The sequence below is a fragment of the Talpa europaea genome (genome assembly GCF_964194135.1).
Source record: "Talpa europaea genome assembly, chromosome: 8".
NCBI lineage: Eukaryota > Metazoa > Chordata > Mammalia > Eulipotyphla > Talpidae > Talpa > Talpa europaea.
The window spans coordinates 24,132,778-24,272,330 of record NC_140075.1 but is presented as its reverse complement, the minus strand read 5'-3'; the positions used below and the strand labels follow the sequence as shown (position 1 = coordinate 24,272,330).

General features: G+C 56.3%; 3 protein-coding genes across 3 annotated transcripts in view; 1 reads left to right on the top strand and 2 right to left on the bottom strand.

Annotated features, from left to right (window-relative positions):
• STRA6 (signaling receptor and transporter of retinol STRA6) overlaps positions 1-8,840 on the bottom strand; it is a gene marked incomplete at both ends in the record, with an annotated part of 21,883 nt that extends 13,043 nt beyond the window's left edge. Inside the window, 6 exons of the mRNA XM_084240124.1 lie at positions 379-545; positions 700-723; positions 1,312-1,451; positions 2,507-2,592; positions 2,860-2,926; positions 8,737-8,840. Of these exons, the coding sequence (XP_084096250.1) occupies positions 379-545; positions 700-723; positions 1,312-1,451; positions 2,507-2,592; positions 2,860-2,926; positions 8,737-8,840 (588 nt within the window). The remainder of the gene's footprint in view (positions 1-378; positions 546-699; positions 724-1,311; positions 1,452-2,506; positions 2,593-2,859; positions 2,927-8,736) is intronic.
• A 13,538-nt stretch (positions 8,841-22,378) lies between these two features.
• CCDC33 (coiled-coil domain containing 33) lies at positions 22,379-128,323 on the top strand (the record flags this gene model as incomplete). Its single annotated transcript, XM_084240123.1, has 21 exons — positions 22,379-22,688; positions 23,396-23,757; positions 44,229-44,395; positions 57,428-57,561; positions 61,206-61,315; positions 62,842-62,958; positions 68,697-68,788; positions 69,981-70,101; positions 76,673-76,802; positions 77,377-77,510; positions 78,323-78,394; positions 91,143-91,322; positions 123,063-123,228; positions 123,450-123,538; positions 123,753-123,884; positions 123,992-124,082; positions 125,089-125,255; positions 125,680-125,766; positions 126,534-126,620; positions 126,868-126,981; positions 128,216-128,323. The coding sequence occupies 21 exons, from the start codon at positions 22,379-22,381 to the stop codon at positions 128,321-128,323; spliced, it is 2,970 nt and encodes a 989-aa protein (XP_084096249.1).
• A 1,751-nt stretch (positions 128,324-130,074) lies between these two features.
• Positions 130,075-139,553, bottom strand: part of CYP11A1 (cytochrome P450 family 11 subfamily A member 1) — a gene marked incomplete at both ends in the record, with an annotated part of 11,333 nt that continues 1,854 nt past the window's right edge. The window contains 8 exons of the mRNA XM_084240122.1: positions 130,075-130,206; positions 130,608-130,805; positions 131,217-131,295; positions 131,543-131,709; positions 134,635-134,792; positions 135,506-135,709; positions 136,682-136,881; positions 138,162-138,317. Coding sequence (XP_084096248.1) covers positions 130,075-130,206; positions 130,608-130,805; positions 131,217-131,295; positions 131,543-131,709; positions 134,635-134,792; positions 135,506-135,709; positions 136,682-136,881; positions 138,162-138,317 — 1,294 coding nt within the window. The remainder of the gene's footprint in view (positions 130,207-130,607; positions 130,806-131,216; positions 131,296-131,542; positions 131,710-134,634; positions 134,793-135,505; positions 135,710-136,681; positions 136,882-138,161; positions 138,318-139,553) is intronic.

Genomic DNA, 139,553 nt, shown 5'->3' with positions numbered 1-139,553 from the left:
CCAGGTTCTGAGGTTCTGGAATTCTCTTTTTAGCCCTCTGCCACCTCCTCCAACAACCTGATCACATCCTTTGTTGCTCTTCACTCTCACACCAAAGGAAGGGGAATCAGTTGGGGGGTGCGGTGGATGCCGGACTTCTCTTCCTCCCCCCCAGCCTGCTTGCCTCTCCCTGTCCCCTTCCGGACAGGAAGGTCCTGGGGGAGGGACAGCTTCCTCATCTCCCGCCTGTCCCACAGAGGGGCGAGCTTGGAATGGGGTGCAATGTGAGTGGAAGCCCATGTACAAAGGAAGGCCCCAGGGATCATAACCAGAGATGCAGGACCCCTGCTGGCGCCAGTATATCCCTCTCCGCCCAGGCTGCTGGGAGTCCGCGGTTACCTGTGGTGCCTGGGGACACTCCGCTCTCTGCCAGACCTGGACCCCAAAGTGAGCCCAGGCCAGCGCACTGCCCAGCAGGTGTGCAGCTCCATGCCTGACCGTGGCACAGGCGGCCAGAGGGTAGTACAGGGCGGGGTAATAGAGCAGGGCCACCAGCTTCCAGGCTTCTGAAAACCAGACAGGCAGAGTGAAGCAGGGACAGTTGCGGGGCCTGGGAGCAGCCCACACAGGACTCTGTCTCCATCTTCCAGGCCCCTCAGCTGGTTCAGTGCACAAGAGCCCAGGTTTAAAATCCAGGTTCTGCGATCTTGGGCAAGTTACCTCTTGGAGTTTCGGTTTCCCCGTCTGTGAAATGGACATAATAGTGACATATCAGTAAAGCCAAATGGGGCACCCCATGTAGCCCAGCACCTCTTCGGCACTCCACAAAGTAAGCTCTGCTGCTTCACTGGCTCCTTCGGCAGCTCTGACACCTGGGGCGAACAGCCACACTCGGCTGAGTCACCGTGAGCACTGACTGACCAAGGTCAGCCTCCTGAGGGCAGCTGTCCTTGTGATCATCAGCTCCTTGAACCCAGCTCAGTTCTCAGGAGCCCTTTGTACCCCCTTCCCACCTTCCTTCTCACACAGGGCTGAGCTGTCTGGAGGACTCAGCCTGTGCCCACACAGCTTCCCTCATTCCCCCGCGCACAGGTGCGGCTTGCATGAAAACCAGTTCTGACCCGAGCAGGTGGGACCCCCAGAGGGGAGGTTTCAGGTATGGTGGCAGGACAGTGGGGAGGCTCATGGCACAGCCCCTCCTCAGGATGGCTCATGACAGGGCACAGGGAGCTGCGTGGCTCACTCTGGAAGCAGCCTGCTCTGATGCTCTGGACTGGCCCCCACACCCCCACTTCATCACTGCAGCCCCAGGGCCTCAGCTGCACTGGGTACCTTGGTTGGGTGGCAACACCAGGGTCAGGAAGGGCAGTGGGTCCTTGTCCGGGAGCAGCAGGCACAGGGAGCTGAAGAGGACCATGAAGACAGCGGTGGGCACTGCCCGGGGCCTGTCCCCCGCCAGGAAGTCTGCAGGGCTGGTGCAGAGGAGGAGAAGAGAATCCCTCAGGCCCCCTCACCACCCGTTCCGCAGGCCGCGCCCCACCAGCGGGAGCTGTGGAGTCAGTTCCACTTTCCAGGCAGGAAAACTGAGCCGCAGGGAGAAGCCGCTTTGCCCACTCATTCCACAAATATTTGGGGAGTGCGTGAGCTCTGCGCTTGGTCCCACCAGTACCCACACAGCAGGAACAAGCCTAAGCTCCGCTCCCTCTGCCGCCCTGGAAGCGCCAGGAAGGAGCCGCCTCCACACTAATGGGTCTGTCTGGGCTGGCAAACCATCAGAGAGCTCGCAGAGTCACAACATCCTTGTGCAACGGCTGCTGCTCTGGCCTGGGTGTAGCCGCGGGGCAGAGGGCAGATGGCGGGCACGGCTGTCCCAGGCGTCGCCCTCGGGGCTCCGTGCACTCAGACCCTCTGCTTCTGCTCCCAGCTTGCCCCTCTGCCCTGAGAGCCCCCGCCTGCCTCCCCAGATGCACCCCCAGTAGGACCAGCTTCTTCTATAGCACCCAGAGTGTCAGTCACCCGGGGCTACCTCCCCAGAAGGGCCGGGCACACGCGCTGTGCTGACAGGTGTGGGATGCCCGGATGTCTACAGTGGGGCTCTACCTGCCTCACCCCACCCTTAGGTCTGCCCCATGTGAGCTCAGGGTCATCCCCACACTCAGCTCTGGGGTTGCAAGTCTGAAGCCGGCCACAGGCCAGTCCCTTATAAATCCACCTGCAGCATCAGGGCCCCATGGGTATCCTCAAGGGAAATGGAGGGCACCACGGCCTGTGCAGGGGGGAGTCCTGGAGCTGGACCCTGTTGGGTTTTGTCTCCTGAATAGGGACTGGGCCCCTCCCCCTCCCTCTGGGGGTCCCCACCAAACCTGGAGAGCTGAGTGGAGGTGGGAAGAGCCCCCAGGCTGAGCGCGGTGGGGGTTGCCACTGAGGCCCCAGCTGGTTTCTAGTTACCCAACAAGCCACCACCTTCCTGAAGTGGCCCTTATAGCTGGGTCCCCTGAGAGGGGTGTGCCCAGGCCACGGCACCCACCTGGGCAATCCGGGCCTGCCACGCCCACAGTGGGGCCAGAGCTGGCGGCGCTGCTGTAGCACGGCCAGCAGCAGCGACACGAGGACCTGGAAGGACAACACAGAGGAGGGGCTGGAGTGCCCAGGCCTTTCCCAAGGGGCTGAGTCTGAGGACTTGACTCAGTTCCCAGGACGCCCCAACCCCCACTGCACACTCATGCATCCTGCATCCTAGTTTGGGTCCCCACGCTGGGAGAACTCCCAGATACCCCCTCCCAGATTTGGGACTCTTAGGGTCCCCTTTCAGCAGCCCCAGCAGGAAACATGAGTTCCCTTGCTCAGGTAGCAGTAGCTCAGTAGTCAGTGTGGACTCACCGACAACACGGCCAGGCAGGCATGGAGGAGACTGGGTGGCACACTGGGGTGGCAGGAGGGCACCACTCTGCAGAATAGGGGAAGGCTGGGTCAGGCCGGTGTAGAGACTGCCCAGTATGCACCATACCTGGGATTTCAAGTTGCCCGCACTGGCGTTCTACCCACCACCTCCCTCTATCCTCTGATCTCTCCTACCCAAACTCGCCCAGTTCTGTCTCCTCAGGATCTTTCTGGGGCTCTCATGCCCTGCTGTGTGCTGGCCCCATGCTGAGCACTGAGGTTGCAGGACTAAAGGAGACAGAGGAGTCCCAGGGGAGATATGGGAGAAGCCAAATGGGCCGGCTCAGCTTGAACCATTCCTCTTTCCCACCCAGACCCTTCCCACCCTTGAAGGCCCACTTCATCCCTCCCGCTTCCAGGAAGCCTTCCTGATTGCCCGGTGGCCCACAGATCTCTTCTTAGAACTGGGTCAAGCAGGTCAAGTAATCAGGTGTTTGGCCCTACATTTCACTCGCTAGTATCTGAATTTTGTCTGTCTCTTTGACTAGAATGATCTTCCTTGGTCTTTGAGAACAAATGTGTCTTCTTTTTGTTTCCCTTTCATGAAGGGCTGCCACGTACAGCTGGGCAGTTTACACACCGCACAAGGATGCCCAGCCAAGAGAATGAGTGTGCTCTGCGATCCAGGCCACACTCCTTTCTAATTACCACAGAGGCTCCATGGCCTGGCAGAGACCTGGCTGTCATCATAACTGAGCACGGAGGAGGTAAGCCCATGGCAGAGATTAAAAAAAAAAAATTGATGAGGACAATTAGGGCCTCAACTTCCCTGACTGAGAAGAGAAAGGAATATTGTGGCAGAGAAAAGGATCAGGCAGGTTCAGGACCTGACCTAAGGGGGACCCCAAGGCCCCATCTACCAGGGTGACTTCACAGCCCTAGGACCCTATGCTGGGAGCACTCAGTGTCCCCTGAGGAGTCACTCCAGGGAGTGAGAAGCAGGAAAGACCCTGGTTCCTCGGGCTTGTCCTTGGGCAGAGGGCAGAATAAATCTTTCTTCCCATGGATGGGGCTGGCCATGTAGAGGACCAGACTCCTCGATCTGCACGCCGACCTCCCCACTTCTAACTCTGAGCCTCTTACTCTGGCTTGGTGGGTGGGGTTTGGGGAAGACAGGCCCCTGTGTAGCCCTGAGAGTGTAGAAGATCCGCTCCACGCCTGCTCAGCCTGCACTCCTCGCTGCCTTGGTCCTGCTCGACCCTGCACCCCAGACCCAGCCAGGTGGGTCTCAGCACACTGTCCCTGGAGCAGCCTGAATTTTCCTACTCACCCCAAAACAGGAGTCACCCCACCCCACGGATCCCCTCGAGGGCCCTGTCTGGGGGAAACTCTGGTCTCTTCTGTACTAACCAGATTCCCCTACCTGTCCCTTAGCTCAGTTTGACTGAGGATCATGGACCCTCAGTGTTGATCTGAGCATCAGAAATTTGACTGACCAAAGGCTTGGCTGCTGGGCCCACCTGTGTGCTGTGGGACAGACGAGAGGCACAGACCCAGAACACACACCTCAGGGAAGGTGGGAAGCCTGATCCTCAAAGAGGTACAAGGAGATGCTGGAGGATTTCAGGGAAACAGACATCTCCCAGATGTGAGGTGGTATTGCACGGTGGTTTTGATCTGCATTTCCCCGATAACAAGAGATGGTGGGCATCTTGCCACACCCTGTTGGCCATCTGCGCGTCTTTAGTAAAATGTCTGTTCAGAGCCTCTGTGCATGTTTTAAGTGGGTTGTTTTGTTTTCTGTTATTGAGTTGGATGAGTTCTTTGTATATTCTGGATGCAACAAGTGTTGGAGAAAAGGAACCCTCTTATACTGATGGTGGGAATGAAAATTAGCGCAGCCACTATGAAAACAGTACAAGGATGCCTCAGAGAATGACCAAGTACCATGTGGTCCAGTCAGTCCACTTCTGAGTATTTATCTGAAGGACACGAAAACACTAATTCGAAAAGACACAGGCATCCCTGTTCACTGTGGCCTTAGACACAATGACGGGACAAGGAAACAGCCCGCGTAGCTATGGATGGCTGAGAAGATAAAGAAGAGGCGGCATATACACACAGTGGAATACCAGCAGCTAGAAAAAGGTGACATCTTGTCATTTGTGACAATGTGGATGCACTGAGGGGCCAATGCTAAGTGAAATAAGGCACATGGAGAAAGACATTTGTCTTTCTGTATGATTTCACTCACATGTGGAATATAAAGAGACAAAGCAAGCAAACAGAACAAAACAGAAACAAATTTAGGTATAGGGAACAGAAAGGTGGTTACCAGAGGGGAAGGGGGCTGGTGGGGAGTGGGTAGAGGGCTCGCAGGGGGTGCAACAGATAGAAGGGCGTCAGTTTTGTGGTGAGGGATGGAAAGGAGACTTTCGTGATGCTCGTGCCGTTGTGGACACAGGTGCCCGATGACAATGCTGTGCACTTGAAACCTGCAGACTGTCAGACACTGCTACCTCAATAACTAATGTATGTAAAAAAATAAAAAAGGGGCCTCCCTGATGGCTCAAGGAGTTAAAACGCAACCTATCCGCAGCTATGGCAGCATGAGTTCGATCCCTGGCCAGGGAGCTACCCACATGGCACAGCAGACCTCTCCTGGCTCGCCCGCTGCTCCCCTCAGCAGCATATTTCAGTAGATCCACCTGTTCTGCAACCTGGTCTGTCTCTGGTGAATCCTCTTACACCGCCCACCCCCCACACCTCTGGCCTTGTATGCATACATAAATCAATCTTTAAAAAAAATAAAAAATAAAAAAGGATGCAAAGGAGGGAGAGAAACTTGGGGTAAGGCATCAGAGGGGGTATGGTTTGATGTGGGTCTAAGATGGTTTGTATCTCTTCAGGCAAAGAAGGGGGACGGATGCCCCATGCAGAAGGAGTTGCTGGAGGAGAGAAGAAATGAGGCGACGGGCAGTAGACGGTGTGACTGGGGCCAGGGAAGGCATTCGGTTTGACTGCGGCCCCGGAGGGTAGGCCGAGAGCAGGTTATAGTAGGCATGGGAGGCGCTGGGGTGTGTGAGCAGGACAGTGTCTGGGTTTTAGATTCCATAGCTAAATCTCAATAACAATGGCAACGGGCGGTAACTATTGATATTACTTACTAAGCACTCATGAGTGCCAGGTTTTTTGTTCCCTGCATTAACTTGGTTAGTACTTAAATGATAGTTGCTGTGATTATCCCCATGGTGTGGACAAGGAGACCAAGGCCCCGAAAGGCTACATCTCTTGCCCAAATCACACAGCTAGTCACGTGGCGGTCAGGATGTGCATGGAGCCGGCATCTGATGGGGAGCACATGGGGGGAGATATTAAGTTGAACCATATGAAGCTGCCATTTCTGTGCAGCATTAACAGTCACATTGTTAACGGGCGCTGTGTCAATAGCTGCTGCGGGGTGGAAGCGCCGCTGTTCTCAGAGGCCCTTAGGAGGAAGTATGGACTCGCTTGATGTGGAGGAGCAGAGGGAAAGGGAGTTTCCGGGACGGTCATAGGGTTCTGGGCCTTCCTCCAAGAGGAGGGGTGTAGCCCCAGGAAGCTTGACTTGGTCTTGAACCCTCTAGGACAGAGGCCGATGGTGTGGCGAGGATGCTGAGGCAGGGAAGGAGCAAGACAACTGTTTCTAGAAGTTTGGCTGTGGCGGGAGCCTATAAAAAGCTCCATCCAGAGGAGAGGGAAGAGCACATCCCTGGGGCGTGAAAGGCTGGCCATCTGGAGTGGGGGTCATGGCCTGAGGTTCCCAAGGAGGGGGAGCTCTGTCTCCTGACACATTCCCCACCCTGTAATGGGGCCTGTGAGCACACATGGTGGGCGGGCCAGAGGGAAGCCCTTTGAAGTGGTGGGGGGTGACACCCTGGATGGCTGCCACAGGCACACTGGTGTCCCCAGGCTCTAGCTGGGAAACTCAGTGTTGATGAGGATGGAATACACAGGGGCACATGCCAGGCTGGGCACATAACCTGGCTAGAAGGGCCTCTGGGGTAGGAAAGAGCTAGTTCGATTTGCACACATCAGTCCTGTGCCCCACCAGATTCACCCCGACCTCCTCAACCAGGTCTTGGCACCAAGGGGGCACCTGGGTAAGTGTGGCCAGGTGAATGAGCCCGTCCAAGCCCATCACCAGTGCCCAGCAGCCCCCACTCCAGCCTGCCTGGGCACATGGACAGGCAGGGGATCCCAAGGTACAGAGCTCCTCAAATCTTTGCCGCACCAGCTCCCTGGGGTATCTGAGTCACAATGGGAGAGGTAAACCCAAGTTCACCTCCTTGGGATTCCCCTGAGAACCAGCTTCCTGCTCCCACCTTTTGGTGGGGAGAGGCTTAGGCAGCTGGGCTTAGTTTGGCAAAGCAGATTCAAACAATCCTCTTTATTCTTCCCTGAAGCAGTAGAAGGAAACTGCAAATTCTAGATGTCACCCACATTAGAAGCAGTATTCCTCATCACCCAGTCCCTACCACTACCGAGCTTCACCCAGACACCTTCTCTAAATACCCAAACCACAGATCTGGCTGCCGGCCCAGCCAGTGCCCAGGCCCTGAGGTTCAGATGCCCAAGGACACGGGTTCAAACTCAGGTCAGGGTCTGTGTCCTCCTGGGGTTTCTGGGCCCCTCCCCATCCTGCTGTTCCTTTCATCCATACATAAACAGCAGAGCAGACATGCCCGGATTCTCAAGGCCAGCCAGGGAAGGGGAGTAGGGGCACACCCTCTCCGCCAGCCAGCGGGGCTACTTTCCAGGTGGTGGGAACCCTGAGTCCTCTAAACAACAGCTCCTTCCCCCAGGCCTGGGTGGGGCCTCCATCCCTGCTGGGTGACCCAAGCCTGGCCAGGCCACAGCCCCAGCCCCTGGGGAGACACGCGAGCAATTTTCCTTCTTCAGTTTTGGTCATTGATGGAGAACAGATGTGCACACATCTGGTTCAGCACCCCCCTCCCTCCCCCAGGCTCACCTTTCTAGTTCCCCAAACCCTCAGACAGAGCAGGGAGGCGGAGGATGGGGCCTGGGCCAGGAGCAACAAGGGGAGAACTGGGCTCCGGGGCTCACACAGGCGAGGCATCCTTGGCAGCTGGCGGGGGCCCAGAGGGGCCCAGCCCCTCTGCCAGGGTGCCCAGACTAAACAAAGTGAGAAAGGGTCTGCACAAAGGCAACCGTGGGCTGAGTCCTCGGGGCACGTTGGGCTGGGCAGAGGCCACCTCCCTCCCCTGGGCTGGCATGAGCCGTTCTGCTATGGAGAACAGACTTCATCTTCAGGGAGACACTGAGACCGGCCAAACAGAACAGGGGCGGCTGTTTCCACAATGGCTGCCCCCCACCCCCACCCCAGGCTTTCCTCCTCAAGTCTTCTCCTGTGCTAACCGACAGGCCAGCCCAGAGGACCGAAGCTTACTGACACAACACCCCAGATACTCACCAGCGGGACCAGTAACCCCTCAGGGCAGTCCAGCTCCCCTCAACCACTCCCCCAGCACCCTCCATCCTGGCTGCAGGCCAGAATCACCCAGGTGGCCTCCTGAGACTGGATCTGAATTATCAAGATGCAAATCTAGGAATCTGCATTTTGGACACACCACACAGGTGCTTTTTAGGTGACCAGCCTGGCCTCAGGTCCACCGTCTCACGTCTCTCAATCACAGAGCAAGAGCTGTTCTCCGGGCACAGAGGCGGGGAAGGAAGCCCAGCGAGGCTGCGAAGTGCCCAGGGTCACGGAGCATCAGAGCCGCAAAAGCCTATCACAGTCACCCCCGCCGGGGCCTCCCCTACCCCGCCAGTGACCTCTGCCCCCGGCCCACACAGAGCCAGGGGTTCCAGACTCACTCTTCTGGCTGGAGCTCCTGGCCGCCGGGGGGCTCGTCGATGTACCAGCTGCCATAGTCATCTGTGGCCCCGAAGGAGGTCTGGTTCGCCGCTGCCTGGGACATTCTCTTCTCTCTTTGACCCCGACCAGAGAGAGAGAGAGAGAGAGAGAGAGAGAGAGAGAGAGAGAGAGAGAGAAACCACTACAGATGTGAAAAGAGACTTGGGGGTGGGGGTAAAGAAAGAAAACCCAAACAAAGAACTGCTTCTCTGGAATCCTAAAGGTTACTTTCTTGCTTTTAGCTGTCTGGGAAAAGCCTGTCTTGGAGTGTGGGCCTGGGCAGCTGGCACAGGAGGAGGGGAAGGGCTTCTCATGTCCCCTCCCGTCCCTTCCCGCCCAGTCTCGCCCGATCCTGCAGGAGGTTATCCCCTTGGGGAGAGTGCACCCCTTGCCCCCCCCCAGGGTCCTTGGCTCCAGCTAGCACACCTGTCTTTCTGTCTGTCTGTCCAAAGGGTCACCAGCTGACTGACCATTGCTCAGAAGACCCCTTTTAAAGGAGGTTTGTCCAATCTGAGCTACCCACAGAGCCCCTTTTCCTTTCCTCTCCCCACACCCCCCCAGATGGACCCGCAGGCACCCTCAAGGAAGGAACAGGGAGGAAGGAGCTGCAGAGATGAAAGGCTGGGCTGGCGCGAAAGGCTTAGAAACTCTGCGGCCCCTCCTGCTCCCGCTGTCGGGGGTCCAGCCCAGTGCTCCCTCTTTGTTTGGACTCCCTCGAGACCTCTTCCCGGGGACCCTCCACCGCAGTCTGACCTTTGCTGGCTCCTTTGGGCCTAATGGTGGGAGCACACCAGGTCCTGACAGAGCCCCTGGCCAGGGAGGCGCCTGGGCCCTCAGCGCCTGAGCCAGAAGGGTGCGGCCAGATCCCCCCACCCGCACCTGCCTGCCTGGCTACCCACACACATACCTGCCCTGCAGCTCCCACACTTCGCACACCACATCGGCAGTGCCCCACTCGTTTTAGCAACCAAGGTGGCCACGGGGGCTGGGCTGGGGCTGGCGGCAGGAGGCAGAGCCTTCCATTCCTTCTCTTGGGCCTCCACGTGTCTCTCACTGGTAAAACCTTTTTGTTTCTCCAACTTGATTTCACAAGGAGATAACTCACCCCCACAAGGCGGAAATTAGTCCTTTAAACGCGAACCAGACCCGCAACAACTCCGCCTGCCTCCTGCTCCTCCGGGAGTGTGGGTTGAGGGTGAGGAAGACAGGGCAGGACAGGGACTGGGGATCCTCTCTATCCTCCCTCCCCAGAGAAGCTGCACCCCGGCAGGACCCCCACCCCAACCCCCCAGGCCCCAGCCAGGAGACAAAGTCTCCACAACCCCACAGAGAGCCTGGGCGGTGGGGCTGCCCTGGCATTTATCCTTTTATTCTCTGAACACACATTCATTGACCACCTACTATGTGCCAACTTGCTCTGCACCCTGGGACAAGAGTTCACAGTTGGTGGGCGGCAGGTGGACACAGATGAGTAGGCAAATAACCTTGAGTCTGAGGGAAGCACAGAGTGTTCAAATGTGCGCACCGTTGGGGATGGAAGTTGGTCAGAGGGAAGGGGGCATTCCTGAAGAAAGAAACCTTTCATCTGAGATCTGAGGCAGGGAAAAGTCAGCTCAGCAGGAGGTGGGGGGGTGGGATGGGAGTGGGGGTGAGGGGAAGCGGGTTCCCTAACAGAAGAGCCGCAGGTGAGGCTCAGAGGCGACAGGACTTGAAATCTAGACCCCTCCGGCCAAGCCGCCAGACCCACAGGCCTTCCAGGACCAGGGCCTCTGATGGTTTTGGTTTCTCCTCCTTCCCAAACGGTCCCTCTTCCAGGAAGAGGCTCTGCCCACCCTTCTCACAATGCTGAGGAGTCTGTGTCGCTGACTCAGAGCTGAACCTGAACTTTATTTGATGTAATGCAGGAACCAGCACCACAGCTGTCTGATCCCGGGGATTTGGGGTGAATCCAGCCTCCCAGGCCGGGCTGTGAGCTCCCTGAGGGCAGAGCTCCGCTTCTCCTTCAATCTCTCCCCGCTTCCCCTGGTGCACAGTGCTGGGTGGGTCAGAGGCACTTAAAAAACTGGGGTTGGCAAGTCATTGTTTATCTTTGAGACTATCGTTCCTCCATGCGCCTGCCCCCTGAAGCCTCGGGTTGGGCCACGGTTTCTCCAGCCACAGCAGCAGAGCCCAGCATTCCCTCCCACTGCTCAGGGGCCTCAGGCCTGTAGCTCAGGGAACCACCAACTCTAATCTGAGTTTAATGCCTCCTTGTGAGAGCTCTTGATCATTAAAGTCAAGTCTGTGATGGGGAGTTCACTCCCTCTCCAAGGCAGATTTGCCCCCAGTCTGGTTTGGTCATTCATTCATTCATTCATTCAACAGATGGTGATTGTAGGTTAATTATGTGCCCAGCCAGGTTCTCCACCCCAAGCCTACAGCAGCAAGCAAGACAGATACAGGCCTGCCCCTCAGGGAATGTAAGCTCTAGTAGTGGTCGCAGGGCTGGGGTGGGGGTGAGGGAGACAGAAACAAGTCACTAGTGCTGAGAAGGAAAACAAGGTAATGCAAGAGAAGAGAGACAGACAGACAGAAGTTGATTATTGAAGGCTGGAGGGTCAGGGGCGTCCTTGCTGAGGAGGCAACATTAAAGAGAGATCTGAGGGAAGGAGGGGCCACCTTCCTGGCCCTGAGCTCCCCATCCACCCTGGTGAGGGCCAGGAGGCTGGCCAGGTGGAAGCTCCATGGTTCCAGAGTGACCACATGACTCAAGCTGGGAAGGGGACCCCACTTCTCGAGCCCTAAGTACCTCCTCAGCTTGGAGCCACAACAGCTCGGAGTTCCTACCTGCAGTCTGGGGTTAGCCCAGAGGGGTTAGGAAGGATGTCACTGGCCGGGGGAATATATTGAGAAGAGAAAGCCAGCAAGGAGGTGCTCCTGAGGAATTCTCTGAAGGCCTGGCGATTGTACTCAGGGCCTGACCTCCGGAGCAGGCTTTCCAGTAGCAGACTCACACCCAGAGGAGGAGACCAGCACCTGCCCTCAGGAAAGGAGGGGCGGATGAGCAGAGAGAAAGACTGTGAGGCTCAGGGAAGCGGAGTGGGGGCAGGGAGCCAGGAGGTGGCTGGGGCAAGGTGGGAAGCTCTGAAGAGGAGGGCCTGGTCAGCAGTGGTAGCAAGAGCCAGATGGGAGTGCCTGAGGAAGGTGGACGGGGGAGTTTGAGGGGCAAGGAGAGAGCAGGGGAGGGGCAGGACTGCATATAGTGACCCACGTGGGCCTCCCTGGGAACACTCAGATAAGGTTAAAGGCAATGCCCAGGGAGCAGCCCAGGCCAACAGAGCTCCCATCCATTGGGGCACAGATTGGGGGGTGGCCAAGCCCTGGTCTTGTTAGGGGGAAAAGGATGTCCCAAAGCTAATTCCATACAGGCTTTGTGGACTCCACCCCCACCCCAGGCCAAAGCCAAAGACACTGGGAACTCCAAATCCCATCACCACCCAAGGGAAGGTGGCTGGGACCTGCAGGTGGGGTTAAGCAGCCAAGCTGGTATAAAGGCAGACACGTGGGCTTTGGGGGGGGGTCCCCCATTTTGGCTCTCGGCCAGCTCGCAGCGTCCTCCGGCCAGCTCTGAGAGTGACTTTGGGTTTCCAGGTCTGCGGATCGGGTAGGACGCATTAAAGACTTTATTTCCCTATTTTCTCCCTGAGTTGTACATTTTCCTTATTTCCTTTTCCCTTGTAAATAAACCTTTTATTAACCTTTTGTGTGTGCCTGTAGTGGAGTATTCATAAGTCCCTTTTAAGTGCGCGGGTGAGGACCCACAGCCAGGAACCCGTTTAATATCGGGGCTGCTCTATAACAGTCCTTGTGAGAGAGGGCCCAGAAAAGCTTCTGGGCTCTGAGCAAAGGCCGTCTGCCGTTTGGACCTGGCACCGGAGCTTCCCTGCCCTGCCCTCAGGCTGGAGCTGGCCTGTGAGGCCTCGGGACACAGCTTCCTTCCTCCCTGTGTTTTTGTTCAAGTTGATTAAATCTGAGGAATTTTTGTGTCTAGGAACAGAGGCTGGCGTGCATGCCTTCAGCAGCGTGTGGTTATCAAAATCCTCAAAGGGCAAAGTGCTAAACGTAAAGCAAGCCAACAGTGGACGCCAAAGAATGGAGAAGGCCAGCAGCATCCCCAGCTCAGAACCACCCCCAGAAACTCCCAAATCCCCCATGCTATCTCCAGAATTTTGGGAGCGCCACAAGAACGCTGGGGTCTCAGTATCGCCTCCATGAACCCCTGAAGTTCAGTAACACCAAAACCTCCCAGAACCTGACCATATTCCACGGACCTCCAAACTGGCTAATCAAGCACAGGTCAGGTCAAAACCATGCTGAGCAACTGCAAAAGGCCTGGACACCCCCACTGCTCACCCCCCTTCCAGCAGTCCTTGGCTTTCAGAGTCCAACCGCACCCACCCACCCCCCACAAAGTTCTATAATATTCAAACCTCAATGACACAGCACAGCAAAGAACACCCGGTGTCCTCTGGCCCAGGGTTGGGGAGATGTGCCTGCCTGTGCCGCCCAGCTGCTCTGTGAACTTGTGGGTAAGAGGCCAAGACAGGTCAACCCTGTGGAGGCCAGCCCCTAGCTACAAAGTGCACTCACGTGCGCACATATCCAACTGCCCCCGGCATGCACATGGGCCTAACCCTGGCTGCACAGCCAGCCCGAGCCCACGCAGTCGGCGAGAGGCAGGGATGTTGGCAGCTAAGCTCACAGGGGGAGAGTGTGGATGGCTCTCTGCTTCCTACCTCCCTCTGGAAACCCATGCCGCCCTCACCAGTAACACCAACGCAGCCAGGACCAGATCAACTGGTATGAGTGTGGACACTGGTGAGAAGGGGGGTGTAGCTAGCTATTCCAGGGAGCAGTTTGGGTTTTTCCTTCCCAGAGAACTAGGCTAGAAGTGACTTGCAAGAGGGAAGGGAGGGAGGCAGATTTCAGCTCAGGACAAAGGTAACTTTCTGACTTCACAGAGTAGTGAACCCCTCATCAGGGGAGGCATCCAAGGAGCTGCAGAGGGTCTTCTGCCTCCAGAGGATGGCATACTCATCTAGCCAGGAAAGCCTGGCATTGTCCCTTCCCAGCGTCTCCCGGGGTCAGGCCTGGAGACATGGGCTTCCTGCAGCCCTCCTTCCTCAGATTGTTCCGGCTAATCACGCCGCAGGGCGCTCCATAGTCTCTTGCCCACAGGCATCAGACACAGCCCTTTGGCCCCTTGTGCCTTTTGGGGCCCATACTAGCTCACCCCACTCCCTGAGTACAGCTACCTCCTGGTCTCGGACCTCATCTCCCAGAATTGTTCAATCTCCCGCTCCTGCCCCCTTCCTGTTTCCACCCTTTGTTTGTGCTCAGTCCCCCCTCCATGCCTTCTCCCTGCTCCCCCAACTGCTCCAGTCCTACCTGGCCTGCAGGGCTTGGCTCCAGCCCCGCTTCTGCCACGTGCTCTCTTGACCTCTGCCTCTTGGGCCTCTTCCTCTGCTTAGTGATCCCCCCAGAGAATCTTGTCCCTCCAGGCAGACAGGGTGCTCCCCAGTAACTGGGGCTCCTCTGAGGGCCAGCACCTGCTCCAACAGGGATCCTGGAGGGAGAGGGATGGCTGCCGGTGGGGTCACAGCGGTTGGACCCACCGGAGCAGCATCCCGGGCACCTGCTTTAAAAGGTGTTTCATCTCCTCCTCCACACACGCAGCCCCCTCCTTCCCGCCAGCTCTGGCCCTGCCCCTCCTCCCGCCCCCCAAGCCTCCTGCCCGTGATTTCGGGATCAGAGAAGCCCACCCCACCCCCATTTCTCCAGTTCAGCCCACAGCAGGGCTGGGGCCCCACGTAGCACACAGGACGGCTTGTCTCCGGAGGAGCCTCTCCACCCCCAAACCATTTGCCAGAAACTTGATCTCCTTGGCCCTCAGAATCACCTCTTGGAGAAGTCTGCGTCGGGCTTTGAAGACTGAGCTTCCCCAGCTGTGGCCCTGGATAGGCTCAGGAACCCCCCACCTTCCCTCATTTGTCACCAGTCTTCACTCCCAGGGGGCTGCTGCCTGATGAATTGCACCAAGCCGAGGGGAGCCACCACCAGCTTTTAATAACCGGATCAGCAACCCCCGCTGCCCGGCTGGCCTGAGGGCTCTGACCTTGGGAAGGGGGCAGCTTGTCACACTTTCAAGGGGCTTTGGGGCTCAAATTTCAGGTAAGAGCCACTCCAGGGGGGCGCCAAAAGGAGGGCTTTCTCTTCAACTCCTCACAGCCCAGCCTCTCTCCTGGCCAAAGTGGGGGTCTGAGGCCTGTTGCTCACCCCAAGCACATTCCTGTAGCAGCCAAAGCTGCAGGGACAGTGACCCCCAATCCTGGTGTTGGCTCACCAGGCTCTACTCTCCCCCAGTGAGCAGAGGATTTAACGACCACTGGGGAAGCCAGAAAGGGCTCAGAGGGTAATAAAATGTGGTGCGTGGTGGACAGGGAGGAGAGAAAAGGATAAAGGAGGGCCAGGAAGCAAGGCCCTAAGTTCTCAGGAGAAGAGAGTTGGGGCGTCATCTTCTTTCTCAAAGGAGAAAAGGGGTGCAGTCAATAAAAGGGTGAGGTAGCTCAGGGAGCACAGACCTTGGGCCTTGGGATTGTTTTTCAGTCATAGAAGAGTCCCTCCCCCTCCCCCTGCAAGAGGACACAGTAGTGATGGCTAGACCAGGCTGGGGGGGGGGGGGTGGCGTGTGAGGGGGGTCGGGGTGTTGAGAGAGAGAGAGAGAGAGAGAGAGAGGAACTTGTGAGGGAGTGGGAGCACACACAAGGGCACACAGCCCAAGCCAAGCCTGGAAGGGGTCCGCCAGCTCTGACCTGACCCCTCCATTTTCCCCAAGGACAGGAGGGTGTTTAGGGAGAAAGGGTTAAACCCACTACCCAAAAAGAAAACAAACCTTAGGCGTTCTTGGGGACCCATCCTCAAGAAACTCTTGCCTGTGTACGTAGAGAAGATGCCCAAGGCTGTTTGTCATGGCAACACACTGGCAGAAAGTCCACCTCCGCCAGTAAGCTTTGACAAGCGGATGGTGTTCGGGGGACACAGAACAGGGCGCTTCCTTCTGGCCTGGCGGGGTGGCCCTCCAAGACGATGGCCAAGTCACTGCCGCTGACCACACAGGTCCTGAAGTCGCCGAATTGCCGAACAATACTTGATCCTGTTTTGTGCATACGTGTGCATGTGTGTGTGCGCGTGTGTGTGCGTGTGTTCAAACAGAAACCAGGAGTCTGGCAGACACACGGTAACTCTGCATAATGGCCACGTTTTGGGCAGAGATGAGTTTTGGAGAATGAAGGGATTTTCACTAGTTTGAAATGATGATACAGGGTAAGTAGGTGTGTAATGGTTGATCATTTCTCTCTCCCTCTCTCCCCCCCTGTAAAATCATTATGTTGTACCCTGAAAGTAATATATATCCAATAGATTGCAATGAAAAAAACTTCTATTGTACTATATATTTTTAGTAAGCAAAAGGAAATCGTAAGGCTGTGTTGAAGCTCGCTGTGAGAGAGGCGCTGAGGGCACCGCTGAGGTGTGTAAAGTGGGTTTCATGCCCCCCAGTATAGCACACTCCCCAGCCCCCCTGAAGCTAATGCAGTCCTGAGACTAAGTGTCGGCTGGTGAAATGAAAAGCTGGTGAAATGAAAGCAGTGCTGAACATCATTTTCAAAAAGAGGTATTCTTCCAAAAAAGAGGTGCTTTCTTTGCTCCTTCCTCCCAGCTGACTGAAATGCAGTTGTGATGGCAGGATATCAAGCAGCCGTAGTGGACCATGAGGTGGAGGTGCTCGTGACTAAGTAAGAGGGCAGTGAGTTAGCTATGAAGACGAGCCTGAGCTAAGCTAGATTACAGCGCTGGAGGGGCCCTCACAGGCCCCTGCTCTGTCTACCCTGTCCATCACGTCCAGAGGAAACAGACCAGAAGTCACAGGATGTGCTGGGGCAGTGACTGAGCTAGTTTTCCCAGAGATACTTCCACCCCCACCTAACCCTCCCCTCCCCCCCCCCCACACACACTCATACACACACACTCACACACACACACACACAGCTCATGGCTCTTCCTAGAAATTTCCCTTCCCAGAGTTTGGTCTCTGCTCCATTCTGTAGCTGGAGGACCCCCTTTGGGGCGTTGCCTCTGGGGTTGGGGCAGGCACCCAGAGTTGGTAAAGTAGCAGGTTGGGGGCACACCTCTCAGCCTGCTGTCTGATGAGGACAGAGCAAAATCCCCGCCACTGGTGCCCTATTTGACTTCTTCCTCAGTCTGTCTCTCTATCCTTCTGTCTGTCTGTCTGTCCTGGTCTCTCTTTCCATTTCTACCTCGATCTGATTCAGTCTATTCTGTATTTTATTTCTCTTATCTTTCTGTCTCTCTTTTCGTCTGTTGCGTTCTTTCTCTCTCTCTGTTTTCTGTTCTTCCCTTTCTATTCCTCTCTCTCCTGCCATTTTATTTCTCTCTCCAAGCCTGGATGTCAAGTTTGTCTTCCTCCTAAAGTTTCAGGCAGTGACTTTCCTGGGACTGTGCTGGTGCTAGCTCAAGGCCGCCTCTGCCGGTGCCTGTGCCTCCCCCCTCCCCCTTTCTTCTTACCTGCTGTCATGGTCGGTGCTGCAGAGACTGCACTGGGCTCAGGACAGCAGGGCCTGCAGTGTCCCTTAGCAAAGCAGACACCTCTGGCTCAGGGGGGTGAGTTTTCAGAGTCAGTGGAACAGCTGGGTCGCTGGGCACACAGAAAGCTGCTGAGATCAGTCTCTCCCTCCTGCCACCCTCTGAACTTTATTCTTCCCAAAGCAAGGCTGACAGAGGGGGGCTGTCAGAATGAGCCCAGGGAACATGTGTACGGGCAGGCTCCCCTCTGCCTTTTTGCCATGCTGAAGGCCAGAGCTAAAGAACTTCAGGGATGGGCCTCCCCGATGGCGCAGCGGTGAGCGCTGGGTTGTGAAGCTGCCCGCGGCCTCTGCGGCGCTGGTTCGATCCCCGGCTGCTCCCGGCCACCAGAGGAGGGTCCCACATGGCGCACAGACCTCTCCTGCCGCCCGCTGCTCCCCTCAGCAGTGTACTTCGGTCCTTCTGCCTGCTCTGCTCCCCGCTCTGGCTCTGGTGAATTCTCTCACCCTCCCGCGCTTCTGACTGTACCCAGTGCTTGTATAAATAAACAAACAAACAAACAAATAAATAAATAAATAACATGCCTCTATTAAAAAAAAAAAAAGAACTTTAGGGATAACCCAAGATTCTCCTGATTGTGCTCCAGAGCCTGGGGGGGGGGGGGGGGGCGGGGCAGGAAGGGAAGGGTATACAATCTGAGGGGGGCAGGAAAAATGGGGACAGAATCAGAGTTACCCCTTAAAAGGGAAACATTCATGTAGCCAGGCCTCGGCCCTAACCGCCACCATGGGTGGAGGGAGGAGACCAGGCTTCTGATTGTGTCTTTTCCACTTACTAGCTGAGCGACCGCAAGCAGGCACTTTGCTGCTGTGGGCCTCAGTTTTCCCATCTGTGCAGTGGAGAGCGGCTGGCTGTTGTGCTTGACTTTGCCAGACTGTGCCTGCGAGTCTATAACCACATGAGCCTCTGGCACTGTGGTGCCCAGGGAGTGGGGCGAGCCCCTGGAGCGGTTCCGTTATGGAGCTGGAGCTGAAGCCCCAAGGCAATGAGGGTCACACGGTCACACTGGCGTGGGAATGCAGAGGCCATTCCTTGGCTCACCCACCTGATCTGCCTGAGTCTGCTTCCCGATCTGCAAAAGGGGCCAGTAGTCCCAGCCTAGGCCCTGAGGCGGATCCAGTAAATTCACAGACAGTGGCCCTGGCTGGGATGATTCAGCTCTGAACAGACTGGGTGTGGGGTGGGGTGGAGACAAGTAGGAGGTAGGTCCTTGGAGATAGGGGCTTAAGGCTTACAAGAGCCATGTGGGGTGTCAGCAGGGGAGGCTGAAAGAAGCCATTGTGGGAAGGGCCTTCCCGGGTGGCCTAATTACAGGCCCAGGCGCTTACAAAGCCAGTGCCCCTGAGTGGCCATTCTTCCCGGGAAAGAAAGAAGACTTGAGGGCCCCATTAAGACCTTTTATACAGCAGGAGGGGGCTTGGAAGTCAGCACTGTTTCCCCCTCTTTTCACCCACACCCCTCCCCTTTCTGGACCTCTTCCAGGGGAGCCAGACCTCTGCATCAAGGGACACCCTCATCTGGAGTTTACACCTTTTGCAAACCTCAGAAACCAAATGAAGGAGGTAGCTGGGAATAGAAAGAAGCCAGGAAAAGAGTTTGGACCTGGTCCTGCCCTGCTCCCCTGGGCTCAATTTCCCCATCTGTAAAATGGGGGTGCCATCCAACCCTGGTTTGCTAGAATTCATAGAGGTTTCCAGATTTTCCCCATGGAATGGAGACCAGGCCAGAGAAGCCTGGGAACTAGGAACCGCTGCCTCGTGCCTGACACTTACCCCCCACACTGCTGCCTTCCTCTAGAGCAACAGTTTGCCCAAGCGGGCGCAAGGAGGCCTCTCCCTGGCTCCCAGTGTGGGTCCGAGGTCCAAACAGTCTTCACTTCTCACAGAGGGAATCCCAAGGAGATAGCCCCAAGAGTCATTTCTTAGTCTTTATGTACAAGCAGAACCTGGGTTTGTTCATCAGATCATTCATTCATTCATTCATTCTACAATGCTTAGGCATTCCCCAGATAACTGTCCCTATCCCTGGCAGGCCAGGCCTGGGACAAAAGCAAGTCTTCCCTAGGACGTTATGCTAAGCAAGATAGCCAGTCACAAAAAGGAAAAGGCCGTATGATTCCATTTATATGAGGGGCCTGGGGTAGTTACACTCATAGAGACAGAAAATAAAAGGGTGGTTGCCAGGGCCTAGGGCAGAGAGTGGGGAGCTGTTTAATGAGGGTAGAGTTTCAGTTTTACCAGATGAAGAGAGTCCTGGAGATGGGGTGCACAACAGTGTAACTATATGTAACACGGCTGAACTGCATGCCTAAAAATGGTTAAGATGGTACATGTATGTTATGTATATTTTACCACAGTTAAAAAAAAAGTCACTATACACACATCCCAAAAGGAAAAAAGGTCCTTTCTGAGAGACGGAGTGGGGGGATACAAATGTGGAGGAAACGCAAACCCTGCCAAGGCCACCACTGTCACCTCAGATCCTTTTTAGTAAGCTGGAGGGAGGTAGGCAGGAGGGAAGGAGGAGAGCAGTGTTGAGCGGCTCAGGAGAAAGAGAATGGGGCCTGGCTGAGGCATAGCACCTGCTTGAGGCGCATGGCGCAGGGTGCAGTGCACAAAGGCTGGCCCTAGCACAGAAGGCACCGACTCCCATTCGCATCTTGTAACGCCTTTGGGGGTCACTTCAAGCATGTGAGGACAGAGAGCACACTTTCACCAAGTCACTGAATCTCCAAGACCTTCGAGCCAGCAACAGCCAGGGCCAGCTGTCGAAGCAAAGGTTCCTGGGAGCTCTGTCACTCACCATGTCCCCAAATGTCTGACTGTGGCCTTTCCCAGTATGACTTACAGTCTCAGGCTGTGGGAGGACTTGGCCCGCTCCTACTCATCAGACGGATGTGGTGGACTGATGCCCATGAAAGGAGGGAATCTGGGGCCTCCCTGGTGGTGCAGGGGTTAAAGACACCGCGCTCTCAAGCTATTGGCAGCCACTGCAGCACGAGTTCCATCCCTGGCCAGGGAGCTACCCACATGACGCAGCAGACCTCGCCTGTCTCTCCCGCTGCTCCCCTCAGCAGTGTATTTCAGTGGATCTGCCTATTCTGCTCCCCACTGTCTCTGGTGAATCCTCTCACCCCCCACACCTCTGGCCTACACCCCAGTTCTTATATACATAAAGGATTCTTTAAAAAAAAAAAAAAAGAAAGAAAGAAAGGAGGAAATCTGTCCAGGTCTCCAAGCAAATCAAGTGACTAGAATTCTGGTCTTCTAAACCCTCTGAGCCTTGTCTCCTTGGCAAACGTGAAGACAATGAATTTTAATCATAGCGGAGGAAACTTACCACACACATGGGCGTCCTTGGCTGGGCTGGCCAAAGCCATGTTCACACTGGTTATCTTTTACTTTAAAAACGGATGCATTCCAGTCAAGGTGACTTAAAGTGAACTTTTTTGTTTCTTTTTTAAAAGATTTTATTTATTTTTGCGTAGAAGAACTGGAGTGTAGGCCAGAGGTGGGGGGAGGGGGCGAGAGGATTCGCCAGAGAGAGAGTGCGGAGCAGAGCAGACAGATGTACTGAAATACTCTGCTGAGGGGAGCAGCGGGTGAGACAGGAGAGCTCTGCTGCGCCATTATGTGGGTCAGCTCCCTGGCCAGGGATCGAACTCAGGCCGTAGTGGTGATAGCTCTGAGATTTAACGCCTAGGCCACCAGGGAGGCCCTCAAGTGAACTTTTTTGAATGAAGTTTATGCTGCCCCTACAGAGTTCTTTCAGCTCAGAATTGTGCTTCTATAGTTTTAGGGTATAAGAGTCCTTCATAGGTGGAATCTGAATATTTGAGCAGGCCCCAGGGCATATATAGTAGGGGAAAGTATAGATAGACTTAGAATCTCTAAGTTCTTACTAAGTTCTCTACTTCTTAGTCTCAGTTTCTTCATCTATAAAGTGGGGGTAATGATATAGAGTATGGCGTGCCTGCAGCCTTCTGGTACTAGCTACCAGCGAAGAGATTCATGGAAGATGATGATGAGATGATGGTGATGATATTAGATAAAGATGACAAGGGAGGTGATGATGGTGATGGTGACAGAGTTGGTAGTAATGATGGAGATGATGATAATGGTGGTGGTGGTGACAGTGGTGGTGCTGGTGGTAATAATGGTGGTGAGGCGGTGGTGGTATGGTGATAATGGTGAAGGTAGAGATGGTCCTTATTGACAAGTGCCCAGAATCTCCCCTCTCTCATTGGGTATCAGCAAGACTCAGGGTGATGGGGGACTGATTCCAGCTTGACCACTCTTTGGTTTAAGAGGCTCTGCCTATGTGACCTTGGGCAAATTCTCCCCTTTCCCTGAGGCACCCCCATCCATACGAATCAAGAACTCTTGGGAATGAATGGCATATGGGACAAGGAAGTCCTAATTAACCCATCCCCATGCCTCCCATGCTAGTACTCCTCATCCCTGACCCTGCTCTAATTTTCCCTGCAGAATTTATCATCTTCTAATAGATATTGTCATTTACTTCTTTTCTATAGTTAGTGTTTATTTTTGGACTGACTCTGGACTGACCCCTCCCCCATTAGAAGATATATTTCGGGAGGGCAGGAAACTGTGTTTGGTTCACTGCAATATTCCAAATGCCTAAAATAGTGCCTGGCACACAGTAGATGCTCAATAAATATTTGGTTTTTGAACATATCCCCTAAGGGAGGCATCAATGGCTGCCTTTGTTCCAAAGGCTCAGCTTCCTTCCTAGCTTGTTACCTGGTTTCTTCTCAAACAAACAGAGAGGGGTGGGGTGTGGCCCTGACTGCCCAGTGTGTAGGCTGCAGGCTGGGTCCAAGTTGGAACTGAGGACCCGAGGTGGCAGTGCTCAGCCTGGGGGTCAGTCCCTGACGAGGCCATGGACTTCAAGGGGCTTGAACCCTGGGTCCCTGCATCCCTGCTGAGCCCAAGGCTGAAGGCTGAGGAAAAGACCCTGGATCTGGAGTTCGAGGTCTTGAGCTTGGGCTTTAATGAGGAGGGCAGATACACCTTGCGTCTGTCGGCTGAGAACCCGCTGCAGGCAGGCTCTGGGGCTGGGGTGCAGCTGCAAGTGAATGATGGGGAACTCCTCCCTGTCTGCTCTGCTCTTACTGATGTCATTGAGCAGCAGGATCCTGGCCAGAGCCTCACCCTCAGCAGGAACAAGTTTGTCTTTACTTTGCCCAAAGGTAGGAAGTAAGGTAGGGGTGGGGGTAGGGTTGGGGGGGAGAGAAGGACCTACAACTCTTCCCCTAACCCTTGTCAGGGAAGCAGGGAGCCCCAGGGGAACCCCAGGGGCAGGTTCAGAACTCTGGACTGACTCCTGAAGCTCTGCCAATGTGATCTTGGGCAAATGCTGGTCGACCATGAGCCAGTGTGACATGGGGACACCGATCTGGTCACACGGGGTCAGACCAGGAAGGAAGGAACGAGGGAATGAGAACTGGCTTTGTGAATGTACACAGCAGGTTTGGGGCCGCTGGGTAACATTCCCGCCAGTGACATGGTGCCCAGCCCTGAGCACCACTGGATGTGGGTATGGAGGTGGGTAGGGGCTGGGGGTGGACAGGAAGGTTCCAAATCACATGATGAGGCAGGAATCCCAGAAAGAGAAGAGTTAAACGATCTGGAAAGAGCAGAAGATCCAGGCCCTGACCATGAGGCCACCCAGGCTGCTTTCCTGGGTGTGAGGGAATGGGAAACCATGTCCCAGACCTTTAGGCAACCACAGATTGAATGGACCCAGGCCCATCCCACAGCTAAGAGCCTTCCCCTCTCAACCTGAGTTAGGGGGGAAGGGAGCCCAGTTTCCTGAGGACCCCGTTTGTCCTCCTAATGCGCAGGGAGGAGGCAGGGAGGTCCCAGATTCAGCCTCTGAGCCCAATGTCGCCCCCAGGGTTCTGCAAGAATGACGGGCAGCATGATGCACGTCTACGGGTGGAGGCGCTGCGGCTGTGTGGGGCCTCGGGAGATCCCGCCCAGCGGGTGGGCGAGGCCTTCTTCCCTATCTACCCACGCCCAGATCAGCCCCGCATGAACTTGGGGGCGAGGGAGCACGAGGACCTGTACCGCTACAGCGGCCACCTGGCCCTCCTCCGGGCCAGCACTGACCCCACTGCGCGCCACTGTGGGCGCTTGGCCTACAGCGTGGCCTTCCACGAGCACCGGGCCCGGCCTCCCGCCTCCAGCAGCCCTCCTGAAGCCAGCCAGTCAGAGCCTTGGTCACCAGGCGGAGAGCTCCAGTTGCCCAAGCTGCAGGTGGGTGTTCCCTGGGTCCAGGCACCCCCAGTTAACAGACCCAGGACTGTCCGCCATCACCAGTTCCTCCCTGAACTTCCCCAAGACAACTCGTTCCCTTCTGAAGAACCTGAACCCCAACTGTGAGTCCCAGTTTATTTATTTATTTAAAAAGATTTATTTATTTATGCATACAAGGCCAGAGTTGCAGGGAGTTGGGGGGAGGGAGAGTATTCACCAGAGACAGAGCGGGGAACAGAACAGGCAGACTGACTGAAACACACTGCTGAGGGGAGCAGCGGGTGAGGCAGGAGAGGTCTGCTTCGCCATGTGGGGTGCTCTCTGGCTGGCCAGGGATGGAACTTGTGCTGCAGTGGCTGTGGACTGCTTCCTAGTGGGGTGCTTAACCCCTTGTGCCACCAGGGAGGCCCTGGGAGGCCCAGTTCAAAGGGGAAGACAGCAAAGGGAGCGAAGGTCACACAGAGCAGGAACATTCCTGGGTGGGGCTTCTTGTGCCCAATGAGTGTCACCTGAGCCCTTTCAGTCCCTAAACTCAATCTCACATTCTTACTAGGTTTCTAGGGAGGCTCCAAATGACCACCTGGGAGAAGGCCAAGGGTGCCCACCCTCAAACCCATCCAGCTTTCACCAGGGCTCGGCGGGACTCGGCCCTGAATCAGCACCCTGTGTGCCCCAGGCCCAGGTGAGGAGGTCCATGTCCAGGCTGTAGGAGGGGCCCCCCATGTGACCAGGCAGTGGGTCTCCCTGGCCTCACAGCCAGTGCAGGCGAAGCTAGCAGAGCAAGTAGTGGCCCATTTCATAGGTGGAGAAACTGAGCCTCATCCCCAAATGTTGATTCCATTTAATACCAACAACATTTCCCAGGGACCTCAGTGCACACTAGGGCATGGGACCCTCGGCTAGGTCAGTGGCTGGGCTCAGGGTGCCACCTGGCTTGAAGCCCGGTGGGCACACACGTGCCGGGGGAGAGTTCTGTGAAGGAGTATGCGGGTCCAATTTTGGAGCCTCGCAAATGCTCCTCAGAGGAGATGTCCTTTGAGGTGACTCTTTCACTCATTTGATTGATTCATTCATTTATCCATCAAACCTTCGTGAAGTGCTGACTCTGTCCCCGTCAGATGAACCCCGCGCTGGATGGGAGTATTAGGCTTTGGGGAGGATCTTCCAGGAGGAGACTGGCCAAAGGGAGGGAAAGCGTTTGGCTGGCAGCAGGGGTAGTGACTGAGGCCAAAACCAAAACTTTCCTGCCAGGGGTGCTGGGGTCTCCCATAAGGCCTCTCTCTCTGATCAGCGCGTTGCTCTGGGGCGAAGTACAGCTGGGGCGCTGGCCTGTGTTGGACTGGCAGATGGTGGGGGGGCAGAAAGTGGAGGGACCTGGGTGCAGTGGGAAAAGAACAGAGGTGGATATTCAATTCAGGAGGCCATGGAGGCCCCCAGGAGGGGTTTCTGTGGGAGGGCATCGGAGCTATGGTTTCAGCCGTGACCTGGAAGCTTGTGCTAGGGAAACCAGAGGGGTGGACCTCTGGCCCACTTACCCACTTCTCTTTTTCTACCCAAATCTCAGCCTCTGTTCACTCATTCATCAGTCAATCAACAAATACCTTTGACCACCTCCTGTGTGCCCGACTCTGTGCTGGGGGCTGGGGATGCAAGGGGGAACTTGTGAAAGAGATGGATATCTGGGTTCCTACATGACAATGCTCCTGTCAACAGCAAGATCCCTGACTTTAGGTCCTGAGCCCTGGCCCCTCCTGTCCTACAGCTTGTATCTACGGGGCTAGATACAGAGGAGGCTCCTGGAGAAGCCATGCCCTGCTCTCCAGGCCCCAGCTTGCCCTGGCTACCGCACCAGGGTGCTGTGGACGGTGCTGTGCAGGCTGCGGCTCTGAATGGATGAGTGAGGGTAGGGTGACTGCAAGGAGGGTTGCTGAGCTGGCTTTGTCATCGCAGGCAGCTCTAATTTCTGTTATTTAATGCCATCATCTCCCTGCCACTCTCCCTCTTAAAGTGTCAGATGTCTGCTTCTACCAAGACAAGAAAATGGCTTTCAAGGGAGAGGAAAATCGCTTCCCTCCTGGGGGGTCAGCAATCACAGCCCTGACAACAGGGTCAGGAAGCTGGTGGGGCGCACACAATGGAGAGGGGCCCTTCAGAAGAACAGGGCTGTTTCTTTCACCTCAGGCGAGGCATGCAGCAGTTCAGCCTCAGGAAGGTGGGTGCCTTCTTGGTGCTGTGAGTTGGAGGCTCAGAGACACACCTGGAAGGACAGCAGCAAGACTGGGATCCTAGTCGGGGTACAGGGGCCTGGGCTACCCTTTGGGCTTATGACCAGCTCCCTGGGGAAGTGGTTGTAGCCTAGAACTGTTAGCAGGCAGGCTGGGGGGCACCCAGGACCCCCAAACCTGCCTGCACTAAATGGGTTCTGCCATCTACCACATCAACACCAAAACAACACACTCTTAGTGTGTAAGACCTTTAATAGAAAAGAACTTCAATACAATTAGTGTGCAATAGAAAGAAGAGAAAGAATATAGTTAAAATAGTTTCCAATGAAACACCCAAAGTTACCATCTCCCTGTGGGTAATCGCCCAGCTAAAAAGGGTTGGTCCAAAGTGGGGGGATACTGAGGCCAAAAGCTTGCGGCAAGTCTAGACACCTGGTGGGAACCCACAGGAAAGGGGCAGAGTGGCCGGACCAATCTGGAAGGAAAAAAACAAAATCAAAATACAAGTCAAGACAAAGGCTGCCATTGTCAGCCTCTGCACGTTTTCTCACCCACATTTCTGTCTCTTTCAAGTGTCTTCTTACATGCCCCCCAAGTCCATGGTATAATTCCGAGGCCAAGAAGAAAACACAGCTTCTTTTCCACATGTCTCTCTGCTCCATGTGCCTCCTCCAAGTCTTTGCCCAGGCTTCTTTTTTTTCCAAGTCTTTCTCCCAGTCTTTTGTGTGTGCTTCTCCTCACTGCTCAGCTCCACCCTTCCTTGGGTGGGGCAGAGAACCTGGAGCCTCCCCTTTCTATGGCTATCACACTGTTACAGAACCATAGGGACCCTCAGAACCCAACCTCTGTCCCCTCTTCGCACATAGGGAAGTTGAGACGCAGGAGGGCAAGGCTTAACCCAGTTTTCTGTTGGTTTTTGACTGAAAAGAAGCTAGGATAGGGCTGGGGAGAGGTGAAGGCAGTGAGCAGGGAGGATGGAAAGAAGTGAGAACTGCATTCTTGGGTCCAGCCCAAGTTCACCAACATTCAATCCAAGGCCAAGATTGGATTTCTGAGCTCCAGATGCAAATGGAGAGACCCAAGGCCACCTCCAGGAAGACTTCCCTGCATTGATTTTGTCTCTTCCAAACTATCCTCAGTCCCATAGGCTTCAGGCAGTTTAACCATTGAATCTATTCCGTTTAGAACCTTATTATAAGCTCACAAGTTGTTCTCTGGAAATCCCTCCCTGGCCCCAACCCAGTAATCAGGGGACTAGGAGCTTAGGGAGGGGCTGCAGAGGGCAGTTTACCCCAGGGGAAATCCCAGCTCTTGGGTTCCTGCCAGCTGCACAGGTGGCTCAGCCCTCCTCATCCTGCCTCCTGTGCTTCTTGGCAGGTTTGAGATCCTCAGGTTAAGAGGGAGTTTATCTGACCAGAATGAAGGCGGCCTGTCTGGTGCTGACAGTGCAGAGTGGGTCCCTGCGGGCAAGGGAAGCAGAAAGGTGCAGGCCACAGCCCAGCTGCTCTGGGAGCTGGGGTGACCCCGAACATCTCGTCTCAGGGAGAATGAGGAGGTCTCCCCAGGGGCCACATCTCTCTTGATGCCTCACTGTATCCCCAAAACCTCCCCCGCAGGTCCTGAAGGCTTAAGGACATCTCCCACGGGCAGAGCTGTCTAAGAGGGAAAACTTTGGGCTGGAAATTCCCAGTGATGAGATTTCTGAAAACATGAACTAAACAATTCCATGATTTTACCTCTGGGAGCCATCCTGGGGGTTTCTTCACCCTAGGCCCTGCGCTTCCTCCTCCCACAAGGCTGGGAGTGAGGGAGGAGGGGGGAGCATGTGGGGCTCCCTCACCACCCCTTTCCTCCCTGACATTTACCTCTTCTCCAACAATTGCAGTTTTGTTTCATGAAAGGATTTCGTTCCCCAGGAGCCTTTTAAATGATGCTTTCACGGGTCTTTTTTTATTCTTTCCATTTAAAACACCTTTTTTTGCGTGCCCTAGAGGGGGGGAAAAAAAGGGAAGAAAAAGCTAATAAAGCAATCACCAAATGCCGAGCACCTGGCTCGAAGCCTGTGGCTTCTGATGCGGCTCTGGCACCTACAGGCTGGGGCTTTCATGAAGGAGAAGCAGAGGGGAGCTCTGCCGGCAGCGGCCAGCAGCCGGCCCTCAGCCCTCGTCCCAGGCCCCTGAACCCCCATCTCTGTCTCAGGGGCCCTCTCTTTTGTTCCCTTCTCCTCCCCCAATTTCTTCCTCGCCTCCTGCCCGCTACTTCCCTCCCCCCACCCCTAAGCAGACTCAGGTTCCCAATTCCAGCTGGAGCTCCAGCCCCCACCCCTCCAAGCCCCAGGCGCCTTTCTGCCTCCGGGCCAGCCCTCTCCAGGTCCTCCCTTCCTCCCTCTTTGCTCTGCTTTTAAATTCATTATGTCTTTTATTGCTCGCTATTGCACATGCTATTTCTATTGCCCTGGAGACTAGAATGGTTCAAGCGGGAAAGGCGCACAATGTGGATTTCATTAACTTTACTGCCCGTTTCATCTTGGGGTGGGGGTGGGGAGCTGTCTGGCAGGGGGAGCTGATGCCCCTTTGCTCCAGCCCCTTCACCTTGGTGCCGGACCCGACCCGCAGTGTGTGTGGGGGGCTGGGGTGGCGGGAGTAGTGGTCTGCTGCTCCCTCCCGCTCTCGGGGTGCTGGTGGTGCCACTGGCCCATTTCACAGGTGGGAAAGCAGAGGCTCTGGCAGGCGTGCTTGGATGCCACCAACACAGTGGTGTGGGGGGAGGGGAGAACAGGTTAGCGCAGGACGGCAGCGGGGTGGGGGAGGGGGCTCTCTGGGGTGTCCCATATTTATGTCCTTGCATCGGGACTTCAGTGTCTCCCCTCCCCCATGTTCCATCCAATACAAGTGAGGATATGAGCAGGTCAGCTCTTCCTTGCAAATGAGGCGGTTTTATGGGCTTTAGAAAAACACTCAATTGTTCCCTCAATTACCCAGAGCAGATTGAATATATTAATCTCTCTTAACTGGAGTGAGCGACTCCATGCTGCCCCACCCCCAGCCGCCAGCACCCCTCCGCTGGCACGTGCTAGGGACTGACTCCCCGTCCCCCACCCTCCAGGCCCCAGGCTCTGAGCAGATCATCCTGGGTCCCTGCAATGTGCTTTTTCAGTGCCTGCCTCTAACACCCACCCCCCCCACACACACACTTGCGCACAGACACACGCATACACGCACGTGTGCACGCATGCACATGAACAGTGCAGACAGCTGCTTTACATTTCTCTATCAATTGTCATTGATTTTTCTCCTCTGCTGCTATTTGAAAGAGCCTTTCCTTGAGTAAACTCCCGGGGCTGAGGAGAGTTGGGGGGGGCACTGCGGTGGCTCCCCTTCTGCTCCAGTGACAAGTGCCTCCAGCTTAAACACACTCTGCCCCAGGCAGCTGAGCCCCGTTAAAAGCTACCTGAGGTTTCTCTTTGTAGCTCGTTTTTCTTTTATTTCAGGGGAACAAAGACACTGTCAAGGCGTTCCCAGAGAGTGCTGTCACCCACCCTGGGAGGGGTGTGCCAACTGAGCTGAGGCTGGCAGGAGAGGCGGGCTGGCCCCAGGCAGGGTGGGGTGGGAGGCACAGCCAGCCCCCTCTGGAGGAGAAAAGCCACTCGTTAAAGGTGCCACATTTACCCTGTAGGCCACCCGCTGGTCCTTCTTCCTCAGTGGCATTAAAAGACTTTCTGCCCAGGGCCTGGGGCTCTAAAGGATCTAGAGATCTCTGGGTATAAGGGGATGAAACCAAAAAATACATAAATTGGGGCGTCGTCCGATATTTCTCTTTGCTCAAGTATGCCCCCTCCCACCCTGACTGCTCTCCAAGGGTTTGTCTATCCCTTTGGAGTCCTTTGGAGGTTGGTGCCTGGAACCTGGTGGGGTGGGGTGGTTCAAACTCATGGAGAGAGGCTGGGCTCTGATGGACCTGGGTTCAGATCAGTCTCAGGCATTTCTTTAGTAACTGTGCAGGTTACAGAGAGGCTGCCTCCGTCAGCCTCTATGGACACATCTCTAAAATGGGGTTGAACAATTTTTATGTCCGCTCTCGCTGGGAAGATGAAAGGAGCTAGCGTGTGCTTAGCCCTGCCTGCGGGAACCAGGCATGAGCTGGGATGTCTATATTGGGTAAGGAGTGTGGGTGGGTCTGGGCCTCACTTCTGTTTCTAGAAAGTACAGTGGCTCCTTTCTACTTGCCTAGGGGGGCTTCCAGGGGGAAGGGTGTTGGGAACTTGTGAGCCCTGCTATCTCTGGGATCTGGGTACTGGGGTTCAGGGTGGCGGAGGTGAACCCGGCCTGGATGCTAGTCTGGAAAGAGGCTCCCTTATAGCAGATTGTTGTAAGTGAGCACACCAGATGGCATGGCCACCACCCCCTCCCAGTCAAGGCTGCAGCTGACTCACACGTCCTGGAGGCCCAGTGAGTGTGTGTGTGTGTGTGTGTGTGTGTGTGTGTGTGAGAGAGAGAGAGAGAGAGAGAGAGAGAGGTGGCGTCGGGGGGACACAGAAAGGAAGGGGGTGCCCTCCTCCCAGGACCAGCTGGTGGGCCCCAGGGCCTGTAGCGGCCTTCTCATCGCCAGAATCACCTCACTGTGAAAGAAGGAAGCGGAGAGGTGGGAGGGTACAGTTATCATGGTTTTTAGGGTAACCTTTTCTCCCTCACTGTGCCCCTGGAAGGTGGATGTGCATCCACAGACATTCCTGAAAACCAGCATGGACAATCGTACACACAGGGACACACATGTGGATATACACAGTCCCACCACACTCTGGACATGTGGACATGCCCGCCCCACCCACACACAAGGATAGACTCACAGCGACTCTCCAATGGACACCCCATCTCCCTAGGAACTTCCTGGCTTCATCTCTGTACAACCCCCCCTCCCCCCCTCAGAGGAGAAAGAGGCTTCAGGGACAAGGCACATGTGATGTAGGTGGTAGAGTCAAATCCCATAGGAAACCAATCTTTAATAATACTCTCTGAGAGGGTGGGGGAGGGCAGCAGAGAAGCCGCATTGGCAGCACCCAGTCTGCCCACCTGGTTAGGGGCTGGCTGTCAGGAGTCAGCAGAGACATCCCAGCCTAAGCCCTGGCCTGGTTCTGCAGGGTGCTGGGAGTCAGGAACAGCTGAGGCCACGAGGGACTGGCCCCCTTCCCGGGAAAGATGGAGGATGAGTGCAGGACATCTGTCGGGACCCGACAGCCTGCCCTGGGGCCCAAGTCCAGTCTCCGTCAGCCCAGGGTGGCATCCATCCACCCATCTCTCCATCCACCCACCCATCTCTCCATCCATCCGTCCATCCATCCACTTCTTGAGCAGGAATAAGCAAGATAGCTGTATCCCCAGTTCTTGGGGAGCTACCAGGCTGGGCGGGCAGAGGAAATAAGAGGACTTGGAGGCCAATGCTTTCCAAAATGGCAGCAAAGACTGCATGAGCCGGGTGGTCATCAGGGACTCGGTTTGCTTATGACCACCGGTTCTGGCTGGGAGTCAAAAGACCTCAGTGTCGGAGCTTGTGTCACAGTTGCATGTGAGCTGTGTGATGTGGCACAAATCACTTCTGTCCCTGCGCCTCTCTCTAGCCCAGGCCACTCTAGCCAGGCTGGCAGAGGGCACCTGCAAAGCCCGCTGGAGCATCTTACGGGTCTTGGGAGGTAGGCATTGCCGGGTCACTTTAATAAGGTCCGTTTTCTGGACCAGGAAACTGAGCCCCTGGAGGAGGTGAAGGGTTTCCCCAAATCTTCCCTTTGAGTCAATAGCAAAGCCAGGCTGGGATCCAGGCTCCACCATCTGTCTAGTTTGGTTTTTCTGATCTGGCACACAGTTGGGAATGACTCCCAGCATTCTTTCCCAGGGAGACTCACACAGGATCAAAGGGGAACAGTTGGGGGAATGGATTTCTTCCCAGGGCCCCACATCATACCAAGTCCAGCTGAATCAGGCTTGGCCATGTTAAGCTGACCCCAACAACCAGGGCTCGGTGCACTGAGTGGTTTGGGAGCAGGACTGGAAGGGGTTGGGGCTGCCCATGGCTCAGAGTCCCCTGGAAAACCCCCTGACCCATTGGCCTTGGTGGATGACACTTAGAAAAAATGTGTGGCTTAAAAAGCCCCAGGTGGAATTCAGCTCCCTGCTCAGCCTAGAGAGGAGCTGCTGAGTCAAGTCCAGAAGGCCTGAGGAAGGGGCAAAGGTTTAGTTTATATCCCTGCTCTGCCACCTCCTGCCCTGGGGTTTACCTCTCTGCGCCTCCTCTCTTTATCTCTAAATGGGGATGATGACAGTCCTCCCAACAGGATTGTTCAACTGAATTTGTAGTCATTTCAAGGAAACAGCAAATGCTTGCAACACTTGAGCTGTGATCAGTGTGTCTGGAGAATGGTGAGGGTGGAGGGCTGCGCTCCAGGCAGAGGGAACAGCTTAGGTGGAGGCCCCGAGGCTGGGGCGAGCACGGTTTCTGCTGGGAACACGGAGTTTGGGAGCCAGCGAGGGGGCGCCCTGGGAGAGAGAGGGCTGAGCCTGACCTGGACTAACTGCTGGGAGACGGTGGGACCAAGTGGGGCTGTGGTCCGCGGGTGGGTGGGGTGCCGGGGAGGGGTGCGGGGGGGGGGTGTGCCTATCATTTTAATCTTCCTCTAAAGCATAATTGCTTTTTGTCGGCGGGTGTTCCGGCGCCGCCTCCCAGGGAGATTGCTTTCCAGGTTCCTCTCCTCCAGGAGACAGGCAGGCTCGGCCAGCTCTGAGCTGCATTAATACGCTGCAAATGCGATTTCACGGCCTCAAATGAGATTAGGGCCAGAGGCTCTGCTCTCTGGTAGAGATGACGGGCGGTGGGCGAGGGGCGCCAGCGCTGCTCAGGGAATCCGAGACGGAGGGAATGAAGGATCCCAGGCAGACTTGGCCTGAATAAGCAGTTTCCTGTAACAAGAGCCTCTCAGACCTGCTGGCTCATCCCAGCTGTAGAGCAGGGGGGCTGGGTGCTCCCGACTGTCTCCGCCACCCCCAAACTCCCCATAAGCACCTCAGTAGGGGAGAGAGAGGGCTGATGACAAATGCAGACTGTAGTTAGACGGCCTGGGTTTAAAGTTGGGGTCCTGGCTCGACCTCAATTTTCTCATCTGTTAAATGGGGCTACAGTTGTCCCTGCCTCGTATGCAGCCGTGAGGACTAAGTTAACATATATAAGTGCACAGAACAGTGCCTAGCACAGAATTGCTAGCAAAAAACATGAATGTGAGATTTACATACTAATTGCCCCCTCTGAGGGCTTCTGCTCTGGAGGAAGAAAGGTAATTTGGGGAAAAGGAGTCCCTGACCCGGGCTATGGTGAGGCATCTGGGGACTCACAGGGAAGAGGATGGCATCTGCTTCTAAAGCCTGCCTTCACTCACTGAATGAGCACCCACCTGGCACCATCTCTGTGCCAAGCAACAGGCTGGCCCTGGGGATATGGACCACCAGGCATAGATAGTCCCAGCCCTCAGAGGAGACAGGCCTCTCCTGGAAAAGTCACTGATGGGTCATGAGCCAGGGGAGCTAGGGCAGGGCTAGGGGCTGTGGATCTGATCCCTTGGGTAGGGATGGGGATGTTTTCAGGAAGACTTGCTAGAAGTTGTTCCGCTGGGTGTTGAAGAATGCCATGAATTATTCAGGGACCCGAGGGAAGAGGGTAATGCAGGCAGATGGAAGAGCATCTATGAAGAGTGCAGAGAACAGAGCCCATTCAGGGCACCACAGGCACAGAGTGTGCCTGGAGTGAGGGTGTGAGGCAGACATGGGGTGCCCTGAGATCTGCAGGGCTCTCCTGAGAGAGTTCTCTCCCGAGACCCATGGGCTCCTCCTGCCAAAGGGTTCATTGAAGCAGAGGAGGGATTTGGTCAGATTTATGGGTTAGAAGAATTGGGGTGAGGGAATTGGTTGCGCCTACCGTCCCCTCCAGGCCCCTCTGCCCTGTGCGTGGACCCCTCACACTCCTCCCTGGAGGTGTCCCAATTCAGTCCCCTCCTGATGGAAGGGAATGGCCAGTGGCCTTCACTGCTTACCCCTTTATTCAGACCCTTGTTAGCGATTATTGATTTTTCAAAAGAAAAGCGCTCGTAAGTCACGCTGTATCTTTAGCAGTGATTCATGACGTGACATTGGGACCCAGGCCGCCCTACGCCAGAGCTCTGCTTACCAAGCACTGAGAGGCCCCTGCAGTACTGTGTGTCAGTAGCATGCCTGCTGAGCAGATGGATGTGGTGGGACCCCAAGTCTCCTTTTGCCAAAGCTGGAGTCACGGAGATTCTATATAGGAATCAGCTGGCACGAATGTGGGGCAGGTTCACTTTGGGGCAGCTTTCCATGTGCTGGGAATCCATACCCTCACCTGATCCTCGCCGCTCCTGCTTTGCAGATGAGAACTGAGGCCCAAGTTGTCAAGGGACTTACCGACTGCTCCCTGCAGGGCCCCGCGAGCCGGGGTTAAAGCAGGACCTGGAGGACTCCAAGTCATCATGCTTTTTTGCCCTGCAACTCCTTTTGCACCGTGGTGGTGCTGAGCCAGGAAGGTCAGTTCCAGGCACCAGAATCCACCAGAATAGGCACAGTGACTGGGTCGGGATATCAAGTGAAGTTGTGACAAAATGTGTAGATGCACACCTTCAGCCCAGGAGCCACTGAGTGAGCTGACCCAGGTCACCTCTGTGAGTAAGAAGCTAGGGGAAGGTCAGAGGGCAGCCTCCATTGGCTCCAGGGCCCCACTGAGGCCCACTCGGCCAGCAGGCAGCCGGCATCCAAGGGGATGAGCTGAACTCCAGCAAGCTCCTATTGCTAATCCCAGTCACAGCCGAGGGCACTGTGAACCCACCAGCCTCGGTGGTCACAACCCTACCACCTGTTGTGCCGGACGGAAGTGTCCTCTAGACACTGCCCTGCCCGGCTTCACGGGCCCAGTTGTGCCTTCAGGATGCGCTACCTCGCTCTCCTTCAACATTAGTTCAAATCTATGGCCTGCGCTGTCACGGAGCTTCTGTCTAGCCTCTTTCAAAGGGCCAGGTGTTCTGTGTCTGTGCTTGACCTTTTTCATGTTGCCCAGTTTCGGGAGCAAAGGAAGGAGAGAGTGAACCCTTTCCCTGGAGTTCTAGGAAAAGACAGTATGTTTCTGTGCTTGTGACCCCAGGCTGCAGAGCCAGCAGGGCTGGACTCAAATCCCTGCTCTGCTGTTCTGAAGCAGTGTGGGCAAGTGCCTTTATTTCTCAGACCATTTACAGCCTCATCTTAAAAACTGGGGCAGCGACAGGGACAGCTGGGGAGCATGCATGTGAGGGTTACACAGGAAGTGCAGGAATGCTCTGGGCAGCACACAGCACTGGCATGGAGTAAGTGCTCACTAAATGTCAGTGGAATGACGGTGCTGGCGGCGGGGATGCCGGTGGCAATGGCAGGCTGTGTCGGGGAGAGCACAGAGGGCCTCACGCAGCTGTGCATCAGATAGGAGCCTGGTAGGAAGAAGAAAATGCTCCAGTTCAATTATTTGAGAGGGTTAGTATTTTACCCAAGATCACACAGCTCTGAACTTCCATTGGCTACAAAATCACACTAAGTTTCTCACCTTGTCCATCTCTTTCCTTATCCAGCAGCCCAATTCAGATGCCCAAAGGATGCAGGGAGGGAGGGGTAGTGGGAGGCACATCAAAGGGGGAAGGAAGGCCAAGTATGGGGAGTGTGGGACACCCACTTACCTGGTACGTAGTGCATGGATAGTTAGGCCCAAAGGGCTGTCTCCCCAGAAGCTAGGCCCCGAGTCATGGCCTGAGGGAGTGTGGACAGCTATGAGCCTCATATCTGTCCAGACTCTCCCTGCTGCCCAGCACAAAGCCAGAGAGGAAGCAGACCCCTACTTTCCCCCAGAGCCAGCCCCATGTCCGGCCCAGTGGCTTGCCCTCTGCAGCTGTGGGTTCCTCGTGGCTGTGTTAAACCTCTGGCCCCAAGTGATGCAGCTCCAAGTGTCCTCTGTGTTGGGGGGTTGGTGGTGGAAAGGAAGATCATAAGGAAGATCAAAGGAAGATCTCACTAGCTGTGAGATCAATCATAACCTACTTCTCACTCTAGAATTGGAGTCACCAAAACTTGGAGCTGGCTCCTGGACAAAGGAGCAGAAGATTTCCCTGGGCATTTGGGGGAACAGGCTCACTTCCTTTAGCTGGGGAGGTAGAACTCCCCTTACTTGAAAGGTAGAATATCTGGAGTAGAGTAGCTTGCAGCAGGTCAAGTAGCTGGGGGCAGGTAGGATAGCTAGGAAGCAGGTAAAGTAGCTGGAGATGGCTAAGGTAGCTGGGAGGGAGGTAGAGTAGCTGGGGGGACAGGTAGGCTTGCTAGGAGGCAGGTAGAGTAGATCGGATATCTAGGAAGCAGGTAAAGTAGCTGGAGGCAGATAGGGTAGCTGGGAGGCAGATAGAATAGTTGGGATTTATACTGCTAATAAATAAGTAGGACAGCCACACCCAAGCCCTAGGTTTATTGCCCTCTCACTGGTAAGGAAGCTGCTCTGGGGAGAAGGTTCTTGTGGCCCAGGAGTGTGTATCCCAGGGGCCCTTGACCGAAGGAGCTGGGCAGCCAGGGAGGTAGAGGGAAGGTCCTCCTTCCCTGACTGCTGAGTGCAGGACCCTGGGGCCAGACAGCTGCAACTGGCTCTCAATTGCATTAACTTTCTCCCAGGCAGGAAGGTATACGGTTGAGGGCTGTAGCAGCAGAAAGCTGAGATGTTAGGTGGGCCTCTGGGTGAGAGCCTGGAGCCCAGGGCCAGCAGGTGACTGGGGCCACCTCAAGGGAGGCAGGGGACCTAGGGTGCAGAATCTCAGGAGTCATGGTGTGGCGGAGGCACTCCTTCGCATTTGCTCTCTAAGCTCCTGGCCAGCCTCTCAGCCCTGAACTGGGCCTAGAGGGCCTGTCGGCACTGGGACGGCACTGGTCCTCATCCCACCTTGTGTGTCAGCCTCCAGGACTAAGAAGGGGGCACACTCTGGGGAAACTGGGGGGCCATCCCCTGAGACCCTCTTTATACTGTTGACAGTGTTGGCCCAGCAGGAATGGATTCCTGGCTTCATTCCCAACTCTCTGGGTGACTTTGGCTTCTCCCTTCAGTTCTAATCAAAGGTGAGGGCTTGTTTTTTGCCTGTCTTAAAATTGGGGAGGAACCCTTCTTCCCTAGCTCTCTGGGGTAGAGGATGGATAGGAAGCTACGGGGCCTCTGCAAAGCTCCTGCCTTCTGCTGCCAGATGGACCTGCTGCTGATCCCCAAGTCAAGGGAGAGGGGAGGAATCCTGAAATGGAGCTGAAAAGCAGCTGGCAGAAAAATGAGGAACGTCACAGGGGTCTCCCAGACACCTTTCAACCCCACCCTGTACCCCAAATCTCACCTTTGCTAGCCCAGGACTCCAGGTCATCCTGTAAGGCCCAGTCCAGACCACCCCGCCTCCCCTCCAGGCCAAGGGCCATGTCACTGTAGAGAAAAGCACTTAGAACTGTGCCTGGCATGGGGGACAAGCTCATTAAATAGAGCTGTTTTATTTGTAGCAATGTCTTGCAGAATTCAGGATTGGATTCATCATCATCTTTGGTCCATACCCTAGAGCCATGTTGACCCATAAATGGCACTTTGTTTGCAATTTACGTCAAATAATGTAAGACCGTAATAGAATATAAAATAATGGACCACCCGATCTCAGAGACAAAGTTACCGGGTAATGTGGGTGCTTGTGTGTTCTTTCTCCATTCTCTCCATCTTCCCACCCACCCCCAAGAAGAACTCTCCCTCTTGCATTTTGTGTTTATCATTATTAACCAAATGAAGGACTACTGGCAGCCAAGGAGGCAGAACGGGCGGGCAAGTTGCAGCTCCGCTTGGGGCAGTGTCTGGCCCGCCTCCCTCTCTGTGGTGTGACCAGCACAGGTCTGAGCACACGGGGTGGTTGGTGATCTTGGATGATGGACTGTTTGGGGTGCGAGTGTTACAGGGCAAACCCCGAGATAAAATGGGGTTGCCTGACTGTGGGTCCTCACCCGCGCGCTTAAAGGGGCCTTGTGAATGCTAAACTGCAGACACACACAAAAGGTCGATGACAGGTTTATTGACAAGGGAAGGGGAACTGGGGAAATGAATAACTCAGGGAGATAAGTTCGTAAATGTGTCCTACCCGTTCAGCTGACCCGCCGAGCTGGCCAAAACCTAGCACGCCTCCTGGCCAAGCCAGCGGCTGTCCCCCACCACCCCAACATGGCCAGTTAAATACCCAAACCGAGAGCCTAGTTGCTTAACTCCACCCTCAGGTCCTCGCAACCTTCCCTTTGGGGATCCTGGGATTTGTAGTTCCCGGTGTCGTGGGGGTGGCGTCCACAAAGCCTGCATGGAGTTTGCTCAGGACATCCTTCCCCGCCTCCCGAGGAGTGGCAAGGAGGGCTGAAAGCAGAGGCAGGCAGGATGCAGCTCCCGGAACCGGAACCGGGGAAGGACTCTGCGGCCCCTGCCCTGCCCTGTGACGTCACACAGCGTTGCCTAGGTGATCCAGCCGGGTGAAAAGTGCAGTTTCCCCAGGTCTGGGCAGAAGGAGGACCACCCCTGTCTCTACCTTCCCGGGGGTGCCAGGAGCCAGTTGTCCAGCTGCTGACCCCTGCTCAGCTCGCCATGGCCCAGAACCCCCATGGCACCTCCATCCGCGGGATGTCTGGCTGCTAAGACAACTCCAGACCCCGGCTCCCTGGCCCACCGTCCTCCCTCCTGTCTGGCTCCCAAGGCTGATGTGTGGGCCCCCCAGACCATACTGACACTCTACTGTTCACCGCCCCCAAAGACTCCGAGGCATCCAGGTTTTCTGTCTGGGCAAGACTGATACAAGATCCCCGCCCAGCGCCAGGCGTGGGTCCCCGAGACTCTCAGCAAGGACTCCCCTGCCCTGGAGAGAATGGGACGGAAGCAGAAAAAGGTGAGGCCTGGAGGCGTGGCCACGCCCCTGCCTAAACTGTCTCTTCTTCACAGCCCTTTCCTGTGCCTCTTCCATCCTGACGTAGCCTCACAGCCGCGACGTGGGGAGTGAAGTGGTCTCTGTGGCTCCTCCAGGTGGGGTGTCCTGGGTGGCTGGGCCACGTGGGGTCTGAAATGCGGCCCAGTCACGCTGCCTACTACCTTCGCTGATTGTTTCTGCCCGACCCCGTGACCTGGAGAGAAATGTGGCAGAAAGTGAGTGTAGCACGCCCCTGCCTGGAATCTGTGGCTCAGATCAGAGGCTCAGGGAGCCCAGTGACATGGCCCACCGGTACCCTCCTTCTAGCTGGCTGCCTCACTAGCCAGGAGGAGGCCTTGTTGCGTCTCCCAGTCCTGGCCCAGCCCTCTGCCCTGGGCCACAAGTGCCCCAGCCCCTGGAGAGAAGTGGGTTTGGTCTGTTTGATCGCTGCTGTATCCTTAGCGCTCAGAATGGCATGTGCCCTGTAGTAGGGCGTCATGAAGAGCTGTGACCCGGCAGCACAACCCTGCCAGGAGGACTAGAAGCTCAGTGCAGTGAGACATCACCAGCTCGGTGTTGGGGCTCCCTTGCCTTCTGCTCCCGGCCCTTCTGAGCCCTGGCCCTCTGTGGTGTCGCTTGGTGTCAGGGATGGTGGAAAGAGATAAGGCCAAGGCACACAGGACTGGCCAACTTGGGAACAGCTTCCAGGTTAAATAAACAAGTAGCTAGGCTGCCCAGGCCCCAGTTTCTTCTTTTACTCCCCTGACCTTGGTGTCTGGTTCCGGTGTCCTTTACCCATAACTTAACTCCCCCACCCCCTGTAAGCCTCCTGGGATGCCAAGATTGGGTGCTGGGCTGGCCTGACCTGGGGGACCTCCATTACCAGCCAGTTCCTGAAGCTCCCACTTGCCCACCCAAGGTGGACTGGGGACCCAGGGAGTGTCCCTGGGAACCCTGAGGAGGAACCACATTTGTTTCATTTGATTTTAGCTTTAGGAATAGCTGGGTAAAACTCTCCTAAAGGGTGTTCATAAAGTTTATATAGTATTACCTATTGGTATTTCTTCTTCTGCAATTCTCCACTCAGGTCTTTCATCACGGTGATGTTTATAGGTGTCAGTGTTCTTTGTGGCCTGGTGCTATTAATCCTTTTTGATGCATTGCAAATATTTTCCCCTGTTTGTCTTCTCTTTGCATTGTGGTGAATTTTGGACCACTCAAGAAACTGATAATGGATTTTTAAATGTAATCACAATCTATCAATCCTTTTCTTCATGATTTCTGACTTTTACATCATCATTTGAAAAGCTTCTCCTTCTCCAAATACCACACATGAAAACTTCCTGTTGCTTGTACCAATAAATGCTGCAGAATTTGGTCATGCGCCCAAGGAGATACACATTGTAGCCCAGAAAAAGCACCTCATTGCAAAGAACTCTGGTTGGAGCAGAGACAGAAGGCAGGGTAGACACATGTGGACCCTTTCTAGCTCTGCCCCTGCTGGCTGAGCTGTGCACTTTCGTGCAAGGACCTAACACATCTGAACCTGTTTTCTTGCCTAGAAAAGGGCCTTACTGTGGCCATCACGACTCTCAGGCAACCTCAGAATCTAGAAGGAACTTGAGGGACCATTTTTAACTCAAAGCTTTTACATTATAGTTGGGGAAACTGAGGCCCACTGGAGTCTAACAGTGTCCCCAAATGACTGCACAGAGGCAGCCAGACCCTGTGCCTCCCAGCTCAGCCCCTGCTCCCCTGGCACCTGACTCTGGAGGATGCACTTCCCACAGCTTCCCACGGTCCCAGAAGAGAGAGCTCTGGAAAGGTAGAGGAGTTTGTCTCTTTTTATCTTTCTCCCTACCAGAGCCACTTTAACCCCCCACCCCTGAGAGCTCAAACACATGGGCCGTTAACCCCTTTACTGTTACTCCAGTCTTCCTGCCCCCATCACACACATCCCTGTCCTGGTAGGCAGTCACAGATCCCTCGGGACATCTGCTGGCTAATCCTGCCTTGTTGAGGGCAAGGCGAACTGTCAGGATGGGTAAGGCACTGGAATTAGCAACCTCTGAGCCTGCCATCTGCCAGCCCAGGAGAGCAGCTGAGCATGCTGTGCTCAGGAACCAGGTAGGCTTCAGCTCACCTCCTAGCCCTGCCGGCCACAAGCAACGCCCTGTCTGCAAACATTGCCCACTGATCTCTGCACCCTCGTGGTGTTAGGGGGTTAGCCCAGAGTAAGCCTGAAAAGCCAAAGTTGAGCTAGTATCAGTCTGGCTCCCAGTCTATAGGGAGACATTTAGGGGAAGTAAATTCCTCCTGGGGACCCATCACACCCCCACAGCTGGGTTTGTGGGGCCTGAGACTTAGGAGGGGTTTGCCGTCATCCATATGTATCCCACCATGTGCATGTTCTGTTCCGATGGGGTGGGGGTGAGGGTGGACATGTTGGTTCAATGCAGTGCGTTTCCGAGAGAAGCCTGCAGATTCCCATCCAGATGGCGGGAGGGAAGGCAGGCCAGTTGGAGACCCTGGCCCAATGCCTCCCCTCCCCCTTGGCCCCAGGCCTCCCTGGCCCTGGGCCCGGCCTGCCCAGCGGGCACATGCCTGGGGGCTTTGCAAGGAGGTGCCTTCCTGGCAGCTGGCCTCATGCCCAGAAGTGAAAATGGAAGGTTCTCGCCAACCCCCCAGCAAGTTTTATTTCCGGGAAGATTGTTTTAGACGGGGAGGCACACGGGGGGGGGGGGGGGGGGGGGGCGGGCGGAGGTAGAGGACAGAGGCCATTGAGGGGAACGACTCATGGTTTGGTCTGCACAGTGCCTGGGTCACTCCAGGGCTGCCAGGGAGTCAGTGTGAGCTCTCAGGCCCACACGTCTGGGCCACTGAGGGGCTCATAGCAGGCCCTGTGCCCTCACACCTATGAGGGGACACCATTTCAGGCAGTTGCTGGGAATCTGTGGTGAGAGAGACACTTGTCACCTCTCCTAACTCCCTGCAGGAACCTTTATCCAATTACTGAGAAGACTGAATTACAAGCTATTCCAGAGTGCTCTGCTCACCAGGTGGGGAAATGCAGGTTCAGAGAGGCCCACAGAGAGCTGGGGGCAGAACAGGACTGACCCGGGTCTCTTGAGCCCAACTGCTGCTCCTGTTCCCCTATCACTGAGCCAGGAGCCAAGCCTGCTGGGGAGTGAGGTGTATTATGGGGGTGTGCAGCCAGGGTGGGACACCGGGAAGGCGGCACTCTGGCCTACGGGGGAGGGTGTCGTCTACTCACAGTGTAACTGAGAGTTGACCACCCTCTGCCTCCTCCCACCGGGGCCTGGCAGGGGAATAGGGGTGAGGGGTAACTCTCAACACCTCTGCAGAGGATGCTAGGCCCTGCTGGGTCCTTGTGGGGGGGGGGGAGGGTGATTGCATCCTGAGGCGGGGCGGGGTCTCTGTAGGGCTGGCACTCTGAGGCCCCGGCTGGGGGTGTTCTCACCTCCTAATGAGTTATTACTGTCAGACAGCCCGACCACAGCCTGTACCAGGAAGGCCTGTCAGATAGGGGCTCAGACCTCCAGGAAGTGAAGGAGCAAGTCACAGGGATGGACATGGGGGCGTGGGGAAGAGCTGTCCAGGTGGAGGGGACGCCAGGGCCGCGGCTGAGTGGCGGGGGCCGCTTGGTGTGTGTAGGGAAACAGTGGGAGGCCACCCTGGAGAAGTGAGCGGGGCCAAGGAAGAGGTGAGTCGGCTTCCTGGGCCAGCGAGCGTCTGTCCTCACAGGCAGTGGGGGCTTCCGAGTGAGAGAGGGAGCCGCACGGGGTTTGAGCCAAGCGATCGATCTGGTCTGAGTGAAACTTGAGAGCTCGAAGTGGACATGGTGATGGGGGTCCGATTCTGGAGGTGCTTTGGAGGCAGAGCTGGCGGCCGTGCTGATGGGTCAGAACTGCACAGGGCTCGCGTTCGAGGTCACCCACCTTGTCCTGAGAATTGAATGAAGTACCTGCCCTGCAGTGCCCAGATCCTTCCCTTTTCCGGTAGCTGAGGCTTCCAAGAGCCACCATGCAGGGACCCTAAGGTGGGAGCAGAGAGAGTGTAGGGATCCTGGCCCTCACACGAGAAGCAGAGCGAGGTCCAGACAGGTCAGCCCAAGCCCCTAGGTCTCCCCTCTGTTTAACAGGACATGGTTCTTGCTGGTCTCCATGCACCCTGCCTAGGCTGAAGGAGGGTGGGGGCTCCCCATCAGCTCGTGCCAGTTAGCAGGGGAGACAAGAGGGCGTGTCCTCCTATCAGCAAGCAAGGGTCCATCTGGGTCATCTACCAGCTCCTGGTACTATGGATGGAGCAGAGTGAGTCCCAGAGTACCCCAAGACCCAGCAGCCCCATGTCCACACTCCCCTATGTATTTGTTCACCACAAAGGGCCTCCAGAATCAGCCAGTCTGTCCCCTCCCCCCTTTGTGTTTACTCCAGCATTCTGCGTTCTGGCCGGTCCTCCAGGCTCCACCTGGGCATGTTCTCCAAACCCTTTAGAGCTTCCTCTTCCCAAGTGCCTTCCCGACTGCCCTAGCCTGGCTTCTGTCTCCCGTGCAGCTCTCTGCCCTGGGGTCCTTTGGGCCACGAATCCACAAGCTGTGGGGCTGTCATGCCCTTACATGTGTGTTTTTGTGGCAACCAACTTGGGAAACCCGTTGGGCAGCAGGCCCCTCTCCTGCCTGGCCCAGGGCTCTCTGGGTAGAAGGTGGACAAGGCATCTAGACAGATGCTTTAATTCCCCTCCATGTATTGTACTTGAGGACCCGTGGGTGTGCATAAGCTTTGCAAACTGTAAAGGGCTGTGCCCAGGAGGGACCTGAGGTGACAGGTGGACTGAGACGAGGCTACAGGAGAGATGGAGGAGGGTCAGTTGCTGGGACCCCACAAACAAGTGGGATTTAGGACTTACAGGCAAGAGTGCCTGTAAAAGCAAGGCTGAGAGGTAGGGCCGAGCCTGGAAGGTGGGGTGGCCCGCGTCATTCTGCAGGAATGGATGGCTCCAGAACTGCAGGAGAGGCAAGAGAGGGATGAAGAGATGGAGGGTGTGGGACAAAAGTAGGGAGAAAATGGGGTGAAAGGTGAGTGTCGCTGTAGTTCCAGGTGGGGGTGGGGGATGATAGAAGAACAGCACTTGGAGGGAGCTGGGAAGGGACCAGAGGGGCAAGGCAGTGAAGGAGGTGACCACGCTGGAAAAGTCACTCAACTCGACTCCCTCCACAGGTCATCGAGAGCCCGGAGGCCCTCTCAGACACCCCCCAGCAGAGCACAGACCTTAACACTGGCCACCTGTCTCCCTCCGGTAAGGAGACCGTCATGGTCACGCTCCATGGGGCCACCAACCTCCCCGCCTGCACAGATGGCTCCGAGCCGTGGCCCTACGTGATAGTGTAAGTACCTGGGAGTGGGGCAGGGCTGGCGTGGGCTAGAGCAGAAGCCAGACTATGGATAGTTAGAATCTGAGCACCCAAATGTTTAGGATCGGAGCTGTGACACCCCGAGGGGAAGCCAAGTGGGAATCACAAGGACCTGTGGGCCCTGGAGATGTGAGCTCTGGCGTCTTCCCTGCTGCCTGGAAGCTGCTCTACTGAGCTGAGGAAGGAGGGAAGAGCCTCTCTGCGAGCCACAACCAGCTGGGCAGGGCTTGCCCATACCTCAGCCTCAGGGGGCCGAACCCCTGGATGCAGAGGCCTGGTCTGGGCTCAGGGGTGGGGGCATGGTCAAAGGGAAGAGAAGAGCTGGGGCCTGCCTCTCCTGGTCGTCCCACCGCGCCCAGTCCTGGGGTGGGGGCCACATGACTGTCCTCCTCCTTGGTCCCACCGTTTCTCTGGTTATTGCTCTAATGGGGCTGCCCTCGTTCTAGTCTTCTACTGCACCCCGCGTCCCCTCCAGTCAATCGCAGTCAGGTACACACATCTCATAGCTGCACGTCTAAGTGAAGCTGCCGTGCCGTGCTGGCTGCCCACCTCACGGGCCTCACGTCTCCCAGAAGGGCATCAGCGTTGGTGCAGCCAGCTTTCCATGTGGATGTTGGACATCTTCTCGGTCTTGGACATAAAGCGCTCCTCCCGCAAGCTGGCCATCGCTCGGCTCCTGGGTAGACACTGGGAGCTAGGCACCCCCCCAGGCTAACAGACACCGCCCCCCTTCACCGACCAGCACTGAGTACAGTCAGTGCCCGTCTCCAGGCTTTTGCTCACATTTCCTTTTGTATTTTTTTTTTAATTTTATAGAGGCACGTTTATTTATTTATTTGTTTGTTTGTTTTGTTTATACATGCACTGGGTCCAGTCAGAAGCGCGGGAGGGTGAGAGAATTCACCAGAGCCAGAGCGGGGAGCAGAGCAGGCAGAAGGACCGAAGTACACTGCGGAGGGGAGCAGCGGGCGGCAGGAGAGGTCTGCGCGCCGTGTGGGACCCTCCTCTGGTGGCCTGGGAGCAGCCGGGGATCGAACCGGCGCTGCAGAGGCTGCGGGCAGCTTCGCAACCCAGCGCTCAACCGCTGCGCCACCAGGGAGGCCCACATTTCCTTTTGGAGAGTGCCCCACACCAGCCTTGTCTCCCCAACGCTGACTGAAATCCCACCTTCAAAGCTGTGCTCCAGACAACCACCAGAGCTGAGCTCTCCCAACTCTGGAGCTCCAGAGCACCTGTCTCATATACTTCCAGAAATTAAGTTATATTCTATCCCTCCGTTCCCCCAACCTGGAGCTCCAGGACTACGGAGCCAGGTCTCCTCCATTTCCCCAACAATGCGGCCAACACAGGCCTGAGCACAGACTTAGGGGTCAGGCAAGCACCGTTACTATGACAACGGCCCCCACAGGCCACGTGGAGGAAGGGAGATAGTGTGCTGGAGACCAACAGGTGAAACACTTGCTTGTCTCAAAAGCCCATTAGTACCAGCCCAGCCTCCGCTCTCCCCTCCCCCAACTCTGTTTTGTGGTGACAAGGGACAGGTGGCAGAGAGCAGGCTTGGCAGGGAGGATGGTATCTAGCGGGGAGCTGCCTTCTCCCCTCAGCTATTTCCATAAACCAATTATCACCAATCATCTCGGGAGATTGAGGCCCTGCCTATCACCAATGCAGTCTGGGCGGCAGGGTAGGGAGCTGGGTGGCTGCTTTGCTCCTCTGCAGGCACTGGGTCCGGCTCAGGCATCGGTTGCCATGGAAACACAGGGGTGGGGAGCCCAGCTGGGGAGGGGCGAGCAGAGGGGTGGCGGGCAGGGAGCTTGGGACTGCACCCTGATCCACCCAGGGAGGGGGCAGGGAGCCAGACCCGGTGCCTGCAGTCTGCGTTCCTGGGCTCCTGGAGGCCGAGCTGCTGGGGGGGGTGGGGAGGGGGGTGCTAATAAGATGCAAATGAAAGCAGAAGGCAGGGCTTCCGGGAAAGAAGGCCCAGCTGTCAGGACCCGAAAGGGGCTTTCAGTGCGGTCCCCCAGCCCCAGGCAGGAATCCCAGAGGGAGGACGGGACTCTTAGAAGCTAAACCCTGGAAAAGAATATGATGCCCCCCATATGTCTAATTCCAAATACACAGTAACAGAGTCCCCTGAAGTTGTTCTTTTTCTCACGATGAGTGTTTTCGATGCTTAAGAGATGTATTAAATATATATATATATGTCTAGATGTAAGTACAGACATACACATGTACTTAAACTCTCAAAAATGTTGTCACCGTTTTGTTGTCCCTGTTTTCTGGTGTCCCTGCTTGGTCTCTAGGCTGCGCCTGCTTTCTGCCATCACATAATGCCTGACCCTAAATTGGAGGTGGGATCTTGGGGGGGGTTCCTGTCTGTCCAGTTCCACCCTCCTCTTTGGGTGTGTTGCAGGCTTGTGGTGCTAGGGTTGGGGGGTTTTGAAGCCTGAACCTCAGGCAGTGCCCCCAAAGGCATTCACACATTCAGCCTCTTAGTGGGGAGCTGAAGAGGGTCCAAAGATGGAGCCTCCCTACTTTGCAGCCTTGAGCCTATCTAGTAACAGGGCGTGTCCTCGAGTCATCTATCCCAGACCGACAGGTCTGTTCCCTCACCTTGTGGTTGTGCTGCTTTCCATCTGAGCCACTGACCTTCCAACCTGACCCCGCTCTCCACTGAGAGCTTGCTTGAAAGCCACCAGGGATCGCCTATGTGTGGCCAGTGGGAGCTCATGTGACCTGCCAGTGGCATTAGCCCCTCATGACCACTCGTCCTTGTGGAAGCCTTTTCTTACCTTTGTCTCCTCTCCCTGGCATTAAACGTTGGCCTGCCTCGGGTTACCACCGAGGTTGCCTCGGGTTACCGCAGAGGTTACCACCAGGGTCAGGTCTCCATGGGGTCATCTTTTTTCTCTGTATTCTCTCCACGTGCTCTCACGCCCGGCCTGGTGTCGGTAATCATGCTCTTTCACCCCCAGGTTTGCCCACTTTTCTCCTCTCTCTTGAATTTGGCTGCTCTGTTCTGTCAGCTTCACTCCTTTAGGCTACTTCACTATTTTTCTGCTCTTGGTATAACTAATCTTGCCCTCCCTCAAACCCCTTTCAAAGGTACTAAAGGAACCCATTCTTTGAACCTTCTGGTGGCTTCTCGTGCCTCCCAGGGAGGAGGGAATCTAGGTGCAACACCCTGAGGTCTCTGCTAGTGCCTTCGGCTCCCAGCTACATACCCCCACCTCCCTCTTGCTCCAGCCACACTGGGCACTGCTCAGTTCTCTGAGCACACCCTGTTTCCTCCCACCCCAGCCCTTTGCACGCTCCTTCCCCCAGAATACCCAACTTTCCCCTCTCTGGATCTCAGTTCAGTCATCATCTGACCTCCCAGACCAGGTCAACTACCCCCCAACCCCTGCCACTCCCCCACCCCCATCACACACTTTTCCAGGACTCTGGGTTTCTCCAGCATCGCAGCTGCAACTTCACATGTCCTGTGTGCTTCTCTATGATTATTGGCTCTCTCTTGGTCAGTGCCTCCCCGTCCTGCCCTACTCATTCCATGTGCAGCCCCCAGATGGGTTTTCCTCAACCTTCTATCCCTGCTCTTCAACACCATAGCTGGAACGTAGGAAGTGGTCATAAATGATTGTTGAATGAATGAATAAAGAGATGAATGCGTGGATTTGGCCCGATTCTAGCTTGCTCCGTGACTTTGGAAAAGTTGTTTCCCCTCTTGGTGCCTGAGTGTCTCATTCTGGGTGCTGGGAACCTGTCTCCAGGGGTTGTAGACATGTTGAAGGCGGACAGGGGAGCTGCAGACAGGCCTAAAGCATGACTTGGGTGAGGAGGGACCCTTAGTTCTCACGGTATGCAAGTGAGACCTACTGGAAGAAATCCTATGACACAGAAGCAGAATGCCATAAGGAAATCTGAGGTCTAGTGCACTGGCCCTGACTCCCTGTGTGACCTCAGGCCAGGCCCTGCCCCTCTGAGTCTCAGTCCTCCCAGGGCCAGGGTGTAAGTAGGGCCTCCAGGCTCTTCCAGGCTTGCTGAGTTTGTTGATGTTCTGACCTGGGAAACAGTTTCAGTTCTGTGGTGACAACAAGAGCCCCAACTGGACTGCCCAAGACACGTTCCACACTTAGGCCCAGTGCCCCTGACTGGTCCAGACCTGGCTCAAGGCCCTGGGGCCCGAGCTGTCCCCAGCACTTGCCTCCTAGCCTGGTATAGCACAACCTGCCAGTCAGAGCACAGCAGGTACCAGGGAGACAATGACCCTGACAGGAGGGCATGTGGGGCAGCGGCCGCCAGGAGATGGCCTGTCAGGCTCTGACCCTTGTCCAAAGTCTGGAGGACAGGGCTGCCAGTTGGCAGCTGCTTCTCTGGCTGCCTGCTGCCCAGAGCTAATGAGCAGGGACAAGCCCACACTGGGAAGGGACCAGTCTCCCTCTGCCCACTGGCAGACTTGACCCAGGCCAAGGGGAGGGACAGGCAGAGACCAGGGCCAGTTAATCATACTCAGAGTGTCTCTGGTCTTCTTGGATCAGCCTGACAGCCCTGACCCTGGCCCCAGACTAAGACTGAGTCCTGATGCTTGTCATAAACTGAGCTCTGGCTCTGGTGACTGAATAGAGCAGCTATTGACATAGGACAGATGTCTAAGTTCCTGTTAAGAGAGGAAGGCTGTATCATCACACGCCTACCGTATACGGGGCTGATGTGCTACGAGTGGGTTCGCCTCATTTCATCATCACTCAGTTCTGTGAATTAGGTAAAATATCATCCCCATTTTACAGAGGACGTTACTGAGGCCCAGAGCATATCTGTGATGGCCCAAAGCTGCACAACTAGTTAGTCCCAGGCCAGGGCCCGGGAGTCCAGTATTGCCAAGATCTTCCCTCCTCACTATGCCTTGATCCTCATGCAGGATCATGCTTGGAAGGGACTATTGGCATCAGGGTCGTGCCCAGACCTCCACAGAAGACCCAGTGACCAGTCTGTAGACGCTCTTGGTATCTGGACTGTCTGACTGTGGACTTTGACCGAAGGCCCAGAAGACAGGAATTCAGGCAGAGTGGGCGGAGGCCCGCGTGACGCACCAGGGACCCGTGGGCCTGCCTTAGCCGCCCAGGGCTGGGCTTGGCAGAAACAATACAGTGACGGTGACAGTGGCTGCAGGACAGTACCAGGAATAGAGCAGCCCCATTTGTGAGGATGTCTGTGAGCGCTCACTCAGAACCCAATTCTCTGGAAGTTCTGGCCCCTAGGAGCGCTGCCCAAGGGCAGTCTGCTTTAGCTGAGCGTAGTGGAGGAAGCCAAGGGCCAGGCGATGCTGGGACTTGTCTGAGGTCACACGGCAGGCCAGAGAAGGGGCGCGGTTCAAGGTAACAGCCCCCTCATTGGCCCTGGCAGAGGCCAGAGCGCCTTCCCTCCCCACAGGGCCCTGGGTCAGCCTGGGAATCTGCATCTTATCTCCTCTCCAGGACCTGCAGCCTCCCCGACCCACACCTGCTCCAAATGACATCGCTCCCTCGAGGCTCAAATTCTTGCTCAGCGGGAACGGAACGTCATGTATCCCAGAGCTGTAAACACAGCTGGCGCCAGTGGTTAAGGGGAGGGCTGGCCCGAGACCCCCCGCCAGACTGAAGCCATGAGGATTCTTTCCAGATGTTCCCCCATCACAGCTGCCCAGGGCCCTTGAGGTCTCCTCATGCCTGAAACACTTAATCCAACCCAAAAAGCATGAGGTCTTCCCAAGGGGCACCGAATGCTGGAGGAGCATCCCCGGAGGCTGCTTCTTCCTGAGAGGAGCAAGCGTTAGTGGGGCTTTTCAGATGATGGTGGCAGGGGGGGGGGGGCTCCCCGTTGTGCTCACTGCATTCCATCCAGGCTGGCTTGGGCTTATTTCTGCGCATGGGCAGAGCTGCAGGCAGGGCGCCCCCGCCCCGCCCCAGACTCCATGAACACCTGGGAGGCTTTGTCCAGAGGCTCCTCCTGGCATCCCCGTGTCTTCGGGGTGGGCTGCCACGCAGCCTGGCATGCAGCAAAGAGGGAGGGGGCCCCTGGGCAGGGAGCCGAGGCTCAGGCTCTATGCGGCTCGCCCTGCCCTGTGTGTGCCCCGTTCATCACCCAGCTCCCTGCTCCCCCTCACACACGCAGGGGCTTTCACCAGGGAGGCAGTGACTCCAGGGACGCCAGAGGCAACGCCTTCGGGGCCCAGACAGTGACAGCAGCGATGGCGCTGCAAGGGGTGAGGGGTAACGGTGCCGAGAAGCCGCTGGCAAACGGCTCATTTAGAGGAGCAGCCGCAGTCAACGGCCGCTGACTCTGCGGCGGAGGCCCTGGCTGTCGGCTCTGGCTGTTGGCTCTGGCTGTCGGTTCTCTCTGTGTTTCCGAGACGCCAGAGGTCCAGATTTTTGTGTGAGGCCAGCCAGCGTTCACATGCAGAGCAGACACCCTGCTCCCTTAGGGGTTTTGGCCTCTCCTCATTGTCTTCCCCTCCTGAGCCCTCAACCCCACTGAGACCCAACCTTCACATCCGGCCTCCCTGCCTGGGGCGTCTCCCAGGGGCCAGTGACCTCGCATGGCCGCACTTCTTTGCACAGGTGTGAGAGACACCCCACCCCCTTCTTGAAGGCCCCGTTCTTTGCTTCCAGGACACCTTACTCCTGATTCCCTCCTTTTTCTCTTGCCTCTGTGAGGGGCTTTCTCCCCTTACCTCTACATGTCCTTGGCCTCTTCCCTTGCTCCAGCCCCAAGGACCCCCTCCACCCAGACTCAGCCTGCTCCAAACTGGCCTTGTCACTTTCGTCTCGGCTTCATCGACCATCCAGAAACCTGTGAGATCCAAAAATAATGGCTTATCCCATGAGCCCCAGCACTAATCCAGCCTCTGCCATTCAGCCTGACTGGCCTGAAAGTGCTCGGGTAGCTTTGGGTTTCATTCCTGGGGAGTCAGGCTGTGCACCGCCCCCCACACCCCACACAGAGGTATGGACAGAGACCAGCTGGCCCTGAGTGAGAAGAGGGGCTGGTGGTCCTGACCCTCTCATTTCCCTATTGCTGACTTCCCAGGTACCTCCGTGTGCCTGTTGGGGTGCCCTGGAGGTACAAGGCCTAGAGGCCAACCTCCGACTGCAGTTGGGCTCTCAGGATGGTTAAGGGGGCTAGGAGACCTGGGATCCAGCCCCGGGGTCCGGGCTGGGACAGGGGCCAGAGTTCAGGCCAACCCAGGCTCCCAGGACCTACAGCCTGGAGGGTGCCCACTCTATGGCTGGGTGTTACTTCCCTGCTTCTGAGGATTTGCTCTTAGAATAGCCCATGAGCTGCTTCCAGGGAAGCACTTGTCCCAGTCCACGAGCTGCTTCCAGGACAGCACCAAGGCTGCCAGAGCTTAGGGCAGAAGCCAGGCAGTCTGTGCTGGCCTGGCAGAGCTGGAGAAGAGAGGCTGCCCCTCTCCACGTGATTGTCCAGGCTTCTATCACATCTTGTTCACTCAAGAGACACTTGCTGGGCCTGGGCAGGGAGCTGGAAACACTGCAACAGTGCCACGACAGGTCCCTGCCTCTGGGGTGTGGGTGAGTAAACACAATACTCGTGTGTCCCCACGCACGCATCCTTTGCCCGCACTCTCCCAGGGAAGAAGGCAGCCGGCAGGCTCCAGGCCTTGGCTATCAGGGAGGCTGGTCTCGGGAAGGGGCAGGAGGCTGGCTTAGTGTCTGAGATGCCCTAGACCTCAGAACCTGGGCTGGATGCCTGCCAGTTTGACCAGGAAGCAGAATCAGCTCAGGCAGTTCTTCTGCATTGGGGGACCCCCCTGTATGACCACCCCCTTCCTCGGCTCTAAGGCTGCAGTCACGAGAAAGGGCAATCAGAGGATAAGCGTTCGTAGCAAGTCATCAAGAAGGATGCTAGGTCGGGCTTCCCCTGGTGGCACAGCGGTTGAGCGCTGGGCTGCGAGGCTGTCCACAGCCTCTGCAGCGCCGGTTCGTTCCCTGGCTGTCGGCAAAAAAAAAAAAAAAAAAGAAGGACACTAGGTCTTAGTGAGACCTCCCAGGGCTACACCTGGCCCAGGGGCCTGCCATTACCTCCCCTCAGGGCCATGCTGTTGACAGCTGGACCCTCCCCCTCGGCCTAAGATGCTCCTGGGGTCCCCAACAAGCCAGGCCACAGGGGAAGTCTCTACCTGCGGGACTGGGGAGCATCATTCCTGTTTGATGGAAAGCTTCCCCCTTTGCCAGTGTGCTCACCTCGGGGGTTCCTGGAGTGTGCCACTCCTTATTTCTAGAGCAGCACCCCCTCCCCGAGGTCAGTGCAGGGGAGCCATGCCCACGTGGATGGGAGTGGGCTGGCTTCCAGTTTACACCCCTTTTGCTCCAAAGTCAGTTTTTCTTTAACTCAGCCCACCTGTCATGGTGTCGTGCCATCAGCAATTAGTGATGGTTCATTAGAGCCCAATTAATAAATAAAACCCAGGAGGAGAGCCCGCTGCTTTGCCGAGGAAAGTCCAGCTCATGCCTAAGTAGCAGCCTCCCAGGAGCGCCAGACCCTGAGGGCCCAGCTGCACCGGGGGCTGGGGGAGGCCAAGGGCACACTTGATGGGCTGCTGAGTGACGAAGTGGGGGAGAAGAGAAAAAGAAGGTGCAGGCCAGACACTCCCGGCCTCCTACCTCAGCTCTTGCTTTGAAGAGCCTCTGGCCGAATCTTCTTGCCTACCAATTCCAGGGGGGCCACGCCAAGGCCACAGCTGTGAGGACCGGGGCTTTTCCCTTCTGCCTACCTGACCTCAGAGGATCCTGCATGTGGGCACGATGAGAAGGAACTGGAGAGGGAGTGAAGTCAGGAAGGAAGGCAGCCTTGCAACCCTCTCCAACCACCAGCCCGTGCTCCCAACCCACGGCCCGGCATCAGCCAGCCAGTTCCTCCCAAGCCTCGCCCAGGAGCCAGCGCGTGGCCCCTCAGAGCCTCAAGCTCTGTCCTCTTACTGGGAAGGCCCCTTTTCATCGTGCAAGCCCTGCTTCCTCTAGGAAACCTTCCCTGCCCGGGTCAATCCAGGCAGGGAGAGAAACACAAGAATCCAGCCTTTGACCACCTCCTTCAGAGAACCACCTCTGCAGAGGCCGATCTCCAGCCCTGTGCCTGCGGCCTGAAGCTGGGTTCCTGGGTTAGGAACCGGTTATTGTTTTTTTTTTCTGTGCCTTCTGGAGATGGTGCTAGGCCTGTGGCCTGGGAGACTGTCTCCCGGAGGATGCGGGAAGCACGGAGGATGCAGGTGGAGGGCAATCAAAGGTCACATTTTGTTCCGCCAGCCATCCACCTAAGGTTCTGTCCTTGTCCATCCTCATCCTGCCCGACCATTTCTTCTCCCAGCACTTCTGGAAACATCCCTCTAGTCTTTCAGGAATCAGGGGCCTGCCCAGATAGGGGCCCAGAACAGACCATATTGGGGCCCTCCCCTTTCTCCTGATCTTCTGGAGGCTGCCCTGGCTGGGACTGGCACGCAGGACAAGCCAAGTGATCTGTGTCCTGGGCTTCCAACCCCAGCCCGGAGGGGCCGGACCTTGACTGTTGTGCATATGCGGATGCTTTGAGGGGTGTGGAGACCAAGAGGCCAGATAGAGCAGGAGGTGAGCTTGGCACCGTCAGAGACAGCCTCGGGGCTGTCAGATGAGGGATGATGCAGAGATTGGATCCAGGGAGCACCTCTGTGGGGCAGCCTGTGTGTGTGTGTGTGTGTGTGTGTGCTTGTGTTGGGGGGAGGTGCTGGTCAGGGGAGACTTCCTGGAGACAGGGACATGTGCTCTACCCATGGAGATGTTCACACACCTTAGAGTGTGTGCCTAGAGGGCATTTCAGAGGACTGGTGCAGAGTGGGGAGCGGCTCAGGAGCTGGTTCACGCCCTCTCTCCCTCCTGTGCTTTCTACTGGCCACTTCCGCTCACAGCTGTGGTCCCCAGAACCAGGCAACACATTTCCCTAAGTGATGACCTCACATAAGAAAAGTAAAGTCCTTCTCTCCCAATTACAACTGTGCTTGGACCTGGCCTCCTCCTCCTGGTGGGTGGGAGTTTGTCACGCACATCCCCCTTCAGCTTGAGGGAGTTGACATTTTCTGGCAGCTCATGGGTAGAGACAGCTGCAAGGTGCCTCTGAAGGCACCCACACACCATGCTGGTGTGCCTGCCCCTTCCCATGTCTGGATTAAGTTTAGGCCTCAAGATGTGCCCCACACCAAAACTGCTAGAGCCAGGGCAGGGTGTCAGTGTTGCCGATGCTCCTGGGGTGGCAGGTCCTGGAGAGGACCCCTGGGCCCTTAAATACACTGGGAGCCCTGAGCTCCATCAAAGCCTTGGAGTCCTGGATACCCCTCCTGCCCAGCTGGGGCCACAGATGGGGCCTAGTCCCCTTCTCCTGTTCTGTGAGGAACCAGAGGTCCCTCTAGCTCTCCAGTTTCTAGAAGAGCATCAAGGCTCAGAGGAGCCAGCTGTGCCAGGAAAATCCATTACCCTGACAGCCTCCCTCCACCTGCTAAAAGCCTTCCTCCATCCCCTGGGGCCTCACCCCTCCTAGACATCTCATCTCCCCTCACCTAGCCCGGACTGCCCTCTTCCTTGTCAGAGGAAAGGACGAGACATGTTTGCTTAACTCCTTCTGTGCCTGAGTGAAGTCTCCCTTGGCCTTGCTCCATTTTTTCCACCTGGAATTCCTACTGCCAGCCACCCCAAGTTTGGATAGAGGAGGGGAGGGGACAAGAGGCAGAAGCCACAGGAGAGCAGAGGACAGGCTGGCAGGACAGGCCTTAAAGCTGGCACCGCGCTGCTTGTGACTTCATCTCTCCTGGTTCTGTCTTTGTGCACTGGCAAGCCCCCAGGTGACAGAATCCTCGGGCCCACTCTGGAGTAGTTTTGCCAGCCTGGTTTGATGTTCGGGTGTACAAGGACACCCCTCCGCCCCTTACACACCTCCCTGGGACTCCCACCTTGTCCGGCAGCCCATGGTGGAGCACAGTTCCAGGAGGAGGGGAGCACCGATACCAGCAGAGCAGGCAGAATGAAGGGGAGAGGCTGTGAGAGCTCGGGGCCTCTGACTCTGGGGCAGCTGTCAGGATGAGCACAGCACCCAGAGGAGCCAAGGAGGGGCTCGGGTTGGATCCCTCAGTCAGCAGCTATCAGAGTCTGTGTGCCAGGAGCTTAACATGCTTTCTTTCCAGTCGTTAGTAGCTCTTAGAGGGAGAGACTGCTTACAGAGGAGGGAACGGAGCTCGGAGAGGGAAGGTGACCAGGCCAGAGAGAACTGTGGGCTGAAAGCCCACTTCTGTGTGGCTATGAAGCCTGTATTTTTATATATATAATTTTAATTTTAATTTTTCAAATCCTATTATTTATGTCATATCTCAGAATTAAAAAGCTGACCAGGGATCTTCTTGGCCTTCAGACTTCGGCCTTCTCTGTCCTGCAGGGGACAGGGCCTCTGTGTGGTTTGCTTGAACAAAGCATGAAGCCTGTATGCTTTCCAGGATGCCAGACCTTGATCACAGCAGACAGATACCCTCAGTTACAGACCCAGAGTTGGGGGTCACATGGGGGGGGACCCCAAGTCAGGGGCAGTTAAACTTCTTATTCACACTTTCATAGCACTTAACAGCATGTCAGGTACTTTATACATAACTCACTGCACACATTCACCTCCGGCCCACAGCAGCGCTGCCCCGTCATCCCCATTCCGACAGACGAAGGCAGGCAGGCACAGCAAGGCTCTCCACCTTGCCCAAAGCCACACAGCAGCCAAGGGGGAGACTGGGATTTGGAGTCCAGAAGGTCTGACTCCGAGGCCCCTGTTGTCATCACCCTGCCACACAGCCTCCCAGCTGAAGGAGAGGGGCCCCTCAGTTGGCCCCTGGAGTTTGGGGTCAGGACACCCACAAAAATGGTTTTCTGTAGGAAAAGGGCTGTGATAAGTAGGAAGCAAGGAGCCAGACCACTCAAGTTTGGGGGATGTTGAGGAGCTGTGAGGGGGAGGGTGGCCAGAAGGCTTCCTGGAGGAGGAGAGAAGGGTACCTGGAGGAAAGGATCACAGGCTGGTGCTAACATGGGCAGACTGGCTGTAGCTTCTGGGTGAATATTTCCTTTGGGAATGCTCCTGGGGTGCAAGCAGGGGCTGGCCAGGGCACCGTCTCTGCTTCCCACTCTGGGGTACAATGTGCACATGTGTACAATGCCTCCCCCTTGACCCCCCACCCCAGCGTGTGGTGTGGCTTCCCTGCGCAGACTCTCCACAATGACTGCTCCCCCATGATTGCCGCAGTTAATGCAGCAGCACCATTTATAGCCCCAACATAATAACTTCCTCAACAGTATTAACTCTCCCGTTGAACTGTTTGGTGGCTTATCAGATACCTGCGGGGTGTTCTGGGGTGCAGAGCGCCCAAGCTCCCACCTTCCCTTGAACAGCCTGGACTGCCCCGCTTGTGAGGAGGGTGCCCGGCCCAGGGCCCTGCACAGTGGGTACCGCAGAAGGTAGAAACGTGTGAGATCCACCGCAAGGGTACAGAGCAGGGAGCTGAGCCGAGCCTTGGAAATCTGGCCCAGAAACTCAGAGGGTGCAGGTCAAAGGAGCGGTCACCAGGCAAGCACGACACAGCCCCCTGCCCCAGGCTTCCCCCCACTGCACAACCCTAGAGAAGACAGCCAGGGGCCTATGCACACAGGCGCCTGCAGGGGCTGAGTCACAGACGAGGTGTCTGTTCCCACCCCGGCCCTGGTGCCAGAGTCCATGTGAAGCCCTCAGCAGCGGCCTGAGAGACAGTGTGGTGGCTCGGGGAAGGCAGGGCGGCGGAGGACAGAGGCCTGGTGTCCCCTGGGCCTGGGATGACATGAGTGTCTGCCTGGGAAGAAGCCCTTCATGCTGTGGCCACTCTCTGCTCAGATTTATGGACAATGGAGTCGGGGAGGGGGATAGGCAGCGGGCGGGCTGCCCTCACTCTAGTTCTGACCCTGCCTGCCCTGCCCTCCCCAGGAAAACCACATCTGAGGAAGCAAAGAAACTGAACTCCAAGGCAGTGACATCTGTGACCTCAGAGCCCACCAAAGCCCCCACGTGGGGGGACACAGTCCAAGTGGAGATCCAAGCTGAGGATGCAGGGCAAGAAGGTGAGCAGAGGGCTGGGCGGGCTGGCGTGTGCAGGGGGTGGGAGGCAGAGCTCCTGCAGCTCAGCTGGAAGCCACCTGAACACTCCCTGGGCTCAGTTAAAAGCACTTTAAAGGAAAAAAATCATAACACTGTCATGCCTCATCTCCCAGCCTGTTCAAAAAATGAGTTGTTCCACATAAATGAATTTTCCAGACAATGAAAGCTGATCGTTTTTACGACCATTGTTATTATTTTCATGGTTGTTATTACCATCGTCTCCCGCTGCAGCGGCACATTACAGCTTCCTGGCACGATCCCACGCGTTGCTCCTTGGCATCGCAGCTTCCGGAGGAGCGAGGCCGCTCCCACTGTTTAGATGAGAACACTGAGGTTCAGGGAACTCACATGCCTGGCTCAAGCTCAAGTGATCAGCAGGCGGAAGATCTAGACCTCGCCACTGCGTGTTCTTGCTGTAGCTCGAGGCCTGGCTGCTTCTCTAGAGTGACTCCTTACCCGGCTGGCCCTCCAGGACTGCTGCCGGTCAGACAGTAGGGTCCCTATGTTCGCGGTTGTCAGGTCCACCCTCGTGGGGGACACGGGGCAGCTCTCACCCCACTACCCCCGAATCCTTTCCAGTCCCTGTTTTGGCCAGTTCTGCCCCATGCAGGCAATTGCTGGTACCTGTGGGTGTGCATAATGTGCACCCTGTGTTTCCATGCAGGGGTCTGGCTTCCACTCCAGGGCAAGAGCTTGAGCTGGGTGTGCAACATTATTGACTGTCTGCTGCCAGGACTGCCGTGGGTGCTGGCATCGGGCACCACCAGCCCAGACTCACTTGGGTCTACGATACCTCTGTTCCCATTTAGCTAGAGGCATCTCAGGCTCCTGTCTTGCAGCTTGTCCTTCCACAGAGGACAAGCTTGACTTCTCCCCTGGAAATCATCCCAGGGACTTAAACACTTTGTCTGCCTCACAACGAGCAGAAAACCAGCTGCTAAAGACTGTGAAAGGAAGGGGCAAGGAGGAGCAGCTACAAAGAGGGAAGAAACCAGTTCTGGGCTAAGCCAGAGGATTTGTTTGCTGCCTGTAAAGGGATTGTTGGGACTGTTGAGGTGACATGAAACAATGCAAAAGGAGAGGAAAAACTGACCCAGGATTTCATGCAGATGCATGTGTGTGCACGTGGGTGAATGCCTGCATGTCGGCTCACCTGTGTGATTAGCATATGTGTGCGTGTGCATATGTGCTTGTGACCGTGCCTGTAGGCATGCATGTCTGTGTGTTTTGTGCATGTCCGTGCACGCATCTGGCTGCAACAGTGTGGTATGTGTGCAGATTTATCTGAGTGGTGGCATGTGCCTCATTGTGCATGAGTGTGTGTAGTTTGTGTGTATGTGTATGTGTGCATGTACCCGGTGACCAGAAATCAGGGGTTGTGGTGAGTGGACTCTGGCGGGAGTTCCTGGCCTGGGCTCTACATATCTGGGATGGCTAGAGGAAAGGGCTCGATGAGTCAGTGGCCTTGGGGCCCATCTGAGCATCAGAGAAGGGAGCAATACTAACTGGCGGGTAGGGTAGCCCCACAAGCAGGCAGGGAAATTGGCAGGCATCTCTTTGCAGATTGGAGTAGCTGGATGCTTATTGGAACCTGGTTGGAACCGGTTGCTGTGGTGATGTCTGCAGTAGGGGGTGGGGAAATGGAGGCCAGGCCAAGAGGTGGGGGGAGGGCAGGAGGTAACTCAAGGATGTGTTAATGAAAAGCAAAGGGGAGTTGCAGACCTGTGTCGGGGCCAAAACAGGCAGGCAGCAGAAATGGCTTGTTGGCCACATAAAGGAAGCAGCAGGAGGCTGGAGGGGCACAATGCCCAGAGGAAAAGCTGACAAAGTGTGTTTGTAGCATGCAGTCAGGAACAGAGAGGGAAAGCTGTTCATTCCCCCCAATTACAGCTCATCTGTTGGCTGCCCACAGAGCTCTAGAGACAGGGGGGCAGGAATGCAGGGTACTCACCCCTTGTTCAGTCTCAGCAAATTCCCACCATGTTTAAGGACTGGCGGTAGGGAATGGCCGCGAGGGGCGGTAGCCTCCCCAGCTACTCTTGTAGCTTTTTGGCTTTGAGCACTGGACTCCTCCAGCTCTGTGTTTTGTCTGCTCAGGGCTGGGTGAATACATGGAGCACTACAGATGGTTAATGAGGAAGAAAATAGTGACAGCCACAAGGAACATTTGCCTAGAATTTTATATTCCCCTCCCTACAACAATATGAAGAGAAGGGTGTTGTTTTTTTAAAGTATTAACATTTTGCAGAGCAGAAACGTGAAGCACAGAGAGGTTGAGGGACTGACTAAAGGTCACAGAGCAAGTTGGTGTGCTGGTGCTAGACCCCAGGTTTGCTGATTTTAGATACCTGGCCTTACTCTGCTTTCTTCAGGAGCGGCCCATTTTTACCTTTCCTTTGAGCGCAGGTCGCTTGAGGGGCCTTTGGCCAGCCCTTGAGGGACCTTTGCAAATGTCTTCCCTCTCTAGGCATCCAGGGTAGCTGTGGGGCGGAGGAAGAAGCAGCAGCTTCCTCCTAGTAGTCCAGGTGACCCACCCAGCTCCTGAGGAGCCAGCAGCGCTTGGCTCCCAGCCTGCTGGGCCCGCTGGGCTGGCAGCTGTCCCCGGTGCTGAAATGTCCTTGTCCAAAGAAGAAAGCAAAGAGCCAGGGGTGCCAAGAATCTCCTTCGGGGATGCCTGTCCACTCCACTCCTCCCTCTCCGGGCTTCTTTTGGTCTCTCTCTTGTCTCCTTCCTTCCCCTAACTCCCTCGTTCCGTCTTCCTCCCTCTTCCATGTATTCTCTCTTCCTTTTCTCTTCCTCCTCAAATCATAAACCATCAGTCATGTACCAGTGGCTAGTGGATCAAATTATATACACTCTTCAGCGTCCACATTTCCAAAACAAAGATAGTGGTCCCTACTCGAGGGACGGTGGCGGGACTTGTTGGAATAATGGCTCAGAGGTGCCCGTCCTCAGGCCTCCCGCATGGTAGGGCCTCGCTAGAGCAGGACCGCCAGGATTATTTCCACATCATTGGCTTCCTCTTTGGAATCTGTGCCACAGTTCATGCATTTGACAGCAATAGGTAGTGTCTTTGAAGAGTTTTCTAAGCTCTATTCCTAGTGCTTAGATTGATTTTCCTGTACTTGACATAGACGTTATTTGCACTGAGAGATTTCTTGAGCAAATCACCTTTCCTTATTTAGCCTCAGTTTCCCCATTTGCAACATAAGGGACATTACCTTCCCCTTCTTGCCTGAGGACCTTACTGTGTGACCCAGGGCAGGGGCCCCTTCTTAGGGATGACTGCTATTCCTGCTCACTTGTGTCTCTGTACATGCACTCTGTCACTCTGGGGGCTGAGGTCACCTCTGTGCATCTAACCCTGGACTTGGAGACCCTGGATCATAGGAGAGAAGTGGATCTTTGGGTTCCAACAGTACCACGCATGTGCAGGGGCTCAGACCAGGCTTGTGGAGTGTGCATGCATGTGGATTCCTCACCCTGGCTTCTGCGCCCCCCTTCTCAGCAATGCCTCTCACTCTCACTGACTCACTGGGAGGAAGGGTAGTCAGCTAAACCCTATCTGACCCTGCACGCTTTTTTTTCTCTCACTCTCTCTCTCTAGATGTGATCCTCAAGGTGATGGATAACAAAAAGAAAGAGGAGCTGATGTCCTACCAAATCCCCATCAAGTACCTGCGTGTCTTCCACCCCTACCACTTTGAATTGATAAAGGTGAGCCGGAGCCCCAGGCCCATGTGAGCCTGGGACCAGCAGCAGGAGGGGCAGATGAGAACCTCCCTGATGTTCCCTGTTCCCCCAGCAGCTCTGGGCTTTCTGCGCCCACGCCACAGTGTGCCAAGTCTTAGATCATGTGGCTCCAAGAAACACAGCTCCTGCTGGATAGAAAGGAATGACTTCTGTAAGAATTTGGAATTTTCTAACTTCATTGCCATAAAACTGCCCGAGCAGAGAACATCAACTACATGAAATGAATGTCCCAATTAAAGATGTACTCTGTTAAAAGAGTGGGCGTGCCTCTGGAAACCCAAGAAATACACCATTTACAGTATTTAGACGACCTGCTATGTTTCAGGTCCCTGGCTAGACACGCCGTCTCTAATCCACAAGGTGAACTGCACTTCACATACACGGGGCTGGCACTCGGAGGAAGGAATCTGCTCATCCTGGGTCACAGAGCGAGTGAGCAGCAAGGTCCAGGCTGAGCCCAGGTCATGCTCTCTCCCCAGCCAGTTCTTCCTGGGCTGCTTCCTCTTGCTGCCTCGGCAGGACGAAGGCCTGGGAGAGCTGGAGTAGGTGGGCGATAAAGTGTTCCCAGGAACGCACCCCTCTTGTGTCAACTAGACATGAGCCAGACACTGGGAACCTCAGGACCCCTCAGTCCATGACCTGAACCTTCCAGGTTACCTTCCCTGTTCACCCCCTCTCCCCAGTGTTCATTGGCGAAGAAGAAATTACTCTCTTAAAGTATCAGGGTCTAGGCCAGAGAGGGACAGAGCATCACTCTCCCCTCCCCCATCAGTGTAAAGAACCACGTCAAGTTAGAGCTTCTGGGTTCCTCTCCCAGGTCTGCTACGTACCACCTGGAGAGCCATAGGAGTCCCCTTGACCAGCCCCGCCCCCACTCCTCACCGCGGAGACTGGGTACGTCCTGGCACGACCATTTGCAGGACCAGAGGCAATGAGAGGCATGAACACTCAGCATATTGCCTGGCACGTATTAGTTCCTCGGTCTGCATTGGTGCCCCTCCCCTACGCCTTGGTATCGACCTTGTTTCCATAACTCAACCTCGGCCAAGAGGACTTTACTTTCCCTACTCCCAGGAGAACCCCAGGCCCAGGGCCTCAGGATGAGGCACCAGGGTCAGGCGGGGAAGGGGAAGCCCGGAGCACCTGGTGACTTACCTGGGAGACTCAGCTCTTCAGCTGCGATTCTGGGACCATTCCCCCGGCCTCCGGCTCTCTGTCCACTCACGACCCAGGCCCCATTATCACATCTTTACAGAGGGAGCAGGCAGGCAGTGGTCCTTGTGAGGGTGATGAAATATTCAAATAGAAAAGGGAAGATTTATTATATTGATCTCCTTGGAAGGGCTCACAGGGACCATGAGCTTTAATTATCAGCTCATAGTCCCCGCGGAGCAATGCCAAGTGATTGTCTGCAGAGGACTGGATTTATGGCCAGGCCCTGCCCCTTAGCCACTTTCCTTGTGTGTCTTCCTCCCTGACCCTGTGCTCAGCCCGCCCCGTCTGGGAAAGCCAAGGGAGCCACTGCCAACGCCCACCTGTACGCGACCGTGGTCCGGAAAGGCAGCTTCCTCCCCCGGTACATCGACTGCAAGCACACGGCTCTGGAGGTGCGGGGCAGGGGGCTCGGGGGTGGGGAGGGGCCAGCCCTTGAGTCGCCCCAAGAGCTACTTGGCCACCTCTGACTGGACTAATGGCGTTGGGCAGGGGTGTCTGGGGAAGAAATCAAGAAGGGAGGAAGCAGCCAGGCCTTTCAAAATGAGCCGCACTAGTCTGTGAGGAACGAAGCCTGGGGCGGAGGGTGGGGATGAAGAGGCTAGCGATGATGCCCAACCTTTGCCAGCACTTCCCAGGTATTTGCCCCTGCCCGAATCTTGTCCTCCCTCTCTCTGCTCCTCCCAGGCCCTCCCTGTGCTGCAGGGAGAGGAGGCTCCCAAGGCCTATGTCTCCCTGAATCTCTTGGGGGGAAGAAAAAGCCCCCTCTTACCTTGGTCCTGGCAGTTTTCTCTCCCATCCTGTTCCTTCCATAGCAATCAGCCCTGATTTATAACTGAAGCAAACATTTTAAGGCCTCCCGTCCTTTCTCGAGTCCTGTTCCTGGAGAGGTTGGGCTGGTCTTCCAATTAGGTATTCATTCAGTCATTCATTCATTCATTCATTCATAACTTTTCAATCAGCCTCTTTCATTAGCTGAGCCATGGCTGCGCCCAGCTTGGACATGCTGCCCCCTGTGCCACCCCCTCCCCATTACCTGCTATCTGACACCTTTTCAAAAGCCTCAGGAGAACCGGCAATGCTCTCCTTCCCACAGCCTTCAAATCTACCAGGGGTGACAGATTCAAATCCCACCACAACCTGTGAATGACCAGGGTGGAGTCAGCCAAGCTCTGGGCCCCAATATGGCTGATCTGATTCACCCCATATCACTGAGAGCCCTGGGGGTGGGGGGTAGGAGAATTCTTTAACGCTATTTCACAGCAGGGATACTGAGGCCCAAGGGGAGACTGGAGTTGACTATGGCAACCCCAAAGCCCTGAGCCACATCTCTGCCTCTTCACGGTCACCCCTAGCTATTAGCATGTAGGCTAATAGATCTTCTATCTTCTGTCCTTCTCTGAGGATAGCCCACAGCATGTGCACATGCACACACACATGTGCACATGGAATGAGGAGTGATAGCAGCTTGGGCTTGCTGTCCCCTGTGCCACATCCCTCAGGGCGGTGGCCACATGCCCCAAGACCCAGGCAGCAGCTTGACCTGCAGTTCCTCCTCAACCCCCATGGCTCTACCCCAGCCCCACACCAGACCTCTGATTTGCCCAGAGATTATGAGCTTCTCTGCCCTCCAGAACCCGGCCCAGCACAGATGTCCTCCCTGTCTGCCCTGAAGGTGGACCTGAGAACACTGCAGAAGAAATTGCTTCTGTTGCGCACCCGGCTATAGTGAGCAGGTGTGCTTGGGCAGCCGTCTCCTTCGCACCTGACCAGCAGCAGCACAGAGCAGGTGTAAATGAGCCCCCTCCCCATCCTGGGCGCAGTAGAACCCGACAACTCTCCAGTGAAGTGGCTCAGGCCTTACCCTCACCCCACTGAAAGTTTGAAAAGCCCAGTCAGAGACGCAGTATTTTGACTCTGATGCGGAGCTCAGTCTCCACAGGCCCCAAAGAGAACGGGAAGACTATTCTCAGCCTATCAGCTCACACCTGTATAGGGGTAGCTGGCAACTAGCTGAGACAGGTGCTGGCAGAGGGGTTTAGGAAAGGTGCTGGTGGGCGGAGGAGGAAGGGAGAGGGATCCAGAGGAAGCCCCCACTCTCACACCCTCTCCTCCCACGGAAGGTCAGCACCTAAAGGAGCAGACAGAGTGTGGTCCCAACCCTCGGCATGCAGGTTGGGAAACTGAGTCTTAGGGTGGCCCAGGGATTGGCTGCAGTCAGTGACCCAGCCGGGGTGAGTGGCTGAGCTGGGGTGAGCAGCTGGGGCCTTTCCCAGCCTGAGGTGTGCCTGAGGCATGGCCCTCGGCTGGTCCAGAGCCCCTTCCTCTCTCTGCTCTTTTCCATCTGCGGCACACAGTCCGGATCCCCGCCCAGCCTCCCAGAGCAGCTCCACCCAGCCCTTCCCAGCCACATCTGTTTCTCTCTCACACTCACAAACACTGTCAGCCTTCCCCACCCCATTTCACCCTCTTTTCTCCTTCATGAAAATGTCACTCATTAATCCCACTGACACACACAGCTCCTACTCAGTGCCAACATTTTTGCTAAAAGCTGGGACTAGAGCAGTGAATGAGCTAGACCACACCCTGCCTTGTGGGGCGTGATTCTAGTCAGAAATCAACAAGAAAGAAATTGGAATAAACACAAGCTATCAGAAGAGGCAATAAAGGAGAGGGAACAGGGTGGCCTACTTTAGTCAGAGCGCTCCCAGAAGGCCTCTCGGAGGTGGTGGCATTTACAATCCGAAGGAAAAGAAGGGGCCAGTCCTGGGGAGTGGGTGGGGCAGGCGTGGGGAGACTAGGCAGAGGGATCGGAATGTGCAAAGACCCTGGGACAGATACAAGAGGTGCATGTGGAAGGGGTGAGGCCAAAGAGGAGGACTGGGGACAAGCAGGCCAACACACACAGCTGGTCTGCTGGCTGTCATGGTAAGAATTATGGAATTCATTCTGCGGGCAGCTGTGGGAGGGAAAGCATTGCAGGATCTCAGGCAGAGGAATGACTTGACCCAATTCATTTGAGAAGGCAGCTTTTGCCACCATGTATCAAATTGCTTGGGAAAGGCTGGAGGCAGGAGTAAAATCAGAGGCCAGTGAGAGGTCAGAGTGGTAACAAAACAGTACTTAACACAATGCCAGAGGAGGGGAACAGGTCACCGTTTGTGGGTCCTCACCAGTTCCCTGACAATTCTAAGACCACCAAGCTTAGGGAGCAACACCAATAGGGTTTATTAACAAAGAGAAGATTGGGAAAAATAGAAGCGTTTTTAAGGCCACATGTGGCCAGCTGTGTCACCCCAGCTAGTGTCTGCAGTGTCCAGTAGTTCCAAACAAAGGCTGCTCATGGAATATGGCACTGCCTCTTTGACAAGAGCCTGGAGCCCATGGTACACTGCTTGGCAGTGGACCAGGATCCAACTCATGGTGGCAGCTGGAGGTGATCACCGGTGGGGCTGCTCAGGGGATACTGCAGCAGCCACAGCAACAGTGTGAAGGCCAGGCTAGACAGCACCAGATGCCAGGCTGGACAGTGCTGGGCTCAACAGCACCAGGAGGTAGTGCTGGGCAATCCCAAGCAGTGAGCTCTTAAAGGGGACCAGACACAGTGCCAGACACCTGTCAGCAGTGCTGGTATGCACTGGTCACCAGGAGGTGGTGTCAGAGACACCAGTGTTTTAGCTCTTTGCAAGCTATTGGCATTAGCCAACAGCTATTTGTGGCACAAGGCCCAGGCCAACAGTGCTACTTGCTGCAGTCAGAGGCAGGGCCAGAAGCAGGTGCAGAGGCCAAGCCTCTGTGAAGATCTATAGAGGTCTGGAAACCTGCAAAAGTCTGGAAGTCAGCAAAGGTTTGCAAAGTCGGAGGAAGTCTGCTGAATCCCACAGAGGTCATCTTCTGAATGCTGCTTCTTCAAAGCTCATCTGCTGAATCAGTCAAGTTGGCCATTGGCTCTGCGTAGATCTTCTTCAGGGTTCTCAGCCTACAAGCCTGATTGGACTGTTTTTAATCCTAACAGTTTGATTGATGCCTGTGAAACATGAATCAGCTTGCTCTACTTTTTTTTTTTTTATTTATTTTTTTTTTATAGAGGCACGTTTTATTTATTTATTTGTTTGTTTGTTTTGTTTATACATGCACTGGGTATAGTCAGAAGCGCGGGAGGGTGAGAGAATTCACCAGAGCCAGAGCGGGGAGCAGAGCAGGCAGAAGGACCGAAGTACACTGCTGAGGGGAGCAGCGGGCGGCAGGAGAGGTCTGCGCGCCATGGGGGACCCTCCTCCGCTGGCCGGGGAGCAGCCGGGGATCGAACTGGCACCGCAGAGGCCGCGGGCAGCTTCACAACCCAGCGCTCAACCGCTGCGCCACCGGGGAGGCCCCAACTTTTTCAAGCCCCATAAATGAGCTCAAGGTTTGAATGACAGCTGGAGAGCTTGAACCTGAGCTTGGCTCATTTATAATCCTGGCACTAGATCCCCTTTTCCAAAAAGATTCCCTTTCCCTTTCTAACCTGCACTGAGATCAGGGAAGACTTGTGGGTTGGAGCTGGCCTCAGTGAAGCCGGAGGCACACTGCACCCAGCTCCCCTCAGCAGGGTGGGCTTTAGCATTGCAGGGGACCCTGTAGCAGCGCTCAGACATGGATCCCAGTGACTGTGGGGTGGGCTGCTACTGGGAGCCTGCCATGTTGGCCTGGTGTGCTGCGGGCCTCTCCTTGAAGCTTCAGGGAGCTGCAACACCTGTGCTGCCCCAGCAGGGCCCAACACTACTCTCCACAGACCTGAACCAGGAGCTTATGGTCACCTCCACTGCTGAAGCCCCAGGGCTGGCCTACTCTGGGGTGGGGCACCCCTCCCCCCTTGCCACCACCACTGGAGTGGTCTGGGTGCTCCCTGTGGGGAACATGTTCTGGGGCAAGCTGCCAGAGCCCCAGTGGGGCTGCTCACACTAGGGTGGCCAGCAGCCTGCACAGCTGAGGCCAGGGGAGGGGCTTGCCCACAGGCGGCTGGCTCGGGCAATGCGTCTCAGCCCCAGCAAAGCTGCCATGCCCCACCACTGAGGCAGTAGGACCAAGGTAAAGCCAGCCATGCCCTGCAACCTCTAGGTACCGCTGGGGTCCAGTTTCAGAAGAAGGGATGAGGGCTGAGAATGAGGGGCACACCTTGGTGGACAAGGGGTGAAGGCGAGGAGCGAGATCAGGAGCTTCTTGGGATGACTGTGGAGGTGGAGGTGGGGACAGAGTCTGTGTCTTTGTCCCCCTGGCTCCCCAATGCCTGGCCTGGGCCTAGACACAGTGGTAGGTGGCAAGGGCTGGGCCCAAGCCTTTGCGCCACCCTCAACCTTCCTCTCTGCTGCCCCTTCTGGGAGCCCCCCAATTGTTGGTGCCTCCTGAAAGCTGTGCCGACAGAACTCCAGAGGAGGGGAGGTGGCGGTCAGGGCTGGGGCACAGGAAGGTCCTTAGGAGGTGACAGGGGACTGAGAAGATGACTGGAGGAGGTTGGGGGGAGACCACGGATGTGATGCGGGAGGAGGAGGAGCCCAGAGGTGCTGATGTGTGTGGTTCCTTCCCAAAGTTCAGTCCTTATCAACACGCAGCTGTGAGCAGGTGCTAGAGGGGCTCCAGGGGGTCCAGGGAGGCCTCCACTGTAACCTCTGACCTCGGGAAGCCCGGAGGGAAGAGTAGGGGGAAGCAAACCTTGGGTGTGAGGACACTCTGTTTACAAAGTGCCCTCCCACAGACATTCTCCTCAGCGATAACCCGCGGTCGGTCGCGGGAGGGCTGGGACAAGGGGTGCCCCCTTGACTGACAGAACCTGAGGGAGGCCGGAGCTCCTGACCCTAACCTCGATGCCCCAGGCACAGCTGACTAGCGAAGGCCAGAATGCAGCGCTCCCGCCCGCCAGGGCCCTGCTCTCCTCCCCTGCCCCGAGGCTGGCTGCTTGCAGGACCCGCTGCTGAATGTACAGGACAGAAGACCAGGGGGACTGCCTCAGCAAGTCTAGGGGAGGGCAGCCTTGAACAGAGCAAGGACGCCCGAGGCAGGAGCAGGCGGAGCTGGGCAGAGGCGTGCAGGCTGGGTGACCGCTGTCGGGGCGGAAAGACGGCCTCCGGGCTCACCCGCCTCCTTTCTCCCCCAGATCTTTCTCCAGGGAATCAATGAGCCTCTGGTCAATAATTCCAACCCCATGGTGGTCGTTGCCCGGGTGGTCCCCAACTACAAGGATTTCAAGTGAGTGGGGCCCAGGGGGCGCGGGTGAGGAGGGGAGGCTGACACGGCTACACGGGCTGCTTCCAGGAGCCCTGGCCCCACTCTCCTCCAGGGTCCGTGGCGCCTCCTAATCGGTGCAGGTCCCAGGAAGCTGCCCGTGGTCCCTGGAAAGGGGCAGCTTGGTTTGGGTCTGGACTCCTGGACAGGTGGTGTACCCGGACCTGAGGGGAGCCTGTGGGAAGCAGCAGGTGGAGGAGGCGCCCTCAGCCCCTGCAAACCTGCCACCCAACTCACAGCCCCACTCCTGCTCTAGTTCAGGCTGGAGGCCCCAGTGGCGGTTGTCCCCAGACAAGGCAGCCTAAGGGGCACCACAGAACATCTCAGAACTCTTAGCCCTGCCTAGGAGTGCCCTTCTGGAGGGCTCCCTGGCCCTGATGCGGGCTCATCCCCTTCTTCCGCAGCTTCTATTGAGGTTCATTGGAGTCTCATCCTCAGGACAGACTGGGGCTCCTGGCCACGGAGGCCGCACAGTGCAGGGAACATGTGACAACACTGCCTCCTGGGGCTCGGCTGTCTGCCTCTGTCACTTCCACTGACTCTGATGGCCCGAGAGATTGCCCTGACTCACCCTCCACCTGTTAAGTGCTGATGACCTTGACCTCCCCCTGCTTGTTGGAGGAAGGAAGATGCGGACGCACTCACCGCCAGCTCTCCTGGGAGCAGAGTGTGCACACACCCACCACACACACACTCATATCCACCCCCTCACACACATACCCCCCACACCCTGAGTCCTGCCCCTGAAGCCTCTATGTCCCCCAAGCCTAAACCAGGATACCCCATGGGGGTGGGTCATTCTGGCAAGATCTTTCAAAGGTGAGCCAGGGATGTGAGAGGCCCATTTTAAAGATAGACCAGTTAAAGCATCCAGATGTGGCCAAGGCCACGGTGAGTTATGGGAAGGGAACCTGGGCCTGCCATTATCTCCTGACCAAAAGGAGCTTTCCTAATGCCCCGGCCAGTGCTCAGGAGGTCGGGGTACACCACCTTGTCCAGGTGTCCAGGCCTGAGCCAGGTGGGCACTGCTCTCTCCTGCCTATCTGCATCGCTCCAAAGTCCCGTGGGAGCCCTTGGCTGCCAGGCTTGCACTCAGAACCTGGAGTGCTGGCCCCCCTCAGCCCTCCTCTGCTGACACATCTCCTTGTCTCCCCAGGGTCAGTCAGATTAAGCAGGACCCAGCCTCCTTGGGGCTGCCCATCACACCCCTCTACTTCCCTCTCCCATCAGCGATGAGCTTTGATGTGCCTCGGGTCAGCAGCACCGGGTACCCTCAGGTACGGCTCCTCCCCGTGCCCGCTTGATGGTTCCTCACCCCAGTAACTCTTCCGTCAGCCACTCACCCACTCAGCTGTTCATGTGGCTGCTGAGTAAGTTTCTGGGTCCGGGTGTGCACCCAGGACCCTGCTCTCTGCTGTAGATGAGCCGCCCTCAGGGACGCCTGGTCAGTGGAGATGGGAGTTGTCATATAACAACGTTAAGCATCAACAACAAGAAACTGTATATGCTGCAGTGACAAACTGGGAGGGAATGTAGAGCCCTGAAGACCAGAGAAGGCAGGAAAGGCTGCTCTGGTGTGATTCCACTTACGTGCAGTGCCCAGAAGAGGCAAATTCAGAGACAGAAAGGCAAATAGTGGCTCTGGAACAGGGGCTGGGAGGATGGCAGGATGGGGCGTTATTATTCAACAAGTACTCAGTTTCTGGGGTGATGAGAAAGCTCTGGAATTAAATGGTGGTGAAGGTTCTATAGCGCGGTGAACGTATTTATATATTTATTTATTTATTTATTAAGATTTATTTATTTATTTTATACAAGAACCAGGGTACAGGCCAGATGCGTGGGAGGGTGAGAGGATTCACCAGAGACAGAGCGGGGAACAGAACAGGCAGACTGACGAAGTACACTGCTGAGGGGAGCAGCGGGTGAGATAGGAGAGGTCTGCTCGCCATGTGGGTTGTTCCGAGGCCGGCAGGGATCACGAACCGGTGCTGCAGAGGCTGTGGACAGCTTCACAGCACGGTGCTCAACAGCCTGCGCCACCAGGGGAGGCCCTGTGAATGTATTTAATGCCACTGAATTGCAATTTATATTGGTTAACGTGGTAAAATGCATGTTGTGTATATTTTACCAAAAATCTTTTTTGTAATCAGAGGCAGGAGGGATGTGAAGTCCGGTTTGATACAGATGGTGCTCTAGGGGCGCGCTAGGGGCGTTCTCCCTAGGGGAGTGTTGGTGCAGGGTGACTGGAACAATAAATGCGCAGGTGTGGGGGTGGGGAGGAGAGTGTGTGTTTGGGGCTGTGGGGCAGGGGATCTGGCTGGGTGCAGGGGATGGCTTTGGTGCCCCCTTCCCGCAGTCTGCACCTCAGTGGTAGCTTGCCCCACATGATGGTCCCAACATTCCTGGAGGCCTTGAAGAGGACAGGGATGTCTGTGTGTCCTTCCTGTTGCCTGCCCACCAGCACTCATGTCTGGCAAGACAGAAATAGACCCCTTCGGAGTCTCAGTCTTCATTCAAAGGCACAGACATTTGAAGAAGGCCCAGACACGAGCAAGAGTAATGGTGGAGGGGAGGGTGGGACAAAGGAGGACCCTGGGGACAGAGGCTTCAAACCCAAACCAATCCTCGGCCTGATTTCCCCAGAGTCATCTCATACATGGCCCTGCATTTGCCCAGAAAATTATGAACCAATCAGCAGCAAGTCCCAAGGGGCAGGAGGCGCTGCCTGTTTTAATAACTGGCCCCCTCCCCCGAGCCCTGTCTGGCTGCCTGTGCTGCCTAACCAGTCTGGGGGTGAGGGGGAGCCTCACTGCACAGCCTTGCCCCCAGTGCCTCTTACATGGGTGGGGCTCTAGGCCAGAGGTACCACGATGGCAGGACACTTGTCTAAGGTCTCTCAGCACTATGGCAGCTGGGCCAGGTTGAGAACTCACTGGCAGCTGGCACAGAGGTGCCCAGGAACCAGCAGTGGGAGGACAGGGGCAGGCTGAGGTGGTACAAAGAGGGGCATGAGGTGGCGTCCTACTTGGAAGGAGACCCATTTGCAGCTCTCAGCTCAGAGCTCACACAGATCCTTTGCCCTTCTCCTCTCTGAGCTCCAGCCCCCGAATCTCTGCAGTTGAGGGGGTGATGGTTGGATTACGTCATGTCTAGGGCCCCTCTTGAATATCTTGAGGTGCAGTGATCGCTCACCAACTGCTCAGCAGGCCAAAGCATTGCCAGCACACTGAGTTTGGGCTCTGCTCTGTGACTTACTGGCTGTGTGACCTCTGGCAGGCTGGCTTCTCCAGTCCCAGCCTCACTGGGCTGTGAGGAGAACGTAAAGGGTAACCTGTGCGAAGTGTCCAAGCCCAAGGTCCACCCTTTTCAGAGCTGCCCTCCCCTGCTGCCAAATGCCCCCTCTGGGGTCCACCATGCCATTGCCCGAGTGACACTCAGGGCCTCCCTTGGTGACGCAGCGGTTGAGCACTGGTCTGTGAAGCTGCCTGCAGCCTCTGCAGCGCGGGTTCGATCCCCGGCCGCAGGCGAGGGTCCCACATGGCGCGCAGACCTCTCCTGCCGCCCGCTGCTCCCCTCAGCAGTGTACTTCGGTCCTTCTGCCTGCTCTGCTCCCCGCTCTGGCTCTGGTGAATTCTCTCACCCTCCCGCGCTTCTGACTGTACCCAGTGCTTGTATAAATAAATAAATAAATAAATAAATAAATCTTAAAAAAAAAAAAAAGAATCCCAACTCATATCAACTTAAACTCTAAAGATATTTGTGGTCACACATCCCACTTTGTCCCGCGGCTGGGTGCTACCAGGATTGGTAGGTGCGCTGCCCCGGCATCATCAAGACTCAGGATTTTCCAGCATCTCTGAATTGCCACCTTTACCTGGCCAACAGCTCACGGGAGCAGCTAATTCAGGCCAGATCCAGGTCCTGGGCACCTGACCCACGCATGACAAAGACCAGGGCAAGAGGGGCCTCCTGGTTTTCAGGAGGAGCTGGAGCCCTCGCTGGCAGCCTCCCGCAGCCCTCTCCTTTCATCTCGTTGGGTCTCCTGCATTTCTCTTGCCAGTCACCGAGGAGGCAGGTGCCACTCCCTGTGGGGTCGCTAAGGCAGGCGGGTGGGCTTCTCTGTCTATGAGGAAGGGAGAGGAATGGTTGGGGGGGTACCCCTCCTGGAACTGGTGATGATGGCAAAATCTGAGCTCGAATGAGTTGAGGGGTCCGTGGACAGTGGGGCTTGACCCAACTCAGCCTGGGGGACCTAACATAGGACAGGGCTTAGGGTTATCCTTCCCTGAACCCCTGAGGGCAGCCATTGTCTCAGGCTGCTTCTGTGGCCCAGCACCCACAGAGCAGAGGCAGAGCGCCTGGCCAGTGACACGGCAATGGTGGAAAAGCTGTGTGCCCAGGGCCATCTTGGGGCTCAGCCCCCAGAGCCAGCCTGTCCACAAGTTCTCGTGGGGCCCTTTCTTACCTGCAGACCCGCCCGAGTGCTGGCCTCACCTTCTCCTGCCTGACCTTGGCCCCTCCCGTCCATCCTCTGAGAAGCAGTCACACAACCCTCCCGGGGCTGGGCCCTTCCTGGGGATCCCGTGTCCCTGTCACCAACAGGACAAAACCCTCAGGGTCAGCAGGTGCACAGGCCTTGTTCCCCCCAGCCTCCTGACTCCGGCATTCCCCGGCCCCCTGGGTGACTGGCCGTCCTCGCAGCTCCCAGCCTTTGCCTCTGCTGTGCTGTCAGCTGAGTGGCCTTGTCCCTGCTTACCTACTTTGTCACCCCTCTGATACTCCCTTCAACGTGTCAGAAGTCACAGATTTCTCTTAAGACATCCTAGTTCCCACACCCCACAACTTGCTAAAGCCTCTCATGTATCATCGTGTGTGTGTGTGTGTGTGTGTGTGTGTATGTGTGTGTGTGTGTGTGTTCACAAGTGCGTGCATGCTCTATCCCCTTGGGAAACTACGAGCTCCAGAACAGACAGGATCAGACTCTAGATCCCCTTGATGCCCGGCAGCATCCCAGAAACACCTGGCATAGAAAGCCCCACCCCCACCCCCGCACCCTCATCAACATTTGTTGAGTTCAATTGAATTAAACTTGCACCTTCACAGCAAAATATCCACGATCTCTTTCAACCCTCACAACTGCCTCACAAGGCTCGGGGCATTAGGCGTGTTCCCCCTGGACAATGACAAGCAAGTTTCCAGAGAGTGGAAGGGATTTGCCACAGGTCACAGAGCGAGGTTAAGGCAGAGCCAGGGGCCCTAGAGCCTTGCCGCCCTGCGCCAGCACCCGCTGCTTGCAGCTGCCCTTCCAGGATGGCGCCACTGTGCCTGGATGGGAGAAGGGGCTGTGGGAGGCCATGGGCCAGAGGAAATGGGAAGAGGGGCCGTGAGGGGCCATGGGCCAGGGGAAATGGGAGGAGGGGCCGTGGGGGGCTATGGGGGGCCATGGGCCAGAGGAATGAGAGCTCTGTCCCCAGAGAAGGAAGGTCCGCCTCAGTGGTAGGGGGAGTTAATGGCCTTGCTGAAGATCACAGCTGAGGGTTTATCACAGTTCCCGATTACACAGCCAGCCACAGCCTTTCCCATTAGCATCTTTAGGCAGTGGCCACCCCCGGGCCCCTCCACTCACAGCCCCACTCCCCCAAACACGCACCTACAGCACCTGCACCAGGGCCTGACATCAGACTGCAGGTCATTTAACTTGACTCCTTACACCCTTTGTCCTGCCCAGTTCTAGATCTGAAGGCATCTTTCCTGGGGCACTCGTCCTGGGAAACCATTCAGGCAAGGAACTGCCCTTAGTGGGCATTTCTTGCTTTGTAGATTCCATGTAGACCATTAATAGGCCCTAGAGAGGCCAGCTGGCAGCCATTACATAGCCCTTTTCTGGGCCTCCCTGGTGGCACAAGGGTGAAGTCTCAGCACTATCAAGCTATTGGCAGCCACTGCAGTACGAGTTCGATCCCCAGCCAGGGAGCTACCCACATGGTGCAGCAGACTTCTTCTGCCGCACCCGCTGCTCCCCTCAGCAGTGTATTTTGGTCAGTCTGCCTGTTCTGTTCCCCACTCTGTCTCTGGTGAATCCTCTCACCCCCCGCATCTCTGGACTAGACCCCGTTCTCACATGCACAAATAAATAAAATAAATCTTAAATAATCTCAGGTGGGAGCAAGGGCTGGGGCAGCGGGTGACTGGGAAACAGGTCCTTCTGGAGCCCCTCAGTGCCTGGTAGATGGCCTAGGCCATGTGGCTCCCCTCTGGAACCCAGGAGAGTGGGGAGGCTCAGGGGTGGGCAGGGTTTGGGCAGCCATCATAAGACTGCTCCCAGGCCCACAGAACCTGAAGGCAGCTTCTTTGGCTTGGTGGCCCCATGGCTGTCCCCAGGGGTCCCCAGAGCCTGTACTCAGGAACACTCCCACCACCCCAGTCACTGCTTCTGTGTTCGAGAGCCCCTGTCCCCAAAGTTACTGTCACCCACCTCCTAAAGTAAAGAGCAAACACAGCTGAGCCTCAGACTGGGCCTGGGAGACGCAGAGCAGCACATTAATGTGACAGGCATCAGGGCCTGCCCCTGCGGTGGGAGTGGCCCCTCTCTGATATTCCCCCTTCCCGCATCAATAACTCGTGGAGCTGGTGGTGCATTTGTGCTGACCTTTTCAAGCAGTGACTAATGCCCGCAGGGGAACAGGAGGCCGAAGCAGGAGCAGAGCGGCTGCCACTGTTGCTGACAGCCTCCCTGGGGGCAGAGGCCAGGCAGCCACTTGGAAAGTCTGGCCTATAACCCCCGACCTCTCTGGGTTGGGACCTTGTTGGGTGGCCCCCCCATTCCCCGTGCCCTGCCTTTGGCCTTTGCAGATGCTGGGCCTCCTCCACCTGGAACCGTCCCCATACAGGCATCCTCCCCGCTTGTGCTTGGTGCCACCTCCACACTCTGCTTGGGCTGTTTTGCCACCTGGAAGACCTTCCCTCCCTTCACTTTCAAGTCTTCCTGTGGAGCCTTCTTCTGCATCATCTTTCTTAAGATGGCTTTTCCTAGCACCCATGGAAATGTTGCCTATAACCCCATAGTTGGAGGCTGTAGTTAATCTTGTCTCATTTTGTTGTTTAAATATTACCCACACCTGTGCCCCGCTGCTGACCCAGTCTGCCTTCACATCCCCACAGGCCTGGCGGCCTGCCCTCTGCACGCACCATGCTCAGAATCTGAGGACCTGCCATGGCATCTGAGGGGCTGAGGAACCGAAGTGGGCAGAGAAGGGCTGGTGATGAGGGTAGAGGTCGCATCTAATTTGTCTGTGGTGCCACCGGCCATGGCAGTGAACTCTGGTGCCGCACCTTAGGGGAATAGTTTACCCATGGCAGATCCAGTGCTTAAAAATATGCATCCTTTAGCTCAGCGTTTGCATTTGGGTGTCAGGCCTGGCGAGAGAATGTGGATTCAGAGATGTGCAAGGGGCTCTGAGTGCAGGCCTGTGGGGGAAGCCAGGGCGCTGGGGCACGGAAGACTCTCCAGCCTGCTGCAGTCAGGGCCCGCGGGGGCGCTTTTAACTCCAGGTTTTCGTGGTAATGAGGAAGGCAGCAAGTCAGGCTGACAACGCCATGCAAAGCAGGCGCAGGGAGAAAACATAAACACGCAGTCTTCTGAACAGTTGTCGTTAGTGTAAGTTTTTTTTTCAATCTTTTGACTTTTCTGTTTTTTCCAAAATGCATCCGTTGAGCGTGTGCTGCTGCTATAATTGGGACAAACATTTGTGACACGTGTAAGCATACACACAACCAAACAGCCAGACGTCCCTTGATTTGGGGAAAGCGGTGGCCCCACCACCTGCTCCCACCTTCTCTCTTCAGCTGGCCAAGCCAGGCGGGCCCCCGGAGCTGCCCCTGTGGAATCAGTCCTTCCTCTTCCAAGGCCGGGACGGAGCCACCAGCTTCTCAGAAGACACAGCCGTGGTGCTGGAGTACTACTCCTCCCCTTCACGTACGCGCCCCCTGCACGCCCGGGCAGCCGCGGATCAGGGCGCCTGTAGCAGGGTGTTCAGGCCCCCCCGTCACTGCCTCCTGCCAGGGTGGACTAGGGGACCCCAAGCTCAGGTGGCCTCCTGGGGTGTGCAGACAGTGGGCAGGGGCTGGGCCTGCGCCCCTGGGTCCTTTTCCCACCCCAGAGCTGTGCCTTTTTATTGCTCCAGGACCCCACCCCATGCACCTTCATGAGTGAGGTGGGAGGAGAGGACAAGCCTGGGGGCTGGGGGCGGGCCAGTCTTAGTTCCGCACTGTGAGATTGAAGCCCCGAAATGGCAGAGACAAGGGAGATCCATTTCAACACCCAGCGACACAGACTATGTCTAGAACTGGCCTTGAACTCGGGACACTCTGAAGAGCAGCCAAGGGGTTACTGGTTCAGGGGACGGTCAGGAGGCAGCAAACAGGTGGGTGGTGGCAGAGGGGGAACCAGGGGTAGGACATCATTGGCCCCCAAGGGGACCTGGAGGCTGGGGTGGGAGAGGTCCAGCCTGAGGGCTTTGACGGGAGCCCCAGCTGGTCCTTCCCTGCAGTGAGAGGCAGTGAGCCTTGGACCCTTGGCAAACCCCTGGGCATCTCCGTGTTGCCACTAAGGAGCCGTCTGTACCGCAAGATGATGGCCGGGGAAGGCCTGAAGGGGCTGCACGTGGAGCGACTCCCCATCACTGTGAGTCCCCTCCACCGCCCAGCCCCCACCCCACCAACACAGGCTTCCCCAGGAGCAAGCACCAGCGCCCCCCACCCCACCGCCAGCTGTGAGGAGCCCCCTGAGCATGAAACAGTCTCGCCCAGGGGCTGTGATGAAAGTGCCGTTGAGCAACTTCCAGGGAGGCCTTGCGGAGGCCGTAGTGACAAGAGCGCCAGCCTTTCACCATGCAAATCTGGGCTTGACTCCCCCTGGTGCCCTGGTCCTCACTGTGGACCCCAAGGCAAGTTACTTTACCTCTCCGAGGCTGAGGGCTCTCAGTCAGGAGCAACGTGTCGGGTACAATCCCTGTTGATGAGTTAAGGTCCAAATTGTGGCTCCACCACTGAACTTGCACGACCTCGGGAAAACGAAGGTCTCGGTGCCTCTGCTTCCTTGTGTGTGAAATGGGAATGTCCTGACCAGACCTTTCTCTCAGAGCGGCTATGAGTTTTTGTGAGGAAATACCTGTAAAGCCCATGGAACAACAGGTTCGGAATTAATGCCTGCCTTGTCATTTTTGTCTATTTCTATGCCACCCTTTGCCCTAAAATATGTGCAGCCATCCTGACAGAACAGACCTCCACAAACGCGCCTGCGCCTGGACGCTAGTCTGGAGGTGCTGGTCAGGGAGGCAGTTGGGGGGGAGAGGTGGAGGCGGTGGGGGTAGAGGCTACTCCGCCTCTCCCCCTCTGTCCCCAACTCCCCGGGCACAGCCCCCAGTAGGCAGGGCAAGGAGGCAGAGCAGAGGCAGAAGCTGCCCAGTGGCCTAATGTCTCCTTTCTCCCCCCCAGGACACCAAACTGAAGACCATAGACGGCAAGGCCCCCACGGTGGATCTCTCCTTCCAGCTGCTTTCCTCCGAGGTGAGGCTACGGTCAGGGGAGGGCCAGCACTTTGCAGCCCCGTGCCGGCCCCCGCAGGCCCCAGTGGGCTTCCACCTCCTACCACTGCTGACCTCGCTCAAGACAGGGGGCCGGAGAGGGCAGCTGCGTTGGGTGGGGATGTCTCAGTGGGACTGAAGCTCCGGACAACCAGGGGGAATGCCGTGGCAGAGGAGGGCGAGGCAGAGCCCCGCACCTGGGAATCAGCCTCTAGCCCACCCCAAGCTGAGCCTGGCGCACTGGAATGAGGGTCCAGGGGCGAAGCAGGTTGTCAGTTTCTGTTGTTGCACAACACACTTAGCTGCTTAAAGACTGCATGCAAGTATGAGCTCACCCTTCTACAAGCAGGCGAGCCGACAGCACGGCTGAAAGCAAAACGTTGACGGGGTGGTGTGCCTTTCTGGAGGCCCTAAGGAAGGGGGTGCTTCTGGCTCATTGAGGTTGCTGTGAGGATCTAGGTCCCTGAAGTTGGGGGAAGGAGGTCCCCGCTGCCTTGCTGACTGTCAGCCGTGGCTCCTGAAAGCCACCATGTCCCTTCTCACGTGGCCTCCTCCATCTCCAAGCCAGCGAGATGTGGATACCCTCACATTCACCCTCTTTGACTTCCTCCTCTGCTGGCAGCCGGCGCAGACTCTGCTTGGACAGGGCCCATGTGATTGGGTCAGGCTCACTCTGTGGGGCAATTTCACACAAGCACAGGCGTGACAGTTGTCACAGGTGGGGGTTGCAGGAATTCCCATGTGGAATCTCGGGGGCCCATTTTTGGGATCCTTCTTAGCACACTGGGTTGGTTCAAGTGGAAAAATACCAGGGGCCAAGCTCTGCCTGATGGAAAATCGCTTCCTCTACATCTGGGCTCTGAGTCCAGTCTGCATCCTAGGCGTTAGCTCCAGGGCGCCTGGCAGGCAGGCACCTGCTGGAATTTTTCCTTTTTCCTTCCTCTGGTGATGAAAAGGCATGAAGGGGGATGTGGGCAGTTTGGGGCCGTGAACCCAGGAGATGCCTGCAGGGCCTGATGTCAGGGTCAGCCCTTCCTGCCACCTTCCCATGCCAGGAAAAATTAGCCAGCAAGTCTGGAGGAATACTCGGCCCTGCGACCTTGTCTGTGAAGAGTACGAGGAAGTCCATGGTGTAGGGGATAAGGGATACGTCTGGGAAGGTACCAGCCTAGAAACCTTCCCCCGCTTCAAGGCCTCGGGGGGTACCGAAAACCTCCATTAGCCCTCCCGGCTGTGGAGTGATCAGCACTGCCTGCTAAAGAGTCTTCTGTATAATTCCTGGGGGAGAGCAGATGCACCACCCCTGGCATCACCAAACTAGCTGTAGACCAAGGAAGGTACTGAGAAGGGACGACACAGGAGTAGCACAAGATCCCAAGAAAGGGGAAGCAGAGGAAAATGTCACAAATATCACGGATTGGAATTCAACTCTCCAGGGCCTTTTCTTGGGGTTTGGAGTCTGCCAGTGGGCACAGCTTGGCAGTGGCCCTCACCTCGCCCTGCCTCCTGACCCTGACTGGGGGCGTGGGTCCTGAGGACTGCAAGGAGTGCCAGGAGCCGCTGGCCAAGGCGCGGAGGACCCAGGCAGGCAACAGACAGGTGGGCAGGACTCTCCGCATTTGCCCAGGGGCTGGGCACAAAGGTCTCAGTGATGAATTATTCACTGGAGCTGTGCTAAGTGCAGAATTAATCCCTTTCCTTCCAGCTGGCGGCCTCACTAAATTATCCCTCCAAGTCATGCGGGAAAACGCTGCCGAATTCATTTAGCTGCTGAGTGTTTTGATCTGGGCCTTGTGATTTTAGCTTCCCCTTCCCCCCAACCCCTCCCCCTGGAGGCGGGTAAAAAAAACCTTTCAGTAATGGATTTCCGAGAAGAAAGGGGATCAAGATTGGGCGTGTACCAGGAAAATAGTACCAGAGCAAATTCATATTCTGCAGCCAAGGACTCATGCACAGTTCTGCACAAACACACTGCCTCGCACAATTGCATTTGAATTCCCACACATGGAGGGTGGGGTACGTGTGCACAGACATGCACGTGTGTGCACACACACGCCCTCGGAAGGGCACACATTGAATGCACATAATCAAGCGCACACATGCAGACTGACACTCAGACGCTTTCACACTCCAATTGGCACGCGCGGAGGCTGCAGCTCTTTGTGGCTGCGCTGTTTCTTGGTGAAACTACCTGAGAATTGACCGATCAGTGACTCACTTTGCTTCTAGTCTTGCCGTCCAACTTGGGGGCCTGATGGTCCAGTGCCCGTGTGAGCAAGCCGGGTAAGATTCTTGCAGCCATCATGCCCACCCATTTGTTCCTTGACTCCACGTACATTTGATGAGGGCTAGAACTGGGGCCGCCCTCGTGCGTTGTGATGAGAGGGAGGGCTGCCAGCCATGAAGCCATTCGCTTTGAATTCCCCCTCCACAGGCTTGCAAAGGGCTCTCCGCTAGCATCTCCCTAGGGGTGGCTCATGTCGAGAAGGGAGGGGCAGCTCAGATGGCACTGCAGCTACCTACAGCGGCCATCCCCTGCTCCTCCTCTCATGTCCCTTTCACTGTCTTGCCACCATTGTCTTCCCTGCAACAGCGAACATTTGCTGAGACTGCTGTGTAGCAGGTATGGTTTAGGAGTCCCACACTGAAGAGAATAAGGAAAAGGCTCTGTCTTCATCAAAGTTGCATTCTTGAGGGGGCCTCCTTGGTGTGGAACAAGGGGTTAAGTGTCAGCACTGTGAAGCTATCTGAAGCTACTGAGGCATGAGTTCGATCCCTGGCCAGGGAGGTGACCCACATGGTGCAGCAGACCGCTCCTGTGTCGCCCGCTGCTCCCCTCAGCAGTGTCTTTCAGTCAGTCTCCCTGTTCTGCTCCCCACTCTGTCTCTGGTGAATCCTCTCACCCCATGCACCCCATGCCTGTGCCCCAGTTTTTGTATGCATAGATAAATAAATCTTCAAAAAAAGAAAGGAAGAAAGAAAGATGCATTCCCAGAGAATAGTGAGTGTGGACCAGACAATGAATAAATCAGGTCGCGAGCAGATATCAGCTCCTGAGAAGAGTGGTGTGCTCGGGTGCGCTTGGACGGATGATTCAGGCTGGATGTGCTCCCTGAGGAAGGCTGTACGCCCAGCTGCCCCACCAGGGACCCGGCTCCTTCCCTCTTATGTTCCTCCTAAGGTGTCTGACAATTCCTGGTGGAAGGTTCCTGGCCTTCACCTGTACATCCTGCCCCGTGGGACCAAAACCATGGATTCTTCCACCATTCAAATCAAACTCTGCTCAAAGCCCCAGGAGCCACTGCCTGAAGCCCAGAGACCTGAGTCCTGTGACCCTCCAGCTGCAGGGACCTTGGTGACCACATGGTCAACAGCCCCATCACAGGGCAACTCTGCCTGGGGCCAGACATGCCGCCCAGAGGAAATGCTTCTGGAGAAGGGAATCTGCATGTTCTGCTTGGGCACTGCCTGTTTGAGGACAGCCTCCTTCCTGTGAGCTTCCATGCGCGGGAGCTTTGGGCACAGGCCAGTCTGGTGAATTGACATTGTGATCATGCTCCCCCGACTCTCGGCTTCCACTTCCCCCATTCTCGGAGCTCCAGGAACAAGACCCTGTGGGGTTTCCAGATAGGCGGAGACCACCGAGTGTCCCCAGCCCGCCCTGGACAGGCATCTCCTTGATCACGTGCACACAGCTGCTCGTCCCGGCCTCTCGTCCTGCTCTGCCGTGATGGGGAGCTCACTCCCTCCAGAATCAGCCTGGTCTGTGGCGCAGTGACTTCAACTAACAGAAATGCTCACCTCACCTTGAGCCAGAACTCCCGAGCCCTTCGTCTGCCCTGGCTCCTGGCACTGCCCTCAAGCGACACTGCAATGCCAGCAGGCCTCCTGTGCTGGTGTTAGGAGCTAGTTATGATACTGGCACATCATCAGTCACTCAAGGCCATGGGCCAGTCACACGGACCAGCCAACAGAGCCCAAGAGCTCAGTGAACGGTAAGAGGCGTGGCCTCCAGGTTTGGGACATTGTGCTTGAAGCCGGTTCTGCTAGTGCTGGTTCTCCCCCTTTGTGGGCCTCCTCTTTGGGCATCTGTGGCTCCAAGTGGTCTGCCTTCAGCCAGAGTTGTGTGAGTGGATGACACACATCATTACACATGAACACCCCAAAACTAAAGCACACGCATCTCATATGTACAGAAACTTCCGGGACTGCTCATCGGTGGGGATGGGTCTTAGCGTCCATTCAGTGCTGAGAATCCGTGAGCCTGTGGCTGCTCCACACAGACATACACGAGTAAACCTTTGGTGTCCTCCATGCCCCGTCTGATCTTGGCTCATCGCTTTGAAAAGTGCGATCTGGTCCCCCTGGGAGTCCAGGCTCTTCAGGCTAAGCAGACTGCCTCTTCTAATGAACTGGCTTCGTGATCTCACAGCATCTGGGTGCCCTCCAGCTTGCAGGCAGCCTCTTTGAAGTGAGGCCTACAAGCGGCCAGTTCCTGGGCTGACCCAAGTGGATCGGAGCCCGGCATGTACACAGTGTGTGCTCCTAGTGCCCGCCCCTGCCTTCTTGGCCTGGAAAGGTGTCTTCTATTAGCTGGGACATGTCATGCAGTCATCTGGGTTCAACAACGTGTCTCCTATTAAGGCTGAGATTTGGGACCCAGTCTTGCCCTGGCAGGGCACCAGGAAGCACGGGGCAGTCTTAGGGCGCCTCAGGTGGGCGGCTATCTGATCCTCAGCCCACAGGTCTGGCAGAGACCAAGAGGACTTGATATCCATTGGTGGGCAGGAGGACAGATAGGGTACATTTGGAGAGAGGAGATGGCCCCTGATGCCACCCACCAAGGGAAGGACCAGCTCCTGCTATCCCCTGTGGCCCTCCCCCTCCCTGCCCCTCCCTCCCTCCTGGGAAGGGCCAGGTAGGTCTTCCATGATACGCCAAGGGTTGCCCTGGTGTCTTTAGTCAAACCAGTCACAAAGCTCTCTGAAGACCAGCCCAGAGTGGGGACAAGTAGCTCTTCAGCAAATCCAGAGGGGAGGGCAGGAGACAGGCAGAATCATACCGGTTTTTGATGAATTTTATGGATTTCTTTGAAAGCCACACATAACAGCCCTGGACTGGTCCTCAGAGAAGCCCCAACACAAATCTGCCTCCATTTTGTTTTCTCACCAAACAAAACTGGCCGTGAGACCCAGTGTCCAGGATGGCACAGCAGCTTCCTCTGCTGGTTCTGTCCTCTGGAAGGTTCCAGCCCCCAAGACTCCAGATCTGAAAACACTACCACAAAGACAACGAAGGATCCAGAGAAAGAGACCCTTTCCCCTCCCGCCACCTCACACCACCCCTAGCTGTCTCCCCTCCCACCCCAAAGCCCACAGCCCTCTGTCCTCTGACTCTCTCAGGTTAGGGGCAGGACACAGAGGAGTAAGCCTGTCCCTCCCCAACACACAGGTGCCTTGCCCTCACCTGCTCAATTCTAGGCCCAGTTCCACCAAAGGAAGTGGTGGCAGTGATGAGAGGGCCTGCCGTGCACAGGCCTGTGCTTTTCCAGGGGAAGCCGGGCCCTAGGTCACAGTGCCCAGGCTTGGGGCAAGGCTCACCATCCACCATTAGAGGTTCCTGCCTGCTTTTCATAGAGCCCAGCTCCCTCCCATCATGTTCTGGGCCTCCGGGACAAACATTCCTCGCCCAGTAATAATCTCCTGGTTATAACGCAACTCCCCTGGTTACCCTCCTCAGGGAGTCGGACACTCCCTCCAACACACATATGCTACTTGCTCACTTCTCATGACAGGGAGCTCATTACCCCCCAGGAAGCCCTCTCTGGCCTCCATCAGCTCCCTTGTAAACCTCTCCCTCCTGTTTCTCTCCAGTTGCCTCCCTCTGGCCTTGCCTTTTCCTTCCCAAGGGTAGTTCCAAAGAAGTCAGCCCCCCGCCCACATCACCCTACTGATGCTGGCAAATGTGTTACTGTCTCCAGCCGACCAACTCTCCGCTGCTGACTGCTCTTTCTCACACTGGGTTTGTGCTTCTCGCCCTTCTGATTTATTTCCTCTTGACAACTCTCCTCTTAATGCGTCTGCCAAAATGGGTGTCAGATGGCATTGGTGGGCAGAATAGGACCATCAGCCCCTTTTTCCAAACTGGGTGCAGCCAAAGTCTGGGGTTTGCTTTATTATGAACCAAGGATACTTTCTCCCCCTGGAGGTCCAGTTGGCCTGGCAGTCCAGTCTGGCCTGGGAGCCGCTGTCAGGCAATGCATCTTCTTCTAGAATCTCTGCTGCTGTACTTAGAACTTAGGCAGGTTTCTCTTCCCTGTGATACTTCACCTTTTTCATCACAGACCATTGTCTGGGCTTGATATCATTCTGAACCCTGATTTTATCATCCATCATATTCATATTGCTGCCTCCACCCCCACCCTCAGTTCTGGGTCATCCTATGGCTGTGCACAGGACATTGTCAGTGCTGCACTGAACACTAGAAAGTGTGTATCCTCACATCTGGGTTTGAATCCTGGACTTTCCACTTGATCTTAGTTACCCTCAGTTTCGCGTCCATATGCTAAAGAGGGTTTTAATTCCTCTCATCAAGAATGTAGTTTAAATTGAGGGGGCAGGGCCTCCCCTGGTGGCGCAGCGGTTGAGCACTGGGCTGCGAAGCTGCCCACAACCTCTGCAGCACCAGTTCGATCCCCGGCCCCCGGCGAGGGTCCCATTTGGTGTGTCAGACTTCTCCTGTCTCGCCCGCTGCTCCCCTCAGCAGTGTATTTCGTCGCTCTGCCTGTTCTGTTCCCCACTCTGGCTCAGGTGAATTCTCTCACTCTCCTGCGCTTCTGACTGTACCCAGTGCTTGTATAAATAAATAAATAAATCTTTTAAAAAATAAATAAAAATAAATCTTTAAAAAAAAAAAGAAAATTGAGGGAGCAGATTTAAGTGCTGAGCACAGTGTCTTGCACTCGGTTAAGGGAGTGGTTGGTATTGTTCACCTGGTTGCTGACAAACATGCTGAACTCATCAGGGATGAGGACAGGGCTCCTGGGGGAGGGAACGATGCAGCCCTGCTAATTCATCACTCAGCACTCGCCCCTCATGACAGCCGCTCCACCAGAGTCACATCCATAAGGACATCAGGAGGCCGTGTCAACTACTGAAGATAAACGTCGCCAGCACCACATTTGGTCTCATGGCAATTATTCAGGGAATGAAGAAACAGAGAAGAGACAGACATCTCTCCAGAGGCCAGACTTGCTGAAGCCCCCCCCCCCCCCCAGGGCACTCTGCCCTTTGCTGGGGGCTGTGGAGGAGATGGACCAAGTGAAAACCTGCTTGCTGGCCTATGAATTCCCAGACCAGGTGAATAAGGCTGGACTAAGAACCATAATGCCCACCCATCCCAAATGTGTCACGAACCACCAGAGACTGTCTGCTTTGAGAATGTGAGCCTGCAACTCCCAGCCACAGACGGAATGCATTTGAGTCAGGATACAGAGAGAGCTAAGGAAACTGGCGAGTGGGGCCCTCCCCTGGCCTGCTCTGCTCTCCATTTGAGTCCATGGCACAAATGATGATTGAAGAAAGGGGTGGAGAAGAAGACAGATAGGGCAAAAGCATCCAGACCAAATCTCTCAGAAAGTGGGGGCTACTCTCGGGTTTCTCCCCATTTCAAAACCAGAGAACGTGGCCTAGACCTCCCTTTAGCCAAATCCGGTGCATCTCTGAGCCAGCCAAGGTTATTTATGCATGACCTCATTTACCATTTATTAGATTCCTAACCTGATGATGAAAGCATTTATTACATTCCAGCCCAAGAGATTACCACCACCCCTCTTGCTAAGGGTTCTATTTGAGGTAGGCACATTGACCATGCAAAGGTCAGGAGAAGGGGCAGAGCATGGTCTGAGCTCTGTCTCAAAGAATGGTGTAGCAATCACAAGGGAAGGGTGCCTCAGGCAGAAGGAACCACAAGTGCAAAGTTGGTGGCATGCCAGTGTCTGGAGTGCACAGGACATAGAGGCTGCTGTGGACAGCGAGACTGATGAGGAGTTAGGTGGACCTAGGTTGTAAGGTGCCTGGATACCGGGATGCAGGGTTTATTTAGACCGAAGAGATGGAATGCATTTGAGTCAGGATATGTGCTGTCATAAAGTGTCATAAAGTGATGCTGTCATAAAGTGATATGTGCTGTCATAAGGTGTTTTAGCAGTAGCAGGATGTGATCTGACCTATTGGAAGGGTGTCTCTAGAATAGAGGGACTCTAAGGGGGAAAATTAAGTGCAGAAAGGCCGGGCTAACAAGAGTGAGCCTATAGCCTGTCCACTGAGCCATAGACAGGACTCCATTTCATACTAAAATTCCTGCCTGAATTTTTAAAAATCCTTATCACTGACTCCCCTCCTCTGACCCCTACAACTTGCTTTGAGATTAACCTTCTGACACCATTTTCTGGAGAATGAATCATGGTCCCAGTGAGAATTAACACTTGGGCCCCTCTTGGCTGGCTGACACTCAATAGGCAGACCTTCAAACCTATTGCAGCTGCAAGACCATGCAGGATGCCATAAATGAGGTTTGCAATATGCAGGGGGAGGCAGCAAGCTCTCTGAGCCTTGCCTTCAGCTGAAGAGATAAGAACCTACAACTGCGGCTACAGGAAATGACAAAGCAGTGACTGATCGGGGAGTGCACAGGGCTCATTATGGCGCTTGCCAGCGGGCGAGACACCCTTATCAGGGAGAAAATTGCATCAGGCCTCCCGAATTACTAGCGATTGGAAGCAGATTTCTTGGGACGCACTTTGTTAGATACCTAATGAACGGGATACAGGCAGGCAGAGCCCAAAGCCAGCGGGGCGGGGGACAAATGTCTTTGTTAAACAGAATTTGTCAGTTTCCGCTCCAGGCTCCCTGGGGAGGGTTCAGGGCCAGCTAATTGAATTAAGGGCTTGTGCGCTCCCGCTCGAAGGCTCAGGGCGGGGCAAGAGACAGGCGGCCCGGAAGGCGGGCGCTTTCAGCACCAAGGACAGCAGCTGCAACCTGGCCTGCCTTTCATTGCCCGGGAAGACGGGTACTGTTGCCTTGGCATGATTAGGGATCTAGGGCATGGAGTGAGTAGCGGGGAGTCAAAAGATCTTGGGTGGGGGAGGGGGGAAATGTGACTCAAAAACCTGGAGCCTGTGATATTATTGGCCTGTTCTGTCTCTGCCGACTTTCCTGCAGGCAACAGTGAGGACTGAGAGGCTTAAGGGAGGGGTGTCTTCTTTTTCCCCATTATGGCACTCGGGTTGTATGGGGCAGCTCTGGCAGCAAAAGAAATGGTGGATTGAGCACCAAGTCTGAACCAGTGCATGTCCATGCATCGCTTTGAGCTCTCAAAGTCGGTCTCCAATTATGGGACTAATGAAGCAGGACGTGCTGCAGCCACGGAGCCACCGAGAGAGGCCACTTGTCAGGCACAAGCTGCCTCAGCAGGCAGAACAGAGTCTTTCAGATTGAAAAGCAAATAAGCAGACTTATGAGGCAAACCAGCAGCGCCCTCCCTTCGCTTGGAAGAAAGGGGGAAAGCAAGGCAGGGCTGGGCTTGCATAGGGAGGAGTTAGTCCCCAAGTCTCCACTCTCCACATCCCCATTTTGACCTTCCCACCCACCCTGACCACCCCTTCCAGTAGCCTGGCCTCTCTGTAGTCTCAGACAAGTCTCCTTCCCATGAAGAGTGACAAGAGGAGGGCCCAACACCCCTCTCCAAAACACAGGTAGATTAAAGCTAGAGAGGCAGATTGGCTTTAAAGACAGGATGATAACTTAGGCCCCGTATGAGCACTACGGTTCCCTTACTGCATGTGACTAAAACAACTGCCTCTGACCTTCCCTGGGGGCCTATTCTTGTGGAGGTCTAAAGATTTTTCTACAAAACTCACCCATCCACCTTGCCTCCAAACCCCAGGCCAGGATGGATGCTGACAATTTTTTTTTTTTTGTCATTGTTCTTTTTCTAGTGTCTTATTTTTTTAAAGCCATTTACATTTTTATTGTTTTTATTTATTTTAAATTATTTTTTCATTTTTTACATCATTGTTCATTTTTAAACAGCATGTGCTTCCCCACCACCCCCCATAGAGTTTCCTTCACCACTGCACCCGCGCACCATCTCCTTTGATCCTGACAAATTTGATTGGTGCATGGGATTGGAAATGTGGGGGAGACCTGTAGGGATGGGGGGGCAGGTAGAGGAAGCACTGGCATGAAGAAGCTATGGGAGCAGATAGGGACCAGGGCCAGAGCCAGGAGAGGGCAGAGTAGAATCATCGAGTCTGGCAAGGGCTAGAGGAAGAGCAGCCAGGGGTCAGTCACTGGTGGGATGAGCAGACTAGACTGAAATCCACAGATGCTCTGCCTTTCCTCTCCTCCTCTGAGGGGCTTGTGGGTGAAGGTCCTGGTCTGGACTGAAGGGTCAGTCTCATTTTTACTTTTTCTTTAAGACAAAATTAAATGGATTTTATACAATAAATTTCAGAACCCACATAGAAGTACCTGGTGAGTGCCCAGCTCTGACCAGGAGTCCAGTAAATGTCACCCCACACCTGGTACATGCCACGGAGGCAGGGGAGGGGAGGGGCTCCCTCAGCCCTGTGTCTCTGTTTCCAGAACTGATGGGGGCACGTCTGGAGACCTCTCCCTTGATCTCATTACTTCTACTTCCTCCCCTAACTGGATTAGATGGCAGTCTATGAAATCCAGGGCATTGGGATTGGCTTTCTGCCTGGAAATGAGCAGAAATGTCATTACAGGTCCTGAATCAGCATCTCACCCCAGCCCCAGGGGCCACCTGGTCAACAGGGAATCAGTCTTTGCCCCGGCTAGTTGTTCCTCCTCTCATTCTCCTGCATCCAGCCATCTACCCATGCAATTTTTTTTTTACTTCTGTTCCACCAGGAGACAGATGTGGTGCTTTTCCTATCTAAAATACCAGACAACCAGAAAACCCGAAACCATCTAACTCAGATACCGCACCGAGACAGTGGACATTTCAGGGAGGAATCTCTAAGTGAATTTTGCCCTCCCTGACCCAGAGCTGTCGAGAGGACCAGCCAGGCCTAATGTCCACTGACTAAGCAGGTCCAGGAGTCTTGGTGCAAGAGTCAGCCTCAGGGTCACCCAGTGCTTTTCCCATTCCAACAGGCCTCCTATAGCTGCTTCCTCTGTGAATTCTCTATCCCTGTGTCCATCTGACAAGGGAGGATGAGGCTGACTGGTCTGGACACCTCTGTTCTTGTATGACTCTTGACACAAGAGTCAATGTATTAACTTCATGTTAATAAATTCCTACACACCAAATTTTATTTTTAAAAGCATAAAGAAATCATTATTTAAAATATCCCAGTCCCAAAGTGCAGGGTCCTTGTCCCCAGTTCCTCTGGCTCATAGGTGTGGCTTTTCACACCGAGGGCTCTCTTAAAGAGAGAACCACCTGCAGTGTTCTCGCTCTGTTCAAGGGCAGACGTTTAGGCAGGCACCTCTATCCCTGAGCACATCTGTCCTGGCTGGCACCGGCCCGTTGCTTTGTTTGCTCCTAGTCCAACATTCTAGACAGTGAAGTGTCTGCCATGAAGCCACAACAAGGATTCCAATAGCTGATGCAGGTGGAAGGGAAACCCCACTAAGGTTCTTACAAGCCCTGAGACTGCATGATCCTTTGAACAATGGACAGATTTTAGGGCTAACCATGGATTTTCATAACTTCTCCCCAGTGGGGCATAAGACAATCCCTAAGCCTGAGGAACTTAAAGCTTGGTCAGAAAACAAAAATGGCAAGGAAGCCTGGAATTGGAGAAGCGAGTGAGCAGTGAGAATTAGCTGCCCGGCTGGGAGAGCTGGGAAAAGCTGCCAGTATCCGTGGAGACCAGCAAGGCTTCCTGGAGGGGCTGGGATTTCAGTGGGACTGAATTCTAGACAAGCAGAGACGAGGGTGACGGTCACGCCAAGAAGGGGAGAGGAGAAGAGGAAAAAGGACATGAAAGGAAAAAGAGGCCCAGCAGAGGCGAGAAAAGGGAAATCTTAATGGGCGGTGGGGGAATGCCAGGGAAGCTGGCAGGCAGATGAGTCTACACCTCCAGGGGTATCGAAGGCACTTGGAGATTTTAGAAGCTGTTACACACACCGAGGGTGGGAGTCATGGATGACACAGCATTTTCTCTCAGTAAGTTTTTGTTGAGCACCCACACAGGCAGAAACGAGGGAAAAACAAGGTTCCTGCTTCCATGTAACTTACGGGGTCAGGGTCAGGTGTTGGCGGAGGGAGGCAGCCAGTACACAAGTCAACACATTTTTTGAAAGTTAGTTTTCTAGTAAATAAGCACTACGGGTACAGTCAAGGGGATACTGTGACTAGAGAGTGTAATGGAGGAAGTTCCTTTTGATAGGCTGGGCCTCTGTCTCAACGTGTAGGGGCTCTCTGAGAAGATCACATCTGGGCTGCCACCTGAGCGATGGGGACAGCTGTGTAAAGGTCCATGAACAGCAGATGCAAAGGCCCAGGGGCAGGCAGGAGTTTCACTGGTTAGAGGAACAGCAAGGACAGCATCGTTGGGAATCAGTGTTTAAGGGGTCCGGCGGCAGGAGGCAGATGGGCCAGGCATGATTCTCCTGAATGAAGAGGAGAAGCTGGGGTTCTGGAAGTTGTGTTTATGACATACAGGCACAGAGGCATTTCTCTGTACCTTCTCTTCCCAGAGGCCAGAAAACTTCTTAACACCAAGCAACAGCAAGGCTCTGCCCATCCTGGACCCCAAGATCTTAGATGAGAAGCTGGGAACCATCCGTGAGTCCTGGTCCAAGACCACAGCAAACTCCATCACATCCTCTCTGGAGACAGAAGAAGACACTCAGGTGCTGGAGACCTACCGTGAAACCGTGAGTGTCTCCCTCCAGGCCCAAGGGGGGCGCGGGCAAGGGGCCTGACTGCTGCCTGCGGGCCTGCTCCACTCATCAGGTGGCAGGCAGACCTCCCCTCAGGTGCTGAGTCACCCCAAAGTCATACTGGTACAAGGTGCAGGTTCTTCATTTCAATTTCTTCGCCTCTTGCATGAAACTTCCGCACGCGTTCTTTCAAAACAAACTCCCGCGTCCCTGTGAGCCGGGGTTGCCTGCCTCAGGTGGTCATCAACTCAGAAGGGAGCATGTCCGTGGGGTCAGGGTGAGCCCCCTGAGACATCAGCTTTAACTTCCACGAGAGGAGGGGGGGCTGGGAGAAGAGGCGCCGTCTTTAGCCACAGAGTCTTTCCCTGACCGTGGGGTTGGCTGGTCTCCTGCTTGCGCACGACCGGGTGCTGGGCAGGGCTGATGCAGGTGACCAAGGTGGCGTCTTAATTTGTGAGGGGCCAGTGCTATGTCCAAGCCCCCTGATTCAGAGAGCAAAAGAACAGTCCCCAAAAGGAGAGCCCAGCCAAAGTCCCCAACTGAGGTGCTGGCCCGGGACCCTGGTGATTTCCTCCCTTCGTCCACAGCGAATCCCATGGGGAACGCTGCTCTGGAAGGTCCTTAGAAAAGGCCCCAGCCAACGCCGCTGGCTCAGAAGGAAGCCCGGGGCCTCCTCCTCACAGAACCCGCCCCTGTACACTGACAGCCTCCTCATCTTCCCCTGGCACTTCTGCACTTTCCTGGAACACGTCCCACAGGATGACTGAGAGGGGTCTGTCTTCTGGCTGTGCCCAGGATCCTCCCAGAGGGTCCCCCTGCCACCCTGGAGCAGGGCCCTCCATCAGGGGCCAGGGCACTCACGGCCCACCTTCTACCCTCCCGCACTCACCTTCGGCCCGGGGGGAAGCAGACCTTCCCAGCTCTGCCAACACTTGAATAGAAAATAAAGATTCAGATTCAAACATGCTTTCGAGACTTTGGGAAGCATGAATAAATCAGCACCTGCTGCCCCCCGCAGCCTGACCCTGTGCGTCTAAGCAGAGGCAGTGATGGGAAGAAGGGAGGAGGCCGAAAGGCCAGGGAAGGTGCCCCGGAAGGGGAAAGGCAGACAGGAAGGAAGGAGAAAGGTCATGACCTTCCCCCCCAGCCTGCAGAGAGCTCAGAGCAACCTCTACATTCCACTTGAATACGGGGTGATGTGATAGTTGGTCAATGTCAGTGCCATATATTATATATGCACTTGATATCTGAAAGGATGTTCTAAGACCACAGGGAGGGTGGCCAGCTAGTCTTGATCTTGTAATGATTAAACCGTCGAGAAGGAGGAGCCGGCAGCTAGCCATTAGGAGGCGATGTTTTTGAGCAGGGGATGAGTAACCATTGTGAGTGACAGAGGGCCCCTGGAGAAACAAGTGGCTGAGGGTACAGAGACAGGACCCCCTGGAGGAGGAACAAGGACTCAGGGCCGCCCCACCCACACAGGCCATCCGAGACATTGCTGGTTGCGTGTCCATGAACTCTAGCTGGAGCCTGCCACCCCAGCTCTCCCGTCAGCGGCTGGTCCCTCCACCTGCCCCCGTGCTAGATGCCTAGCAAGGCCACAGGCAGTCCCTGCTCTCCCTCATTTGTTGTTAGGTGGTTAGGTTCTCCCAGCCACCATGATCCAGTCCTTGAACTAAGAGCACCCTGGAGGCCTCATCTCGGGGCTCCAGGCCATCTCTAGGACGGCCCCTTGCCAAGGCTTCCTGCCCATGCTGTCCCAGGTTGCCTTGCACGTAGCCAAGTGAGCACCAGCCGCTGCAGAGACCAGCCCTGCACCCTTCAGCCAACTTGACAGCACCGGGCCCCTTAGTATTCAGGGCAGCGAGCCTGCCCCGCTCTGTTGCCCAGCCCAGCCCATGCCAGGCTCTTTCTGCTGCCTCCTTGTTCCAGACTCTTGGCGTCATTTCATTTACCCTCCGCCCCGGCCGTCAGCCTCCAACAACCTTTCCTCCGTCCTCCCTCATCTCTCCCTGCCTCTCTTCCAAACCTCCCCCACACCTTTCTCTTGGCTCAGAACGGTCATGCTAGCTAGTCCACCCCCGACACTTTGCCGAGTGGAGTCCCCGGCCCCGGCTCCAGCTCCCACCCGTAGCGGCGCCCTGAAGGACCAGAGCAGGACCGACCCGCGCGTGGCCGCAGAGCGCAGTCGCAGCCACGGAACGCGGGTGGCTGGCAGCAGTGCCAGCGCCCTGACAATCACCAGCAGCCAGGTGGCTGTGGGTCACCGCTCCATAGCAACCAAACAAAATTACATAGCAATGGACGAGCTCCTGCAACCAGGAGACACAGTGACAAGCAGCAGAAGGCGGCCGCGGAGCAGCCGAGCGCGATCGCATGGCCGGGGGCTCGACTCCGCCGTGATGTCGCTCACGCCAGGATGCAGGAAGGCGCGTCCAGGAGCTTGGCCACGAGCAGAGTCACAAGTGGCGGGAGGCCCTCACCGGCGCTAGGGCGTGTGGGTGGTGACGGCACCTTCACAAGGTGTGAGACTCTGTCCAGCAGCGGAGCCTGGACGAGCAGCAGTGCCCCAGGGACACGGGTCGTGTAGGGCACGAGCCGATAACCAGCTCCCTCACTCTTGGACACTGTGTCCAGCTGTGACACTCATGTCCCCTGATGCCCCGAGTGTGTGTCCCGTCTAGTCTTGGGGCACGCTCCCCAGAGCCCCAGAAAGAATTTGCCTCTGATTCCCTTTAGAATCTACTTTGGCTTAATAGGAAATGGAACGGTTTCTCTCCAAGAGCGGGGGGCATGGAGAGGGGGGGAGTGAAGGGGATGCTGGGTTGTGGCCTCTCTGAGGGAGGATGCCAAGATGCTCCTTGCTGCCAGTCCTGCCAGCCCCACCCCCGCCACCCCACTTAGGGCGCCCTCCCCTTCATGTGCCCTTGGGCCCGCCTGAGCCGCAGTCCTACAGGTTCTCCCATCCCAGCCTCCCTTTGTGTGGACACCAGGACTGACACAGACCTCCTCAGTGCCGCTCTGTCACTGTGGTGCCAAACTCTGGTCCCGAGAGGACCCTTGGGCTCAGGGGCCGTGGCTGTGGTCTTGGGTCAGGTGCAGTGCAAGAGAAGGCCTTAACCTCCCTGCTGAGCAGCCCAAGAAGTCTTTTTAGGAAGAGGTGGGCTTTTAATTGTGAAGGGTGAGATGTTAACAGTCATCCTGGACCTCCCTGGTGTCCAGGGAGCTGTCCATAGCCTCTGCAGCGCAGGTTCAATCCTGGCCAGGGAGATTCCCACATGGCGCAGCAGACCTCTCCTGACTCATCCGCTGCTCCCCTCAGCAGTGTATTTCGTCAGTCTGCCTGTTCTGTTCCCCGCTCTGTCTCTGGTGAATCCTTTTACCATCCCTGCCCTGCATCTCTGGCCTGTACCCCAGCTCTTGTATAGATAAATAAAATCTTTTTTAAAAAGTCATCCTGAACACAAAGACCCTCCAAACATTAAAATCCTGTACGCATCCCCCAGATCCTCTGAGCCCACCTCGTGCCCCTGCCTGGTGCCCATCAGTGCAGAGGGCAGGGGCGAGGGAAGGAGGACCCCAAGGCCCTGAACTCTGGAAGTTCCCCAGCCAGCGGAGCAGGCCACAGCCTAGGAGCCATGAGTGACACAGAGAAGGCACACAATAAATATTTGATGAGGGACAAAAGGGCATGACTGAGACAAGCTATCTGCTTAAGTGCCACACTTAGCCAGCATTGCTGGCACACCCAGGAGCCCTCAGTAAATGAGAGATGGAGCATGAGAGGAGCAAGGGAGGCTTCCTGGAGGTAGTGGCTGTGCTTTGAATAAACAGAGGCAGAGGCACTCAGTGCTACTCCTGAAGTGTGTGTTCGTGTTTCCAGTGCAGACACTCGAGTGCAGGCTTGTTCCCCTTCTCTCTGATGGCTCCCTCCACTCCTCTCTTTCTCCCCTGCTCCCCAATCTTCTTCCCTGTCTTCTTCCCTCCCTCTCTCCTCTTTTCTGCTCAGAGGAGATCTGTGGCAGACCAGAGGGCCCTCACACCAGGAAATGAATAATTGACAAGGGTTGTTTAAAGATTCAGTGTTTTTCCAACGTCGCCACACTGGAATAACTCATTTCTTTCATTTGCTCTTTGAAAGCCTCTCCTCCTCCCTCCAGCTCCCCGCTTCCCATCCCCATGTCCCCACCCCCCTCTGAGCAGAAGCTTTGCTCTCGCCTCCTTTCTGGAGCCTCTGGACCCCAGAATGCTCCTTTGATCGCATGTGACTTCAGCCCGCTCCCGCCACTGCCCTCCGCCCCATTTAACAGGGTGGGAGGTTGACGTCCGCCTTTTGGATACCCCTTCCCCAAGAAAGAAGGCCACATTTCAGGGGTGAGGAGAAAAGGAAGGTCACAGAAACTGGGGCTCCTCTGAGGTCACCCAGTTGCATCGGAAGTGGGGGGTCTTAGACGCCAGAAGGGCAGGCCTCCCAGCCAGGGGCTCCCCTCCCAGGCAGTGAATGGGCACTGGATCTGCCACTCCTGTCCAGCGTGGCTCAGAGTACTTGATTTTTCCATCTGCAGCCCAGGATATGCTTACCTGGAAGGTGAGGGGCTTTAGAAGAGGCTGGCAGTGGAGCAGAGACTCCTGTGAGCCCAGCCCTGCGGGTTTGCCTGGCGTGGCTCCAGGATGACCATCCCTCCCTGTCTGCCCAGGCCCAAGAGGTCCCAGGACATAGGACTCGCGGCGCCAAATCTGAAATAGTTCCAGGCAAACTGGGAAGAGGCTGTCCCAGGCCATGTAGAGTGATCCCTCCCCTGCCCGGCCTGGCTCCACACTGTCCTCACACCTGCTCCTTGAAATGACCTTGACCTCCCTTGCTGGGCCCCAGCTCCTTCCTCTGTTCAGAGAGGAAGTTGGAGCAGATGTTGCCAAGACCCCCAGAGTCTCGCTCTGTCACAGGAGTCTTGGCTGTGCTCCCAGGTTCCCTCCAGGATGAGGGCTGCAGCTGCAGACCGGTGAGGCCTCAAGCCCTTGGCACCACCTGGTGGCAGGTAATAGTCCTGAGCAGGAGCCTCCTGCACAGACACCTGAGTATGGACACAGCCCACTTGGGAGCAGCCGGGTGATGGAATCACAAAGCCCAGGTGCCTGGGGCTGGTCCCTACTGGCCTATCTCAGGAGGCAGAAAATACTAGAGGAGAGGTAAGAGAAACAGAGACAAAGAAAGTACAGCCATCACCACCTCAACAGCCTCCAATCAGATACCCTGACTGTGTCCCCACCACCCCACTCCACCCACCAAAAGTGTTCCCCAAGCACCGCTGTCACCCCTTCTGCTCCAACTCCTCCATCTCCGTAGTCCCCAACTCCCCTGCCCAGTGCTTGTGCCCCTGGGCACAAGTCTCCTGTCCCTGTCACCTCCCCAGGCACCCAGTTCTGCCCACCTGACCCCAAGGCCACCAAAGGGCAAGTGCCATCACACTCCCCGCCCCCCAGGCCCAGCTCCCCAGGCAGGAAGCTTCTGGGGGCGCCAGCCTCCTCAGCTCCTCACCTGCATGTCTGCCCCTCAGCTGGGAGCCCTGCAAGCCCACACTGGGGGTTTCTAAAAATAAAGAGTTGTGAGGGTGCGATCATCACAGCTCCAGGGCTTGGCAGAGAGAGCAGCACGGTGAGCCCACTTACCAGCATTTGAGGAAGGGAGGGGAGGGAGAGGGGAAAGGTGGGAAGGAAAAAATAAGGGTGTCCCGGGGTCTCTCCCGCAGGCCCGTGCTCCCCTCCTGTCATCTGCACAGCGCTGGCCAGGCTTGGCTAAATCTCTGCCCCTCTCCAGCCCGCCTCTGGGTTAAGGGAGGAGCAATGTCCTCCAAGGTGGTGGGGCGAGGAGCACGTGGTGGCCGGGCGGGCAACTGTCAAGGGCTGTCCCCTTTGCAGGAGGCTTGTTGCTCGGGCCCTTGGAGAGCGCGAGTGAAAGTGGCAGAAACACGGGAGCCCAGGGCCTCGCCTCTGACCCCCTCTCCAGAAGGGCTGCTCCCAGACCCCTGACCCGCGTCCCTCCCCCAGCCCTCGGTCTCCCTGGTGGGCCGTTCTCCCCTCCATCCATCACCTGGGACTAAAGAGATTAATAAACGAGACTCCATAACTCAGCTGCGGGACGCAGCGGATATTTACGGCTCTGCTTCAATTTGCAGAGATTAAGCGTTTGTCGATTGATTGCGTCTGCGTGTGAGCGGCTGAGCAAGGCCCCCTGCAGGCCAGCTCCCCTCCCCCACTGCACAGACTCCCGCACTCGTGGGCTCACCAGCCCCCCACCCCTCGTTACCCCTGGAACTGGGGCTGGAACTGGGGTGGAGCCCACACCCAGAAGCCTCTGGCCGCTGGAACTGGCTTTCTTCCTGGCCCCCTGACCAGAGGGGCAGGCCGCCTCGCCCCCGGGAAGGACACCACGGCCCACCGTGTTAGACAGGACTGGAGCGGGTGCCTCCTTTGGTGATTTCCAGGGCCTTTTCTGAGCCTCCTCTTCCAGCTTTGCCTCCCCCCCCCTCCGCACCCCCCCCCCCCCCCCCAGAGCACAGGACCAGATAAATGCACAGGAGCCCAAGCCCCACCGCTCAAGATCACTCTCTGGGGACCCAGACTGAAGAACCCCCTGCCCCGATGGACCTGTGCTCGCTTCTGAGAACTGAGCGGGTCTCTTCCCAAAACCCATCCTCCCAAGGGGGTGCACCCTAGTGCAGGGCGTGGCTTTTAGGGCAGGGGACGTAGACACAAGCTGGGAGCCTCCACTTATACTCCTGTTCTGAGCCCCACAAACATCAGGGAGTGGACGGAGTGGGGGACACACTTCCATGGAGAAAGCCCCCCAGCCCAACCAGGGAGAAGTCTGCAGAGGCCAAGGGCAGTGAAACAGCCTGGGGAAGCTGGTGAGAAGGGGGCAGCACCCCAGGGGCTGGTGGGGGAAGGAGCTCTGCTTTAAGTATGAACAGTGCTGGAGGAACACAGAAGAGGCGCTGGAGCAAAAGGAGGGCTGGGTCAAGTGTCCCCCACACCATCACCCCCAGCTGCCTCTCTTCCCTGTTGACTTAATGAGCTGGGACCAGCCCTTAGGCCGTTTATTCATTTAGGCAGTTTTTGGAGCTTCAGTAGGTACCAAGCCCTGTCATTGCCCCCTGAAGACCTCTCTGCTCTTATGTGCAGCTCTAGCAGATTTGAGTCCTGTCATCACCACTCAAGAGCTGTGTGACCTCAGATAAATTACTCCACCCCTCTCGGCTTGTCTCATCACCTGTTAAGTGGAGGGAATACTCCCCCCAACCCAACTTGAGGCTTTTGAGAGAATTAACGAGAGGGGGGCCTCCCTGGTGGCACAGGGGGTTGAGCACAGCACTATAAAACAATCCAAAGCCTCTGCAACACGAGTTCGATCCCCCGCCAGCCTGGAGCAACCCACATGGCGCAGCAGACCTCTCCTGTCTTGCCTGCTGCTCCCCTCAGCAGTGTATTTCAGTCAGTCTGCCTGTTCTGCTCCCCACTCTGTCTTTGGTGAATTCTCTCACCCCCCCACCTCAGGCTTGTACCCCACCTCTTGTATGCTTAAATAAATAAATCTCAAAAAAAAAAAAAAGGAATTCACGAGAGGGTAGGCAGGAGTGCACAGGAAGCTGTAAAGGGCTGCCTGCATATTTAGTGCAGGAGGCTGATTACTAGTCACTGTTCCTGTGGTCCTTGGAAACTGGGGAGAAAAGGGGCAAACTACACGCCTTGTCCAGGCCCTCCCCTCGCACCCCCAGACCCTGCGCCCCAACCCAAGCTACATGCCAGGGATACAAAGATGGCTCCCCACAAAGTTCCTTCCTCAGGAAGCCCCAGTTCATCAGGAACTGGGCAGTCCACTCAGAGTGTGGGAGCAGAGAGGGGAGTGGAGCTGGCCCCATGCAGAGGACCACGGAGGCACCTGTCAGTGGCGGGTAATATGGAAACTGCCGTAGAGCTTTGATTTGCTGGTGGAGGGAAGCAAAGGTTACTGGAATCTGGCAGGTGGAGATTACATGTGTGCATGCGTGTCCATCTCTCCCCGGTGGGCCCCTGAGCTGGGTCTCACCCAGAGGCACTGTGGGGTCCCCAGGCTAGTCCCTTCCCTCTTGGACCTCAGTTTCTTAATCTGTAAAATAAGAATGAGAATGTCATAGGGTGTGTGGAGGAGAGAATTGAGGAACTGGGTGGCACAGCGCTGATCACCCAAATCAGAGCCTCTCCCCAAGAACCTCCAAAGATCAGGCTCAGAAGAGACATGCAGGAGAGATCCACTGGACAGAGGCCCCCCTAGAAGGAGAGAAAATGGGCAACTGAGATAGTTGGATGAGAGGGGTGTCAGGAGACCGGGGCTCCGGTTCTGACTTGGCTGCTGACTTGAGCAGTTACTCTGCTGACCCCCTTCCTTCTGGGGTGTCAGTACCCTCTGCTCCTGAGGAGAACCTCTTTCATCCTGGCCAAACAGGCAGGCAGAGGCAGGACAGCATACTCCCTAGCACCCCGGCTCCTCGTGGAGATGACCAGGGCAAGGTCCGTCCATCCCGTGCCTGATTAAATGGCGGTGGGTGCGGTGGGAGTGCAGCTCTCGGTAAATAAAGCCAAGATGATGAGGCCATAAATTGCTGAGGGCTTGAATCATCGACTGGTGAGGGTGGGCGGGGACTGCAGAGCCAGGGGGGGACTGGGAGAGATTTGTTAACCTGGAAAACAGGGCTCACCCTTCTGCATACTGCCTGCTTCCCCTGCTTTTAATAATGCTAATTGTCTCCATCGACATTTACTGCACTCTCACGCAGCTCCCAGGACTTTAATCATACTCTCATTTCATTCTTGCATGGTCCTGATGAAGGACTCCCCGCGACCATCCCATTTTACAGCTGGGGAAACTGCTGGCTGCGCAGTAGCCCTCCAGGGCCTCAACGCAAGACGAGAGAAAGCTCTGTTCCTACCCGGGCTGGGGTCTAGGGCCCAGGGCCTGGCCTTGGCCAAGCCTCCTGACTCAGAAGTCCAGAGCCCCGGGGGCTTGACTCATGTGCGTGGAGGGCTGCCTCAGTTTCCTAGTGTACACCGAAACAGCCCTGTGGCTGCAGGTTTCTTCCCAACCCCACCAGAACCTTTACACGGATCTACACACCAAGTTTAAATTCCAGACCAGAAAAAGTTAGGGATCCAGCCATAGTGAACAAGAGTCAGTATGCTCTCCTCTTCTGCCTTGACAAACAGACCTTAGGAGCAACCTCAGAGGATTCTGTGTGGCCACCAAACCCGGCCCTCACCCACCTGCCCCTTTTCCTTCCCACCTGGCTCAGTGTCAGCCTCATGAGCTCTTTTGAGTGCAAAAGGGTGCACTGTCGCCTTCAGGGGCACAGGGCCTGGAAGCAAGAGGGAATCCCGGTGCCCAGGTGCCCAGGCTGTGGTCTAGAAGGATGCTCATGCTCTGGGTGGGCACCTGCCCTGCGCCTCCCCAACTCCTCAGCTGTGGGGGAGGGTTGTGGTCCTAGGGGGACAGGAGCCGATAATGCCCAGGGCTCAGGGGAGGAACCCTTCTCGTCAGAGGCTAAGAGCAGAACTGTCCCCAGCCCCCACTGGCAGCCCAGAGACTCTCTTAGGGTGTACTCCTGAGCGCAGATTAAATGCTTTTTAGTACAATCCAATTTCTTCCTGACATGGACTAGAAAACCCCAGTCCATGCACAGCCCCCCCCCCCCACACACACACACTCACTGCATTTGGTGTGAAATATCCAATCAGGTCCAAAGATAATAGAGAAGGGCCAGTTCACTCCCAGTTTAATCAGATAAAATGCCCCATTCATGGCTCCTGCCAGCCACATCGGTGCCCAGAGCCGCCAGCACCCAGGCCTGGGTGGGAGGGGCGCTGGGGAGGGCCGCAGACCAGAGGGGAGGGTGGGCAGGAGCCGCGGGGTGAGTGGGTGGGCTGTACCTTTAAATCATCGAGGAGGGGGACAGCGTGGCCTCGGGGGACTAATTATCCTTCAGCCTTTAGCCAGCTCTTACTCAAACAGACAAAAGGGGGCTCAGCAGCCCTGATGGCGCTAAGCTGCTGCGGCTGGATTGTTGGTTTTTTTTTACTTCAGATATGCAAATCCACCTCGTGTGGTGTCCCCTCCAGAGGAGCTGAACTGGGGCTCCGGGATTTGGAAGGGCCAAAAAGGGCAGGGGCCTGGCAGCTGGAGCCCCGCTCCCCTGGACCCTCTGGGAGACAGGAGACATCTTCCTTCCTCCCCTGAGGGGTGGGGAGCCCCCGGGAGCCTGACTTCCAAAGGGAGGCCACGATGAAGTCCAGCCTCCTGCCTATCCTATGGGGGCCCCCTCAGGAAGTTGGCTTAGAGTCGGGGAGCTGACCGTACAGACGGCCCCTCCTGCCCACTTGGTCCCCCTCCCCCAGCAGGTTTCCCTGGCACGCAGGAGGGCCAGTCACAACTACAAGGGGCCAAAAGGGCACTGGAGTGACACACCGGAGGGCTCTGAAGGGACCCACTACCTTGAGGCGCAGGTTCTGAAGGCAAAGCTTGACACACGGATTCCTGGCACCCGTGCCCAGTAGCCCGAACGCAGAAGCACTTTGTGAAGCTACCAAGCGAGGGAGAAAATATGGGGCAGTTTCCAGCAAGCCACAGCTGGGGAGGAAACCTGGACCTGGGCAGGAGGCAAGAGGGGGAACCAGCCAGGAGAGGTCTTGCTACTTAGGACAAGCGTCCCCACTGGGCCACCTGAGAGGCAGACAGGTGGCCCAGCTCCAGGCATGGGGACCCATAGGCCTGGGTCTGGCCCAGAAGTTCCCTCAGGCATTGCCCAGTGGTGCCAGCCTCCCAAGAAAGCCACTGCGGTCTGCTGCTTCCATCTCCTGTACCAGGGCCTTAGGAGAAGAGGTCCCTCCTGCTCTGCTGCCCACCCCATCCCTGTTTTTGCAAGGGCTAAGGTGGAGCCCTGGGAAGAGAGAAGGGACACCCCACCCCCTAACTCTCCTGCCCTGAGGCCCTGCTCCCCTCTCCACCCATTGTCTAGGCCTCCTTCGACCCCCTAGGAGGCCTGGGTCTTCCTCCCTCCCCGACCAGAGACCTAGCCGGTACCCCTGGGACCTATCCCTCCACCCCCCACCACCCACATCCACACACACACTCCTGCCCCAGGGTTTTCTCTCCTGGCCTGGGGAGGGGCACTGAGCAGGTGGCAGGGGCATACCTTCCCCTGAGGTAGGGGGATGAGGACCTCAGAGAGCTCCCTCAGGGGAGAGGGGGAGAGGCAGTGCTCTGACAGTGGAGTCTCACTCCCTCTGCCAAGGGCCATGAACACCCCGTGCTTGGGTTTAAGAGCTAGTTGCAGCAAAGGGGCCACCCCAAGGGCAAAGGGAGCAGTCCTCAGAGCGCGTGGGGGGCACATGAAGGACTCCAGCTCCTGGCAGGTGATTTGGGGAAGGAAGGTGCCAGGACTCAGGGCTTCATTCTGGGTGGGTGCCCCGAGGAGGGGGAGAATTCTAAGTAAGTAGTTTAGTCATTGGCTCCAGAGGCAGGAGGAAGGAGGCTCAAACTGTAGAAAGTGGCAAGGAAGCTAGTCACCCCGCCTGGCTGACGGCGGCCAGCTGGTCATCTTGTGGCGTGGACAGTGTTGACGTATTTCTCTGGGTGGCGACATGATGATGGTGTTATAGAGCAACCCCGATATTAAACGGGTTCCTGGCTGTGGGTCCTCACCCGCGCGCTTTAAAGGGACTTATGAATACTCTACTACAGACACACACAAAAGGTTAATAAAAGGTTTATTTACAAGAGAAAAAGAAATAAGGAAAATGTACAACTCAGGGAGAAAATAGGGAAATAAAGTCTTTAATGCGTCCTACCCGATCCGCCGACCTGGAAACCCAAAGTCACTCTCAGAGCTGGCCGGGGCGCTGCGAGCTGGCCGAGAGCCAAAATGGGGGACCCCCCAAAGCCCACGTGTCTGTCTTTATACCAACTTGGCTGCTTAACCCCACCCTCAGGTCCCAGCCACCTTCCCTTGGGTGGTGATGGGATTTGGAGTTCCCAGTGTCTTTGGCTTTGGCCTGGGGTGGGGGGTGGAGTCCACAAAGCCTGTATGGAATTAGCTTTGGGACCGCCTTTTCCCCCTAACAATGGGATGCTCTGGTCTGTGTCTTGCTCCACAGCCCTCAGAGAGCGGCCTTGCCGGGTGCTGTGAAGTTCCGTTCGAAGGGAGAGCCAGGGCAGATGTGGGCACGGCCAGCTCCCGACCAGTAGTTGAAGTTCCGTTCGAAGGGAGAGCCAGGGCAGATGTGGGCACGGCCAGCTCCCGACCAGTAGTGACGGCTTTTCTCTCTCTCGGCAGCTTTGGGCAGAGTGCCCGTGGGGAGGGGAGGGGCATGAGATACACACGCACCCGAGCCAGCCACCCGTGCCAGCCACCGTGCTCGACTCTGGACAGACTGCCCACTTAGCCCTCACCGCCGTGCCCATAGTCTAGATGCAGAACTGAGGCTCAGCAGCGAGAGTAACTTCCAAAGCAGGATGTGGAACTTGAGCTCCCGGCTCCAGCCGGCTTCCACCCCTGGCCCATGGTGGAGGCTGGGGCCCTGAGGTCTGGGGCCCTGAGCGGTATCCCCCTGCTCCCCCACCAGACTCATCTTGCTGCAGCCTCTCAGCCCCAGGGTCGGCAGCCACCCCAGTTCAGGCTGGTCCCCTGTGCCTAGAGGTGTGAGGGGTAATGAGGCCTCCTAATTAAGGTTTCTGGAGACATGACCGGGAGATTTATAGACAGGCTTTGTCGATAACCATGGTCCCTGCTGCAGACCCAGCAAGACATCGATAAGTGCTCATTATAGCTTCCCCGCTCCCTGCCCTGTTCCCCAACCCCTCCCAGGCCTGTCAGCCGCCTGTTCGCAGCGCCTATGTACACAGGCTTCGCTCAATTAATTTGCACTTGTTGGCACCATCTGTGCTTTTCATGTGTCCTTATCGGGAGTGTGTGGGTCCTGCCCCCTCCTCGGTGTGCGCCTGCTTGTGGACACGGCACCCCCTTAGACTGGGGCTCCTCAGGGGAGAGTTCTGCCTCCTCCCTCAGTCTAGGCATCTTGAAGGCCAGGCCAAGTCTTTCTCTTCCGTCATCGTTCTTCCCACCCCACCCCCCTTCACCCTGGTGAGCCAGGCCTCCAGCGGAAGCCCCAAGCCTCAAGCTAGACTCTTGCCTGGAGGCTGCCCACCCCGGCACTGAGAGGCTGGGCCTCCACCAAGAGCAGTGACTCGCTTGCATCACCGGGTAGGGAGGGACTGAGAAGTCACCGCCATGCTGTTTCCGGTGAGCAGCACTGGTCATGGGCAGTACAGCCGCCTAGACTCGGATGGCCCCAGGGCCAGTGACATGGGCTACTGGCTCCAGGTTGTAGGGGCAGGTGGCCACCTAGACACCCTAGAAGGAACGTCTGCCTGTGGCCGTCTCCGCATCCCAAGCTTCTTGGCAGCCAACACTTCTCTCAAGGTCATTCTCTCCTCAAGATGGCTGCTCCCTGCTGCCTGTAATAGACTGCCTCTGCCCCCAGCCGACTTCCCAAGGACGCTCTCCTGACTGACCCTGGAGGGCTCTGGATGCTGAGCTGGCTCAACCACAAAGGTGCTGGGTGGGACTGGCCACCTCTTGCCCTCTCTGGACTCTGGTGTCCTACACAGCATCCGGGGCATGTTGGCAGAACAGCCAGGCCTCGTATTGGGAAGGTTTTGGAAATTCAGCCCTGCGTGGTGCCAGCATATAGCTCCTGATTCTATATATATATCTCACCTGACTCTAGTAGGCTCGGGAGTTGAGCCTTAGCCTGCCATTCAAGGCCCCAGGACTGGGCTCTGCAGCCACACCAGCGCCCGTGACAGCCACTGTGCCCGTGCCAGCTATTCTCTCCACTCCTTAATTCCCAAGCCCCTGCAGTGTGCCAGGCTGCTGTTCACACCACACCTTTGCTCCTGCTGCTCCCTCTGCCAGGAATGCCCTCCAGCACACTGCTATCATCTGACAAACTCCTATTCATCCTTCAAAACTCATTCCAGCTCTGAGATGGCCTCCATCTTACACCCCTATATATTTTTATGTCATGGTAGGGAGATGGCTGGGTGAGGGTGTCCCCAGTAGGCTTACCACATAGGCGTATCGTATTGATCACACGGTGCCTTCTGCCTCATCCCTAGAACACAAGCTGCTCGGGGGCTGAGACCAAGTCTTGGCCACATCTGCGCCTCTGGTGCCAGGACAGGCCTTGGTCAACTGGGGTGCTGGAGAGTGTGTGTCAAACTGGATGGAACCCAGGCCCCAGTGTCCTTAACCGAGGTGGAGGGAGAGGCAGTATTGACTGTCCCCTGTAAATGGAAGGTGATGTTCTTCCTGCCACCCGGCTCCCCATTAATGGAGTTATGGAGGCCTCAGAGGCAGCCAGGGAACTGTTAGGGCAAATGAAGTACAAAGCTGGGGGGCCCTACACTCAGCCCTCAGCCGCCCACCAGTCCCACATGCCTGTGGTTGGCATCACAGTGAGATCTCGCCTGCAGACAGCTCTGAGCTGTGTCCTGCCTCGGCCCCGCTGGGTGTTGAGATCTGACTGGGTGGTGGGAGGGGAGGGAGGTGTGATTCACGGCCCCATATGTGTTCCTGGCCCACTGGTGGCATTCCTGCCAAGAGAGGGTTTTAGAAACGGGGCCCAGTCTCCCTTGGCACGTGTCAGACCACAGGGAACTTGGCACAGCCTCCTGGTGCCATGTGCGGGGCTACAGAACCCCCAGGGCCCAGGTGCCCCTCCCAGCCCAGAGCAGAGGCCCGCAGCCAGGAGTGCAGTGCAGCGCCAGAGATCAGCACATACCACCTCAGCCCATCTCCTGCTCCTGCTCGTCCTGTATCGCGTCGTGGCTTCTGTCGTGGCTTCACTGAAGGGAGTGACCGCCCCAGCAAGGATGGCCTCAGAGTGTAGGATCCACACACTCAGCCTGGAGGGGCAGCAGAGCCTCCGTGGGTATCACGGGCTCGATCTCCTCACCCTGAGCGCCGCTGAGTTTTGCTGAGCTGCGGCAGGAGAGTCCCGGGCCTGCGGGGGCAGATGTGGGCCCTAGTACGGGAGACGTTGGAGAGCAGGAGGCCTGCCCGGGGCCCTGAAGCCAGTTGAGGTCAGGAGGGCTCACCCTGCAGGTGGTAAGGGGTGCAGGATCTGAAGCAGCTCCCTGCCTGGACAAGCTCCCTGACCCCTTCCTGCCTCGCCTCCTCCTGGGTGGTAGGCTGGGTGGCTCCTCGGTGCGCGGGGCAGCCGCCCAGCGGGGTGGCTGGGGCTGGAGTTGGAGCTATATAAAGGGCTTGAATGATGGCTGACCGGGGTGAGCTCTGGCTACTGCCTGTCTGCTCTGGCTCTGGACTCAGGAAAGGAAGCCACCTCCCTTCCAGCCAAGGAGCGAGGGAAAGGCTTTTGTCAGCAGGGGACTCTGAAGCTGGGTCTGCAGACGGGCTGCCCGCTCCATCGCAAGCCTCACTTTCGTTTCCCTGAAAGAGTATTAGACACTTGGGGTCCCCGAGGCACCCGCGACTGTGGGTGGAGGAACAGGTGACAAAGGCACAGAGCAGGACGACCCGCTGGTCTGCCTCCCGAAGGCCCTGAGGCTGCAGGAAGCAGGTGGCGTGGGGAGCACAGGTAGAAAGGGAGTCACCCCGATGCACAGGGTCACCCAGCTGGGTCAGTAAAGCCCCCCAGTGCCACCAACTGCCTCCCTGCTCCCCTCGCTTCCTCCGCACCCTAGACGAGTGCCAGCCTTCTGGGACCCAGCAGGAAAAGGACAACCCCCAGCGCCACAAAGACCGCATCCCCAGGTAGCCACCGGCTCACGATGCTTGAAGGGGTGGGGGCCGCGTGGCGCCCACTTATAGAGGAAATACCTGCTAGCAGAAGAGTCCCCCTGGCGCTGCAGGGCAGGCTCAGCAGTGTCCGTCTGGCTCTCACCCCCCCCCCCTCCTCCTCCCCCCTTGCTCTGTGTCCAGAGACGAACCCCTGAAGGTCTGCTCGGTGCCGCTCCGGCCTCCCCGGGCTAGACAGCAGCCACGTCTGGGCCTGGCTGTGCGTAGCCAATGCCTCCACATGGTGCATTATTGATGGGGCTTCTAATTGTGCGTTTCCCAAAGTCTACAGGCCTTTGATGAAAAATTCATGGCACGCCCGAGGACGGGAGCAGATCCAATCGATGGGCAGCCTGGTGGGCGAGGAGCACTGGGCCCCTCTCAGGGGGGAGCAGCGCAAGTCTGGGTGGGGAGGGGGCGTCTCTCTAGCCTTCCCTAGGTCCCAGGCTCCAGGCCTGGTGTCTCGTGACAGGAGGGCACGCCAGGAAGGCAGCAGCCCATTTCCCACACTGGGAGGCTGAGGGGAGAGATCAGGAAAGCCAGGCCCACCTCGGGCTGACAGGTGCCATCCAGAGAGGCTGCCAGCTCCATCACGAGCCTCACTTTCATCTCCCTGAGAGAGTATTAGACACTTGGGGGCCCCAAGAGTCACAGAGGAGGGAGTGACATTTCTAGAGGCACTCGGGTGCCAGGCACTCTGCTCAGAGCTAAGCCCCTAACAGCTCTAAGAGACGGTCACAGACACGCACCCCGTCTTACAGAGGAGGAAACTGGGGTCTGCCCGTCCTCACTCACACAGGCTTGAACCCGGCACTGAGAAGACTTGAAGCCACTGTCTGCACCACCCCTGCCAGCTCAGATCCCAGCCACAGAGCAGTGAGGGTTTGTGCCGTCCAGCTCCCCTGCCCTGTCCCTCCAGCCCTCTTACATAAAGGAGGAGACCCCTAGAAAAGCCAACTGTCCAGGGTCGCAGTCACTGGAGTGAAAAATGAGGCCTGCAAAACAGGAAGAAAAGGGCCTCCCAGCAACACTGAGACGCCAGAGGCCTGCACCCCTGCCCAGTCCTGAGCTAGCACCCGGCAGCCAGAAGGGGTGCCTCGGACAGGGGAGGGGCTTTTGAAACAGGTAGAGCTGTCTGTCTTGGACTGTCCACTTGAATATTAGGATTGTGCCACCGGCGAGGCCCCAGAGACCCCCAACACCTGTCGTCTGCTCATTAAGCAGGTGAAGGAATATTCATGCAGGCCTGGTTGTGTCAGCGCAGACATCTGGGGGGCAGGCTGGGGGTGGGGCTTTCAGGAAAGGCTTTGGGACCAAGCTGGCCTGGGACAGCCAGGATGAGCCCAACTCAGCTGGAGAACGCCAGGCAGACCCCCCTTGCCGAGGTGGGGTCTCTACCTCCCAAGCCAAGGGCAACTAGTGCAGAGGGCTCTGCCTTAGTGTTCAAGGCCGTTTCTAGGAGGTGGGCAGCCTTGTTTGGATTTGTTTTCCCTTTGCTTCTCAGTGAGTTCCTTTTAAAAACATCCACCCATGTCTCCGCTGAACTAAAGGGAAAGGAATTTGTCCAGACCATCAGGAAAGCAGAGATGGGAAGGCCCCAGGGGCAGGCTTGCTGCTGCCAGAGAAGTGAGTCTAGTCTAGGCTGCTGGGGTGGGGGTGGGGGGAGCAGAGGGAGCAGAGGGAGTGGGGAGGCAGGAAACTGAGGGTGCAGGGTCACGAAAGGGAGAGAAAATGGAAGGGGAGCAGGGCGACTAAGGGGAGCCGGAGTTGTAGCTAGAGGAGGGTGCTGAGATGGAGCTGGGGAGGAGAGAGGTCAAACTCATTCAAGGCCTTCCCCCTTTTCCTGGGCTCCAGGCCCTGCAAGGCCTGCCATCTCCTAGCAGCTGGAGTACGCCTACCCTGGTTTCAGCTGCCCCACCCAGATGCCTCCCACCAAAACAAAGGGGAGGCAGCCTTGAGGGCCTGCCTGCTTCCAGCTCCAGGCTGGGCTGTCACTAGGCAGGCACTTGTTGTAGCAACAGTCCCTGGGGACCATCCTGGGGAAAAGGAACTGCTGTCAGGAAAGATGGGGGAGCCAGGTCCCCCACCTCCTGCAGCCCCCAAGGCTATCTCAGGCCTCCATGACAGCCGCTCTGTAAGTCTACCCCCACACCCGCTGGTTCTGGGAGGGTGGGTTGGGTCACCTACCAAGCAGGTGTGTTGGGGTGTGTTGCCTGGCAACCAGCAGAGGTGTTTCCAGAGGCTGTGTGAGTAGGAGGCAGGTTGGGGGAGGACCAGAAGATCAGGCCAGCGGGCATTGGCCCCTAGATTCCTAGGGTCACAGGGCCCCCTGAAAGGTCCCCAGGCCCAGCCCCAGTCTCCTGACCCTCACCCAGGAACCCATAGAAGGAGGAGAGGACTTCTGGGAAAATCCTTTCAAAGTGACCATTGTCTCCTGCCAGTCCTGGCCCTGGCTCTGGCCTTGTAGAGGTCCAGCCCTCCAACCTCGAACTAGGCTGGACCTGGGCCAGCCTGGGGCAGTCACGGGAAGGTCTTAATGGTATGCAGAGCTCACACAGGGCTGGGGGAGCAGGGAGGAGGTGGAGGCAGAGGGTCACCCAAAGTAGGTGCATTAGCCCCAGGCCAAGAGGGCCTGCACTGGCTGGATTAGTGACAACACCATCCTTGTTGGATACCATTTGCCAAAGCATTTGCTCTCCCATTGTGGCAAAACCCCAACATTCATCCCCAGCATGGATCAGCACCCCAGCTGGCAGCTGAGGCTGCACGGAGTGGGTGAAGACCTTGCTGAAGGTCCCATGACAGATGTGGGTAGAGGCTGGATTAGAACCCAAGGATTCTACTCCAGCCAGGCTCCCCCCATCTCATGTAGGGGGGAGGCAGAAAAGCACTAATAACCAGGGGGGATTCTGGCAGGAGGTGACCAGTGGAGAAGGGATTCTTTATGTAATCAGGGGCTATGAGGAGTCTCCTCATCAGCTCTCCATTCCCGCACCCCCCCCCCCGCCCCCACCCCATGCCTGACCCTTTACTTCCCTGGGCTGAGGACAAGGACCAGCCCCAAGCTGATTTTGGAAAAGGCAGGACTCTAAGCCACAAACATAAGGAGGAGTGATGGATGACTAACCCAGAGGGTCTTCCTGGAGGAGGAGGACCCAGAGTGGTGCCTTCAAGGCAGGCGGCATTCTGAGAGAGCTGGTAACAAAGATACAGCATCTTTCAGGAAGCCCCTCCCCCAAGCCAGTCCCACCGCCACCTCCATTGTCAACCAGTTCAATTACGGCCTGGCTCCTGCTGAGGCCAATTAGGCAGGAGCTGGGGTCGGTTGACCAAGGCCTCACTTCACAGTGCTAAGCACAAAAGCTTTCTAGACACCATCTCCCAGGCAGCAGGAAGGAAAAGAAAGGGAAAATTCACTCCTTTTGTTTCTTTGCTGTAACCTTGGTCTGAACAAAGAAGCCACTGCCTCCCCTTCAGGGAACCTGCTTTAAAAAGCAATTTGCACAGTTTTGCTTGAGGTTGAGAGGCTCAGCTACATTCAAGGGGACTGGGAGCAGGGATGGCGGGTGAGGAGCAGAGCCTTGGCTCTAGAACCTCCTGTGACTTGGGTCTGTCCTCAGTGCAGCAGCAGACCTCTTGGGCTGGGCCTCTCTCAAGAGTGGTAGCAGGTGAAGAAGGGGTCCACCGGGCCAGGCTCCCACCTCCAAAGCCAAGGTCAGGGAGACAGCCCTGGGCTTGCTGTGCATCCTCTCCCCCTAGGCCACACCCTTGCTGCCTGACCTCCAGTAGGCACTGGCCCTGGGCCTCACATCCCACAGCAGTGGGACACACAGGCCCTCTGCTGGTGATGGGACTCAGGAGAGATTGAAGGAAGGGAAGAGGCTGTTCTCTTGGCCACAGTTCTGTCGTCACGCTGACCTCCAACAGGATGGGAGGGAGCTTGGCTCGGTGGGCAGTGGTCAGGGGCAGAGGGAGGGATCCAGAGGCCTAGGCCCGGTGTACCTGAGGCTAAGGGATGACTTAGCCATGGTGTACCCTGCGCCCTGGAAAAGTACCCTTTGTTCTCTTTCAGCAAATCCCCTCTCCCACTGCTCCCTGAGCTAGCCCCTGCCCCCCAGAACTAGGCCTGTGCTCAGAGCTCCCTGATCTCAGGATCTCCAAGGAAGGTCAGCACCAGTTTGTGCAAGGTGTGAGGGCTTCTATTTTATTTGAAAGCAATGTGGTTAATTCCTGTTTAAAGAATTGGACAGCTTCCATTAGCCAGGAGCGGCCTCTCAGACATCCTGAGCCGCTCTGCCCCATACGTGACAGCAGGTCTGGCAGAGGCAGGGTCCCGGCTCCCAGTCCTGGGGGGTGTGTCTGCCCTACTTCTCCACCCCAGGAGGGTGACCAGAGGCTGCCGAGAAGAGGGCAGACCCCACGGTGCCTGTTAGGATCTCCCAGGAGCAAGGGGACAAGTGTGGTCTGTGTGTGGCCCTTGATGGAGGGATGTCAGGCTGCAGTGGGCCTGCAGGGCCGGCTCCTTGGCAGAGCTAATGAAGCTTAAAAGACAGAGAGGGGCCCAGGAAGTCTGGCCCAGGGGCAGAGCTGCCAGGGCAACATTTTGAAAGAAGATCTAGCTGTGCTGGTTCAGACAGCCTTGAAATCCAGAGCTGGAAATCTATCGTGAGGGCTCGTGGGAGCCTCTGAAGGGCTCCAGGAGCCAGGCAGAATGTTCCAGTGATCTCTGACTGCAGCACAACCATCTCAAAACGTGATGACTTAAGGCAGTCGTTTCTTCTTTGATTATTTCCTCTCCGTTTTGTGGGTCAGGCGCTCCACCAGCACAGCAGGGAGGACTTGTCAGCTAAGAGGACTGCAGAGCTGGGGCTGGGGGACACTCTCTCACCCACACTGTTGATTGGGCTTCCCAACAGCATGGCCCCTTCAAAGCACAAGGATTCTTCCCTGGGGGGGGACAGCCAGTATTCCAGGAGGAAGGGCAGAAGCTGCCAGGCTTCTGACCAGCGTGCCTCAGAAGTCCCCGGATGGTGTCTGTCTCCCCATTGTGAGGAGAGGGAGTTAAACCCCACCTCAAAAGGAGAGGAGCAGCATAGGACCTGCAGTGTCTTTCATCCTTCAGGGAGGAAGACTGTTCTGAGGTAACGTACAGCCCAAAATAAAGAGGTGGAGAACTAGGAGGACTTCCTGGAGGAAGAGGCTACTTGGATCAGACCAGTTAGCCTGGAGCAGAGGGACGGGCTGCCTCTCTGGGCAGGGGGAATCTTTGGCAGGGGTTGGGGGTGAGGAGGATAGATACACTACAATAGCTGATTTTTCAGAGGTACAGGGGTGCCATGAAGGAGTAGAATTGGCCCTTCTTTGTCCTGTGCAGGGTCCACAGCAGACAGGCCTGGCCGGGTCCAGTGGATGGGAATCTGTCTCTTATCCACATAAACAGCCACTCTACACCCTGGGAGCACCTAGCATGCTTAAATGGGATTCACCGCTTGGGGGTGGGGGGTGCACACCTCTACCCCCCCAGTAGAGACCTGGCCCAGGAGAAATAGTCCCAATCCCTGGTGAAAGAGTAAGGTCAAGGGCAGGGAAGCACCTGACCTGGTCCTCTCAGAGGGGACTGTTCTGTCCCCCCAGGCTGGTTCCTGGGCCCCCAAGCACACTCCCTCTACAAGTGCCACCCCTGCCAGAGGCAGGATCTAGAACAATCACCCACCCTTCCCTCTCTGGGGCAGCTTCCTCAGAACAGGGGGGTGAGAAGCCTCCCTTGCAGCCTCCCCGCTGCAGTTAGAGACGTTCATTCAGGGCCTGGCCGGTGGGGAGCTTCCCACAAAGGGCGGCCAGTGCCCTTAAGCACCAGGGACCCCTGTGCGCCACCTGGGCTTAGTGTCCATCGAGTGTCTTCCTAAGTGGACAATCTGATCTGATTTTCAAAGATTTACGTCTCGGCAGGGGTGGGGGCTGTAAGCGTTGGGAGGGGAGGAGGCTGGATCACTTTCTCAGCTTCTCACTGTTCCTTCTGCACCAGCATCAGCCTCGGGTGTCTGCTGCATGCAGGTGTCACTTCCCACGGGGTCACTCCAGGGCCTGAGGCTGGAGAGTCATAGAGCCTACCCCCTCCACGTGCTGGGGTCCCCCACAGGCTGGCTTCATTCCCACGCCAGGCTGAAGCCGAGCATCTGTGGGAGGCGGCTGCCCTCTGGCGGCTGTGAAGGCGAAGCCCATGGCAGATCTGCCAGTGACCGTCCTTGGACCCGGGAGCTGACGGCTAACCAGGAAAGCCAGCACGCCCCAGACCCTGACTCAGCCTGGCTGCTGCCCACCCTTTGCAACCACTTTACCCGCCGCAGAGCCTGGCCACCCCCACCGCCTCTGATCTGAACACCTGTCTCCCCTGCCCCCGGCCTAGGGCTTCCTGCCTCCCCTTAAGACAGCCAAACCCTCCCTGCCCTCCCCCTGCTCCAGCCCGCGCTGCCCCTGGACACACAGTCTGTCTCCTAGTTCTCCAGAAAGGCCTGTCCCCACCCCCACGCTTCTTCTCCACCCTGTGTCACCAACTAACCCTCTACCCCTTCTCCACCCCGCTGTTCCCCTAACCGCCCCCCCTGCACCCTGGAGTTCAGAACACTGCCCAAGGTAACCAGGGGTCACCTTATCGCCATGGCCAGAGGTCCCTCTGCAGACTCGCAAGCCATTAAGCCTTCTCTCCTTTTCTCAAAGGCCTTGTAAATTGCGAAATGTAAGCCACATGGACACAATTCCATTGAACATAAAAAAGCAAACCACCACCAAATGATTATAAAACAAATATCTGTAAAACCACCACCCTGGTCAAGAAACAGAACATCGCCGACCCCCAGAAGCCCCTGGTGCCCCTCCCGCCTCCCCAGGCTTGACACCTGCGCCTTCGCTGTCATGCTCATACAAAGCCTTATGGCCGGGTAGGTCCTGCTTTGGAGTCCCCAGGGCACCACACCACACACACTGTTTTGAGTCTGGTTCTTCCGCTCAGCTTCATGTGTGAGGCGCTCCTGCCTGGTTGTTTGGTGCCGTGGCCTCTTTTTCATTGCTGTGTACTATTCCTCGGTGTGGGTACATTCAGTCCCTTAGCTCTGTCCAGTAAGCCCTCCCTCCCTCACCTGCTCCTTAATATTCTTAAGAAGGGGGGTTTCCTTTTGCGCTCAGGTGTTAGGTGCTCTACCTAGAAAGGCAGTGGGTCATTATCAGATATGCCACAATAGAGAGATTATCTAGGCCCCCCCCCACATTCTGAACTGGCCACATTCTGAACTGTGGCCCTGGCTTTCAAGCCTGCTCCCACCCCTTCGCTCTTGCCTCTGTGGTGGACACCCTGATTTGAGGGATTCCCGCCCACCACCACTCCCTTCCTTTGCCCTTACCCCTCTTCCTCACTCTACACTTCCCTGACTCAAGGAAATCTCCCTGCAGAGGCTCTCATTACACCTCTGTGGGCTGTCCTTCCAGCCCCTCTTGCCAGCGAGCTTGAGCACCACCTCCTCCTGGAGGGCACAGGGCCCTGGGTACTATACACCCTCCCCTCCCCAAGCCAGGTCCTCCTCCTTCCTACTTTGCACATGTCCCTCCTTCTCCTCCCCCTCCTCTGCCTGTACCACCTTCCCCTCCCTGCCCACTGCTCCCACCCAGCTCAGGGTCCATCCTGTCACCTGACTCTGCTCTTAACCTGCACCCCCATCTCTCCTATGTGCTGACCAGCCGGTGGTGTGTGCGTGTGTGGTCTTGTCACATGCTCCCCAGCAGGACAAAGGCCAAGCTCCTAGCACTTGCATGTACCCCACTGCTCTCGGGCCAAACCACTCCTCTCTCCTCCCCTCACCCTGCTTTCTTCCCATCACGCCTTTGCCCAGAGAACCTGCTCTCCCCCCAGAGCCACAGCTGCTCATCCTCCAGAGGCAGCTCATGTTACCCCCTCCTCAGGATGCCTTCCGGGACCCCCAGGCCAGGTTGAGAATCTCCTCTATGCTCCCCTCTGTCACCGGCACATTCGGCCAACACCTCAGTATAAATAGGACACCCTGCAGGCGGGGACACTGGGCTCCTCCAAGTTCCATGGCTTCTGTATGGCACAGATGTGTGGCACAGATGTGTGGCACAGATGTGGCATTCAAAGAGTGTTAATTGATGGATGTTTGCTGCGCTGCTTCCAGCCTAGGCTCTCTAACCGTGCCTCTTCACACTCAAGCACACGGCTGCCTTCTAGCCCCAGTTTCCCCATCTGTACATAAAAGTCTAAGGCCCTTCTGATTGACAGGGCTGCCAGTGGCCGCAGGGGTGTTGTCCGGCCCTCTTGGATGAGGTGCTCAGCTTCCACCACAGGGACTCCCCGTGGGGAGGAGGGGGAAGCAGTGCCTTCTTTGGGGCTTGAGAAAAGATAACCACTGCCGCCTCCCTGGGTTCGTGGTAAGGAAGGTGAGGAGGGCACTGGGCCATGGTTTCTGTAGAACAGAGTAATCAGATGATCTCCCCGCTGTGCGTGTCGCCCACGGTTACTGTAAGAATGATTTTTTAAGCACTCAAAGGTGTCCTTGATGGCAGCTGGGTCTCCTTGTGCACAGGCCGCAGGCTGGTCCTGCTCACGCTCCTCAACCCATGCACGGCCAGCCCTTGAATACGGTTCCTGACCTTCCCACAGACAAGGACACCGAGGCTCCGGGCCTCAGCTCCCCCCTTCCAGAGCCAGAGGGGAGGTGCCGGTGCAGCAAAGGCCACGAGCGCTCAGCAGCAGGGGAGCCACTCAGTCCCCTGGCCACCTGACCCTTCTCCCTGTGCAGACTGAGATCTGGGGTCCCGGCAGGGGTGCCAGGGGATGAGAGGGGTTCAGTGGGCACCAAGGGTCAGGCATAGGTGGGGTGGGGATCCCTAGAGGATGTGCAGGTCCCAAGAGGAAAGAGGAAGGGCTGACCTGCCCACTCCCAGAGGGGCCGGGAACCGGGGAGCAGGGCAGGCGGAGACCAAAGCAGGAATCTGAGGCCACTGTCTGTTGTGACCTCTGGCTGGTCTGTGACGCAGAGTGTGGCCCTGAGTCCCCACTCAGGGTTATAGCCTGAGTCCCCACAGCCAGGGTTATAGCCTCCCCAAGGCCTGTGCTCAGTGTGGGGGAGGAGAAGCTGAGGGGAGGAAACTTCTCTAGGTTCTAGGTCCTGAAGTTGCTGGCTGGGAGCGACTGGGGCTTGGGGGTAGGGAGGGGTAAGCCAAGGCTTCTCCAGGGGGCCTGCACAACAGAGGGTTCTGCAGGGGGCCTGCACAACAACTAGGGTCTTATTGCCCACGGGGGTGGGGAGGGCTCCCCTGCCCTCCCAGCAGGCCTTACTCAGGAGCCCTGCTCTCTTTGGAGGGGTACGGGGGCGTGTTATAAATGGAACTTTGCTCACCCTGAGGACCACGAGCTGAGGAGCAATAGGAGCCGAGAAAGCAGGAGCTCCTGAGTGAGCAGAGGAGTGATCAGACCAGGGTAGGCCAAGTGACCTGTCACCCTTTCCCTCAGGACTCCCTCATGCACGCACACACACTCACACGCCTCCAACCCCATGTGAAAATCGCTGGACGCACTATAAAAAGACAAAGCTTAGGTGCTAGGATGGGGGTTCACTCAGATCGCTGAGCACAAGTAGAACAAGGGAAGAAGAGAAGGGCTGGACCCGTGTGCCTGAGGGTGGCTGGTAAGGGGTCATGAGTACCCGGTCTCAGACTTGGCATCTGAGCTGATGCCAGGAGCTCACTCTGAGCCATGACTGCAAAGGCCCTGGCCCTCCACCCCCACTCAGATCAGAGTGCTCCTGACTCCAGCATCCAGAAGGACCCATCCTTGCCCTGGATCCTTCTCCCTGCTTGGGAAAGGCCCCCTGGAGGTGACCCAGCAATGGAATGTAACCAACCGGTTTGTTCAAACCCGAGGTTTTCTCCGAGATCCGGGCAAGGTGCGGTTGGGGACAGTGAGATGAGGCGACACACCCTCCTCTCCAGACTCAGGGTGGCCAGAACACTTCTGGCTCCCTGCAGAACAAGCAGTGGAACTTTCTTCCATCTCTACCCCAAAGCAAACTTGGCCTTGGAGACCAAAGACAGAAGGGGGCCTTTGGATATCAGATGGATATTGGTCCCCACAATGGCCACATCCCCCAAGTCTGGCCACATCCCTCAGGTCTGGAGTTAGAGCCAGCTCAAAGGCAAGCCAGGACCTCCCCTTCTCCCCTCTGGATTAAACCTTCTGCCTTCCTTGGTATGGTAGGCCCAAAGGCACAGATTTAGGGAGTCTGGTTCAAATGCCAGCCCCACATTTGCAAGCAGAGTCTGTGGTCAGGCTTGAGTGTAGGCCCTCAATGTGACTTTCTGCCCCTTCTTAAAGGGCTCTGCTGGGGAGACTGAGCAGAATCTGTTCAGCCCTGGAGGATAACCCTGCAGGAGGCCCAATAGGATGAAGAGGCCACTATGGGGGCCCAGGAGCCAGTCCCTGGGAGCACCCAAAAGTCAGGGCCAGAAGAACCGCTAACTGCTGGAGGCTGGGAGTGTACCTGAGCAATTCAAACAAATGCTCAAAACATACTTATTCACTGGATGAATTATCTCAAAGTAAACACACACACGTAACCCCCACAGGTCCAAAGCATTGCCTGCACCCCATCATCTCTCTTGTGACCCCAGGCGCTCCCCAACCCTCCAAATGGATCTAATACCCCGACTCCTACCTCTATTACTTAAGCTTGCCTAGTTTTCAAGGAAATCTATGTGAGACTGTAGACTAGACCTTTTGTGTCTGCTTCCTTTGCTCACTATTATGTGTAGTGATTGTTCCATGTGGTTTCATGTGGCCGCCATTCATATATTTTTTACTGCTGTATAGTATTCCGCTGTGTGATTGTTCCAACATTTGACTGTGAAGGGCATTTGTACTATTTCCTGCTTAAGATTATTGTAAATAATGCTGCCAGGAATGCTCCCACACCCACTTCTGGATGTGTTCACTGTTGTGTTTTGGTAGGGTATCAAGTCAGGAGTACAGCTGCTAGATCATAGGTTATCCGTGAGTTCAGCTCTGATGGTATCCACCAAGAAGTTTCCCAAAGTGATGGTGGCGCTTCCTGTTCCCTCTGAGTGAATACATGTGTCCTGCTTCTTTCACCAACATTCGATATGGTCAGGATTGTTTGGGGTTTTTTTGGGTTTTGATTCTTTTGGGTATACAGTTGATTCATTGTGGTTTGAAATGACTAGCGAGGCAGAGCACAATTCATAGGCCTATTGGCTTACTTTATCAAGTGCTGGTGAAGATCGCCTGTCCATTATTCCAGCAGGAGGCCTTGCTCTTACCTACTGATTTGTAGGAGTGATTTTTATATCCGATATGGCCATTGTCTGCCGTGTGCGTTATGAATATCTGTTCCCACTCTACCCATCCTTCCCCTCCCTGATGCCTGTTCATGAATAAAGTTATTGATTTAAATGTACCCAATTTATCAACACTTTCCATTTTGGTTTGTGCTTTTTTGTGTCCTATTTTTAAAACCCTTCCCTTGCCCAAATTCATAAAGGTGGTCTTATGCTTCTCAGCTAGTGCCTTTATTGTTTTACCTTTTATTTTATTTTTTTTAAGATTTATTTAGTTATGCATACAAGATCTGAGGTACAGGCCAGAGATGTGGGGGGGTGAGAGGATTCACCAGAGACAGAGTGGGGAACAGAACAGGCAGACTGACTGAAATACACTGCTGAGGGGAGCAGCGGGGGAGGCAGGAGAGGTCTGCTGCGCCATGTGGGTTGCTCCCTGGCTAGCTAGGGATAAAATTCATGCTGCAGAGGCTGCAGATTGCTTCGTAATGCGGTGCTTAACCCCTTGCGCCACCAGGGAGGCCCTGTTTTACCTTTTATGCTTGGAATTATGCATCTGGAATGTTATAAATCACACTGTGATAGGAGTCAAATTTCCGTTTATATGGGGCCTATGCATGAGGTTGATGGATCACCATTTATTTCCCTCTGCCCTCTAATGCCATCTCTGTCGTAAATGCCAGCATGTGTAGCTCTATGGCAGGGTTCTCTGTCCGCGTCTTTGCCTGACTTCATAATCTTTGCACCGATATCACCCTGTCTTAGTAACTGCAGCTTCCTCATCAGTTTTGGCAGCTGACAGAGCAAGTCCTCCCACCCAGTTCCCCTTCAAACATATTTTGACCATAAAATGGCTGTTCAAGAGCCCAAATTCCTAACATGTGCGGGAGCGGGCCCCCCACACCAGCAAGCATAGGGCAGAACCTGAGAACGCAGCTGAGTCTGACCTGCCTGCCCGGAGATCAAATCAGACACCACAGGTCAAGGACTCGGGGTCACCGAGCTGCCTTCACCACCACCGCAGCCTCTGATTGACAGGCTATAAACGGGAAGTGCCCTTGAACCCCTCCAAGTCAGCATGCCAAGCTCGAGTGCAGGTTGGCGCCTGCGCTTCTGACCTACTGGCTCTAAGTCAGACAGCCCCACGAGCCCAACCCCCCTGTGGGTTCCATCCGTTGGCCGGGGCAGCTCACAGGCCTCAGAAGCGTTTTCCTCCCTAGGTCACTGGCTTATTGTCCAGGGATTTCATTCGGGAACGGCCAGCTGGCCGAGAGTCGTGGAGCAAGCGTGGGGAGGGCGACACAGGTCTCCCTGCCCTCTGGACACGGGCCATTCTCCCAGCACCTCCACGCGTCCACCAACCTCAGCCTCTCCAACCCCCTCCTCCTCCTTTTTTTTTTTTTTTGCTTTTTTATGGAAGCACCATTACAAAGCCTTGATTAATTAGCTTCAAGAATTAATTAAGTGCCAGTTCCTGGGAGTGAGGGGGTGGGGCTGAAACTTCCAAACCCTCTACTCACAGGAAGGTCCCAGGGCGACCAGCCCTCCCTTCCCTTCCCGGGCGCTTTCCCAAAGCCTCGTGACAGGAGGCACCCCCACCACCCTCAACACAAACGGGGACATATGTATTTCTTGCTACAAATCACATTATCATGTGATCGTTACAAATCATAACTAAACTTGTCCTTTTTATTTCTCATACATGCTAGGAACCGTTTATCCATTTTTACAGGACACACAAAGTAGTGGGGTTTTGATTAAATCTATAAATCCATTTAAGGAAGACGGACTTTTTTTTAAGATTTTATTTATTTATGCATACTAGAGCTGGGGTGTAAGCCAGAGGTGTGGGGCCGTGGCCGGGGTGGGGGGTAGGGGTGAGCGGATTCACCAGAGACAGAGTGGGGAACAGAACAGGCAGATGGACCGAAATACACTGTTGAGGGGAGCAGCAGGCGAGACAGTAGAGGTCTACCGCGCCATGTGGGTCGCTCCCTGGCTACGGATGGAACTTGTGCTGCAGTGGCTGGAGATAACTTGATACTGCTGAGGCTTTAACCCCTGAGCCACCACGGAGCCCCAAGGAAGACCGACTCTTTAAAAATTGTATTTTTCAATCCATGAACATAATATGGCCCTCAATGTACTCAGATTTAAATATTGCTTACATGTTTCAATCATTGAACATGCCATGGCCCTTAATGTCTTTACGTTCAAATTATTTTTAATTAGAGGATGAAAACATGAATACATTCTTGTTAAAAATACAAAAATTAGAAATGAAGCAAATATTCCTTTCCCTTTCCAACTCAGCAGTAGCCACTGTTACTACATACTTAAATGCACGCACACGCACACGCACATGTACACTCACATGTACACACTCACTAGTATTGCATGGGACCATATGTATTTGCCACATGATTTTTTAATTTAACAGTGGAGCGTGGTCATCGCTCCGTGTCAGAACAATTAACTCTAGGTCATTCTCTGTAGTTCTGCCTGTAGCCCGGAGACTGGGTGTGCCCCTAGTGTGGGAGCACAAACTTCGCTGCAGCAAGCACCCTGGACCATGCTTTCTTGGACGTGTGTGTGTGGGAGCTAACCTAGAAGCAACGAAGCCCATTTGGGTCCTGCTGCGGTTGTCCAGAACAGACACAATAAGAGATGGAACTAGGCTGGGGAAGAAAAGGAGGTCAAATTTCCTCTTGTGCTCCCTCTTGACAGTCTCCTGGGCCTCCCAAACCCCTGTCAGTCATGGGGATGTTGTAAATCAAAGATGCACAGCACAGCAGAGGGTGGGGGCGGGGCAAGGGTTCTCAGGGTGAGGGCAGTAAGAAAGAAGAGGGGGGAGATGAGGACTTTCATCTCCAAATCATACCTGCTCTGGGTAGGGCCTGTGCCCGCTGTGGCCCCCACACTGAGAGCCTGGCAGCAAACCCAGCTCATCCCAAATGAGGAATCTGAGGCTCAGCAAGGTGAGCGGGCCTGTCTGAGCTCATAGTGACCAGACTGGGTTTCTGATCTGACCACCAACCCTGTGCGTATCTGCGGTATCTGGGCGTCTCCCCGCGAGCGGTGCTGTCTCCGGGCACCAGATGGGCACATCTAGAGGAGCCAAGACTGGAACGGGGCTAGGGCAGGTGCTGAAGAGATGGCCCAGCACTGGCGCCAGTTAGAGGGCTTCCAGCCAGAAGACTAGACCGTGGCAGGTGACAAGTGGTGAGCGCTGAGCCCCTGCTGTCTCGGAAGTCCTCCCCAGGAAGCCGCCGCCCACCATGCGGCAGGTTGGAGGCAGCGGCTGGGAGCCAGGCCACAGCCCAGTCAGCACGGGGCCCAGCTGGGAGCCGGGAGCGGAGATCTGCCTCTGGCGCCTTGGGAACCTGACGGGGCCCAGGAGCCCCCACCCCAGCCCATGTGCAAAGCCCACACAGCCTTGGGAAGGCTGCAGGCAATGGGTTCAGCAAACCCCGGCTTAGCCTCCCCTCCCACCCCCTCCACGGCCCTGTCTGCCTTCCCTTCTGGATCCCTCTGTTTAGATTTAAGAAATTCTCTTCACTGAACCTGTCACACATAATAGCAGAGGATTTCTATTCTCTAGTAAATATAGTCTATTATGTTTTCTATGCTTATATATGGGCATTTATAAATTTCTTCCCCACGTTGAGCTCACACTGAGCTTCATTTTCGTTGCCTGCTTTGAGCGCGCTCTGTGCCGCGACCGGGGCAGGACAGCGCCGCATGCGAGCGCAGACCTAGGGCCGGGGGCCCCGATGGCAGACCCTGGCTCTGCCCCACCTCATTTTGCTGCAGCTGTGGTCTTGGTTTCCTAGTTGGTAAAATGGGGCTGGTTGGAGGGGTAACCGAGGGAGGCCGCTGACTGGAACACGTAAGCTGCTCCACAAACACCAGGCAGGAGGTTTTCGTTCTTCCTGACCGAACATCACAGCCAGGCATCCTGACCCCACCTTGCACCCTGGATCTGGTACCTGGGTCACAACCTTGGCCCCAAGTCCTTGTCTGGGGGTCCTGGGCCTACCCCGCATCCCTTCCTGGTTCCTGGAGTCTGGAGCCTGGGAGTTCATTGGGATTTCCGAGAGGCTCCTTTCTAGGTTTTCAGTAACATGAGGGAGAGGGAAATCGGGAGAAGGCAGAAGGCAGAGAAGCACCTCTGATTTGTCCAGGTCCTAAAAACCTGACCCTGGGTCCTTTGCGTTTCTGTCACTCGTGGGCTTCCCCAGCTGGTGTCTGAGCCCGGGTCCTCCAGGTTGGCATCAGCAGACGAGACGTGGCCCCTGGGGCAGACCATTAGCACCACTGCTCTCGGGGAGCAAGGAGGGGTGAAGACAGAGTCATCAGCACCCCTCCGTGGAGAGGCTGAGACTCGGGGGCACAGCTTGTTAGCTGGTGACTTCCAAATGTGGGCGCAGATGTGGATAGGAGGCTCCAGTGGGTCTGGGGGCTCAGCTCCGAGCTCTGGGATCCACAGGAGCTGAACAACTACCGGCGAGCCATGCAGAAGATGGCAGAGGACCTCCTGTCGCTGCGGAGACAGGTCGGCGCCCTGGAAGCGGAGAACCGTGTGCTGCGGAGGCGCCTGGACCAGGACTGGTTGGAGGAGGAGCAGGACGACATTGACGAGGTCCAAAACCTGGGTGAGGGAGCACGGCCACAGAGGACCCCCGAGCCCCAGCTCTAGATGGGGAGCCGCCCTCAACACCTGCTGGATGTGATCTGGCCAGAGCTGGCCGGGTCATCTCTGGAATAGGAGACAGAGCATCTCGTCCTATACCCCTCCCCAGGGAGACACCTGCCCCCAGCCACCAACTGTGCTGGGAGAGGCCTCCTCCCTGAGCTAGACCTCTTCTTCCTCCAGTGTCCATGAATCAGAAAATGCTAATTAGCAAGCTGGACATGAAGAAACTGAGGGACAAGGTGCAATATTTGCAGAACGAGCTGATTCGAGTGAGCGGGGGCTTGAGGGCCAGAGGGTGCAGAGCCTGGGGCTGGGGAGTGAGGGTGGGAGTGTGGGAGGAGATGTATCCAGGAGCAGAGGGAGAAGGGTTAGCGCAGTGAAGGGCTCAGCAGAGGGGTTTGGGGTGGACTCTCGGGGCCAAGAGTAAGGCCCAGACACACTTTCTTCCCACCCGACCCCTTCTTCTCCTTCCCCTGCCTTCAGAAGAATGATCGCGAGAAGGAGTTACTCCTTCTGTACCAGGCTCAGCAGCCACAGAACGCTCTGCTGACGCGGTACCAGGACAAGTTGCAGAAGATGAAGGCGCTGGAGGAGACTGTGCGGCACCAGGAGAAGGCAGGTACCAGGGGAGCTGCCTGCCAGGGGCCAGATCACAGGGCCCAGGCACAGATGGGAAGGGAAGGCGCCCCAGGCCAGCACAACCTCTACGCGCCAACCTCCAGGTGATCGAGAAGATGGAGCGGGTGCTGGAGGACAAGCTGCGGGAGAGGAATGAGCCGCTGCCAAATAGGCCGCAGGGAAAGCCCGGCGTGGGTGAGTCTGCACACCTTGTGGGTGGGCCTACTCCCCAGCTCGCGTCCCTCCCTGGAGGCCCTGCCTGCCCAGGGGCCTCCCAGTTGCAAGAGAACCATGGAAGAGGGCAGAAGGGCACTGGTCCCCTACTTATTCAGGCACCCAGATCTTACAGAGGGCCCCTGGGCTCCCTTCTGCCAGGGAGCCCCTCAGAACACAGCAGGAAGGACACGGTGTGTTGTGTGACTCAGGCTAGAAAGAAGCTTGGACCCTTTGGAGAGAGGCCTGCAGCCTGGAGAGAGCAGAGGGGGGCTGCCTGGAGCAGCAGTTCCTGATTTCTTAACTCTAGGGTGCTTGGAATTAGTTCATCTCTCTAAATCTGCAAAACAAAAAATATCTCGGTCAAATCAATGGTTTGTTTTCCCCAATGGTGCTAACCAGAGCCACCTAGAACTGCCAGTCAGAGGGTCTTTGCTGATAGGAAAGAAGCAGATCACATCGTGTTGGACCAGCTCAAACAGAGGGTGTCCCTGAGCCTATGGGTGCAGCCTCACCAGGGCATCTGTGTGCCCAACCCTGGGCTCAGCCCTCACTGTGGAGGTGTGTTGGTGCCAGGCAGGGTGGTCGTGAAGAACTTTGGAAAACAATGAAAGCTAGACCTGCCTTTCAAGAGCCCAAGGCCATCCAGGAGTGGGATGAGAGAAGACAACGTAGGAAGGAGACGGGGCAGAGGTCCCGGGATGGCAATGCAGGCAACAGAGGAGGCAGGAAAGAGAGAGGTGCAGACCTGAGCTCACCCAGGATGAAGGGCTGCGGGACAGTGCTTGGGGCCAGCATTGGCATCAGACCCTAAAGAAGCTAGAATGATGGGCTGCGGGATGTGGGCCTGATCCCACTGGCCCTGGGGAGCCTTTGAAGGCTTGAGAGCAGAGGAGGGGCAGAATGGAGCAAAATGTTAAGGAAGATCGGACCAGGGCCCAGGAGACAGGAAATCCTATCGCATGAACCCCTGTGACCGCATTCACAGCCTTCCCCACACCTGCCGCCTCTGGCCTTCCCCCGGGGACTACAGGAGAGAACCTGCCTGCTGACCTCTACTCCGCGCTGCTAGCAGAAAACACCAGGCTTCGGGCAGAGCTGGATAAGAGCCGGCAGCTGGGGGCCCCCATCATTCTACAACAGCAGGCCCTGCCGGTAAGAGCTGCCTGCCCAGGTTTAACCTGGGTCATCCTGGAGAGACCAGGGGTGGGGAGTCACTGGGTGCCTAGCAGTCACTCAAAGCACAATTCAAATGAAAGGTCAAGACTGGGAGCTGGGCCTCCCAGTCTCCAGGGGACTTGGAGTTTCCTGGAGCTCCAGCTCTCGGGCCTGGCACTTTTCCTCCTGGGGAGCACACCTGTCTGACAGTTTTGCCTTAATCCTCATCTAGCACCCTGGGAAAAAGCAAGCCCTAATTGGCCCCTGATCCTTGACCCCCAACCCTTTGCCACCTGACTGACCCCCAACCCTTTGCCACCTGGCTGGCGCACACTTGGACTCTACGTGAGCCTCTCAGAACTCCCTCCAGTGCACTTCCTGGGACTGGTGCAGCCTTAGAGAGCCCTTCTCCCCATCCCAGGTGGACCCCGGGGAGTTGGGCGCAGGAGGAGATGTGGCAGAGAGGCTGCGAGAGACAGATGGCCCAGCACAGAGCCCGCCCGCACAGGTGGGTGCCCGGGCCCAGGAATGTCCTGGTCTCTTCATCTCTGAGGCTGCTACAGGTGCCTCTGCTTGTGCTCACCCAAAGGGAGACATGGAATTACAGAAGAGAATGAACCAGGGGCCACAGGGCAGCTTTCCCCTTCATCCAGGTCTCACAGGATGTAAGAACAGGCCAGGGAACCCTTGCTTCATACATTCTTCGCTTTACAAAAAGACTCCCAGGTCATGATTCCGCTCTGCGCTAAAGGACGTTCCCTAGCATTTTACATTAAAAAATTCATGTGTAGGGCCTCCCTGGTGGCACAACAGTTGAGCACTGGGCTGTGAAGCTGCCTGCAGCCTCTGCAGCGCCAGTTCAATCCCTGGCTGCCTGGCGAGGCCCACATGGTGCGACAGACCTCTCCTGCCACACCCGCTGCTCCCCTCAGCAGTGTATTTCGTCAGTCTGCCTGTTCTGTTCCCCGCTCTGGCTCTGGTGAATTCTTTCACCCTCCTGCACTTCTGACTGTACCCAGTGCTTGTATAAATAAATAAATAAATCTTAAAAAAAAAAAAAGAAAAGAAAAGAAAAGAAAAGAAAAGAAATAAGCCAGAAGGAAAAAAAAAATACATGTGTAAAAACTTCGTAGGGGCTTGAGACAGAGTCCAGCCTTGGTCTGAGCTCAGCGTGGGGACCTGAACTCACAGCCCAGACCTGGCACTTACTCCCTGGTGTCCTGCGCTCCTGGGCCTCCTGGCTGGGCCAGGTGTGAGTTTCCGCTTTGCCCATAGGATCTCCTTGCTACTTCTTCAGACAAGTTTAACCTCTTGGCCAAACTGGAACAAGCCCAGAGCCGAATCCTCTCCCTGGAAAGCCAGGTGAGCGAGACCTGGGGGTTGGGGAGGCCAAGCAGACTACTCCTCTGGCCATGACTAGGCCCACGGCCCCTCCACCCCCCAACCCCCACCTCCCCCCCATACCCTTGAACTCCCTAGGAAAGTGGCAAGCCCACAATGCCCCGGGTTTTGTTTTCTGCCCTGAGAGCAGGCTCAGGCTCTGGTCACCCTGTCTCTCAGGGATGAGCCCACTTCCCATGGTTTCCATCTGTCCCTCTTGTGTCTGCAGCTAGAGGACTCAGCTCGACGCTGGGGACGAGAGAAGCAGGAGCTGGCCACCCGGCTGCAGGAGCAAGAATATGGCTTGGAGCGTCCCGGAAATGCCGGTGTCACAGCCCTGCCTGTGAGTGAGCCCTCTAGAGGATTTTTTTTTAAATAAATTTTATTTTTATATTCCCCATACAATTGCAACCCCCTTATTTTGACCCCAATCCCTCCCCTCCCTGCCCCCCAACCCCCATAGAGTGTCTCTGGTTCATAGTTGTTTGTTGATTTTGATTTTCACTTTCTTATAGTTATTCATTTTCCTGGTCCCTTATTTAGGTTTTCTAGATTCCTGCTATGAGTGAGACCATCTGGTATTTTTCTTTTTCTTTCTGGCTTATTTCGCTGAGCATGATCCCTTCCAGCTCCATCTATGTTGCTGCAAATCGCATGTGTTTATCTTTTTTGAATGCTGAGTAATATTCCATGGTGTATATGGACCACATCTTCTTGATCCAGTCATCTATTTTTGGGCATTTTTCTCAAGCACACACGGATCTAGAGGACTTCTTGAGGCTCGGGTGGTGGGCTGGCAGCCACACACCCCCGCCCCCGTCCCTGTCGCCCGGCCTTGAGGAAAACCTAGGAAACCGCTCCCCTAATGTATGTCAAAGACCTGGGCTCCCACTTCTGCCCTGTTCCCACCAGAGGCCTTTGTCCTCTCAATCTGCCGTCTGTCTAAGGGGTGAGACGCCCCTCCCAACGCTGCCTCCTTCCCCCCAGGGGGGTGCTGAGAATCAAGGACATGGCTGTAGATGAAGGTTACCCACATGGGCATTTCTCAGCCGCCCTACGCTGCCTGTCCTTTAGGACTGGATTTGCTCATGGGCGTTTGCTGTGACCCCCACCCAATTCCACAGTGCCTAAGTTTCTCCCATGAGCACCCTCTTCCTGGGCGACTTCATGGCTGCAGGTCGCCAGGGACTGGAGCTTGTGGCCCCGGGAGAAACCTGCTTCCCAAGAATAGACCTGCTCACAACTGCCCCTCAAGCTTAGCCTGGGGGCCACCAAGCCCCCCAGAGCAGACCACCATGGCTCCTGCTCTTGAGCCAGCTGTAGCCCTAGTCAGATGTTACAGGTTCCTGGAGCGGCCTGAAGGTGCGGGCAGAGAATGCGGGACTCTGGTCGCAAACTTGCCTGCTGGTCCCTGGGGACTCAGGGACACGGGGTGGACCTGCTGTGGGTAAATGGTTTGGACGTCTTTGAGAAATCATGGCCCACTGAAGCCTGGCTTCCTGGGCAAGGTGCATTTGAACAGGTCACCCCCTGAGGGCAGGGACATGCTCACTTCACCTTGCTTTTGTACCCCACAGAACCCCTCAACCCACCCTGAGGACCAGACAGGACCCTCGAAGCTGGACCCCTTGACGTCAAACTCAGAGGCTAAGCTCGACAAGCCCTCGAACCCCCAGGAGACATGAGCACTCAAGCAAACTCCCCTTTCTGTGCTGGGGAGTCTTATCCCCACCCCCTAAAAATGATTTTAATAAATGCATTCACCTCTTTCCTGGAGCAGAGCAGCCTGGGAAGTCTTGCAGCCTCCTCCCAGGCCCCACAGCCTCTGTCTGACCCAGGAGGTACTATCTTTGGAAAGCCAAAGGCCCTGGTGGACCCTGGAGGTAGCGGGGAGAAGAGGCCGCCAAAGCAGGAGCCAGGGAGATAAGCCCCTTCAGACCTCAGGAAGAAGTGAGACCACCAGAGGCAGTCTGTTTGGAGATGGGACAGAGGCTGCTCCCAAACATCCATAATAGCTGAAATTCTTGGGAAGGGAGAGACTGAACAAGCCTGCCTGCCGCATAGCTTCGTGTGAGTATGAAACACCCCATTAACCGGGACTAGCCTGAGCTGATAATGCTCTGTCCAGATGTAGCTGGGGACAGGAAAGCAGACAGAGGCAGGGAAAGGAAACCTCTACTGAGGGTCAGGAGACCCAGGTTCTAGCCACAAGCATGCTGGGTGACCTTGGGTGACCCAAGCAGCCACTCTGAGCTCGCTACCCTTCTACCCCATGCAAAGCTTGACCTTTTTGACAGTAAGGTCCTTTCCAGCTCCAATATCTCTGAGTCAAAGATGATGCAGGCCGAGGGAAGAGAAAGGAAGCAGGGAGGAGAAAGACGAAGAAGAGGACTGTGTGATGGGGAGAAGCAGAAAGGCTCCGAGAATGAGCTCAGACTGTGTCGGCCATGGTAGACAGACCACGCTGCTCCGCGGCTGTCCTGAGCAGGGCGCGCCCCCCAGTCAGCCTGTGGGACTTGGGCTTGCGCAGCTGAGGATGGCATCAGGCCCTTGGCCAGGTCAGGAGTTACAGAGGGTTCAGGGACCAACGTCAGGACCAGTGACAGGCGGTCCAAGTCTCCCTGCCGGGTGCCCGGGCTTAGCAAGTGACCCCATCCCCCCTGGGGCAGGAAGTAGAGGCCTAGGGAAGCCCAGAGACGGGTGAGCTGGAGCAGAAGAGGCACCCTGGCTTTCCATGCCCAGTCACCTCACACCAGCCCTCACACACTGGCCTCTGCCTTTGCCAGGCTGGGCCTTGACCAGAAGACTCCGTGACCCTACAGGGGGCTCCCACCCAGGGTGCAACTAGCAGAGCCCTACGAGAGCCTCATTCCTGCTCAGGGGGGCCAGCCGGAGCTCAGATCGCCCACCGCTCCTGGTCACACTCTCCTCAGTATAGCTCGCCAGGCCGTGTCCCTCCACTGGGCTTCAGGGCCCCAACATGGCAGTAATGGCCCTCGGCTCCCTCTGCCTGCCCCTCCACCCCCGGGGCCGAGGGTAGGGAAGCTTGACCCTGCTGGTTCCTGAGCTGCTGCAGGTGGGTGGGTCCCACAGAAAAGGACTCAAGTTCAGCCGCTCAGGCCCCCCATTCACACCGTAGTCCCCCTGCTGACCCGGCTGGGGAGCATCACCACTGGGTGATGATAACTCGGGGTCAGATGGAATAAAAGCCCTTCATGAGTTTCATCAGTTTATTGTCCTCACATGCCGGAGAAGCCCGGGAAAGGAGGGGAGAGAGGGGTGCTGAGCTGAGCCGGGACAGTGACCACCGAGCGCCGATTCCATCGGGTCGGAGGTGCCAGAAAGGAGCAGGGGCCGGGGACCAGGTGAAGACACAGATGCCCTGCGGGCCCCACCCCACAGCCCCCCTCGGTGGTGGGAGGGGCACCCCCTCGGATCACCCGCCGGGGGGGCCCTGGTGGAGGGGCCGGAAGGTGAAGAAGATGGGCTTGTCAGGCATCAGGATGAGGTTGAAGGTGGTGTGCACGTCCATGAGATGCTGGAGTTCAACTCTGAAGTTCTCCAGAAGCTGAGCAAGAGGGGTGGCGGGCTTATGGCGGGGCAGGGGACGCCCCCCCGCCGCTCCCCACCTCTAGGCAGTGTCTGCTCAGGAGAGCCAGGAGCTCAAGGAGTCTCCCAGCAGCTCCCCATTTAACTCTGCAGAGCCCGCAGACACACCGCCCCGCCTCACCGCCTTGATTCAGGCTTTGGTTTGGCCTCATCCCACCCGCCCGCCTCCCGTACTGCCGGCACTGGACAGACGGCCAGCGCGCACCCATGGGTGATGAGTGGATGAGCCCCAAAGAGGAGGCAGCAGAAAATTGGGGAGCCCATAGTGGGAGACAGATGTTTGGCTCTGGCAGAGTTGGGGGTAGGAGGGTGGTGCCTATGCGGGACCAGGGTTGTCCAGAGGGCCCGGGCCCGACTCACGTGGATGAGAAAGAGAGTCATCTCCAGCTCGGCGATGCGCCGGCCCACACACTGCCGCACGCCCCAGCCGAAGCCCAGGTTCCGGAAGTGAATGAGGTCCTTGTTTTGGCCCAGCCATCGGGTGGGATCAAATTTGTGCGGTTTGAAGAAGTAGGTGGGGTCTCGGCCCATGGCGTAGATGGCCACCTGTACCAGCGTCTGGGGGCGACGTGAAGCAAGGCCTGACCTCACCTCCTCACCGTCCTAAGTGCAGCCCGGCATCCTGCTCCCCTGCCTGTCCGGCCAACCCACACAGGCCGTTGCCACCGTGCAACCTTGGGCGAGGCCCCATCCCCGCCTGAGCATGGCTGATCGGGAGGGCATGACTGGAGAACTTAGGCTGGGGATGGCCCGAGGGACCATCTTGTCGCTCCCACAAGCCCACACCCCCCTCCCAAGCAACCGCGGGGACTTCCTCCTAACCCTGGGCCCATGTGCCCGCCACCTCTGCCTTTCACTCAAATTGGCACATAAGCTGCCAAGGGCCTCAGCAGAAAGAACAGCAGGACAAAGGTCCCCCATGCACTTTGCGCTCTGCCCACCTGCGCCCACCACTCCCGCCACACCTACCTTGGCAGGGATCAAGTAACCTCGAAGGACAAAGTCGTTTTCCACATATCGCTGCAGGGTCACGGAGATGGGGTGGAGTCTGCCAGAACAAAGCGTTCACAGCCTCAAGGCCTGGACAAAGTCCCTCCCTGCCCCCACCGCACCCCTGGACCCAGCCACAGCAACCTGAGGAATTTGCAGGCAGGACCCCGACTTTTTCTCCTCCCCATTCCCAGCCAACTCCCTTGCTTCTCACCACCTTCTGTCCATCTCCCCCGCTAGCCCCTCCTGGTCCCCCTGCACTGCCCATGGGCTGTGGTGACGTGGAGCAGGCCGCGCGGGCTTGCCTCAGTGTCTCCTTGATGCTGGCTTTGAGAAGCGGGACCAGCTGCACCATCTTGCTCAGGTCTCCCTGGGCCTGACTCCGGGCGGCCAGGACCTCCTCCCGCAGCATCTCCTGCAGCTGTGGGCTGCGCCCCATCTCGTAGATGTGCCACTGCAGTGTCATGGACGTCTGGCAGGGAGTGTGGAGGTGCGGAAGATCAGGGGACTGTCACTCCTGAGGCGCCTAGACCCACGTAAAATTTTCAATTCCAAGAACCTCTTCCCACCCTCATCCGGGAACCCAGAGGCACCAGCCACAAAAGCAAAGCACAATTCCAAAGACAGATGTCCAGATGTCTTTCTCAGCCCATCTCTGGACTTGTCCCTCACGTTACCAGGGTACCCCATCCCCCAAGCCAGTGAAGGATCCCCTCACAGCCAGAGGACCCCACATGCTGACAGAAGCCAAATTCTTCTGTATTGTCTAGACTTCTGAATGACTGCTGCTCCCTTTGGAACGCCTGATAAACCACCCTCCCTCTCCCTCGAAGTTCTCATCTGCCTCGTGCCGCACAGCAGAAAGTCAGGCTCACGGCACTGAAACAGAAGCCAGCGGCGTCATTCGCATGCGTGAACAGCACGGGTTCGAGCTGCAAGAGTCCACTTCTGTGCACCTGTTGTCAATGAGTAAGTTGACCCTCCAGATCCCAGGGTTCTGCATTTAGAGACTGGAGCATCGGAGGATGTGGGTATCCTTAGAGGCTCCCTAAGCCAATCTCCCAAAGATATCGAGGGAGGACAGTAACGAAGTTTCAGAGATTTCAAATGTGACACGCCGACTCTCAGCACCCCAGGGCCCCCCATTCAAGGGTCCACTGCGCCGTGATTCACCAGAGGTTGTGTGCATTCACTGGGGCGTGAGTGACCCTCCTGAGGGGCCCAGTGCTAGATTCCACAGTATTGGGACCCCAACCCGGGCAACCACCCCAGGACATGGTTCGTGGCACATTATCTTGCCAAGAATCAGGTACTGCCTATGGTCTCTCCAAGAGGCTTGGACACTCCTTCTTCCTCCCAAGAGGAGCAATCGTGAAAAAAATGCCATCCATTAGGAGCGTCACTGGTGGCGCAGGGGATAAGTCTCAAGCACTATCAAGCTATCGCCAGTGACTGCAGCCTGAGTTCGATCCCTGGCCAGGGAGCTGACCCACATGGCGCAGCAGACCTCTCCTGTCTCGCCTGCTGCTCCCCTCAGCAGTGGATTTCAGTAGATCCACCTGTTCTGCTCCCCACTCTGTCTCTGGTGAATCCTTTCAGCTGTCTGCTGCTCCCAACCCCACCCCTACCTCTCTCCAACATGCACCTAATGCTTTAGTCCCACTGAGCTACACACAAATCCCGGAAAGTGTCCTCATGCTATTTCCTTGTCCTACATTTCCCTCCCCAGCCTAGGGAGCAAGTATGTACTCTTTCAAGGTTCAGCCTGCATTTGTCTGGCTACCTCCAAGGCCTGACACAGAAGACACTTGTTTAATAAGAGAGTTAACTAAGTTACTAGCTATGTGACCTTGAGTAAATTCCTTGACCTCTCTGCGTCCAGTGTTGTCTGTGAATACTAAACAAGTTAACACACTTGAAAAGTTCAGGGCACTGCCTGCCATAAAATCCGTGCTGAATAGATGTTACCTAATAATAATAGCTTCCTGGGTGCAGGGGAGCATTTTTTTGGAGATCTCGTCCACATAACTGACAAATGAACGGTGCTTAAAATCTGCGTAAATGTGTCATCCACAGCCTGTCTCAGGGACTGAGATGCCACCACGGGAGCACAGTGTAAATGTGATACCTAGGAAAGAGGATTATTTGTCCAGGGGGATTTGTCAAGAGCTTGACATTCCCTAGTCCTGAAACGCTCTCTGCCCCCTCTCCTCCCGGCGACAGCTTTCAAGACACGGGTTATCCATTCGAACTCCTCCTTGGAGCACTCGCTGGGTCCTGCAAGGCCACGCTAGTGTCTGCCCTCCCTTGGGTGCCGTGAGTACCTGGGCCGTGCGGGTTGTCCAGCCCCACATCACGGAGTGGGAAGCCGCTGTGCACGTTCTGCCCTCCTGTCACTGGCAGGGCAGCGTGCCCTCTAAACCCAAGCACGGAAACCCTAAACCCCAGGCCCCCACAGCGCGACTGTGTTTGCAGATGATTAGTGTGAACCGCGACTGTGTTTGCAGATGATTAGTGTGAACCGAGGCCATGTGGGTGGGCCCTGGTCCAACAAGACTGGATTAGAAGAAGTGGGCTTAGAAGAAGAGGTGAGGACAGACACAAGATCGAAGAGGAGCCAAGGCAGGCTCAGGAGAAACCCTCCTGCCGACACCTTGACCTTGGACTCCTGGCTCCAGAAATTAACTTTCTGCTGTTTCAGCCACCCAGCCTGGGTCCTTTCCTATGGAAGACCTAGCTGGCTGATACCCATTTCTTCTCCGAGCTGTTGGGCCATGTGAGGTCTATTATATTCATCTTCCTGTTCTCTCAGTGTCTGGATCACACCTAACTATAAACAGTAAATGATTAGCCCTCACTATCACGTTAGCATCACAGTGTTCAAGATATTAGACACAGGACAGATGAGTTTTGACATTCAAGAGAAGTTTCTAGGCTACCATGTCCCCATAGGCAGTACCTGAGGGAAACATCTCAGAAGATGCCCTCTGGCACCAGGGGAACCTGCCTGACTGAGTTCTGGAAGCCGGAGCCCGAAAGACAACAAAAAGACCCTGGCGGGCTGAGGCCGGGGCAAATTCCACAGGCTTCCAGGTTTGCCAGGTCTTTCCCTGAATCCGAGTGAGCCGTGTCTTCCGCCTGAGCCCGCCGGGTTTCCCGACAGACTCGCGAGGACCCTGAGCCCACCACCTGCCTGTCATTCCCTTGGCACAGGCAGGAACTCCATGGCAGAGCAACCTCAGCTCAGGCCCCAGGGTGACCCAACTTGACTACGCCCTCTTAGAAGGTTGGGATTGGGAAATGGAATCCCTGGAGAAGCAGGGCTCAGACAAGGAGGCTGGTGGGGAAGGACACAGGAGGCAAAGGAAGGACAGGCTGTGCCCTCTGGCATTCTCACCGTGTCCACGCCCCCGGCCAGCATCTCTGTGATATTGGCCTTGACGTCCTCTAAAAGCATCTTATTACTCTCCAGCAGGCGGTAGAGGACGCCCGGGTAACCGTCGAATTCTCTTTTCTGTCTCAAGTCCCAGGAGAAGTTCTGGGTGTACATCTCGGCTGTGGGGCCGGGGGAGAGAGAAAAGGGCGAGGCCCTCAGAAGTTGGAGGGAAGAAGCATCTCCCGTGAGAGCTGGTGCCAGGGTCTGGGAGGTTCTGGAACCTGTGCTTTTTAGGGGACCCTTTGAGCACACGCTCTCTGCTAAGCCCCCTCTTGAGTTCTTGACCACAACGCTATGGGGTAAGCGATGTCTCCACGTTGCGAATGAGGAAACGGCAGCCCTTGGAGGGCGGCGACTCATCCAAGGTGTGAGGGTGTCAGGGGCAGGGGTGGGTTTTGACTCCAGGCCTGGTGACATCCTCCACCCCAATTGGCATCACCTGTCCTCACCCATTCCTATCTGCCCTGTCTGAAACTGATCTTTAACCCTGTAGGGATCACGGGCTCCTTGGAAGATTGTGATGGACATCTTTGATCCTCTTTCTCCAGAAAATCTAATCATCCCAAAATCCAGGCCTCACCCCACCTCTCAGGGATTCCAGGGAGTTCCTGATGCCCATCCCTGCCCACCTGCGGGGAGGTTTCCCACATGGCAAGCCAGCATCCCGAGCCCTAACTAGGAGGCAGACTGACACCTGTGCTCCCAGCTAGTGCGTTCCCTGTCTCAATCTCTCCTCCTCCCTCCCCCAGGCCTGCGTTTCCCACCCGCTGGATCGCCAGGACTCCCTTGGCCCAGATTTGGCCGCCCAAGGTCCAGCCAGGGGCATCCTCACCCTTATTAAAAATTACATCCCAGGCAGCCACATGGTCCTTCCAGGTCTTGGTCCTGAGCAGACGGAACAGGTCTGGGGGGAAGTGGAGCATGGGCACGCTGGTGTGGAACATCTGGTAGACAGCATCAATGAAGCGCTCAGACTCGGGGTCCACTCTCTCCCCTAGCATCCCCAGGCGCTCCCCAAATATGACGTTGGTGATGGCTGCAGGAGGAGACAGGCTGAGGAGCCCCTTCCAACCCAGCCACCAGAGTGCCCCCCGCCCCAAGGGTTCCCCACCCCCACACAGAGTAAGGAAACGGAAGCCTGAGGAGCTGAAATGGCAGAGCTTCGGAAATCACCTTTCGGGCAACCGCTCAAGTCCTTTGGAAAGGGCTCTCATAGGTGGGAAGCAGTCCTCGGCAGAGCTTGGAGAGGCCCACCCTTCCGCCAGCAACCCAAAGAGCCCCTGGGTGTCCCTCTTGGGAAGAGAGATTTCTTATCTATAATTGTCTGAGTTGATGTTCAACAGTCCTGCATTGCTAAAGGACCAGGATACGTTCTGAGAAGGTCATCATTAGGCAATTCCACTGTGTAAACACCAAAATGTAACTACCCAAATGCAGGAGGTAATGCCTACCACACATCTCGGCCAGATGGTGTAGTCTGTTTTGACCACTGTCATACACGGTCTGCTGTTGACCAAACAGTCGTTAGGCCACACGTGAAACTAGTCAGATAGGACATGAGGAACATAAATCCCCAGGTGACTGGCCATCCAGGATACACTCTGCCTGGAGCGAAGAAGTCACAGCAACCCCAAGTTTTCTCGCCTACTGGGTCATCCTGGGTATGAATGCGGATTTCATACCAAACTCTGCACATCCCAAATCTCCTGCAGTGGCCACAGGATCCCCATCCACCGTAGGGCCTTTGCCTGAGGTATGCTCTCCCCCGATAATACCTGACCTCCTTCCACCATCTGGATCACACCTACCTACCTCTTCAAACACCCCATCCAGATTAGTCACTCAAGCCTCCTGCTCCTGCCCTGGATTGCGGGTGGTGGAGGATGTGCTCAGCAGCTCCTCCCAGAAGCCCAGCCCTGTGCCCCTTCGGGGTCTGTGCTGGGTCTCAAGGCGGATTCTGGGCTCTCCCACCCCCGGGACCACGGCCAGCATGGTGCCATCCCCTTACACTCAAAGGCGAAGCGAAACAGGTCATTGCTGATGTCCCCTGAGAACTTTCCCATGTCCTGCTGCTCCACGCGCCTGTGCAGGAGGCTGACGAAGTCCTGAGACACCGGGTCCAGCAGGGGGATGAAGTTCTTTATCGACTCCGGAGCCATCACCTCCTGGTTCAGGGTCAGCCGGTCTCTCTTCCAGGCCGTGGACTTCCTGAGAAAACAAGGGCCCTCGGGCCCTCATGGTCACAGACCCAACCTGGCAAACACAGAAGGGCTGGCGTGGCTCGCCCAGGAGGCCAAGGCACAGGCCCAGAGTCCAGCACTCATGTCCATCCCAGCCCTCAAGTCCCCCCAAGGCCCTCTGCCCCTCACCTCCTCGCAGCTTCTGCCTGGCCTTAGGATGAGACAAGGAGAAAGAGCGGGGAGAACAAACCTCACCCCCTCCTCATGCACCCGCTGCTGCCACTAGACAGCAGAAACTCTTAGGACTTTAGGACACGTCCCCACCCCCACCCCCCCACCGCCGTCCACCTCCACCCCAGGCTGCCTTCCCACCTCCCTGTCGCCTGGTGGATGCTCACCTTCTGCTATTGAAGGGCCTCTCTACATCACTGTTCTGGCTCCTGCCCGGACCAGCCTCTCCTCACCACACCCCCGCCATGTCCCACTGCTGTTGTTGGGGGATCTCAGGTGCCCGGAACTGAGTTAAACCTCAGCTTTATAGCTTATTCTCAGAAATAGATCTGTCATGCAGAGCCCTCTTTGTCGTGGTGGGGGTCGGTCTGGTTATTATAAACTTACTTACACACGCCCCCCTGGCCCTCCCACCTCTGCCCTGCCCCTCTGAGGGGAGCCTGGGACTTGCTTGTTTGCTGTGTAGCTAGCTTGACTGATCTGCATGCATTTCTAGAACATACTAAGAAAAACTGTTTACTTGGTCTTAACTTCTTTCAAAAGCTGGCATGCTCAGGGATTTTCCTTGTTTGCTCAGTTTTATGTTTCTGAGCCTCAGCTGCAGCACCGTGGGCCATGCTCCTCTCTCCCCCTCGGGGCTACTGGGGGGACGTGGTGGGGGTGGGGTGGGAGCGTCCCTAGGAGGTTTGTGAAAACTGAGCTTCAGGCGATAAGGACTGGCCTTTTCCCCAGCCCGGCTGGGTTTGTCACTCCTGCTAACCAGGAACGGGAGACCCATTTGTTTGGCACCAACGCCTGAGGTGGTCACTTTCGCAGTTCTGATGAGCAGCTTGGTAGAAACTCCACTTAAACCCAGTGATTTGTCTGGTTTCTCTCCGCCCCTTTAGACAGTAGGGGACTCCCGCCTGTCCGTAGCCCTGAAATATGGCCAAGCCGTTGGCCATCAGCATATTCCAGAGGGGCAGGAATATTCAGGGAGTGCCTGAGCGCCAGCTAGAAAGAGCAGGGCAAGAGGCCCTCTGCCCTCACCACAGCGGCCAGCCCCTCCGTCAGGCCCCAGAGCCACCCAGGACTCACTTCAGCAGGACTCCGATGGGCCTCTGGAAGTGCTGGTGATAGGACACCCAGGGCGGGACTCGATAACGCTCAGGGTTGGGACCTTCGAACTTAAAGAGAAGGGCCACGTCTTTAGGGTCGATGATGTAAACGGACTCCAGGCTGCCGAGCTTCTCCCTGGAGGGCGGAGAGTGGGGCTGCGATGTCAGGATTTTAAGGGGATCCCGCAGACCCTGGGCGATCAGGACCATGGCCGGTGATTAAGAGCCAAGGACAGCCTGGCCGCAGAACATGTCCCCAGCCTCCTGGCTGTGCGATCCCAGGCAAGGCCCCCAACCTCTGCTTCTTCTGGTCAGTGGCGATCCCACCAGTGTCTCCTTGTCTCTCAGGGCTGTGTCTGCAGACGACCCCGTCAGGCGTCAGCAAGTGCAGCTTTGTGCCACTGCCAGTCACGGCTCGTCCCCAGGACCACAGATTCCCCTGTCCCGTGCTCCCTCCTCAGCCACACCTGTCAGCCCACCACAGAGCTCAGAAATGTCGCCCCTCCATGTCACCACCGAACGACCAAACCGGAGTGACTGCAGGTCCCTTGCTAGTGGGTCAGACACCTGCCACTCGATCCCTGCCAGGCTCCAGGTGGAGCCCTCTGACAAAGCAATGTCTCCATTAAAACATAACCAACGTGTGACTCCAGGACCTAAGTACAGAGACACCGCCCAAGGAGCTTTGTGGACAGTCTCTTAAAACGGGGCTGTCACAAAACAGCAGAAAACTCCGTTTCTCACTTGCATCTGCCTTTTGCCTAAGAAAGTGAATGCAAAACACTTGAAGGCAACGTGTCCCAAAACCACACAGGTACAAGCCGAGGTAACTCTCCTTCAGATTCTCTCTCTCGCCCCTCCCTCCCTCACCCCCCTGTCTCCCTCTCCTGCTTTTCTCCCTTCCCTTCTGCCCTCTCCAGAGAGAAAGAAAAGGGATCAGCACTTTAACCACTGCCCCATGGGGCCTGAGCGTATCTTCCCAAGTCTCCTCGACATTTGACCTTCGTCCATGGCTTCCCAAAAAACCCTGGTGTTTTTCCAGCTACCACATGTCCTCATGCCACCATCCAGCTCAGTCAAATCCTTGAACTGCCATTATTATTATCAATTCCACTTCTGGGAACCCGGCCCAAGGCAATGATCTGACACAGCAGAACAAGGCCTGATGGATGAGCACATTCCTCCCAGCACCCTCATTTCTGATCGTGAAAAAGCCCAGAGTGGACTAAATGTCCACCTTCATGATCTGGCCAGAGAGTGTGGCTGCTGTGCACGGCTAGGCTGCCTTTTAAGCTGTAGGAGACAGAAAAACGCGGCCAGAAACCCTCCGTACGTTGCTGTGGGCGATACCAAACTTTCCATACCATGCATC